This window comes from Corella eumyota, chromosome 2 (assembly GCF_963082875.1).
Source record: "Corella eumyota chromosome 2, kaCorEumy4.1, whole genome shotgun sequence".
Taxonomy (NCBI): Eukaryota; Metazoa; Chordata; class Ascidiacea; order Phlebobranchia; family Corellidae; genus Corella; species Corella eumyota.
The window spans coordinates 13,050,111-13,152,080 of record NC_137491.1 but is presented as its reverse complement, the minus strand read 5'-3'; the positions used below and the strand labels follow the sequence as shown (position 1 = coordinate 13,152,080).

Sequence of the window (101,970 nt, the reverse complement as noted above, 5' to 3'; positions counted from 1 at the left end):
ACGATCTTATAAAAGGGAACGTGTTATTTATAATATTTATAATAAGAATACACAATACAAGCATTTTTTTATACGCAACTTGAATTAATAAAATTGCAGCTTTACTTACAAACTTATTTTTTTAATGTAAAATAAATTATGTAAATCTATAAAATAAAATGTTTTTTTAATATTGCGAAGTGGTGTACCTAAAAAAAGCATTTTGTCAGTGTCAATATTTATTTTATGTGATTAAAATATCACTAAATTTTATTTCTTTCTTATTTAACCGTTGGACCTAAAAGAATGTATGCTGATGAGACATGTATGAATCATGTTACAAAAAAAACAGAGTCGCGTTTATTGTTCGATATAGTTTTTCAGAGTTTATTTGAGTAATCAAGATTACGTCACAGTATTGTTTATTTTCAAACAGCCAAGACGACGGCGATAGGGCAGTTTATTTTTTTAATTAAAGAAAATAATAAAATCACATGCTTATGTAATTAGAGACTTACAAGTAAATTGTGATTGTTGCTGTAAAAACTTATGAGAGAAGTAGTAATTTTGGCATATTAATTCGTCACTGGTAAATTAGACTAGTTAATAACTTTGTGTTTACAATGCGTAAATAGTTGGCAATTAAATTGTTATTTACTTGTTTTGTTTGTAGTTCTTTAAAGTGTTGTGTGCTAGTAGTTAATTTGAAAACTTTGTTCTCATTTACATGTTATTTAATGCAAAAACTAGGGTAAGTGGATTGAATATTTAGTTTCAAAATATTTTGTGCATAATTTAAATGTTGTTGGTATTTTTTATTTTAGTTTAAAATACACACATTCTAGATTTATAAGTAAAGGGAGTCAGTTATTAGAGTGTTTAAATATTACAACATTAAAATCGTACACAGTATTTTGTAACTTGTTGGTTTTATAAAAAGGCGGCTATGATAGCGTATAAGCCCAAAGAACGGTTAATATTTGGCATTCCTTTACACCAGATTGATTGTCTGAAAAACATTTGCTTACATAGCAAAAAATGGTGGTTAACGCTATGTTACCTATTTGTTTTAAGATTAGAAAAAAGTCCATCGCTGTTAAAATGTTTAGATTAATCCTAATATAGCCTTAGAAATCAGCAAACTGATTTCAAATGACAATTTTTTCAACCTAGCTTGATGTTTTACCAATTAGCCAGCTCAATAGTTTTTTTCGTCGGGCAGGGTAAACAATCGTTTGCAAATTGCATTGTTATTTACTAATTTTGGACAATAAACATTACTTAATGGCCTCTCAATACATAATACGCATTTAAAACAGTCGAAGCATAACCGGCTTAATTGCCAAGACGTGAAATACTTACCGGACTAACCATTAAGCAAGCTTTATTTTAATTACTTCTTAGAAGGGCCACAGGGTTAAAAGATTAAATTTAGCCCTGGCAAATTGTTACGCAAGTGTTTTGATAAGTATAATATTTAAAAGTGTATTTCTGAGTCACAAAAAAATGCCGGTAATTTTAGCGTAAAACTGGTTTGTTCACATTGTTTAACCGAATTTATGTATATACTGTTTATTTCAGTGACTCTTACTGTTTTTTTTTCGTAATATTTTTTTTTCACAACTGACTAAGAAAGCAAGTGGTGATTGGTGAAAAATTAAATTTTAAAACAACTTTTAGTATTTTAATGTAGATAGTTTGGACTTTAGTCATTTGTTTCTTAGGTTACAATGTTATATATTAAATCATTAAATTGATTTCGTCAATTTTTCCTGTCGCATTAATATATTATGTATTGTAAATTTCTTTCCTTTTTATAAATGCGCGAAAACCTAAATAAAAAAGGTTAAGACAATACTGTAATAGACACGGTGCTATTCTTATACGTTCTTGAAATTCAATATCGTTTTGGCCTCAGGCAAATTGCTTTTTCTTAGATTTCTTTAATGACGTTTCAGGCAATTTTCTTTGACTAAATAACTAACACAGGTTAATATCGTATTTTACGTGTCTAAAATCACATTTATTGAATATATAAGTTACTATGAAAATCTTATTAGGTTTTTGGTTATAATAATTAAATGGTTGGTGTTTGATCCCTAACTAATTTTTATTCTTTTAAATTTTAAACAACTTTTTGTTGTAATGTTTTGCAGAAAATTTTTGATTAATTTTTATTTAAATATTTTTAATTTTATTTACACCTCTACTCTTTTGGAATTATTTTTGTATTGAAATTGGAATTAGTAAAGAAAGTCACTCAGTAGATAATCAACAAATCAGCCTATGCATAATAATGTGATAAGGATTTTTAATAAAAAAACAACAAGTTAACTTAAACGAAAATATGGGTAACGCAGAAAGCACAAGAATGAGAGATTATAGAACTTACAATACTCCACTTAAACTTCCTATGCCAAGTTCGGGGGAAATTGAAGACAGATTTGAAAAAGTTTTGGTATATATTTTTTTAATATTTGTTACAAAAACATTTTTTTTTATTTAAGTACCACCTTAAATAGGTAATTATTTATGGTTTAAATATATATTTTTATTTTAATATGAAAGGCAAATTTTAAAGCTTACCCAAAACCAGAAGTTTATTATTTGTGTCACAAGCATCGACAATATATGCTACACTAAAATCAATTATAGCATAAAAACTAATTTTATTATTGTTGGAATTAATTTAAGGGAGCATTATAAATAAAATTATTTTTAATTAAAATTATCTAAGAATTGTTGTGAATTTAAAAATAATAATATATTGTTTTATTTCTAAAAGGAGTGTATGAACCTTCCTGCAGATAAGGTGAAGGTTTTAAATAAATACGATGACAAAAAGAAATGGGAATTAATTTGTGACCAGGTGAAAATTTGTTTACAAATAATGATTTATTTATGTTTAATTAAGATAAGACTCCTAAATCTGCTATTATTGTTTAAATTATTAATTTTAAAAATCTGTGCTTAGTTTTGGTAAAAAATTATAATAAATTATTCATTATGTTTGTAACAAACCCTTTTTAACAAGATTTTTATTGAGTTTGCACGCTAAACTATTTGAGAAGGGTAGCCTATTACAATATTGGTGTGGTTGTTTTATCATGGATTGTATATTATCACAAATAACAGGTTTTAACCAGGTGTAGTTTTTTATTAGGTGCCAATTTTAAAATTGTCAAAGTTAAATTTTAGTCAAATTGACACTGAATGGTTTATTTTTTTTTAATTTCTAAACAATTATGGCATTACAAGGGGTTTTATCGGTTTTGGAAAAGGTAGTTCGCTTGTCTTTTAAGTCATTTTCAAAGGTGCGTTGTTTAATCCAAAAATGTTAAGTTTTTAAAAAATAAAGTTATTTTTACCAGTAAAAAAAAAGTTTTTTAACAAAAAAAGGTAGTACAATATTTATGTAAAGCAAGCATATATTTTAAAATCTGTTTTCATGGCAATATTTGTTGTTAAAATCAATTAACTCAACTTATTTATACATGAGTTTTACCAGTAAGAATTGTCTATTTTTGTATTTTGTGTATTAGCTTTTGGTTGTAATTAACTTAGTTAGTCCTGCTGGATTTAATTAAGTTCTGTACAAGATATCATTGTTTATAGTTTACTTACTTAAAAACTTCTAAAACTTTAATAATTGCCAAAAAAAATAGCATTAGATAATAAAAGTAATAACTTTATTTTTTAGGACAAAGTAACTGCCAAGAATCCACCTTCTTACTATATTGAACGTCTTAATTCCTACCTGGACCCTACATTAAGAAGGAAAAGATTTCGAAAGCGAGCGGCAGAATCTACTAAAACTCTGAGGGACTTGGAAATATCATTAAGAACAAATCACATTGGGTGAATATTTTTTAACAATAATTAAACTTTAAAAATTTTTAACATTTTTATATAAAACAAAAGGGTAAGTATTAAAATGGTGTAGTGGTACTGACAGCATGGTGTAGTGGTAAGAACACTTGCTACACACCACATGAGGTTGTAGGTTTAATCCCCACTGATTTTATGCTGTAGTACCCTTGTGTAAGGTGCTATAAACGGTACGAACTCCTTCTGAGCCAGCAACGTAATCAGCAGTATAATTATCGGGCAATTATAATCTATAATATTCCAAACTGCCACAGGCAACTCGAGACTGGGTCGGAGTAACAAATGTTACTCTATGTTTAAGTTGCGCATTCGACTTTCCCACATCGAGGATAAAAATATATACAAAAAAAGAAAAAAATGTTGTATTTAAACAGCTATTGTAAATAAACATATATTAATTCTGTTTTATATATAGCATATCTAAAAATAAAACAAAACCTAATTTTAGTGTACATATATACTAAATATTCAGACATAAGTCCAGTAAACTATCAAGTGGAGTATGAAATATTTACCTATCTTAAACAATATGGTTTCCTATGACTGAATGTCATAAAACCTATTTTTTAGGTACTTATGTTTACTTTAAAACTGTTGAAGGGTTGTGGTTAGATAAAATCAATGTTTTAGTTTTAGTTTTTAAACACAACATTATGTAAGATAAGCACTAAACTGATGCATTATTTTTAATTAACTAAGTCACTTTTTTCATGGCAATTTAACTCCCTAGTAAACTTAAAAATGATCATCTGACTTAATTGACTTTTTTTTACTACAAATTTATGTATAAATATATGTATATAGTGGCATTGTAAAATTTGAAAAATTATGCCTAAATAATATTAAATACATATATGTATTAAATAAAAATCGTTGGAAACTAATGAATATTTGGTAAAAAAAATGGCCATTAGTAGAATATTTAATAAACTTTTTTTGTATTGCAGTTGGCTTCGCGAGTTTTTAAATGAGGAAAATAAAGGATTAGATGTTCTTGTTAATTATCTAGGATTTGCCCAATATGCAATTATGTAAGTTATATAAACCTTTACTTTAAATGCTTTATTGATATACTTTTATAAAAAAAGCTAAATCATTTTAAAAAGGCCACTTGCTAGTTATTTGTGTTTCACTGATAAATTTGTTGTATTTAAAACTTTTATAGTAACCTAGTTATTTTTAGGTTAAATTTTATTTTAAAATTTAAAGCTTTGTCATTGATTTTAATTTAGAATAGCAATGGTTATAGTCAATAATTTGTACCCAAATTTTATCTTTCTTTTATTTACAGGCTTTATCTAAATTTTTCTATTTTTAAAATATTATTAGCAGTGGCCCTTAACATTTTACTAAATTTTACAGATATGACCCTGAGACTCCAAACCTTTCTACGTCTCACAGTATGGGCAGTACGGGTGACCTTACTGTGGGCAGTACCATGAGTTTAAAGGTTACAAAATCTTCCACCAAAATAACAAGGTCAATGACTTTACCAAACCGAAGAACTTTAAAAAATTCAAGAGCTGTTATGGACAGGTCAGAAAAGTTATTTTGTTTGATTGATAAAAACATTTAGGCTATAAAACGATATTATTTTATTTTTCACAAAAAACTTAAATTGCCTTTTTTTAAATATTTATTTAATCTGAAAGATTTAAAGTTAAAAACAAGCAGTTGGAAATCTAAACCTTACAGTTGTTTAATTACATGTATTGGTTTAATTATTTTTAAATGCCTTTAATTATTTTCTAGGCATACTGTTGTGTGTTTAACACTTTAGGTATGTTTTAAAATCGGTTGTGTAAGCACAATAATGCAAATCTTTTATGATAAATCAATATTAACAATGTGATCAACTAAAAAAATATCTGCTCAGTAATTAAATTATAACTTTGTATTTATTTATTATAACTACAAATCTTTTCTGTATATTATTATGTAAATTTTACCATACTTTTGAAGCCCTTAAACACTTAAATTAATAATATCATGTTTTTATATCTTTTAAGCTATGTTACTGTTTAAATAAAATTTGATTAGCCTATAAAATACAGTTTAACATATTTTAAAACATAAAATAAAAGTATATATATTTTATTTATTTAGAGATGATGTACATGTGTGTATAACTTGTTTAAGAGCCATTATGAACTACCAGTATGGTTTTAATATGGTAATGGCACATCCGCAATGTATTAATGAAATTGCTCTCAGTCTTAACAACAGAAGTTTAAGGTAATAATTATAACCTATTTTTTAGATTAAAATTGTAATATTGTACAATATCTTTAAACGTGTAATGATAAATGACAAAAACATTCGTTTTGTTAAACTTTATTTCTAATTCTAAACTAGTGGTTTCTGCTTACAAAAAAACAGAATGTGGTGAACATTATTACTAAGAAATATTACAAAAAATATTAAGTGTTTTAATTCTACCTGTAATAAAAAAAATAAAGAACAAATTTATCTCATATTTAAAAAAAATTACAAAACAATATTTTTTTCATAGAACCAAATCATTAGTTGTTGAACTGCTAGCTGCAGCTTGTTTAGTGAGAGGGGGTCATGATATCATTTTACAAGCTTTTGATAATTTTAAAGCAATATGTAATGAACCAAAAAGATTCACCAAACTGATGTATTATTTTAGAACCGAATTGGATAACATTGATTTTATGGTTTGTTTAGTTAATTTTTTTAAATTTGTCTGAAAGCATCACCAACTGCGTGATGCCGTTGATTATTTATCTTAAGTTACTGTTTTTTAATATAATAATAATTGTTTATATCTTGTTATTATCAATTACATTTGTTGTTTTAGGTGTCATGTATGCAGTTTATTAACATCGTAGTTAACTCAGTGGAAGATATGAATTTCAGAGTTCACTTACAACATGAGTTCACTTTACTTGGCTTGGACTCATATTTAGAGGTAAAAATTATTTAAAAAAAAAAATTATAAAAAAATTATAAAAATTAATCATGTAAACATTTTTTAATTATTGATACTAATTATTTGTACATTTACCTGAAATTATTGAATGTGTTTTTTAAATAAGATTTTTATTTTATTTAAATGGAAAAATGTATTTGTAACAGCTTTATCAATTATATTTGTTAACAATAAGTTTGTCAGCTTTTTGACAGTTACTGATGTTATTTTGGAAACAACACACAATGACAATTAATAAAAGTTTGACAGCAGACCTAACAAATCCCGTTAATGCATTTTTGTCCTAAATCAAAAAAACAAGGAAAATGCATAGTTACTTATTAAGCAAAAAAGTGATTTTTTAGTATCATTGCTGTACACTATTTTTTATTTTTCAGGAAATTCGTGACACAGATAATGATCGATTAAAAATTCAAATTCAGGCTTATTTAGACAACATGTTTAATGTTGGATCTTTACTGGAAGACTCTGAAATGAAAATCGATGCCTTGGAGAGGGTCGAACATCTCGAGGACCAATTACTGGAAGTAAGTATTACAGTTAATTTTTTTGGATATTATTATTAGAAAAAATTATAAGTTAAAAACTCGTTTTATTACATGTACAAAAATATAATTTTAACATAATCTTTTTGCATCGTATTAAAATAATAACTTATTTGAATTACTTTTGTGCTAACAAAATAGCCAAGTGATGATGATATGTATTATGTAAGTATTATAACTTGTATCTATGTTTCGGGTTGTATTTTATTTTTATGTTGGTAGTATTATAAACCTGTTAGTTTGACAATTTTGACAATAGATGTTTTGTTGAGGCACGACTGTTAATTTATATACATTTAATGCTAATATGTATATGACTTGACTTTTTTGTTGAAATGCTAAACTTTACTAAATGCATTTTTTTTAGGATTTTATAATTATGTTTTTAGCTTAATGAGAAGTTCCAAGAACAGGAATATGAAAATATGACTAAAATTGTTCAACTTGAAAAGCAACTGTCCTCTAATTCTCATGAACTACATACATTAAAGGTACTAAGTTTATTTTGATTTTAGTATTAAACAATAGATTTATTAACTTGTTGTTTTATTAAGGCTTTAATCATTTCATAATAATTTGGCTTTTTGTATTTATCTTAGTTTGGTGTATTGCTGTATTGATTTTTCCTTTTAAAAATCATATTTGATTATCTTGAAATTAATAAGTCTGTTGTTAAAATTTGTTTTGTTTATTTAAAAAGAACGTTCATAAAACCATTATCAATTACATTTCATTCACTTCATGCTTTTGGATCATTTCCCATTTTCACTAAAATAGTCCAACACTACATCATATGAGTATATGAGTGATAACATCTTCAGTGATGATATTAGACACAAAAACGATGACATCATAGGGTATTACTTTCCAGTTAGTGAATGGCAGGAAAGCAATACTACTAGAAATCTTTTAGTAAACAATAGCAGAGTTCAGTATTTGCCACCTGATCAATGGATGAATGATGAATATCAAGTAAACCATAGCCAGTATTGGAATGAAAGGCATCAAGACATATATTTTGCTGAAAATGAAAGGCTTCTTTTAGCACAAAATGATAATTTTAATAAAGAAGACCATTCTATCGAAACACAGTTTTTGCAGAAATACGGAAATGAAAATCTATATAATTTCAATGTTGATACGAACAAATATGAATTTGAAATTAAAAACAAATTTGGCGAAAAAAGTCTAAAAGCGACAACCTCAACATCTAGTAGCACAATAAATAGTGCCAACGGGTTCACTTCTGATAACTCATTTCAATATCAAAGTATTGAAAATACTAATCCTACAACAGATTCATACAATTTAAAATCAGGTGAAATTAATCGATCAGATCCATATCAAAATTATTCCAATGATTCCATACAAAAGCCTTTGTGCATTGGTATTGATAATTCATTTGCAATAGACCCAGAATTTAGTTTTCTGCATGGGTTATCTTTACCCAATTTTAGTGAGGAAAGTATTTTATCTCCTTTACCCATTTTCACGGGGGCCCAGTCACCAGGGTCAAGCATTGCGAAAACGACAACAAGTTCGAGCGACAGTACTTCACAAAGTTTATCAAGTGAACCTTCGTTGAAAAATGCTCTATTTTGTAATAATGAGGTCTTTGAAGGAAAAAACTTTCTGTCTAAATATCAAGTTTTACCTAATATTGGCAGAGAGCAAGATAAAAATAGTGCTGTTAAAAAATTTAGCATGAATTTACACAATGAATTATTTGATCCAAAACTGTCATTCGAAAATCATAAACAGGATATAAATTGTAAAAAATCTTTGGACAAAAGTGCCATGGTAATGCTTCCACCAATTAGTGAAAATACAGAAGAAAAATCAATCAGTTTATCAAATACATCACTGAATGAATTAAAAGAGGTTGTTAAACTGACATGGCATGGTCAAACTGCATTAAGTCATGTACTTGCATCATTGTGTTGTGTGCTTGCCTGTTACTTTACTTTTGTACTAGGTTGCATTTGCCTTCAAATTAATAAAAATATTTTTAACGTAACTTTTTTTTAACATTAAGATGTATTGCATCCTTAAAGTTAGCAAACCTTGCTGTTTTATTTAAATTGTTTATAAAGTAAATGGATGCATGCAAAATGTTGTTTTTTGTTTAGAAAGTTTTGTAACTCTTTAGTTCTTTTATTTATAACTTTATCATGTAATATTTTTGACAAAGTACATATTTTGAATTGTTGTGCAATTTGTAATTCTACTTATAACAATACTTTTTTTTATTGATTAATTTTAAACATTTACTAAGAATTGAGTAGTATGTTGTTATTTGTAGGCATCTAAACAAAGAGGCAATAATGTCCAACTTCAACAACCGCAAGCACCAAGCAACTTTGGGCAAACAAACAACTTGTCTAAAGGTTTATCAAACCTTCCAAAATTACCTGATCCAGAAGATAATTCTCTTGGTTTCAAAATTAAAACAAAGGTTAAATTTTATTTTATTAAAATGTTTTAATTTTTAATTTTTTTTATAAATATAATGATTTTTGCGATTTTATTACCCAACTTTGTTTTTAATTTTGCAAAACTTTTTTAGGATCCAACATCTGCACTTAACAAGACCGGCTCATCTCCCAATATTCCACCTTCCTCTACACAAATCCCATCGCCACCCACCCTTATCCCGTCACCACCAATGTTGTCAGGAGGAATACCCCCCCCTCCCAAACTTGGTGAGATTCCACCTCCTCCTATGTTGGGTAAGTATTTTTCTTCTTTGTTATATAATACTAATATATACATTTGCTTTGTTTAAATTACATCATTATGGAATTTTGACCTTAAGGTAGCCTTAAAATTTTGTTTAGTATGTTATTTTGAATGATTTCCTACTTGAACACCAATTACACATAAAAACTAATTTAACCCCGTTATTACCTGGTTAATTGAAAACTGAAAGGGTTACTTAAGGTTCATATTAGTTACAAATTTTGGTTCAAACTGAAATTTGTAAATACTTTAGATTGGGTAAATATTACAACTATTATCAAATATTTATTTTATTATTATTTAGTTGGTGATACTGTAGATTATTTATATTTTTTAAATTTATATGGTGGTATATAAAACTAGTTGTATTTTTTAATACTGCTTACACAATAGTAGATGACAGGAAAAAACAATGTAAGCATTATTGTTTGTGAAAATTATTGTTGTCTGTTGATTGTATAACTAAGATAAATAATTTTATTTTTTTAAATAATTGTTTTTTGATACAAGAAACCAATTATTTTATGTTTAGATTTTGGTTGTTTTATTTTGTGTTTATTTTAAATAATTAGTTTTAAACTATTATTTAAATAATTTAAACCAAGAATAATTTAAGTATTGGGTTATTGTTAAAAAATAAATTTATTTGCATTAAATATTGAATAGGTACTTTAACTTTATAGTCTGAATTACTTACTATTTCTTAACAATATAACATAGTGTTTATATACCTTATATACATTTGTTAGTAAAAAATTAATTATTGATAATTAATTTTTTAATTGATCTTTTGAATCTTTATAGTTAATAAATTTTGATAAAATAAAAACCTGATTTTGTTTAACTTGTTACTTACCTTTGAAATAATTTTTTAAATTAAAGGTGTTTCTGGTGTACCCAAACTACCCGGCCAACCTAATTTACCGGGAGGTTTAAAAGCAAAACAACGTCATCAACCCAAATACAGGTTGCCTGTTCTTAACTGGAGTGCATTAAGACCCAACCAAGTAGCCGGAACAATATTTAATGAGTTAGATGATGATGCTGTTCTTAATGAGGTATTGAATATTTATTTTTATTAGTCATTTGTTTTTGAAGTTGGATTTTAATAGAGAAATTGCATCTAAATAATATTATATACTATTAAATCCTACTGCCATTGCATTTAAATAAAGTTTTAGTTTTTGTTTTAGTGTTTTGTGGTTGTTTAACCAATTATTAATTTAAAATACGCTTATAAAAATATGTTTTTATTCAGTTGGACATGGGTGAGTTTGAAGAAATGTTTAAAACGAAAGCTCAGGACTCCGAAGCTGATCGTCAAAGATTACAGAAACTCGTTGAGGCTAAAGCTAAAAGGGGAACTTCTCTCATCGATAATACTAGAGCTCAAAATATTTGTAAGTTTAATATTGTTTTAGAAGTCTTTTTTTAAAGTCATGCAAAAAAACACCCATATTATTTGTAAAGCTTGTTAGGTTTTAAATGGGTTTAAAAATAAATAATTTTTTATTATTAATAGTTTCCACAACATTTACTTTTTTCTGATATTTATAGTTTCTACAACATTTAAATCTATAGTTGAAACATTGTGTGCATTTTTTTTGTGATTAGACAATATTTTTTTAAAAATTGCTTATTTTTTATATGATGTAAAACAGCTCATATTGTTTACATAATTACATAAAAATGAAGTAAAAAATACAATTTTTAGCAATCACACTTCGCAAGATAGGAATGAGCACAGATGACATTTGTCATGCTGTTTACAGCTACGATCTTAAGAGTTTACCTCTTGAGTTTGTTGAAATGTTGCCCAAGTTTATTCCCAAGGATAATGAACTCAAAGCTTTTAAGGATTATGAGAAATCTGGACAATCATTTGACGATTTGGCTGCAGAGGACAAATTTATGTGGCTTGTAAGTGATAATTTAAGGTTTTAAGGAAGTAGAATTTTTAATATTTTAGTTACAATATTTGTAGTTTAAATTACGCTTTTAAGCAAATTTGTATTTGCAAATTTTAAAAATATTTAAAATACTAGCTAAAACATAACTAAGTTAGGTGTTACAAAAAATATCTATTTATTTTTGTTGTTTTAAATTTATTGTTTAATAAAAAAAAAATTGTAATATTTCTGCTTTTATAAGGTAAATTAGTCCTTTATATAATATTTCTGCTATCAAAAGTTTAAAAAAATTATGTCTTCTTAGTTTGGAAGAGTAGAACGATTACAACAGCGGCTAAACATCATGATATTTATTGGAAATTTCAATGAAAATGTCATGTCCCTAACACCTCAACTAGCTGCTGTTATTGCTGCCTCAATGTCAATAAAATCTTCGCAATCCCTTAAGAAAGTTCTTGAAGTTATCCTTGCTTTTGGAAATTATATGAACAGCTCAAAGAGGGGTGCAGTTTATGGCTTCAAACTACAGAGCTTAGATGCGGTAATTTTTTTATGGTTTAATTAAGAGATTATTTTTTTAAAACTGTTAACATGAATTTGTTAATAGTTTTTGATCAAATAAAATATTTAATTGTTTCAATTTACAAACTGGAGAACTGTGCAACTATAGTTCAATTTTAAAACCACTTTCACTTTAAATTAGTCTTGGTTGTTATAAACCGGGCTTAAATTAAACCATAGTTATTAAAAAACCTAATTGGGGCAAAAAAAGTAAAAAGTGTTTAAATAGACATTTAAAATTCATCATATCCTTAACTGCTAATTTTATTAATTTAATTTTTAACCTAAAATGATACAACTTTTTATTTTTAGTTAATTGACACAAAATCTACAGATAAGAGACAAACCTTATTACATTACATTGCTAATGTTATCGAAAATTATTATTCTGATATCAGACACTTTTACAAGGAACTAAGATATGTTGACAAAGCCAGTAAAGGTACTTTTTTATTTATTGCTTAAATGACAATAAGGTTATGCCGTTTTTGGAGTTTTCTAATTTTTGGTACATATTTTTTTAAATTAGATTAACTTTTTTTTATAATTTTTTTTTATAAAAAAAATATATATATATTAAACTCTGGCTTATTAGCCAAATAAATATTGAAATGTTGTTGTAATAGAAGTAAAATAAATAAATTTTTTATATATCTCATTTTAAAGTGTCTATGGACAACATATTAATGGATGTTGGAAGTATTAGGAAGGGAATGAGATTAACTAAAGCCGAGTTTGAAGAACATCAACATCCTATTTTAAAGGAGTTTTTACAAAATTCGGAAGAAAGAGTACATAAGGTAAAATGTTGTATACTTGTAAAATAAGATAAACTGGCTTTTTTATTCTATTAAGCATTTTTTTCATTCTATTAAAAGTGTTACTATTGGTACCTTAATTAAAGTATTTTGTCTTCACTCTTAATATATTTTTTCTATTTCTGCAGAGTAAACTGCACATTTAATTTTGTTGATATCTGTTTTTTTGTGTGTTTCTGATGTGTTACTTTTCATTTGTTTACATGCTTTTTCCTCACCTATAACAGAATTTACTAATTAATTATTTTTTTAAATCATTTAGAAAATAAAACTACATTGTTTAAAGGTTCTTCAAGATGCAGACACAGCACAAGAAGCTTACCAAAAAGTTGTTGAATATTTTGGTGAAACTACTAAATCAATGCCACCTGAGACCTTCTTTCCAATGGTTGACCGATTTATTAATGCTTACAAAAAAGCTGAACAAGATCTTGAAAACTGGAAAATTGCTGATGTTAGTGTTTCAAAAACATGTTGTTCTAAAACTACTAAAAATTTTTAATTTGTTTTGTAACAAAATATGATGTTTATTTTTTCACTTAGGAGAAGAGAGTGGAAAAAGAGAGAAGGGCGCAAGAGAAACTGGAAGAGAAGGAGCAAAGAAAAAGAGAAAGGGAAAACTTAAAGGGAGGAGAACAAAAACTAATTAACGAACTAAGATCAAAACAGAGAAAGAAAGATAGAAGAGCAGTTGAAAGTAAAGATGGTGCGATTGAGGACAATATTAATTGTAAGTTTTCAAAATTTTTGGTTGTTTTATTTGTTGTTATTAATTGCAAGGCTTAAATTATGTGGTTATTTGTCACGAATTTGTCCAAATATAATACTTATAAACATAATAATACTAATACATTACATAATATATATATGCATCGTAAAGTTAGTTCCAAGTTTAAAATTAATATATATATTATTTATGTGCTTTAAATATGAGTTGTTCGGTTATTTAAAATTTTTTTTTAGACATTAAATCTGAACCTTATCGAAGGGAAGACACAGTTCTTAGAAGTTTTCGGAAAAAAAACAGGGTTGAGGTTCCTAAAACTGCTCAAATGTCAACCATGCTATAATACCCATAGTAGTATCACCATGGTTATAGGTTATAGCAATGCACTACACGGCTACAATGTTTGCTAAACTGCAGAGATACCTAAAAACGTGGATATAATGACCATGCTTATGTTAATAGCTGACCAGTTGCATTGTGAAATAACAATGGATTTTCATGTTTTTTGTGAGCATTATTTGGCATTGTTTTGTAATCAACAAATATTATAAGATTCGCATTAAGTATTCCTAATTTTATTAATTTGGTGGCAACTAAATTTAAAACGAATAAATGTTTTTTTTCTCGTTTTGTGTAAGTAAAACAATTTAATTTAATTTTTTTCATGCAACAGCAAGATTTTTTCTGTGCTAGTGAGGTATTCACATTCAAACATTTTAGAATTCAATAATATTACGACTAATAAAAAACTTCTACCTATTTGTTTTTTTTCACTGCCTGATTATGAAACACAAATTCCCTTTACTACCCTTTAATGTGTAAGTAATTGTTTTTTCTGTATTTAAAATGTTAATTTAAGACCAATTAGTTCGTGACGGTGCATAAATATATATTTTAGTATTTAAATTTTTCCAGTATAATTTTTGTATTCTTTCATATACCTAAATGTAGTAAACGAACAATACTAATTCACTCTTAAACAGGATACCAATATTCTTAACTTAGAATTATGTCTTTTACACTTGCTTGATGTAATGAATATATTGCATTTTTATTTTGTTGTTTGTAATGGTACAAAGTGTTTTTGCACATAATAGTGTTATGTCAGCAATAATACATATTTCATAGTGTTTAAGTAATTTATGGTTTAAAGCATTAATAAGTTAAAATTTAACACTGTAGTGATCTCTTTATTAGTTAAAAAAGTTTTACAGCAAAATGTTATATTAAGTGTTACTTATTTTTAATATTTAATTTATAGTTAAAACACACTCTACATCTATGTATTTGCTTTTAACTGTTGCCATTCTATTTTTTTATTATGCATTTCTGTATTTTTGTTGACAAATTTCTGGTACATTTTTATAAAAATATTTCTTTATAAGAAGCTATTGTCTGTACATCTTTTAAATATTATATACTGTTGTGCCTTAAATCATGTTTTAATCATTGCGTTTCTCTTGTTAATAACTTATAGACACATTCGTTTAAAATCCGTCCTTTTCATGTTATTATGTCGTTATGCTGCAGTATTTCAACAGCTTCAAAAATAATTAAATTGTGAAACTACATGAAGTGTTTGGTGTATAAACATGTTTTAGCAAAAGTAACAAATATTAGGCGTAACAAAACAAACTTAGTTTAAGAACTTAACTTTACTGCATTGGGTCATAGGTTTGATTCCTAGTATTAAAAATTGATCTTTGCCTCACCACTTCGTGTATAAATTAATATAAAAATACGTCTCTTTTTAGTAGAACTTTACAAAACAATATTTCAGTTTAACATTAAGAAAACTGAAATTATCATGAAAATGTCGCATATATTGGACCGAAGTTATTTTGGTTGGCATTCCTGTTTAATAAAAAATTTTAAAAATACCCAAATTAAGATTTTATTTAACAAATCAAGTTTGTTCCTCAAACGAAGATATAATAAAAAAAACCATAGAATGGCGTTAACACCTGACAAAAAACGACCTTAAATGGTCGACAAACAAATCATGGCTATCAAAACGTCATACAACCAAGCCACAATGATTATAAGCTGTACTAAAATTTAAAACTAAAAATTAAAGCATGGTACTGGAAATCTAAAGTTGATCAACATAAAACGCGGGGGTGTCATCCCGATTCAGAAAATTGTCGCTGTTAAACGAGACCATCGATTTTGCGTCAACTTCCATTGTGGTTATGTCATCAACACCCGGAATTAGTATTTCGTCTTTGGTAGGAAGCAAATCTTCCGCATTGGGTATAATGTCATTAACCGAACTAGTTGCGTCATAATCCAATGCAGTGACATCATCGACAATGGGAGTTACGCTATCAATTGACTTGATTTGAGGAACAATAATATTAGATTCGCCAGGTAAAAAGAAAAGGTTAGAATTCGGTTTAAAGTTGTTGTTGTCCTGAATAACATTTTGGTCTAAACTGTCTTCTGTAACCGGTGTGGGCTCTTCAAGAAAAGAACTTAGTAATTCTTCCAAATTGTAACCTACGATTTCGGATAACTCAACATCATTATCTAGCGGTAAATCATTTTCGTCGGTAGAAGATGGATCTTCTTTTTCTACAATTTCGAATATTTCGAATTCAGGCACCTTATCCAGATCAATACCTTCACCAAATAAGTTTTCAAGGTGAAAGTGAGATTCCTCCTCCTCCATTATCATTTCAGGAATAATTATTTCTTCAAGAATTTTATCTAACATTTTATCAAATTCCAAATCTAAAGGCTCTGGAACATTTGATATAGTCGAAACTTTGATTGCATCTTCATAATCGTCGTCATTGTTTGTTTCTGACGTTGTTGAGACGTAATCACTTTCGTCGATAAGTTCCGACGTCGTCGGTTCATTATTATTTTCGTCGTCTAATGGCGACTCCATAGTTTCTAAAAATGTAATTTCAGGTATTATCATTTCTGGGATTATAGTAAACCCATCAGGTGACGGAACGTCGTCTGTGGCTTTACATGTAGTGGGCATCCAGGGAAACATGTCAGGAGTACAGGTTAACCCTTTTTTGCATTCGCCCGCTAATTCTCCGCATGTTTCACCAAGATCACGTGAATTAAAATTCTCCTGGGAAACGCAGGTTCCACTGGGTGTAGAACAACCAAACATAAACGACATCGGATCTTGATCGATTCTACACCGGAAGTCGCCTACACATTCTCCTTCGAAGTCCCCACAGGATTCCCCTTCTACTCTTGACTTAAATTCAGCTTCCAGTACACACTTGCCTTCAACACTATAGGGATCGAACATTTTACATATAAGAGCATTGCCACATCCGGTCTCCATAAAACCCCCGCATTTTTCTCCGGGGCCTAGTTTGCAAGAAGGGCATGTGTCCTCGTCTGAAAAAAGAAAATGTCATTATTTTAAATATTTATTTAGCATAGACACAACAATTAAGCTTATTTCATTGTACTCTTTAATGTTAAAAACAGATTATGTAGAAATTGTTAATTTCACTGAAGTTTAATCAACCATGAGCAAGATGTTTTACAAAAAAAATGTTGCCACAAGAACAAGATGTTTTACAGAAAAATGTTGTGTTTAGTTAACACTTAAAAACACTTTTTAAAAATAATTTTATTTAACAATACCTCCATCGTCGATTCCGTAAATGCACATTTCCACCTCCGGACATTCTTCTGTCCACTCTTCTGCCATCCTATCCCACATTAAGTCTGGCTTGTCTTCCCAGTCTCCCATAACCATGGGAAAAAGATCCTGCATGCCAAATCCAAAAGAACTTGGGGTCAGAGCAAATGCTTGGGTCAAACCAGGGGTCGTCACAAGAAAAATAGTTAAAACGTTAATAGATAGGACAATTACCTGTGACATCATGATCGAATTTCGATATAAAAATTCTAATTCTAAAATAAAATATTTTTAATTTAATTTTTTTGACACATTGTTGATTTTTTTGACAAAAACTTTTAATTAGCGCTTTTCCAGTTTTCCTTATGCTTACGGTTATATTAACCATAATATGTTGTCCAATAACTATGACACACCCTTGCTATATAGCAACTTTTTTATATCTAAAACAAAGCAAAAAACAAATACCAGTTATAAATATATTTTTTCAATTGGTTTAAGGGTCACATAACAATGTGTGCTCGATATTCATTTGAGTGTCATACAAACATAAAATGTTATATTGTTACACTGTGACGTCATAGAAATGGTGAATTATTTTTTACACGGAAATGACTAACTTTTAAGTGCCGCTGCTTGTTGGCAAATCCGTCTCAATTGTGGTACATTGTGCAATTGTTACCTTTTTGTGACGTCATTAATTCATTTTTTTCAGCGCTTGCGCATTCCAACACGAATTATAAGCTCAAAAGTTTCCCAAAATAATATGAAGGGTTCTATATAACAATAAGTAAGACCCTTTATATACAAGTGTAAAAAACGTAACCGGATTTGATTGCGTTGTATGACGTCACATTTAAAATTGTTGCTTTCTGTAACATGGCTATCGTCACGTCACATGATTTTTCGTAAAAGGTTCACTTGACGAAATTTTTGTTGTTGTTAGGATATTAAATATATTAGAGAAGAGAAAATCGCCTTAAATGTGCTTTTAACAAGTGCAAATTAACAATTTAAAAATATTTTTTTTATTTAATTATGCAAAGTGCAGACCGAACAAACAGTTGTATGTTTTTTGTTTTTTTTTGGTTTTTCACACATTGATAAAAGTAAATAATAACTATGATAATAATTAATATTACAACAATGCGACGGGAAAAAAATATATAGAACTAACTCATATCTTGTCGTTAAAACTCACTTGAAAATTGCATTTTTTTGGAAATTTTTTGATGCTGACATTAAATGCTGGCTTTATGCCGCAAACTCCCCATCGCCAGGCGAAGAATTCTGAATTCTGCAGACTAAATCTCGTGTCTTTATAGTAGTTTTAAATAAAATGATATACGCTAGCACTATACGCGGGGTTTACCTTGCTAATTTTCTGCGGTTTAGCAAAAATGTTCACAGACCGAAAGTGATTAGTCGAACAATTGTGCAGCCATAATCGTCAGTCTCGATGTAAATTTAGTTTTAGGCATACATCATAAAAACAGGTATTATAAAAATTAACACATAAATTAAAAATTAAAACCTTTTTTGTGTTTATTGTATTTTTAGTAAAATTATACTTTAAACATCGTTAAAATATGGGATGGTATTACGCTGACATAATACGCGGGCTTTTCGTCGCGACTCCCCGTTGTTATTTGCAGGCCGAATCTTCTGGTCGAATCGTCCTAAGGCCGAATCTTCTGGTAACTGTATAGTGAGTTATTTTTTGTTTCTATCATAAAGCTATTAAGGTTTTGATTGAAGTACCCGGGGTTGCTTTAAATCAAAGCTATGAAAGTAATTTGTGCTGGAATGCCAAAAACAGGCACAAAGGCCTTGGCAGTGGCCTTAACTAAGTTGGGGTATAAAGTTCATGATAATATGGAGCAATTTCTAGTAACTAGGGATGATTGGATAAAAATCTTAAGAAAGGGTGGTACAGTAGAAGATTTTAAACGAATGTATAAAGATGTGGATGCTGTTTCTGATATTCCTGCCTGCTGTTTCTGGGAAGAAATTTTAAAAGCTTTTCCTGATGCTAAGGTCTTTTACAGTAAATAAAGTGTTAATTAGAATACTTTTAGTTACGCGTATGGTAATTGGTTTATTGGTCTGTTGGTATTTAGTGTTAAGCTTTATTGTATTTGGTTAAGATGGTATGTGTAAAGTTGGGTTAAAACCAAATTGATTAAATTTCAATTTGTTTTATCTTAGATTATTTTGACTTTACATAAAAACGAAGAAACATGGTTTGATAGCATGCAAAAAAAAGTTGGTGAACTAAAAAGTTTGGCACTCTTGAGAATAATGTCTCCTTCTTTTGCCAAGTTCAATAACTACAATCTCGATGTTGGTCAGTAAAAATTCGTAATATGTTATACCAGGTCACAGACATGTTATTTTATACAAATACTTGATGTTTAAACTATTGGTATTGACAAGGTTCCTGATCAAATTTATGTGTATCAAATGAATCGAATTTTATTGAAAGGATTGAATGGATTAAATCAAACCCAAATTTCCACCCATTTAAAATACACTTAATACATTTGATTTATTTATTCCTATATAGCCTATACATTTTATAGGTATCAAAATATTTTTAAAATTTATTTATTTGTGAAAAGATTAATTCGAAATTAAATTTGCATATAATTATTAAAAACTAAATAAATAAGGAAAATATTTCGTCCATATTATTAAAATAATTTAACTAGCTTAATTTCATCCTTAATTTGATTTATTTATTTTAGCTTGCGCAGTGTTTGGAGTATCTCATGTTGATGCAAGATGTACATTTGTCAATATGCAAAAGTTAAATGAAACTATTTACAAACTTGCTTATAAAAGACACAATGCTTTTGTTAAGGCGGTAAAATGTTAATTATATTTAACACAATTGGTTTTTTATTTTATGTATTAAAAATATATGGTATATATTTTATTGAATAAATTAGTATAAATTGTTCTTAAAAACCCTGTTAGTTAAATTGCAAGTTTTTAATTTTATGTTCAAGTGGTTTGAAAATTAATTAATTAACAAATTTACGTGCTTTTATGTTATATGTGTAATTTCACAAATGCTTAGTGTTTTAAATGCCTCCTTTTAGAATGCTCCAAAAAATCAGTTATTAATCTACAATGTTGATGATGGCTGGGGTCCGCTTTGTAAATTCCTTGGTGTTCCAATTCCGAAGGGGCAATTCCAAAATGAGGAAAAATCTGCTGAGATTATAAAGGAACTGATTCGAAAAGAAAAATTCTATCTTCGAATGAAACATGAAATGTTATTCTCGCTTTGTCTTTTCATTGGTATAGGTTTTTATGGCACCTATAGATTGTATAATTGTTCGCCTTCGACTTGGCTTTGTAATGTTGCCAAATTTGTGGAAAGGGGATCAAAATTGTTGACAAATTTATCAAAGAAAAAATTTTTCTGAATAATGTTAAAAACTTTTTTTTTCGATTGATTTATGTGTAATCTGTAATAATAATTTATAAAGTTTAAAAAATCGCTATGCAAAATTTATTATAAGAACTTAACTTTTAAGTTTCCTATAACAAAAGCAAATTTAGTTTTATTTATTTTAGATTTGTTTTCCATTTGTAAATAACTTCATGTAATGAAATATTACCATGCTAGTGACTTTTTATATACTTATACTTTTTTATAGTTTGAAGTTTTGTTGATGTACATAAGGTAGTTCTTTTTAATTCTTGTTGCTTTAATTTTTTTAGTTAAATAGTTGTAACAACAACTAAGTTTTTATTTATTTTTTGTATATATCTTTATTCTCGATATGAGAAGGTCGAATGTGAGACCTAAACATAGAGAAACATCAGTTACTCCGACCTAGTCTCGAGTTGCCTGTGGTAGTTTGGGATATTATAGATTATAATTGCCTGATAATTATGCTCCTGATTAAGTGCTGACTCAGCAGGAGTTTATACAGTTTATAGCCCATTACTCGAGTGCGCTACAGCTTTAGAGCAGTGGGGATTAAACCCACAACCTCATGTGGTGTAGCAAATGTTCTTACTACTACACCACGCTGCTGGCGTATTTTTTTAACTTTCTATTTTAATTATAGAGGTATATATCTGCGGTTTTTAAGCTTAAGCATGTACTTACTAAACCGTGTTTTTAATTAATAACTAGATTTATTTAATAAATAAATAATGGTTCGAAATCATTTAATTATTTTAAAAACATAAATCAATATATTAAATATATGCATAAAACGTAACTTAAACAAACAAGAATGTAAAAATAAAATGACCTTTTTTAAATCGTTTTAATTTTTCCAAATGTATTATCAATGTTTAATTTTTAATGTACAAACAAGCAATTTAAAAAAAAACGAAACCAAATTTAAATTTGTTTTCGTGATATTGATATCATTATACATAATTCGCCAAAATGTAAGCTTAATGCCAATTTTTAATAAACATGCATTTAAATATAACAACCAAACGAAAAGGATTTTTTACAGGTAGTTGCCAAATACTAGGTACTTGCAATATCCTGGTATCGCATTAATTTACTGTACATGCAAAAATTTGTCTTGTCTTTAATGTTCTTAAACCTAAATCTTCGGTTGAAGAAATACAACCCACCTCGAACCAACGTCAAGTAAATAACGTAAAAGATAGCTTTTATATTGGCAAAACTCTAAAAAAAAGTCAGCGTCAGATGGTAAAGCATTATAAGTGTGTCTTCTCCACTTCACCCTACGAAATCGGAAAAACAAATATCGTCAAACTCGAAATGAAAACGGGCAATAGTAAACCTGTACAATAAGCCAAAAGGCGTGTCCCTTATCAACATAAATACAAGTTTGAACAAATTATTAAAGAGATGCGCAAAAAAGATTCAACCCCAAACCCACGGCCAAATTATTTCAAACCCCACGGCCAAATTATGGGTAATACAATAGTTACAAAAAACACAAGAAGCTAGGTTTTGTAGAGACCATCTTTGGCTGGGCCACACTATTACTAAATTAACAGTTATCTAATACCAAAGATTGATGGGAGCCTGGACAAAATGTCCCAGTCTGTTCATTTTTCTACCTCAATCCTGCTTACAATAATATTTTGAAACGTCATGTAATTAGATTGTGACGTCACAGTTTACTGGTGTGACGACATTATTCGTTTTTGTTGTTTTTTTGTTGTTTTACCCACAGGCACAGCCCCACTGTTTATATTTTTATTTAATTAAAGTATTGATTAACGTATTACAACGTATTTTTGCACGGTAAAGATTAACACATAACCGTCCACAGCTCGCATCACGAATATTGACCCAAAATACATTAGAAAACCAATAAATCACGTGGTACAGAACACGTGACTCTAAGTGTAAACACGTGACAAGAAATAGATAGCAACTTAAAAATGGCGAATTTGTTACAGTATTCAATGATTGATCAAATTTAAGACATACAAATTTTAAAAAAATCGGTAGATATATTTGCATAATATTAAAGTTTTGTTATTAATCAATTTTTTTTTATAATAACTATTTTTTAAATTTAACAGACTTTTTAAAAACAAAATATAAATAATAAGTTACAGTATTAGATTTTTTATTACTTTTAACATTATTTAATTTTTTTAATATGTTAAATAAAAATTAGTTTAAGTTTAAAATTTTGATTAAAATATAAATAATTGAATAAATGATAAAACAAAAGCAAATGTAATATTTATTGTTTCAACCAGTTATTTTTTATATATATCTTTATCCTCGATGTAGAAAGGTCGACTACACGACCCGAACATAGAGTAACATTAGTTACCCCGATGCAGTTTTAATTTGGATTTAGCAGTCTAGGATATTATATAATATAATTGCTCGATTATTACGCTGCTATTCAAGTGCTGGGTCAACAGGAGTTTATACCGTTTATAGCGCCACACTCAAGGACTCTACAACATGAGAGCAGTAGAGATCGGACCCACGACTTTGTAGTGTAGCAAGTGTTCTTGCTACTACACCAAGCTCAGGGTTTATTAACTTATATTGCCCCAAGTTTATGTTAATTGGATAATGTAGTTTTTGGAACATATCACGTTCATCTATATTAAGTAATATACGAATCATTCGCACGATAACAACAAATACAAAAACAGCAACGAAAAAAGACTTCCACAACTTGAGTTTTCATTTCTTTTCGTAAATTTCTAAGTTAAAAATAAGTATTCAAAGTAAATTTTTTATATTTGACAACCTAAAATAAACTTTAACAAAAGCATGCAGTAAATTTTTGATTACATTATAAATGCAGTAAATTTTTGAACAATATTTTAAAACTTTTATTGTCAAATATAAATCTGCTCAATTTATATGTCGTAGTCAGGAATGTCGTAGTCAGGAATTTTAGAAAGAACAACTTAGCAAGGATATAAAAAAACATAAATTTTACTTGAAAACGGCAAATATCCAAGCAAATATGACTCATTAATAAGTATAAGCTGAATAACAATATAAGTTTCCTTTCTTTCAAATCTTTCTTCGGTTTCGCGAGCGTTCAACGAAGAATGTTTTTTTTTAGTTGGTGCCTGGGTCCGGTTTTCTTTTAACAGATGTTTATGTTAGCTAAGGCTTCACTAAGTATTGCTTTCGTATATAAAAAACTTTGCAAATAGTTCAGAATTTTTTAATAAAATTCTATATATTAAATTTTTTTTAATAAAATTCTATATATTTTTTTTAATAAAATTCTGTATATCTTTATATATACAACAGTGTAACAAAAGTCACCTTTTAATTTTTTCTTTTCTTTTTTTGATCATATTAATTTTAATCCAGATCGCAATTTGCAAAATAACTAAAGTAAAGTATCGGAAAATACAAAAGCATAGAGTATGCGATTAGGCAATAATAAAAAAAGATGTTCGACTAAAAAAATAAATAGTTTATGATAAAAAAGGTTGTATAAAACAATTAATGCAGTATTGAACATAGTACAATTATTTAAAAAAAAATATTTTTAAAACGAAAACGCTTGTTAATTTTAAATGAATAGCAAATCGAAAGAAAAACATAAAAGTAGATTGAAACAACAAGGATTTAGTTAAACAATGAACACAAAACTAAACATAGTTAAGTTGTTGTAAAATAAATAAGAAAACCAAACTTAGATATTTTTGATTCTAAAAAAGTTTAAAAACATTTTTGTCTACTTTTTATAACTTACTATTTAAGACGTAAGCTGCATGACGGCCAACTGATATTAATATTGGTTTTGTCGATTTTTCCAAACCAAATCGAAAATGGAATAAACCCGATACAAAGTGCTCCAAACCAAATTACAAATATACAAATCTAAAAAATACCTATAGATTACTTTTTTTTTGATCTGTTGACTTTTTTAAAGCTGTTCAAAATTATATAATTTTGAATAATTTAACACCGGTGAAACTTAAACTCAAGATTTTTTAGAAAGTTGTCAAATACAACGAGCAATATAATATAACCCAAAACTTGCCTTACTATACTTTTGCGTGCTGTCTTTTGAGTTTTTTAAACTTGTACGGCCACTGAACTGATAAAAACCGCAAAGAAGCAAACGTTAAAATATGAATTGTTGTGAAGTAGGAAGTACACATATCCATTCCACAGTACATCTTAGATCAATTAAGTAAACAAAATTTTAGCTACCAAGTTACCATTACGGGTATAACGTTACTTTAATTAGTAATAGTACGTGGTATTTTTACAACAAATATTACGGTTTTTAACAATTTAAACAAACAAAACAACCCAACTCTTACTTTGCATAAAAATTCAGGCGGTTTTCAATTTACATAACCCCACGTTCATCTATACAGGTATAGTGGACTTATTAGAGCTAAGGTTAAGTCGCTTATGCATAAGCTTACAATAAATAGATAGAAAACCAACCTCAAATTTATAAAGGTTTATAAAGTTAAAATAAAATTTGGAACAATTTAAAAAATGTAGTAGTTTCAATTTACCATAACAATTTTTTAAAGCCTTTTCTAGGTTTTCTTTGTAACATGTAGCCTACTGCTTGTAAAAAATCTATGCAAAACAGCAAAATGCTAAGGTGTTTGTGCAAATCAGTTACTCACTTTAATTTTTTGAGCCTATGATGACAGCAATTGTAGTGACATTTTTAATAATTCCAATCACCGCCATTGTTATTATAACAACACAAAATACGATTTTTTCGACATAAAAATGTTAAAGTTACTTACTTATCAGTCATGTTCAACAAGATTTAATAATATGTCTAAAAACTAAAACTTGCAATTTTTATCTTTATTTCAAATATGCAAATAGAACAGTGTATCAAGTTTAAGCTGAAAATAAAGCAAGCATTAAACACTCCAAAAAAATTACTTTCATGAATTTTATAAATTACACTTTGGTCAATTTAAATATACTAAAATCAATACATGTGGTTATTTTAAGAATACCGAGAAACCCAAATGGAAACATTGCTTTATTATTTGATTAACGCCACATGTTTACATGTTTCCTATTTTAAATTTTTGATAAAACCTGCTAAATTTGCATATAAATAAAACAAATTATTTTATTTTGACTTTTCGCTATGTTTTTTATATTAAACTATTTTAGACTATAGTGTCTTTAAGGCTCATCGTAAGAACGGGTTAAAAATTATTTAAAAATAACTAAATAAAAGATATTAATAAAATAGTTTTTTAATAAACGTCGAATAACCGGGGACGCTGAATCTATTGGAAAGAAATTGTTGAAACGGATATAAATGGAAAGGAAATAAATGGAAAGGAAACAAATGGAAACGAAACAAATAGAAACGAAACACATGGAAAGGAAACAAATAGAAAAGAAACAAATGAAACGGAAACAAATGGAACGAAAACAGTTGGAACGGAAACAGTTGGTACGGATTTTATAAAAGCGGATTTTAACGGATTAATTTTTAAGGCGGACTTTTAAAAAGTGGAAACAAATGGAACGGATTTCAAAAAAAACGAAACACATGGAAAGGAAACAAATAGAAAAGAAACAAATGAAACGGAAACAAATGGAACGAAAACAGTTGGAACGGAAACAGTTGGTACGGATTTTATAAAAGCGGATTTTAACGGATTAATTTTTAAGGCGGACTTTTAAAAAGTGGAAACAAATGGAACGGATTTCAAAAAAGCGGATTTTGACGGATCAATTTTTAAGGCGGATTTTTAAAAAGTGGAAACAAATGGAAAGAATTTTATGAAAGCGGATTTTAAACGAATAATTAATTAAATCGGATTTTTTAAAAAATGAAAACAAATAAAATGAATTTAAGAAAGTTAATTAAATAAAGAATGAAAACGAATAAAGCGTATTTGAATTGAACATAAATAATCAAAAGAATTTCAGTTAAGTTGTTTGACAGAAAAGTAGGATAATAAAATAAGTTTATTATAAAATTAGGGTAAGTAGGGTATAATTTAAATTAATAAAAATTATAGCTTAAATTATAATTGTTTTGGTTAATTGGGATCCGTTCCATTAGCTTTTTACCATTTGCTTCCTTTTTTTCCGTTAAACTACTATTCGTCAAAAAAATCCGCTTAATTAAGATCCGTTCTATTTGTTTCCGGTTCGTTAGTTTTTTTCCATTTGTTTCCGTTAACTTTTTTCCGCCAAAAAGTTATCCGTTAAAAAATTCCGTTTAATTAAAATCTGTTCCAATTTTTTTCCGGTTCGTTAGTTTTTTTCAATTTGTTTTCGTTAATTTTTTTTCCGCCAAAAAGTTATCCGTCAAAGAAATCCGCTTCATTAAAATCCGTTCCATTTGTTTCCGTTTCAACTATTTCCGTTCCATTTGTTTCCTTTCCATTTAATTCGGTTCCATTTGTTTCCGTTCCATTTGTCTCCGTTCCATTTGTTTTGGTTCCATTTGTTTTCCTTTCATTTGTTTCCTTTTCATTTGTTTCCTTTCCATCTGTTTCTTTCCAACAGTTTCTAACGCCCCGAATAATCTTCTAAAAACTTTGTTTTATATTAGGTTGTAAAAAAAAATTAAAATTGAAAATTAAAAAAAAATGGCTTTTGCAAAATAGCTTTTTTGGAAAGTTCAGTCATTATATAAATTTTTATAATATTGATCAGTAGTAGCCTATTTTTTATAAATTATTTTGTTAAAACGAAAAAATAACACATATTTCCTATATATACGTTATTTTAAGTTTTAAATAAAATGCCTAATAATGTGTCTGTTAAATATTAAATAAAACAAACAAAATTTACTACGTCATTTTCCGAACCGTTAGGTCACTGACTTTTTTTAGTTTATTTACCGGACAAAAATTTATCGATTTTGATTTCCCAGTATTTTGAGTTAAAATTAATTCCAAGTGTGTTGTTTATTTTGTGTTACTACAAAACAGAATAATATCTTGCGGGAAAATATTGAGTTTATTTAAATTGGTTAAATCGCATGTTTGTGTTAATCAGTTAACCTGGTTATTATTTGATTTATATATATATATAGCACAGCCTAAATATTTTTTATTTGCGTATGAAAATTGAAGCAAAGAGCAGTTTAATTTTAATTTTAAATATTATTATTGAGTCGATATGGCTGAGGAGTAAGTATTTAAAGTTATATAATGTTTTTTAAGTAAAATTGTTTAAATTGCATATTTTTATTAGTTTAATCGTAACAATAGTTAAACAATTTTTAAAAAAGTTTACGTTTGTAGCAACTATTTTTATGGTTTCTATTATTTTTTTTTATTTGTTAGAGTAGAGCCGTTCAGTGATTTCGAAAAGGGACTTTTTGGGTTTGTTATATTAACAATGTCGGTAATTGGAATTATCGAAAATGTCACCACAATATCTGTCATAATACGGTCAAAAAAACTTAAGTAAGTGCATTAATTAAATAACTATTATTTTTTGATATTTGCGATAAAATGTTTTTGTCATTTTTTACCCTTATATATTTTAGGTCGGTTTTCTATTTATTTATTGTAAGCTTGTGCGTAAGCGACCTAACTTCAGCTATAGTAAGTCCGCTATACTTGTACAGATTAACATGGGGCTACATAGATTGGAAAGCACCTGAGTTTTTATGCAAGGTAAAGTATAATTTTTTGTCGTTTAAAAAGAATTTACAAACATTTTTAATAAAGTTTATTGTTAAACTGTTAGTTGTATTTTTTTAAATCTTATATCGTTTATTTGCAGTATTATATTAAATCTACTTAAGCGCGCAAATTGCGAAAACTAATGTCATTCTTTTGCAAATTATTATTTTTTTTAGTATTTAAGTTCTATTTTGTATTTAAACATTTAAATAAAAAAATATTTTTTTTTATTTTGGTTTTTCGCACATTGAAGTATACGATATACAATTAATATTACAACAATGCGACGAAAAAAAATGACAAAATTAAATTAATGATTTAAAACATGCCAAAAGTATTAATGTTTACATAAAGATTTTAGGTATGTTATGGCATGGTCACCAAACCCCCCATAAAAAATGTGCAGTATTTGCAAAAATTGTTTTCTATACATATTCAAACTCAATTAAAAGTCAAATATTATTGTGGGAAATTGATATAATTATTTTCAAGATGTTTTGGGGAATGGATATGTGTACAACCTTTGTCACTACAATTCATATTTTAACTTTTGCTTCTTTGCGCTTTACTTCTGTTCAGTGGCCGTACAAGTTTAAGAAAATTAAAAGAAAACACGCAAAAGTAAGTCAGATTGCATGCTGGTAATAATTGTGATATTTTTTAACGGTTTAAAAGCTGTTAAAAGCAAGTTGCACCAAAGCCCAGCGTTAACAAATAGCTGCATTCAAACTATTAAACTTACAAAATGAATTAACCTTTCAACGTGACTGAAAAACAAAGTTGTCAGTAATTTCATTATTAATCCTTAATCAGTTGTCAATGTAAGTTACTTTAAAAAAAATAGAATAACAATTATCCAGATAATATAAATGCAAGAATAACATATTTTGTAGATTTGTATATGTGCGATCTGGTTTGGAGCACTTTGTATCGGATTTATTCCATTTTCGATTTGGTTTGGAAAAATCGACAAAACCAATATTAATATCACCTGGCCGTCATGTACCCTACGTTTAAAAAAGTAAGTGTTTGTATTTAACTTTGAAAAAGTGTTTAAAAATGTCAGTATATGGTGGTATAATTTTTTTCTTTTTAGCAGTAAAACTATTTTGGTATGTTTGCTTTTATTTTTTTGCTAATATTATATTTATTAAATAATTTTGTTGTAGTCGGGATTCTTTTTTTCATTATTGCCTGATCGCATTTTCTAGTCTATTGTATTTTCCGATGTTTTTATTGATTGTTTTGCAACTTGCAATATGGATTAAAATTAATCTGCTTAGAAAAGAAAGAAGAAAACTAACAGGTGATATTTTTAACTTCCTCTACTTTAAATTATTATATTATTTCGGCAATTGGTTTGGGGGCCACTGTTTCTTTTATATTTTTAAAGAGAATTTTCCTAATTTACATGGTTTAAAGGACAAAGTCAAATGTTGTTGTTTTACATAAAAAGAAAGCCACCCTCCGGCATCAACTGAGGGAAACCATTCTTCGTTAAACGCTCGCGAAACCGAAGAAAGATTTAGAAGAAAAGAAACTTATATTGTTATTCAGCTTACACTTATTGTTGGGTCATATTTGGTTGGATATTTGCCGTTTTCAAGTAAAATTTATGTTTTTCTAGCTAAGCTGTGAATAAAATCAACAGGTTTCACAATAAGGTTGTAAAAAACAATTTTTAAAATAATACGTATTTGATTATTTCAGTTTACGATATCATTGCTATCACAAATGATCTTAAATATGAACAAGCGCAAAAACCGCGACAAGATTTTCACTGGTGGCCAACTTGTATCGTATACTTTACTTTAAGACTAAGTGAATGTCTTAATACGATATTCTATAACCTTGCGTCCGGGTAAGTAAATCTTGAGTCTTTTTAAAGGCTCTTAATTTAATAAAAGTTTGACTTCTTAATGTTGTATTTTGATTTAGAAAGATGCGCAACGAAACAAAGACGCAAGTTGTAGAGTTTTTCTCACATTGTTGTTCTTGTTGTTGTACTTGTTGTTACGGAGTAAATGATCCGTATGTTACCTATTACAGGTCGACGTGATATTTAAAAAATAATCTAATAATAAGAAATATATTTTTCGTTGTATGAATATGCAATATATAATAAATCAAGTTACCAAGTACTTTTATAAAACATTCTTGCGTTAAGAAGTGAATTTAAATACTTAGAAATATAAAACGAAAAAAATTTAAGCATGCCGTTATTTTATTCGATAATATAGTTGCTTTTTAATAAGTTTTAGATAAATTTTAACTCAGGCTTTTATACAACCAAAAAAATTGTTAACGTTATTCCATAACAATAAGTATATAAGTTTATCAAAAATAAATTGAGTTGCTTTCCTTAAACTATTTAGTTTTGTTAACGGAACAGCGTTGACGTTAATTTTTGTTCGCAAGAATTTAAAATAACACTATTAGAGTAATAACATAAAAAAACAGGTAGTGCAATCGAATATTTGTAATTTTTTCTATCTTTATAATAATTTTACAAGCTTAAAATTAACACGCAAAATTGTGAATTACGCCCTTTGTTTTTTGTGAAGTTTTTTATTTGAAGTTTAACTTAATATTGGAAAATTAAACTACATGATAATGCAATTATTACTATATTGTTATTTAAGAAGTATTATTGTTTTGTTTAAAAATGTGGTCGAACGCGTTTAAATATTTCAGCAGTAACATAACATTTAAAAGCCATACAGGATGTTATTAAATCATTAACTTGTATTTAAAAAAATATTTTTGCTTCATTTATTTTTAAAGCACTTTGGTTTTTAAGAAAATTCGTAAAAACATGAGGCGAACTTTTCGTTTTTGCAATAGGATTTTTGCGTTAGTTATTGTAAGCAGTTTAATTCTTGTTTATATTGCTTTAAACAATAATATCAGGTAAGGCTGTATTAGGATAAATATACAGTTTGGTATGAAGTAGAGCTATTACCAAAAAGTTCAAATAAATATTGTGGTTATAGTATAAAATAGATTGTTTTATTATTGATGTGAAAACATTGTTGGATTTAAAGTAGTTAACTGAATGAGATTATTTAATTTGAACTTATTATTTTCAATAGTTCAAACGGACCTGTTCAAAAAGTCAAAAAGCATAAAATTAACAAGAGTATGGTTCAGAGCATTTACAAAAGTAAACAGGTAAAAAATAATATTGGTAATTTTATAAAAAAAATTAAATTAAAATATTAACACATAATTTTTTTATTTATGTTTAATTTTTTAATTCGATTTATTTAATAGATACTTTATCTAATTAAAATAATAAAGTTTAGTTAAATTGGCTAATTACCGCTTTTTTAATTTTATTAAATTAAAATAACATTAATTGTAGTTAAACAATACTAGCAACTCGAAAACTGCCCAAGAAAAAATAATAAACTGGAAAAAAAACGAAGAACATGCACTAAGCAACAAAATATCAGCAGTAATCAACAACTTACAGGTACAATTCATTTTTAACGTGATTTTAATAAACTTTTGTGAAATCGATTTTGTAAAACAGAAACCTCACAATTGCCAAGATGCCAGAAAGCTTATTTGTCGAATTAAAGTTAGTTGTGAACCAAGTTGCATTCTACACCATATAATTGATTGCTTGTTTGTATCTTTGGCTACAAATCGAACCCTTGTAGTGGATAAAAGCAATCCAAAATTTTATGCGACTGACGTCGGCAATCTTGAATCCTTGCTGTTGCCTTTAAGCAAATGCGAAATTAGTAAAGCACATTTGACAGAATGGAAAGGTGATTTAATATTGTTTATAGTATTTTGCAACACATTTTTTTTTAAATTTATTATCAATAAATTAATTTTATTTGTTTGTTTATGCTACAAGGTTCAAATTCAACCTTATTTTTATATTTAATTCTGTCAGGTGAGGGCAATAAAGAGTTGACAACTGAAAAAGAAGTTGTTTTAACCATAAACTCTAATACAAAAGATGATCAATTCAAATTTCGCCAACATAAGACAAATTTTAAACCAGGCAGTGTTCACGATGACTTTGTGCCTCAAATATTTAAATTTCATAACAGCCCTTCTCTTTGGTGGATAGGTCAGTTGGTCAAACATGTTTTTCGACTGTGGCCAGAACTTTATATAACACTTCAAAGATGGAAAAGGGAAAATGCCTTTCTTAATCCAATTGTCGGGTAAGCTTTCATTACTTAAATCCTAATCATGATGTTCATTGATTATATAAGTTTTAGGTAGTATTTTTAAATAACAATTTCTATTTTTAATTAGACTTCGATTTGAATCAGCATACCCTAACGGCACTACGATTGCAACCCCATGGATAAAAGAATACATAAAATATGTGAAAGCCTGGTATGATCACTACGATAGAACGCATAAAACCACGGCTAAAAGAAGGGTGTATGTGGTTTCAGAAAAGGAAAACATCTTGAAACTGTTAAAGAAAAGGCAAGAGTTGCTTTTTTTTTAAAAAACATAATATTTTTACAAAGATATTTTAAGTTCAAATCTTGTCTGGCTTAGTTTTAGAGTAACATCAGTTACCCCGACCCAGTCCGGAGTTGCTTTTGATGGTTTGAGATAATATTGATTAGAATTGCCCGATAATTACAAGCTTTTAATAATTGGTTAGCTGAGCAGTAGTTTATATCGTTTATAGCGCCTCACTCAAGGGCGCTACAGCATAACAGCATTTGAGATGAAACCCAATTAGTAAAAATTGGTCAATGTTGCTTAGTTTTTTAGTCAATTTTTAGATATCCTCAATACATATTTACGAACTATCCAAATCCTGAAAAGGAGGATAAAAAGAAAAATAAATTGCGAAGTAAATTGATTAACATTGAGTTACTATCACAATGTGACTTTTTTATAGGAAGATATTCAACAGAAGTAAGAAAATTAAAGACTTTTACTTTTTTAAAACATTTTTAGATTCTTCGTAATTGTTTTATTGGCTCTTAATCTTTTTTTTTAAATTTTATTTAGACAAGTCGGTTAATTTATGAGCTAATGCAATCAAGACACGAAAATAATAATTTTTCTATGTCTATCGATGAACCTTACTTTTACAAAAATTCGGGGTTTAATTTCGTATACCAAGCTATAGAAGATCATGACAAAAGTGCTAAAGAAGGGTCAATAGAAAACGGAAATATTATTCGAGTTTTAGGTCCTGCCGTTGGGTATAAGTTTAACTATTATTACGGCATTAGAAATCATGACATAAAACGTTTTTATCCAGCGTTTAAGTTAAGGGCATCTGTTAAATACCTTAATTTTAAATCATTTAATAATTAATAGATTAATTAGCCGGTCAAAAAGTCGAATCGGTATACATCCTCATGTGGTCAATATTTAATTGTTTTTCTAAATCTGATCTTTACAATACTTTGCAACTTGTTTATATATTTTTAATGTTTTAATAAATAAAATTATTGAAGCATGAAAAATGGCATGTCAAAATGATTTAATGTTTTTATGTTTATTTTATATCTAAAAATATATTATACATTTAAAAAACATATTTGTATGCATATATATATATTTTTTAAAATAAGTAATAAGAATTAGATATTTTAAATAAATATTGGTCTAAAACTCTTTTAAAAAATATTTATAACAGCACCTCTAGCGAAAAAAATTATTTTTACATTGATTCACAATGGTTTGTTAATTAAATTACATGAACCGATGTAAATGTTTGTGTGGTGCCAAATACCTTGCTTGCAATGCCTTGCCTCGCCTGACTTATATTGATTAGTAAAATAGTAGTTAAAGTTAACGTTTTTAGCCAGATTCACGAGCAGTCTGAAATGTTAGAGAAATAATAGCGTTGTAAAGCTAAGATTAATTTTGTGAGTTGTAAATTCGCTTCGTCTATTTGTTATTTTTTTGGTTTAATTCATAATTTGTCACCCTATTAAGATATTCCGGCAAGCAGGCAAGGGTCAGACTGTCAGACGGTGATGGAAATATCTTTCGTCCATTTGTTTAAACGTGTAGAGTTTTTCTTTATCTGTGTGTAATTTGACTTTAAAATAAGAATTTTACTCAGTGGTCACATTTGTTTAAATGGCTGTCAGGCTGTCTGGATGTTACTAGACAGCTAGAACAGTAAAATGCCAATTGGTAAAAATTAAAGTATTTTACCAATTTCAAATAACATCAATACAGATCACAAGCTAACAAATAGTCCTAATAACTGATTTGTGAATGAACGCAATTATTGATAATAAAATTGATTATTTTTGGCTTTTTTTACCTCATTTTGTTAGGACACAAAGCTATAAGCCAGGTGCATTTATTATGTAATATATTTTAGACTTACCACTTTAAATGATTCAGTTATGCTGCTTTTTAACCAAAGAAACAAAAATCACTGAAAATTTTTTTTTTGTTTCGAGAATTTATGCTTGTGAAAATTACTGTAATAGCTTATCTGCTTATATCAATATGAAATTGTAAGTGATTATAGTTTTTTTTAATTTAAGGCACAAAATAACAAACATACCTGAGGTTTGTATTTAATTTAAAATGTTGAAAATCGCTTACTGTATAAATACTTGCATCATTAGTTAGATGAGACAAGTGTTATTTTAATTACGCTTGGCCTCACTTTTTAGTACTTTTGTGTGTTAGAGTAAGCCTGCTATAAATTTTTAGGTAGTTTCATTTAAATTAAATTCAATTATATACTTTTTTATGTGTTTTGGTATAGATTTAAAAAGAATTTCTAGTAAAAAGATATTGTGTTAAAGAAAAAAAGGATATTGTGTTTTGTTTCAACAACTTGGTTTGAATATTAAAAATAGATATTTATTTTTCATTAAAAAAGTTTAGTTGAACATTTCCAATTTTTAAGGAATATTAAAAATGTCCCAAACAGATGAAGAGGATGTTTCGGAATCTGAGGTATTTGATTTTTTATTAAAATCCTTAATTTTTTAGTTTAATTTTGTAGGTTTAAGTAAAAATTTAAGGTGGACATTTCATTTCTACAGGCTAATGAATAAAAACCAAAAAAAGTTTTTGAAACATATTTAAAAAAAATTGACTAGATTCAATGTATGGGCTTTAATATTTGCATTACAATATAACGCATAAGTAAAGTAAATAAATTTAACTCAAATTTTTATCATGTGATGAACATGCCTGTTTGCTTTATAAAATACTATCAACAGAATAAAATTCCCTTAACTGCAAATATTTCTATTAAAACTTTTTTGAAATTTGATTAGCTACTCAATGTTTCACCTAATTTTGTATTGCTAAAATTGTTAAATATTATCTAAAAGCTATCCAATATTTTACTAAAAATTTGCCTACAAGACAGTCTTTGCCAAAAGAACTCTACATTTGTTTTTGTATCTTGTTAATATTCTTTCTATAAATTGAGTCTGCGATTTTTTAACTATAGGACTCAAATTTTGATTGACATGAACAACTGCAAGATTCACGCCTGCTCTCTTTTATTTCTTTTCTATCTCTTTAGTTCTCTGTGGCTCAACACTTTCATAAGATTCTTAAGTTTATGTGGCTATGTAATAACTTGAGAACAATTGGCAAGCAAATGTTTATATTTATAAAGAAGGATAGATAAAAATGAAAACATACCAAAATTATCAAATTTCTTTAACAGTTACACAAGGAAAGTAATTAGTGTTGTATCTGGTTTAGTTAAGTTTAAAGTAAAAATATAGACAACAGCTCTTTTAGTCTATTAAGGAAAACTGAATAATATAGCGTTTTAATTTAATATGCAAGTAAGTGTTTATGTAATGTTTTCAATACAGAAAACTATCATTATTGCATTTATGAAGGTAATTTGGTAACAAACATGATACTTAAAAAAAAAAATTTTATTATGTAATAAAACTATTTATTAAATTATATATATAATTACATAGTAGATTTATGTAGTATTTTAGAAATTTTTCAATTAAAGAATAATATGAGTGAGAAAGGTGATACTAATGTGCCCATGACCGTTAATGACTTAATGTCATGGCACCCACCACAACCTTCCTTTAACATAGAAAATCTTGAAGAAATTGAACGGTTTTTATTTGGCGTGCCTCTAAACACTCAACATGAACAAATAAACAGGAATGTAAGTTAATAGCCAACAAGACGACCCGTGCGAAAGATTAAACAAATTGTTTATTTTTTTAAACTTTGTGGGGTCTGAATCTAAAAATTTGTAGTTTTAAGATAGAACATGAGTACTTTGTTGGTTTATGAGCTTTTAGTTTTTAGCAGGATTTAAAAAATTTCAATTTTACTACCTTTTCTATATCCTACCTTTTGTTCTTTAACTTTTCGTCTTGTACTCGGTATTTTTTAAATTGTGATTAAGTATTAAACATATTTAATATTATTAATATTGCTGCTACAGGACATATTTTAAATAACTTTATTGTATCACTCTTATCCCATAAAGTAAAAAAAATAAATTTTGTTTAAGATTGACACATTTTTTGACCGCACCACCTTTAAACTGGAGTGTATAGACAATGAACATTCTGCGCTTGCTACCAAATTAGCTTTACTAGCTGGGGGTAATGGTCAAAACTCGGCACAGAGTAGTAATTGTGATGAACAGATATCTGTGGATGCTGAAACCCAAGCTAGGCTTGAAGCCTTACTGGAAGCCGCTGGTAAGTGTATTTCCAATGTTATTTTTTAACTAAAAAAATAAAAAAGTTTAAGATTTACTTTCTTAACATTGTTGTTGGGAATATTTGGCAAAAATTATGTCATCTTGCTGGTTATATTTTAAAATAAAATGTAAAAAATGAAAAATTTTATAAAATTTTTATATACTGATCAGTTTTGTCAATTAAAGTTGTTGCATTACAATATTACAAAATTATTAAATGTATATAATTATATATATTAGAAATTTAAAAAATTTATACCAAAAAAGTGGAAAAAATAAATTGGTCTACATCGAAAGAAAAAAAAAACATTGAGATTTTGATATAAGTTTATTTTAGTATCTTTTATTTGTTAAAATTTTAGTGTTATTAAATAAACATAGAATTGGTTTATTTATTTGCATAAATATAGCTTTATTTATTTTAACCTTTCGTTTATTTTCTCTGTATTTAAATAGAAAATTTGTATCTGGTATGAAATTTAGAAGTTTAAAATTTTACTAAAGGCAAAATATTTTTTTTTAAAACTTAATTTGACCAACAGGAAATGTATTAGGGCAAAACAATAAAAAATATTTAATAAAATCTAGTTTGTGTTAATAAAAACAACTGACTGACTAGTCAATTTCATCAATATAAAACTGTATAAATCAAAAAATTTATTTTACAAACAGTAGTGTATTATTTGAAATAAAAGTGCAATTTAGTTTTATTGTTAAATATAACCTTGTGAGGCTACTGTTAAATATAAATTTATAAACAACATAACTAGCAGAAATATACAATTGTACTGTAAGATTTCGAGAATATACCTAAAACATAATAAAATTACATGTTTTAAATAATAATGAAGAAGTATCATCTTATATTAGACTCCTTTTTTGCAAAAAATACAACACGTAATAACCTTAAAGTTATATGAAAACATTGATTCTTAAGTTTATAAAAAAAATCGGAATTCAGTAAAGAAACTTGTTTAACTTTTGCAGTTTTAAACTACAATGTTTTTGTTTATTAAGACTTTAAAGCTAGTTGTTGTTAAAAAAGGTTACAATTACATTCATTTTTTTAATTAATAAATCTTAATATATTTGTAAATAAATGTTGTAACAGGCATTGGAAAATTGTCCACCACCGACGGCAAAGCTTTTGCTGATCCCGAAGTCCTCCGAAAATTAAGTTCTTCTGTTTCTTGTGCCTTGGATGAAGCTGCTGCAGCTCTTTCGAAGATGAAAGCAGAGAGCGAAACTGCAAATGACCAAGCTAATGAAAGGTATAAAATAATAACACCCGACTTAGCTTCGATTTTTATAGCTAATATTTTGCTTTCAAAAATGACTGGTTTTTGTTTAATGTAAAATGTTTAGCTATTTAAATAAAAACTATGTTTAGACTAAATAAATGCTTTAATTATAAGTTATTTTAATCAAAACTTATAAATTAAAACTAAAAAAAGAGAAAGTAGATGATACAAAAGTGTTAAATTAATTGGAAACTGTCGTTGACTAGTTTAAGAATAGATAACATTCTCTTATGTAATGTGTAATTTTATCAGTTTAAATATTTATATGCTACCACCTAGTTAGAGTAAAGTACACTTATTATTTGACCAAAATCCACTTTGGAAAATGTATTATTTTGCATGAGATACTGCTTTAGGGTAGCCATTATTTTTATACGATAGAGAGATTACTTTTAATTATAACCTTTTTCTACATTTTTTACTTTTTAAGTCTGGTATAAAATATATTTAAAGTTTGGACCTTAAATTCAACCTTAGCTATTTTCTAAAAAAATTGGCATTTGTTGTTTTTGTAGGACCTTAGTTGAAGCCTGTAATGAGGGAGATGTGAGCACAGTTAAGAGGTTGTTGTGTGAAGGAAGAAGTGCAAATGAAACCACAGAAGATGGAGAAAGTTTGTTGTCCCTTGCATGCTCTGCTGGTTATTATGAATTAGCTGAGGTATGTGACAAAATAAAAGTTTTCTAAAAATTATATATACACAATAATTTGAAGGTTTTTTTTAGGATAAACTTTGCTATTTACCCTTTCTCAAATTTTACATTTTTTGTTTACTCCTTTTTCTTCCTCACATTTACTCTTCTAGGTATTGTTGTCTGTGCCTCCTTACACTGATGAGGCAACTTACCTTACTTGTGAATCAAGCAAACAACTTCGGAATAAAATTAGTCCTTCTTTCTTGGCTACTCTTAACCAACAGCTTACCAAGGCATTTTCTTTTCTGTTTCTTTGTTTATCTTTTAATGTTCGATTTTTTTTACAATGCAATATTTTTTTCGTACAAATGCATTTCTTTTTAAAGAAATTTTCTATTCTCTAGGCTAGGATAACAATTAAAACTTTATTGAACTGTTTTATTTAATTGTGTTTAGGTCCTACTATCTATGCATGCTAACATTGAGGATTGTGGGGCCAAGGGTGAATGCACCCCCTTAATGGAAGCAGCTTCTGGAGGGTACACAGATATCGTTCGCTTGCTGCTAAGTCACAATGCTGACATCAACGCGACATCTAGCACAGGTTTGTTTTTTATAAATAAATTTATATTTTAAATTAAACCCTTTAAATGATGCATTTTTTGCACAAAAGTTATTTTAAAATTTGATTAAATATGTTGTTTAAAGTTGTTTCATAATACTGGTGCATTGATATTATGTTTTAAAGTTGCCAATAACATGATCTAAGATTATGCTGAAAATGCATTTTTGTACAAGAATGGTTTTTTAAACACAGGTAACACCGCACTCACATATGCATGCTGTGGTGGATTTGAGGATGTAGTTCAACTTCTCGTCGACTCACATGCCCATCTTGAGTGTCATAACGAGAATGGACATACTCCCCTAATGGAGGCCGCTTCGGGTGGTCATGTAGGGGTAGCAGCCATCTTATTGGATAAGGGAGCAGGAATAAACACCCACTCAAATGAATTTAAGGAGTCTGCGTTAACGCTTGCATGTTATAAAGGTGGAGTATTTTAAGTGCTTGTTAGCATTTTACTTTAAATTTTTTATTTAAATTAAATGAAGGTTAACCAAATCTGAATATTTTGTTTTGTTAAAAAATGTCACCATTGTTTAGCTAACAGTTAAATACTTATAAAGTATGAAATTAGGAATGTATAAATTTATTTAAATTTTTTGTATTTTAGGTCACTTAGAAATGGTTAAGTTTTTGCTTCAAGCTGGTGCTGATCAAGAACATAAAACTGATGAGATGCACACTGCTTTAATGGAGGCTTCAATGGTAAATATATACTTAATGCTGCTACAATAAAAGGTTTATCAATATTTAGAAATTGTATGTATTTCTGGTGTCTGTTAGGTTAGACTATTTATGGGTGTTAAGAAGTAGAAAATGCATACTGGAATGGTGAATAAAATTTCAAATACCAGTGTTTTTATTTTTAGATTTACAATATTTTAGTTTGTGTCCATTGTTCTTTATAATTTAATTCTTTTTTTAAGTTTTTAACTATTAGGTCAAACAGCCAAGACAAAAGTACGTTAAATGAGTACATTTTTGTAGGAATAGCAAATTTTATTTTCAAGTAAAACATGACTTTAAGATTAGGGACCTTAACTAAAAGTGTTTTGCATTATTGATAAAGTAAAGTCTGCTTTTTAATCAATATGGTCTTCACGCAGTTTAAAAAATTTATAACAATGCAAATTATATTTCTGTATGTTGTTGTTTAAATTTTTTTTTTTTTTTTGAATTTAAAAAAAGATTGCTAACTGTTTTAATACCAAATCCAAAATTTGTTTACTAAAAATTAATTTAAATTTATTTTAAAGAATTATATTAAAACAACTTTTTAGATTTTCTTATAATTAAATTCATCCATAATTCTAAAGTTATTTAAAAATTCTTGTTTTCTTTAATCATAGGACGGTCATGTTGAAGTGGCTCGCCTTTTACTCGACTCTGGAGCACAGGTCAACATGCCAGCTGACAGTTTTGAGTCACCTTTGACCTTGGCAGCATGTGGAGGTCATGTTGACCTTGCCGAACTTTTAATTCACCGGGGGGCAGCATTGGAAGAAGTCAATGATGAGGGTTACACCCCGTTAATGGAGGCAGCCCGAGAAGGTCATGAAGAAATGGTGGCTCTTTTACTAGCTGCAGGTTGGTTTGAAGTTTTGTTATAGAAACAGTTAAAATTATCATAGGTAAACTAATAATTTATACCTGTAGAATAGTATATAAAATTATTATTTAAAGTTAGTATTAATTAAAACTACTGAGAAATTTTAATTGTTTTTCAAACAGGTGCAAATGCGAATGCTAAGACAGAAGAAACACAAGAAACAGCTTTAACATTGGCTTGTTGTGGAGGTTTTTTGGAGTGTGCTGAAGCACTTATAAGAGCCGGGGCAGATATTGAAACTGGTTGCTCTACTCCCTTGATGGAGGCTGCACAGGAGGGTCAACTGGACCTAGTTAAATTCCTTATTAACCAAGGTATTTGTTTATTTAAAATAAAATCATTAATGCAACTTATTTATTTGTAATAAAAAATATGCTCTTATTTATTAACTTTTTTTAAAAAAAATTTAAATTACAAAATAAAAAATTTGTAAAGGTTTTATTATTAAATTAGGTTAAGTTGTGAATAAATTAAGAGAATTATTTGTTACTTTTTATTTTTGTTTTTTTGATTAATATGTATTTTTTATTCAAGTTATGCATTGCTTTTACAAAATTTTATATACAAGCAATTAAGTGAAATTTGATTTTCTTAGAATTGTTCTGTTTTAATGTTAGATTATAGTTGTTATACAATAAAGAAATGTCAATTAGTTACAAATATTATTAGACTATCAAAAAAATTTAAAAGTTTTTTTTTCAGGTTTCTATTTTAGTCATTCAAGTTAAGGGTATTATATATTTTTTTGAGTATGATGTTGTGATGTGTTTTAAGCAATTTGTTAATGTCGGGCTCAAGGATATAGTGTGCCATTGGTGTAACTTAAATCCTTAAACTTTCTGATCGTAGTCTGAAGCCATGTGGTTTAAATTATATGAAAATGTTCTAGGTGCAATTGTAACTGCTGCGACATCTAGTGGGGACACAGCTTTGTCCTATGCATGCGAGAACGGACACACTGATGTTGCTGATCTTCTTCTCTCAGCTGGTGCCGTACTTGAACACGAAACAGAGTTAGGGAGAACCCCTCTTATGAAAGCTGCCAGAGCTGGTCATCTTTGTACAGTTCAGTTTCTTATTTCTAGAGGTTTGTTAACAATTTCTTGGTAATGTAATTTTTTTTTATTATAATTTTTTAGTTTAAATTATGCTCTTTTTTCCAAAAGGGCTTAAAATTTAGCAAGCAGTCCCAAATTAAGTTTTACTTAACAACTTTTAATTCAATAAAATTAACGATTTTCAGGTGCGGATGTAAATCACACGACAAAGAACAATGAGCACAGTGTTTTATCACTCGCATGTGTGTGTGGACATCTTTCTGTAGTTGAGTTATTGTTGTGTCAAGGAGCTGATGCTACACATAAGGTTTGTCTTAGATTTAAAGTCAGATCAAAATACACCTAGGAAAAAAAATAAGGAAAAGAAACAAGAATCTGTCAAATTTCTGCTGCAATCAGGCTTAGTTTTAAAATGTCATTTGTGAAAACCTTATTTAAACTAAACCCATGTATAGCTCAAGTTAAATTTTTTTGCTAATAATATGAAATTAAAAATAATCTCATGTAAAAACCATTGTTGACGCTATAATCACTAGTTGCATTCATTTCACATAATACACAAAATTACTATTCTATATTAATTAGGATTTTTTAAAACTACAATTTGGGGTTTTATATATAAATCGGGAATTTTATTAGGCTTAAAATAATTTTAAATTTTATTGTATAACATTTATTGGTAAAAAAAAATTAAAGTTTTATAAACGTTTAATAAAAGAAATTTAAATTTAGTTTATAAAATGTTTAAACTTTTTAGTTAAAAGATGGTTCAACATTATTGTTGGAGGCATCAAAGGGAGGTCATACTTCAGTTGTTCAACTTCTTTTAGATTTTCCACACAACTTTATGACTTTACCCCCTGAAACAAACCAAGTAACTATAAAACATATTTTTTTTGCTTGGTAAATTGTTTAGACCAAGTTTTTACATTAACAAAAAAATTTTAAAATTAAGGTAACGTCACCCACCCCCGAGCAAATGACACCTCGGGTACCCACCCAATCATTACCCATGGTTGTACCGCCCCAACAACCTGATGAAGCTCCTGAATTACCTCTTGCTTCTAACTTTGAGCAGTATGGCGAAAATCTAGATTCAGAAAATTTAAACATCAAAATAACTGAATGTGCAGGTTTGTTTAAATTTTGTTAACTTTTTTTTTAATTGGTTTGATGCAAATGTCAAGTAATATAAAAGCTTAGGGGCTAATAAATGTTTGCCAAATTTAAAAGCTTTTTAAAATAAAAAAAATTTGCTTTGTTTGAGGTGTACAGATATATAAACATAGCGAAATAACAGTTGAGTACGACTTTATTACAATCAAATAGTCCATTAAAATGCAATTCTTATGTTGTAACATTATTAATGATTTGCAAACTAAATACAAGATTTTTGTTAAAATGAAACCTTGATCTAAGGGCCATTTTGTTATACAAGGTGCAAAAATTAAATAAAAAACTGAACTAAAATTTACAGATGAGCTACAAAACATGTACTTGCAACAACTTCGGTCAAATCAAAATCCTCAACAGCAACAACAACATCAACAAGTTGATGATGTCGCACGACCAACTGACTCTTCATTCAACATGTCAGCACTTGTTACCCACCTGATACAACAAGGTGGTCTGCTTACAACCACGTACGACTATCTTCCTCCTGATGCCAAGAAAGCAGTTGATAAGGATGTAGCAGTTACTGTTGATTCTTTCCTGAGGTCTATGGCTTCAGATGGTGCAGGTTTGAATTTCTTTTTAATTTAAAATATTTGATTTTTTCTTTTTAATTTTGATTTTTTTAATTAAAATGTTTGATAATTTTTTGAATTATTACATAAAAATATATAAACGTTTGATTGCATAAATAACGCTTGTATGTTTTTATAAATAAAAGTAAACAGTGGTTTTAATTTTGCAGCTGGTAAACCACGCACTGCGGAATCTATAGTAGAAGAAGCACAAGAAAAATTAACAGAATTGGAACAAAGAATTAAAGAAGCCATCGAGAAAAATGCCCAACTTAAAAGCATTGAAATAATGCAGGTAAATTAATCATGATATTGTAACAACTTTTTTTTTTGTTTTTAAGCACAAAAATATAAGGTTTAGGTTATTTTGTTCAAATATTTTATTCTAGATATTGTTTGTGAATTGTCAAAAATAATTTTTTTTGTTATTTAGGAAGACTGTTCTTTTGTGTAACTGCAACCAAATTATAAAAACTTTAAATTTTATATGTTTTAAAAAATAAGTGTAATGTTTTAGTTGTTACTTGTTATTTTATTCTGTTATGACAGTTTTAAATTACTAATTTTAGAAGAAAACACAAAAAAATTGCAAAAATTGTTTCTAGAACAACCAAATGACGAAGGAAAAGGTAGAGGAGTTGTACAAAACCAGGGAGGAGCACATACACAAGAAGCAGAAGATCTTGGAAGAACTACAGAAGGTGAGGAAACTTAACGAAGTAAGATCTTGCTTCGAAATCAAAGTTCATTTTTTAAGAAATATTATTAATTTTTTTTTAATTTTATAGAATTTTTCCTACTTTTGACATATATTTAAAATAAATTTCGTTGTAGTAAAAAATATAAAGTAATAAAAACTTTATAAAAATAATTTTCACTAATGTCTCAGTATTTCTAAGTTGTTGAATAAGTAATATTTTATTTAAATCGTTTATTTAATATTTATTTTAACTTTTTGTATTTCAAGTTAAATTTAAATTATTAACTCTCTAAGGTGGAGCGTGAACTCCAACTTAAAACCCAACAACAACTTAAAAAACATTACGAGGAGATGAAACAGAATGAAGAGAGCACTTCACAAAGAGGTTACTGATACCCAAAACTTACATTAAAATATATCTACTTAAGCTTGTTTAATAAAATATATTTTTAATTTTTTTTATGGTGTGTTATGTTGAATTTACTTCTATTGTTGTTTTTTTTGTCATACTATTTTTAGAATGTTAAGGGTTTTTGGTTTGTTATAAAATGATTGTATAATATATTTATATTATAACTTTGTAGGTGTTTTTATACAATTAAAAAACTAACTTACTTTTATTTCTATCTTTCTAAAATAATATTTATTTAAAGGAAAACCAGATGGTCAAGAAATAGAAAAATCAAACAAAGTTTCTGGTTCTTTATCGCAAGTAAGTTGTTTTTTTTTAGAAAGAATGTACACATATTCACCAGTTGCTCCCTAAAAAATTAATCGTTTATTAGTAAGACTAGGTTTGTGGTTGTTTTAACCTTTTAGTAAGGGTTTTAAGTAAATATGCTCTTAAATTCTATATTTATAGTATCTGGGAAAAATCATTTCTGATGAAGAACTGTCGGAAGGTAAATTTTAATTGTTTTTTTTTTAAAGTTATGAAAGAATATAAATCATAAAATGTTGAAAATACTAAACTTATATGTAAAACAATTTCAAACATTTTTAAATATTTATTTTCAGGGATCCTAAATAAGACATTTGATATTCAAGATGAGGTAAGAAATAAACGCTGCTATTTAGTCTTGTATATTAATTTTTCATTTAGTTTTGTATAACATTTTTATGTACAAATCTCTAATACGTTTTTTAAAATAAAAAAACTAACAAATAAATATAAAAAAGAATTAAACACATTTTTAGACACCGGAATGGCAAAAAACAAAAAATGTTGATGGAGGAAAACATATTTCTCAACATAAACTTAATAATGGTACGTAAACAGTCAGTTTATAATATATAGGTTAGTTAATTTATATTATGCAACACTCATAATTTTATGGTATATCTATTAGGGAGATAATTTTTTTGTTGCCCAAAATTAAATTTTAAAAAAGCAAGATTTAAATATTTTGGTTTTTAAATTTTTTTAACAAAGTGTTATGTATATATACTTAATTTTATTGTTTATTTTTATATAATATAAATTATTGGAATAGGCTCATCTGGACTTCTGCCACAAGCCCCGAACAAAGATGTTGAAGATCCTTTCTGCCACTGCAGTCATCACCCCTACTCTCAACTTTCTCACCCCCAACCTGAAGGTAAAAAATTATATTATAATAAAATTTTTAAAATGCAATTAAACATGGGTTTAAAAACTAATTGTTTTATTTAGACATCAATAAAAGATAATTAAATATGTTTTCAAATTTGTTTCAACTTTTTTAGAACATATTTTGGATCCTTCACAAACCGGACTAGGCCCTGGGTTTAATTCTCAACAACAATTGACTCCCTACCCCCACCTTGAGATTGACGGACACACAGAAAGTAACCATGACACACCTCTCACACTGGCATGTGCCGGTGGTCATGAGGACCTTGTGCAGTTGTTAATATCTAAAGGAGCAAATATTGAACATCGCGACAAAAAAGGTGACTGTTGAGATTTTTACCTTAAAGCTTTGTTGTTATACCTAATATAATTTACATATTTTGGTTAAATTTTGTTTATGTTTATAATAACTTTTACACATAAATATGTTTTTAATAGTGCCCTTATTTACAAAATTAATTTCAAATGTCATCATTATATGTTATCTATTTGTTTATTTAAATTTGATTTATTTTTAGGTTTTACTCCTCTGATATTGGCAGCAACAGCAGGGCATGTTGGCGTTGTTTCGATTTTACTTGAAGCTAATTCGGACATTGAGGCTCAATCTGAGAGGACAAAGGACACCCCATTGTCTCTGGCATGCTCTGGTGGTCGTTTTGTAAGTTAATATTTGTACAAAAAAGTGTAAAAAAATTAACACAACCTTTTTATTATAAATAAAGTTTATTAATATTTTTTACTACTTATATAAATATAACTATATTAGATATTTTTTACATTTTCGCTTTAAATTAAGAAATTAAATAATTAATTTAATTTAAAATCTTAATAACTTTTTATTTTATTTTCACAAACACAGGAAGTTGTTGATTTGTTGTTGGATAGAGGAGCAAACAAAGAACATCGAAATGTTTCTGACTACACCCCATTGTCCCTGGCGGCCTCTGGTGGTTATGTTAATATCATAAAACTTCTGTTGACGCAAGGAGCTGAAATTAATTCCAGGTAAAAACTTGCCCATGTTTTTTTAATTGCTCCTATGATATATACAGCGAAAAAAATCAAATATTTAAAAATTTTTTTTTTTTTATTCTAATATAAACAAAATATATGTAACATATTTTTTATGTTCTCTGTTTTACAGAACTGGTAGTAAGTTAGGGATTTCCCCTTTAATGCTAGCAGCAATGAACGGACATACTACTGCTGTTCAACTTTTATTGGACATGGGAGCAGACATCAATGCCCAGGTAATTAGATTGTGAACTTTAAAAAAAAAAATTTTAACAAAACTATTTTTGGGATTTTAGTAAGTAGTAAGACTTGGTTGATAACAGACAGTTTTTTGTAACAAATAATTTTTACATAAACTTAAACAAATAAAATAAAGAAAATTGTAACAATTAAAAAAATGCTAATATTAAAAAAATATTGCTTTCGAATTTTTTGTTCTATGAATTTAAAAACAAATTAGTTTACACTAGTTAAAAAATTATTTTCTATAGATTGAAACAAATCGAAACACCGCACTAACGCTGGCATGCTTTCAAGGTCGACATGAAGTTGTTAGTTTATTAGTTGATAGAAAAGCAAATGTTGAACACCGAGCTAAGACAGGTTTGACACCACTTATGGAGGCTGCAAGTGGTGGATATGCTGAGGTAAATAAATATTCTTTTTAATAGAAATTTTACTTACTAATTATCTTTGTTCTAGTTTCTTTATAAAAACAATATTTTTTGCAAAAAATGTTTTTTTTTAAGCTATAGTTTTCTAAAACATTTAATATAGAAATTAGCTAAGAGAAAAATTTTTTTTTAACTGAAACAAAATGTAAAAAAATTTGAAACATTTGGTTCGATCTTAAATAAATTTTTTTTATTAACAGAGTAGTTAAATATTTTTAATCAAATTTTTTTCTCTATTCTTTAGGTTGGGAGAGTTTTGTTGGATAAAGGAGCGGACCCCAATGCGGCTCCTGTTCCATCTTCTAGGGATACTGCTCTTACTATTGCTGCTGATAAGGGACATTATAGGTTTTGTGACTTAGTTTTATCTAGGTAAGTTATTTTAAAATATTTTGTAAATTTTGGTAATGATGAAATAAGATTTAATTAGATTTTTTTGGTTGCAATGACATTACTATTTTAAAAGAAGTATTTATTTGATTTTATTATTTATTTCATTGTTATAGTTTTTCGTTTAATAAAAGCTGATTTACAAACTAAACTGCATGTAAAAAATTAATAATATTATTAAACTATTTTTTTAGGGGGGCGCAGGTAGAAGTGCGTAACAAAAAGGGAAATACCCCATTGTGGTTGGCATGCAATGGGGGTCACCTCGATGTTGTAATGTTGTTGGTGGGTAAAGGAGCGGATGTAAATGCAGCTGACAACAGAAATGTTATTCCTCTTATGGCTGCTTTCAGAAAAGGAAATGTACAGGTATCATAAAGATTTTGATTTGCATCTTGATATCCTTAAACTAAACATTTAAATTAAAAAAAAAATTTTGAAATAAAAAAGTGACAAAAATGTTTAAATTATGAAAATTTATTAAAAAACTTAGTTGTTTTACTTTGTTACCAAAATAAATTATATTATTTTGGTTTATAAGGTTGTCAAATGGTTAGCTACTGAAGTCTCTCAGTTCCCATCTGATGCTGAATGTATGAGGTATATTGCCACTATATCAGACAGAGAATTGCTGAAAAGGTCGCATCAGTGCATGGAGTGTATTGTTCAAGCCAAGGACAGGCAAGCACAGGAGGCAAACAAATTTGCATCTGAACTATTGGAAGAGTTGGATATGGAAAAGGTTTGTTTTCTTTTAATATTTTAATGAATGTTTTTTTTAATTTATGCAAACAGTTTTTTTTGCAATATTACTAATTTTAAAGTGTCCTTCTAAGCAGAAATATTATGGTTGTCCTTTAAGATTTATAGAAAATAAAATTTAAACCTAAACAATACACAAATTTTAAGACAAGCTTTACTATTTTTTTAGAATCAAGAAGAGAATAGAAAGGAGAGAGCAGCACGAAAAAGGGAGAAACGGCGACTAAAGAGAAAACAGAAGTCAACAAAAAAAGTTGATGATGACAAAGAGGAAGGAGATGAGATTATTGAGAATGGTAAATTAGAAAAAAATTCTTTAATACAATTATTAATTAAAGGAATCACAAATAAAAATAAAATGTAATTAGTTTAAAGTAAATCACAGTATTGTATAAAAAAATTTGTAAGATACAGAAACTTTCTCACTAAATTTTTTAAAAAATTTATGAAAAATATAAATGATCGTTTGGAAGCTATAATATATGTTTTAATATTTTGCAATATTTAATTTTTTTTAGATTCGAAATCTGAAAAGGAAAATGTTCAAGAGATAATCAAACAAACTGAAAAGTTAAAAATTAACCCTAAAGCTTTAACTCCCGACAATATTTTGCCGCCATCTACAACTGTTTTAAATGACTCAAGAACAAATAATGCAACCCCATCTAGTGTTGTCGTTTCAGCTAACTCATCAAGTAAGTTTAATTTGTTAAATGTTTAAAAATCTGTCAAAAAAATTGTTTAGTAAATTTGTTTATGCAATAGTACAAAATGTTTATTAATGCGCTAATGATAAATTTAAAACATTTTTTAAAATTTTGTATTAAAAAAAAGGTCGAGTTCAACCAACTTCTAAGTCGAGCAGCAAAACAGTGAACCAACTTAACTCTGTTACCATGGCAACCAATCACGTTCAGACTGATGCAAAAATATCACCCGATGCAAAGCGTAAAGGTCACCATAACAATGAAAGGTAAAAAACTGTTACAAAAATAAATTTTTTGCCCAAAATATTTTTTGTTGGTCTATTTTACTGGGTAAATTTGTTTAAGTAAGTAATTAGCCTATTGCAATGTAATTTTATCTTAAATTTATAATGCTGACATTAATCAAAGGATTTAAAAACTTTTTTTTGTTCTAAGTGCTTCTTCTGGTGGAGAAACAAGTCCGAGGATAAACTCCGCGAGAAAAGCACGAAAATCAACTGCGATAAAATCTGCTGTTAATCAGTAAATTTAACTTTAATTTGTAAAATGTTTAATATTGAAATATAAAACAACTAAAAAGAAAATTCTTTTAGTTAGGTATTGTGAAGCAATGTATAGTTATGTAATCATTTGCCTTGTTTGCATCATATTAGTGAACCATCGGCTCCACCTAAAACCATTCAACAATCTCGTAACCCACCCGTGAATAGCCACACCTATCGAAACTCATCAACATCTAGTGTTACCCCTAGTCCCATGAAAGTGACACCGAGTCCGAATAAAGTAGGTCCAAGCCCCAGTAAAAGAGGGCATCGTCGAGAAGAAACGCTTGGTTGGAAAGAGGTCACCAGGAAGTACCCAAGCAACACTAATATGTAAGTATAATGTTGTGCTTTATATTTATTTTAAAAAACACCCTATAAAATTAAGGTCACAAAAAAGGGATTTTTTCACTCTAAACATATATTTCGTATTAAAGAAATAAAGATCTATATTTTAAGGGTAGCTTTGACTTAAATTTAGAATAAATAAATTTATTTAAACTTAAGTTTGGATGTATTGTTACAAATGTTTTTTCACTAAAAATTGAATTTATCATACAGACCTAAGCGTATCATGGTATCATCAAACCTTATCTCTCGTGTGATTGGTCGAGGTGGTTGTAACATTAATGCAATACGAGAGGTTACAGGAGCTCACATAGACATTGATAAACAGAGAAAGGGAGGGCATGAAAGAACCGTTACTATCAAGTTAGTTAAATATTCTGTTTAAATCTAAAGCTGAAGGAAACTGTAAAATGTATTCGTTAAAAATAAAAAATTTATACTTAGTTGAGTAATACAGATAAAAATATTTTTGAATCTTAATTTTTTAAATCATAAATTTGCTTACTACATATATATATATCAGTTTTTTAGTTTAAATTTAAAAATTAAAAAACTTTTATCTCGGAGTCAAAAGAATTTTTTTACTTACTTTTCTCCCTTTTATTTACTGTAACTTAGTAAATATTAATTATGTATGTTAATAAGTCATATTTTTTATCGATCTAAAAATGTATTTTATTTGCTTTCAAAAAAAAAATTTTTGTTTCAAAACTGAACCGTGTTTGAGCTTTAAAACCCTTTCTCTTATATTATCTTTAAAATATTGATTTTCTTCATGAGTAAAACAAGAAATTTGTATTTGAATGCTTATTGTATTATGGTTTATGCCTATTTTTTTTAAAAATCTTGTGTTGTGCTAATAATGTATGAATTTATAAATAAATTTGTTTTGTTTGACCACAGGGGAGCAGCAGAGGCAATCAGACACGCCCATCAACTTATTACAGCATTGATCAAAGAAGATCGAACTGATCAAGAAATATCGCAAATCATTGCGAAAGCCAAGGCCCAAGCATCTCAAAATTTAACCTCAAAGCAGCCTATGACAAACAAACCAACTGTAACAGTGGTCGCAGCACCAATGCCATCAAAACCAGCATGGACAGTTCCACCATCTATTGTGGCACATGCCATTAGCCAGGTTTGCAAATGAACCTTTTTTTCAAAGTGGAAAAATAAATAAGACTTCCATTTTAAAATCGGAATTTATAAATCTTTGTTGTTTGTATAAATTCTAAACGTCTAAAAATTATCTTTAACTAAAAAGGCTTTTTTTTAGCCTCGCACCCAACAACCCAGCACTTCCTCAGTTAAGGTTGGGGTGTGGTCACCTCCAGTTTCCACTTCTACAGTAACCCCGCATACTTCTGACCCCGAGCCTATTGTGACATCACAACAGAAACAATGGGGATCATCTCAAAGTTCTTTGGTGTCAAGTAAGTAAAAAAACTAAATTTCATTAATAAAAAAATTAAAATTGTTTTTTTGAGCAATATAATATTACTTTACTTTTTGTTTTTTTTAATAGTTACTTAATCTAATAATTTATTAATCTTTTTTATTTTTTTTTTCAAGATTAATACTTATTTCATGTAGTATTATTTAAAAATCACATTTTTATTCGTTTTTTTTTATACTCATAAATAATTAAATATTTTTTGTTAGACCCCTCACCACCTAACATAACCTCCAGTACATCAAGCAACTCAACTCCAGCTAACCCAGTAGTCAACCCAACTGTTACGGTTGACACAGTTAAAAAAGCTTTATTTGTTGCACCACAGTTAACCACTAATGCATCTGTGTCTTTCACGCCTAAAACTACCGGTACATTTTTGTTTAGAATATTCAATCTAGTTAAATGCCTAATACCTATGATTGAAATTTGTTTTTTTATAGAGTTTATAAGCCCTTTTCAAAACTATTCTTTGAATTTCAATTTTATTTTATTTGGCAGGTTAAAATTAATGAGTTGTTGTTGTTTGCCACAAATATTTTGTATATGGTTCACCATTTGTTAAAAAAATACATTTAAATTTTTGTAGACAAGCCCATCAGTAAGCCAATTCAACCGGTGGCACCAATGATGTCGACCAAGGTGGCCACAGCACCTGCCACGCGCCTGTCACAAGTCTCGTTTGGTCCTGTTGGTTCAGGTTTACCCTCACACCATCATCATAATTTTCCAAACAACCAGGTTTTTATTTGTTACTAAAATATTTCACATTTTTTATATCGATAAATAATGTTTACCATTGTGATAACTTTTCTCCTTTTTAATCGAACAAAAAATTACTTTTAGATATAAAATGTTACTTTTAGATATTACCTTTTGTATAAGTAAATCCAAAATGATTAGAATTGCCAAATATGTTGAATTTTTTATGTTATCTGCTATAAAGGATTAATGATGTTGATTTTATGTTTATTTCTTTTTACTTTTAAAGATGAAAATTAATTCTTAGGTTGTAACCCAGCAATCAATGACTACTGGTTCATCAAGCATGACCGCTGCCTCAATGCCACACAGTTCCAACCATGACTCTAGGTCACATGTAGCCATGAGCCCTGTTCAACCAATAACCCCGGTCAACCAAAGATCCCTGACTTCTAGTCGGGTAACTTCAGGCCACGGAGGTCAAATAAGTTCATCTCATTTTGTTGCTGCTAGTTCTGCACGTGAGTTTACCTTATCTAAAAAAAGTTTAATATATGATGATCTCTTTTTTGTAACTAATTTATTCTTTTTTTAGCCCCGATGGCATTTGGTTCAATCATTTCTGACCCTGTACCCCCAATTTATTCCGTACCACCTTCTTACTCGCCTTTTAACAGTTCCTTTACTCCCGCTGCTGGGTCAAGTGCATTGTGGAATAACGAACCTAATAATGGTACCTTAAAAAGTTTTGGCAAAGATTTGTTACTAAGTGTAATACTAAGTGTAAAATTTAATAAAAAATACAAACGTTTACTTAATAATTTTTATAAATTTTAGTCACTTTTTTAGCTCCCTCTCCATACCAATCAACCATGAACGGAATTATTCAAGCAGAACCAGTTGACCAATCAAAAGCACCTGGTTACCGAGGTAACATGAAGTCACCCAGTGTGATGGAAAATGGTATAATTGGAGGTTCAACTTCACAACCTGGTAAAAAAAAAAATTTATTTCACCTCGTTTAAATTTTAGCTTATTTTACTTTCAGTTTTAGGTAATTTTTGGCTATGTGTTTATCGAATGGAAATTATTATTTTAATTTTTTTTCATCTAGCAAAGTATTAAATTTTTCAAGGATTAAAAAGGGTTGGTTTACAACAAATAGTTTATATTATCAAGATATTTTAAAGTGAAATGTTTTCAACATTCTTATAAACAGTGTTTTTAAATGACTTTAACTTTAAAATTTATATTTAATCTGTAGCACCAAGTTCAAATAATCTTGAGAACACCTCGCCTGTAAACTCACAGCAGGGTTCACCAAATAACGAAAATACAAACGAAATTATCACCAAACCGCGACCAATTGGAACTGTAAGTGGCTTATTATCAAATCTTTTATTTTAATGATTGACCACATGTTTTATGTTAGTGATACCAGAATTTAAATTAATTTTGTTTGTTGTTATCAATAATTGTTTCAGTTTACTTGTGACTGTCATTTTTTATACCTAAACCGACTACACCTTTAAATTAAGATAATCTTGTTGACATTTTGTGGGTTTAACATAACTTGATGTTTTGTTTAAAAACAAATAATTGGCCTTAATGTTAATACTCTTCACGTTTTTGTAGAAAATATTAATGATGTTTAGGTTTGAATATTGTTTTTACATTTTTATCAGGTCAGATTAATTACTTTCAGGTCACATTTTGCCCATGGCTTTTTGCAAAAGATTACTACTTACAATCAACAAATTTTAAAAATGCTAAATCTTAAATGACTCTATTTTAAATATTTTTTTTTTTTGTAGGAGCGGGCACATAACCGTCGAGCAATTAACACTCCTCTTTCTCTGTCTACTAATTTAAATCCTGCCCTTAACCAATCTTCTGACATCTGGTCTTATGACAAGTTATCGCTCGGAAATATTGGGATGGATGCTTTGGATGGGAATGCAAAATGTAAGTAGTTAAAATATTTTAAAAACTTAATTTTATTTTTATTAAGGTGGGGTAGTGAACTGCTTTAATGTAACAAAATTACCGTTATTCTTTTTCATTTTGGTTTAAAGTGTTTGATTGTCGGGTAATAATTTAAATATTTAACTTACTTTTTATTTTTTTTTGTTTAGATGGAAATTGGTCTCAGGTAATTCCATCTGAAGGTACAACTACTACTAACACCTCCAATAAACCACAGGTATGAACTTTTTTATAAGAAAAGTTGATTTTAAAATACTGAGCATTTTTCTAAATTTGAACCTAAATATTTTTGTATTGTTGATTTTATATTAAATTGTAAGTCATTTTTAAGTGTTATATTATTTTTATTACATATATCAAATGTAGTACTTTTTATTCATTATTATTTTTTAAGTTTAAAATTTTTAATAAAAGTAATTTTTTTAGGTGACTGCATCTGAAATTGACACCCCTTTAAAGTTACCCCAAACTAATGAAAACTCAGCCCCAGTACGGCCGTTTTTACCACCCCAGCCTTACACCAACAGGGCCCAACCCCCGATAGGGTCCCACCTTGGGGGTAGTAGCAGTGTGGGGATTGTAGGACCTCAACCATTACAACCCATTGGATCCCATTTAGGAGGTGCGGGACATCATCGTGGGAATGCCTACACACAGGTAAAAGTTTGGTTGATTTAATTTCAGTAATTGTAAATATTGAAATTAATTTTGGACTTCTGTCCCCAATCAGTATTTTTTTACTAATAAATAACATAAATTTTTTTGTAGATGCAACAACGTACCTTTCCTAACAACGCCGTTCACCAACAACTACAACAACAACAGCCACGCTATCAAGTAAACCCATTCCACCTTCAACAACAACAACATCAACAAAACGATGGGATGAGCCGATATGTGCAAAACATAAGTACTGACCACAACAACTGGCAACTACAACAACAACAACATTCTATGTACACTCGACATCCTCATGTTAATCTTTATCAACAAAAGGTTAGTTTTGAATGAATGTTCATTTAAACTTTTATATTTATAATTTAAATCATTTTATTTCTTGTCCTGCTTCATGGAAAAAAATGATACGCAACGTTTTCGACATTTATCAAACTTTTGTATTAACCCGAGAAATATTGCATATAAATTTTTTTCTAGGTTTTATGAAATTGAAATAAAAGTTTTAAAAAAAGGTTAAATTTTATGTTTTAATTTAACAGGACCCAGCGCAACAGCAACAACAACAACAACAACAACAACAACAACAACAACAACAACAACAACAAACAAACAACGGCATTGGTGGAATGTACAACTCTTTACCTACAAACATGGGGGACGCACCTCAAGGGGTGTACCCTGACTATACATCGGTCCAGCACCAGCAGCATGAGTACGCCCAATATTTTGACTCCGGCATGGTTCGTGTTAACAACTATCCGAACAACTCGACTTGGGAACAACAACAGAACATGTGCCGCCCTAATGTTGGTTACTCTAACATGAATGGAGGTACGTAGCGTCTGTGATGTCATCATTGGTGTTACCGACGTAATAATAAGCTAAAAGGCGTAACAATATTTCAATTTAGTCCCACTAAGATAAAAGTTTTTTTTATTTTAACATAAAATGTATTTTTTATTTTGATTTTTAGCACCCGATGCACCTCTGATGAACGGACAACCTTCTGCTGAAAACGAAAACCGTCAGGTAGCAAAACATTTTTAAAAAGCTCACTGAATTATATATCGCAGTTTTAATAATAACTTTTTACTGTTTTTAAATGGATTTTATAACGATTTTCTAATCGGTTTTACCTAAATTTTTGTCGACATTTTAGCTAGCAAAACACGTTGGTTGTTCGAGTTATATTGATAATTTAAATAGACTTTTGTTTTTATATTTTAACAGGCTTGGAGGGAAAATTGGCCATAACTTCAAACTGCTCCTTATTTTAAAACTCAAATTAATATTTTTCATTCCCAACTAGCCCCCTTACACCATGTTTTCCCTTATTTATTCGCCCCCTTGGCATTCTGCCGTGTACATACTACTTCGTGACGTCATCGCTAAAATGTTTCGTGTGACGTCATCGGTGCTTTGCTGCTTTTTGCTTTCACTAACGAACAACTTCGTCGTTTTTGACGTCTTTAATACGTCACGATAACTTATCAATTTTTTTTTTTTTTTTCTCTTTTTTGTTTGATTCTTTCTTGTGGCTTTAGGGGTGTGATGTAGGCTTTAAATATTGTGTTCTTGTTGTTGTGTTGTGTTTAGGGGGCTTGGGTTAGCTCAAACTGCCTTTTTTTGGTTGGATCGTGATTTGTTTTTCGCCATTTTCGAAAATAAAACTGCATTAGACTCACCGCAAGATGTCGTGTTTAAGCACAGTTGTTCTTAATCAAATTTCTCTCCAATTTGAACCTTTTTTTATTTAGTTAGAACATTTCCTTAATAAGCTTTGTGTAATTTAAAGACTGTAAGTATGATACTGTAGTAATATGGTTAGGTAACAAGTGACCATACTTGTTTATTAATGGTGCTGCTATAATACCTTAAAAATATAATAATATAAATCTTTAATATTATATTTTTTCCACATAATTAAAAAAGCTTTATAGCAAAATGGAAAAAAATTTTTTTTTCTTTTTGACAAAATAAATTTATTTTCAAGCGTCTTGGTATAAAGATTTATCAAAAACAAAATAGTATTAAAAAAAAAAAATTATAACATATTTTTTAATTATTTTAACGGTTTAGTTGATAATTTTTTTTTTTTTAATTTCGAAATTTTATATTTTTTTATACTTACATTTATTTTTTATTATTATTTTAAAAAAAATTATTCAAAATTTCAATAAACAAAAAATTTTAGTAACTTAAAAAAAAGTTAAATAAAAAAAATTAACCAAAAATTTTTTTTTTTAAGATTTTTTTTGGACGGTTAACGGTAACAAAACAACATTTCCAAAAGGCGTAGTTTTTTTTTAAATTAAATTATTTTTTTTTATTATGAAAGTTAAACAAAAAATTTTTTTAATTAATATTTTTATCAATATTCTTAAAAATTTACTCCTGTAAAAGGGTTATATTGTTGTTTAAGCATCTGGATTCTTCGATGTTTAGTTTATAAGCAACTCAATTCCTTATTTGAATTGTGGCATTTAACATTTTTTTTCTGTAACAAGTGGATGCATGTATGCTATGCTATCAATGAATGTAAGTAAAGTAATTTAATTATGTTCTATTTTGAGTACTTGGTATAATTTCCACTACGGACAAATTAAATACCGCCTTAACCCAATCGCATTTTTTAAGGCAGGACAGCTTAATTAGAAATTGATTTAAAGGGAATGTGTGACCCTTGTGTTTATTTAGTATGTAACTGTAATACACTGCTTTTGAACTGCAATCAATTCGTCTATGTAATTATAAATACAACCCTATTATACCCCCCTATATATAGACCGATAAGTTTATAAAAATAAATGTGGGTAAAATTAGGTCACAAATGTCGATGGTACGGTAAAGTGTTATACTGACTAAATTACTGATTACAACAACAAACGCCCTTAGTAATTTAACGATTTATGATTGTCTGGGCGGGTATGTCTGTTAATAACATTAGGGAGAAGAGCTAAACATAAAACCGATCGCTGTTCAATTCGTAAAAATCTAAATAAAGAATTTTTCATCTATTTTAGATTGTTTTGGTTTTATTTTTAGTTAAACTTAAACTGAATTTAAAGGTGTCACCTGCACTTAAGACAGAAAGCTATGAATAATCGTCAAATGACCCTATCTCTTACAGCCAAAAACCTTAGTTTTTATTATTTATTGATAAAGCAATATTGGTTAAAAAATTTCTTTTTAAAAAACTAAAATTATTCTACATATAGTGAAAACATAGAACGATTACTTCTAAAAAGTAAAAAGGTTTAATTAGCCTTGCGTAAGTGCTGTTATCAGCTGACTAAGTGTATGTGATTTTTAATTTTCCCACTTTCCGTGTTTTTTTTTTAATTAAAATTATATTTTTTTAACAAATCTTTGTAATTTTTTTTGAAAAAAAAAACGCATTTTAACGTATGGTGGCATACTAGTAATCCAAAAACAAGGTAGCGGTGCGAGTTTATTTTCAACTTACACTTACACGTATACCTTTAAAAAAATTACATAATACTTATGTTTCAATTTAAAAATAAAACTGCAAATCGCAAGGACTGGGAAAATAAAGTTAAAGTCTATGTAGATATAAAAACGAGCTTATCTTTTTTGTAATCTTGGTGTTACATCACAAGGTTTACCGTTGTCGGCCTATTGCTGTTTACTTATAAACAACTAATTTGGTTTCGCAAGCTTATTATTTTTCAAAAGTGGAAATTTTGTCACTATTTATAAACCCGGCATATTAGGTGGGAATTTTTGCTTGCTTACTTTTAGATTTTTGAATTATTGACTAAAACTGTTTACGAAACACGCATAAAGCGATTTATGAATAAGCGGCGCGTGGCATTCAAAAATTCGAATTCCTACACGATGTAAACCTATTTAAAAAGTTTTAACTTGAATTCACTGCTAAAATGATTCATACAGTTAAGTAAAAATAAGATGGTTAATTTTTTTACAACTTTTTTTAACAGGTTTTATTTAACTAACGGTTTTACTTCGCAAAATTTGATTTTATAAGGTATTTCCCAGTAACTATCCAATTTATTATTACTTGTTCTTATTTTTTTTGGATATATTTTTATCCTCGAAGTGGGAAGGTCGAATGCACGACCTAAACATAGAGTAACAACTGTTACCCCGACCCAGTCTTGAGTTGCCTTTGGCAGTTTGGGATAATATTGAATAGCATTGCCCGGTAATTATGCTGCCAATTAAGTGGTGGCTCAGCAGGAGTTTATACCATTTATATCGCCTTACTCAAGGGCGCTACAGCATGAGAGCAGTGGGCATTAAACCCACGACCTTACGTGGTGTAGCAAGTGTTCTTACCACTACATCACGTTGTCGGTTTTTATTCAAATAGAAAATAAATAACATTCATTGAATAAACAACGTGACAAAACAAAATATAATTGTGCGTTCTAACATAAATAAGTTTACCACCGAGCAAGCACATAAATAGGTCTACGACCTTGCATGTTGTAGCAAAGCAATTCACTTGCCTCAGAAAGCAATTTACTTGCAAGAACTGAAAACTAATTAAATTTGATGTTATATAATTATAACATCTTAACTTTTATAAATGCCCGTACGAATTTCACTTTAAACTGGTATTGCGAAATGATTCTGTCGCAATCGTATCTTAAGGCCATAAATATACCGGCAACTTGACAGATAAAATTACGCAACCAAAGGTTACTTTAATATAAATTGAACAATGTTAAAAATATAAACCACGATGTTTTTGGATTAGGATTTTAAATAATAAATAATCTTTTTTTTTAATTTAAGATATTTTGTCAATTTTTAAAACATAAAAATATTAAATTATAAATAGATAGCGTGTCCTAATAACCTATTAATAGACAAGCAGTTAATTAAGTGATTTTGTTGCCTAAACATTTAAAGAATTTAAAAGTAAGTTATTTCGGTAATGGTATTTATTTTCAAAATAAATGTTACTTTTAAAAGTTAATACGTTGACCAGTTTAATATAAATTTTTATTCTCGGAATATTATTTAAAATAAAATAAAATTTAAATAATTTGGGATCCCAAAAAGGTTTATATCCATTTAATAACAAAATTGGCTAAGTTTAAAAAAACTTTGCTAAATCAAATACCGTTTGAATGGGATAATTTATTTTAAAAATAAATTACTTTAAAATTGCACAGGATTTTCGGTCTTTATTTTTTACGAAATAAAAAAAAGGTTTGCACATATTCGGCTATTGCAAGAAAATAAAGAACAATGTAGCATAGTGGTAGATAAGAATTTTAAAGACGCACAACATAAATGAGATGACAACACTACGCAAAATAATTCAATCTTTACAGGAAATACAAAAGGCACCAAATTAGACACAAAATTAAACTAAAATATATTCGGATGTGTAATAAATAATTTATTTTATATCAAAAAGCACGTAATAAGGTAAAAAAATTAAAAATATATAAAAACAGCCACGTTTTAGGTAATAGTACTCGTATCGAAAAAATATAAAAAGTAAGTGATTTTAAAATCTGAGACTCCCGTTCTTACAACGTGATTTTAAAAGTTATTTTTGGATTTTGAAATGACTCAATAAAAAAAATTAAAGCCTTAAAATGACTTTAAGCAAAATTAAAAAAAATTGTGTAATATTTTGTTTTTTTTAAAATGTTGTCATAAAAATTTGAAAATAGTTTAAATTTGTTGTCTTGGTACTATAAAGTTATGATATAAGGTAAGTGCAACATATAAAAAATATAGCAATAACTCAAAAGATAAATTAATAAATAAATAAAAATAATAAAAAATAAATATTTTTTTTAATACTATACAACCGAAGAGGAATTAATTTCAACTTGAACTACAGTGGATAGTTCTATAACAGGCAAATTGGATTTGCTTTGGGCTAACTGTAAACTATTTTTTCTTGAAATATTGGAAACGATATTTTCACTACGACTGTCCAATCTTTTATTTAAAGTGGGTTTGTTATATTTACTATTAGTTTGTGTGTCCTTTTTAGTAGATTGTGGCTTTTTTTCACTAGTATTAATCTGTTTGTCTGTTTTCAAGTCGATTTCGATTTCTGATTCATTTTCCGGTTTGCGCCTAAGGAAACAAAAATAATTTTAACATTGTGACACACTTATATTTATGAGTAATTAAAATGTCAGGATACCATGAAATCCTTGTAAAAATTACTGTGACTTTTCGATTCTTTATTTAGTGGGGCTTGTACGACCTTTTCTACATATTTTTTTAACTTATATGAATCGATTAAAAAGTTAAAATTTTTGTTTTTGAAATTTTACATAATCGTAAAACTTGTTGGATAAAACTATTTAAAACTCGACGTAATTTGACTTAAAATGCCGTCAGCATAGAAAATTCTATGATTCTTAAGGAATGGCTTTTAAGATTGACTAATCAAAATTTTAAAACATGCAAAAAAAAAACAAAAATAAAATTAACATAATTTCAAAATAATAAGTAGTTTAAATTATATGAAATTAATAACAAAAATTGCGGTTAACAGAGAAATTTTTGTTTGTTTGAAAAAATAGTTAGAATTGTCAGAATTTCTGAAAAATCGAAATAATTTTTTCAAAGAAAGCATTTCTCTTTTGACCCCAAATAGTCGAAACATAACTTTTACTATTGATCATAATATTTCCATTTTGGTAATATTTTATATAATCAATATATAAACAACACGGTAGTGTAATGCTTATACTTATGTTTCAACTTGTGATAAATGCAAAACAAAAACAAACCTTCTGTAATGTCTAGCAACAAAACAGCAGCATAGCATGCATGACAGAATAGCAAGAGCGGCATAAGGAGCCACTTTTCCAATGATCAAGCTATTTCCATTCGTGATTTGAATATTTTTTTCGGGTTCTTGGTTACTTACAACAATAACTTCGGTGAAATCTCCAGGTTGGTCGTCATGGGAGGCGGAAATAATAGGTATTCTGTTGTCACAACGGGAGCCGGAAAAATTCGAGTTGCAACTAAGATAAATAAAAAATATGTGGATGTTTTAAACTTTATGTATTAAAAAAATGTCATTATAAAATTTGATGTTATAATATTTAAATAGTAAACATTAAACAAATATTTCAGTAAATTCAAATGTCAAACCTGCACGTTTTTTGTCCATTTCTTTCGAGACAAATGCCTCCTTCCCGAGAGCACAGGCTTTGATCTTTACAAATCATTTCACCACTGTCTAAATATGCTGCATCTATAAGTTTATTCGCGTTAGACTATTATATAATACAATTTTAAAACGACAGTTAAAGTGTAGCGGCAGCATTTAATATATGTAAGTATTGTGTGCATTTCGTTTTCTTGTATAATAGTAGTTGAAACTTTTAATGTCGTTTATGTCACGTTTACACTTAACATTAAATTTCTCTCAATGGTGTTACATAAACTAACGAACCGTAACAAAAACTGTTCGACCGTAAACAAAGATTTATTCTGTGCACTGAGTTTATATCAACAGTAAATTAAACAGTATCTTAACAGTAACTTAGTTAATTAAAAGTGTTTTGACTTACGAACTAGTTTACAGTTTTTTCGGTTTGCAACAAAAGATGAAAACTTGAAGGATATAATAGTAACGTTGTCTTGTAATTCGCAGGCCAAATTTTGGGCCTTGCATCTTGTTAAAGGTCGTTTCTGGCGGTTAGTGCAAACCAGCTCCCGGTTAAAATCAGTACAGGGTAGGCTACATTCACATATTCCTTTAGCTATGTAGAAAAAGTTCTTGGTCAGTTTATATGTGTGATTTATTTAAGATAAAATGTAGTAAAGCAAACGAAAATGAGTTGCAAAACTATTTTTACAACATTAGTTCGCAAAAAACTATATGTTGCGTTATGTTTTAAACTAAAAAGGGTATAGGCGTTTTAAGTAAAGGGTTAGATTTTAGGCCTATACAAGGTAAAGTCCTATTTTTACACCTTTACAATAAGAGTTTGTTTATTTTTGGATTAATTAGTACTAGATTTATAAGGCTTGAGTAACAATTCACAAGATTGACGTAATCAGGTGTAAAGAAGATGACTCATCGTCATTGACTCACCTTCGTTGCATGTCGAGCCAAAAAAGCAATCGTCGTTGGATGCACAGGCAGTTGCTGACGTCATAGAATTTGTCATAAATAAGAGGATTGCAACTGTAAAATATAGTAACAGGTGAGAAATTGTAATACAACAGTAAAAACCTATTTAAATTGTAACATTCTATAATAAATATTTTTTTTATTGGCCATTATTTTATGTTTAAATCACTACAGTATTGTTAGTTTAAAAAAACTTGGTGTATTGTCGTGACCACGTTTTTAAAAAAACTTGGTGTATTGTCGTGACCACACTTTTGATAAAACTTTAAAGCTAGACTATTTCAATTATGTACAGTGCACAGATAAGACTTATTAAAATATCACCCGCGGGCAATAATTCTTACCGGTGAAAGTTAAATTCAATTTATTCATTTTCTTCGTAATTCGATTTAAAGTTTTTATTTATTATAAAAATTTACTTATTTCTGAAATGAAGAACATAAGATATGTAATGGCTACGGCCTACGGCAGTTATAGAATGTCACACGTGAATTTTTGAATCTACGTGTTCTCTTAATATATTGCAATGTTTTAGCTACTTCTAATTTTACTAATCCTTTTTTATTTTATTTTTAAATATTGCCTTTTAAAGTTTTATTTTATTGTACCTTATTTCAGTTAAATGTATTAATTAAAGTTAAATCTATTCAGTAACTAAATTTCACATAAATGTTAATCTCTCATAAATATGGTTTAGTTAACTGTCGCTGACGTGCTATTGCTTGCCTCTGTGTAGTTGTACACGTGAGACTATATCACAATTCTATGACACAGCACATTTATAAAGAGTTAATCCCCTTTTTCTTTTTTTTCGAAAGTTCGCGGCTTAATTCAAATTTCGATCTCCTAAATTGTAATCGTTTTTTAAATTCTTTCTATTTTAGTTCAGTTTCTGATTTATGAGTAATTACATCCAGGGCGTCACTATCTGCAACGTATGACTTGACTTAACACTTTCAATTCGATGAATTAAAAATTTGGCGAAATATTTTGCAATTAAAATCAATTTTGTTTAGTCATTTTACTTCCGCTTTTGATCGCGCACAACGTGTTTTCCCGCTATTAAGTATCGGAAATATGCTGCACGCAGTATAACAAAGTGCGTTAAACATTTGTATTACGTTATATTTAAAAGTTACTTAAGCACCTTTAAAAATTAGTTTACACATGTTTCTGTTGCGCCATCTTCCTTTTTAATTGTAATAAAGATTATGTTTTTGTAATTTTAAACTTGTTTTTTTTTTAGCTTTAAATTAGACAATAAGCTAAGCGCTTTTTTAGGAAAACTTTTGAAATTATTGCTTACTTGCTTTACCCACTTCCTACCTTAAGCTTCACCAAAAATGCACTTAATTATCAAACACTTTATTTAATTTGTATTCTCTTAACACAATACGTTTCTTACAATAATACTTTTTAGGAACTTTCTTGGTTTGATAAATAAATTATATTGTGTTTACTGCTTGTCGTTATGAGGACTGGCACTGTAACCCCACTTTTATAATGTTTTGGGAAAATTTCGGTATCCGTTGCTGTATATATTTAAACTCATATTCTTTTTTGGGGTAAGTGGCGTCATCAATTTCTTAATATAAATTGCGTTCTAAATTTCGAGTAGTGACGCATAAATGCGTTAAATCTGTACAATGAAACCGCTTACTCAATCTAAAGTTTTAGATTAAAATAAGTATTATGCAAATTGATCAAACACGTTAAAAATTTAAACAAAAAATAAAATTTAAAAGAAAAAAAATTTTTTTGAGTCACTTCCTTTGAGAAAGTATTTTGATTTGCACGAAAGTATATTAGTTCGGATTAGGTTTCGTTATTTCTGCGGTCACCTAATTGTTTAACGCACCGGGCTATAAACAAGTGCGTTCGTGACTTGAAATGCTCCTGTTTACTTGAAGGACATAAACATATTTACCAGTCTCCGTGATACAAGTAAGTTTTAAGTGATTAACTTAGGGAGAAAGGTGCTGGGTTATGTTTTATTCACTTTCCGCGCCCAAATTGTCGCGTAAGTGAGACGCTAAAAATATTTTTAAATAATTCGGTGATTTATTTCTCATCGATCGTTGATTAAACTGGCACTGACATAAATTTTTTTTTTGTTCATCACAGTAAACCCATCATTCCAAATAAACAATTTTCTCCCAATCTAAATCGCGACTTTTGACGGATTTTTGACGTCGTTTTTGTTCATGTTTTAAAACAAATGCGTCGTGCTGATTTAATCACTTGTCTTGTGTACAGACTTTACGTTAAGCTTACGTTTTAATTAAGTAGAGTACGTCTTTTGCTGTAAGCTCTCACGACATGCGCATTTTTTTCAAGTTTATTTTCTATCGACTTAAATCCGTTATTTTGTAATGTTATAGTGCAAGTAAATCTTAAACCTGTCCGTGTGCATTACACTATGTAAAGTGTATTATTTTATAATAATTGATGATTATATTTCGTTAGGAAATGCTTGTTGTATAAATAATAAGGTCTGTGTAAAAGTTTTAAACGGAAATGTGATTTAATAAATTTATAAAAAAAAAGATTATGTAATAATTGGCCAAACTTTAAAACAATTATTTTTTGAAACTTTGCCTCCTAATTTTTAACACGCCCTAATACTGAAGCGGATGTTACAGCAGCGGGTTACTAATTTAGTTACAATCTATAATTATAAAATTTTCGAGCTACTATACTACGCATTTAAACATGTAAGACCTAACTTGGACATTTCAAATTAGCGTAAACCGTATATAGACTGGTTACGGGTGGTATAAAGTCATTAGGTTTGTTAATGTTAAACGTTTACGTATTTCTAATCGTACTTTTATTATTAATTATGAACAGTTAATTATGTTTTGCGAGTGCAAAGTGACTGTTTTCGTCAATTTTTGCGCATTTTCTGTTGCCCAGTCGTGATGACGTCATGATGCGTCATCAACGTGTCGATAAGACAAACGTTTAAGTATTTCGTAAATCGAAACAACGAGAAAATGTAGTTTCGCCGAAGACATTTTGAAAAATTTCCCAAATTAACAATTGGAAAGTATGAGATAATATTTTATAACAAGGTAAGGAAAACTGCTCGTTTTGCCAAAAATAAAAAGTTAAATAATTTCATTCAAAGATATCGGGATTTTTTCAATTTTTTGCGGCTTTTGCCACTTCAGATTCCAAGAAAATCCTCGCGTTCCGCTGTTTATTTGTTAGGGTTAATATGACGTTCTAAAAAAAACCGCCATAGTTCGACGAATTAAAACTTCACACATAGGACAAAGTACAGGGTTTAAATTTCGATAAATATTTGATATCGCATTATTCTATTTTGGATGAAAATTGACATTTTTGTTATTATTTTGATCCAAAAATTCTAAGTTTTCGCATTTTAAATATACACTTTATAAATGCTTTTGTGCCAACTAAGGTGACTAAAATTAAAAAAGTTGACCACGACGTGTTTTCCATTAAAATGACGCATTAATATGAATAATTTTTCGCCTTTGCTGTTAAATGTTTACGAATAATTGTTGTTTTGTTTTAATTTTAACCTATTTTTTATATGTTGAAAATTTTTAAAACAAATAATTATAATTTGTTATTCAACAAAAAAAGAGATTTCTACTGTTTGAGGTTTCAATAAACAGGATGTATGATTTATTCAAATGATAAAAATCTAAAAATATGTTGCCCAATATATTGATAAATAATAAGTCAAAAGTGCTAGAAAATTTTTGTTGCTTTAAAATAGTTAAAATGATTCATTTGCTTTTATATAACTATCTAAATATTCTGTTTTTTTGACGAGTCACGAATCTCGAAATGCAAAGTCATTGTCATGTGCTACCATGTCAAATTCTTATTCCCCAAATTTATAGAAGCACTCAAAAAGACATTTTTAATTACGTTTTTAAAATGTTCGTTAAAAAAACGTTTAATACGAAATAGCCCAAGGACACATTGAGATAAGAAGATTAAACATTAGGTAAATTCGTTTTGGTGTAATGAAAAATGTGGAATTTTTTTCTTAAATGTCGTTTGGAAATTTAGAAATTATTTCATTTTCTGATATAATTTAACACGCAAATTATCGACCCTCTTTTTAACCAAATACGGCAAAATGACATATTTAGTAATTACCAAAATTTTAATTATAGAATATTATGATCTAACTGTAAGCGGAAATAGTTGACAAATAGGGTAATATTGGTTGAATATTTAATGAATTTAAGAAACAAAATTACCACTAATAATCGTAATTGTAAAATAAATGTGTTTGTTTAAAAATTTAATATCCTAAAACTGAAATTTTGCCTTTCTAAATTGTTTGAAATGAGACAACGGGCTTTAGGAAAATGTTTTTGTTATATTAGGGATCACTGCTGACATCTGGTGGTTAAAATATTAATGGCTTAAAAATATTTATTACTATAAGTCTTACCTTGGGGTACACGTGAACAGAAAGAATAAAAAAAGTGAAAACGGTGGTAAATGTAGGAAAACAAGTAAAAATGAATAACCAGAAAAACAACAAAAATAACTTAATAACCGGGCCTTTTAATAATCTTATTATTCTTGGTTTATAGAATATTTCGGTAAACAAGTGAAACTATTTAAGTTAAGCCCATGAGAGTGTAATAAAAGTTTTATTATGGTTCGAAATCTTAGATTTCGAAACATATTGTTATTGTCATTATATTTATTATTGTTTTTATTCTTATTTGACGAATTTTGAAAGACGATAACTTTTGTTCTTTAAAAGTAAAAGTTCTAAATTTTTAGTATGTTTGTTATTATCCCAACGAATCGCAAACCTCCTATTTACGACATTTAAATGTCACTAATTACTAATTAATATATTTTATTATTAAAATTTAAAGATTAAATTTTCTGAAATTTTAATATATTGTTGGTATTATTATTTTGTATGTTGCTGTTTAAAATGAAGATTTAACTCTAGCTAAATATCGTTTAATCATTATTTTATTTTTTTTTTATAAAATAACGAATCAGTGTGAGTTTAACGCTTGAATAATTTAATAGCGTTCTGGTCGCCGTCAAAAATCGTCCTTTTCGCTGTCAATTAAAGTAAAAAATATTGGTTGAAAATTTAAGTAAAATGTTAAAGTATAAGTCAAAAATGTGTAAAATTTTTTTTTTTAATTGTTTTGTTATTATTATATTTTAATACTTGTTTAATTACTAAAAAATTAAAATCGGTATTTTGCTTTTAAATTTAGTTTACTTTTCTATTACAATATCAATGAATGCGTGTTCGTTTGTTAAAATTAAGTTTAAAAATAAAAAAGTTCATATTTAAATTTATAATTTAATTAATAAAACTACTAAATAAATTATATTTATAAAAAAGAATCAAACGATTTCGAACCATATTTTATTTATCAAATAAATCTAGTTTTATATCGTTTTTTTTATTTAGGTTTTTCACGCATAAATAAAAGTAAATATAAATGGCATACAATAAATATTACATTTATGCGACGGGAAAAAATGACAAAATTAATTTAACGAATTAAAACATGCCATGAATATTAATGTTTACATAAATATTTCAAGTATGTTATAGCATGGTCAACAAACCCAGTACAAATTCAATTATTAATAATTACGATAAAAATAGTGTACATTTAAAATTACACACCAAATAAAAAAGAATATATATAATAGTAACAACAACAAAAAATGCAAAAGAAAAAGAATGAATAATTTGTTTTGTAGGTATACGTTTATATGGTTTTTCCTCGTATGATATATTGTAGTTGTAGCCAGTTAAACGGATAGTTGTTGGTAAATTTCTAATTTGCTTTACTTATAGTAAAATAAAAAAAATAAATGTTGTTTTAGACATAGTATATCGTGATTGTAAGTTATTATTCAGTACAGGGGTTTCAAACACAGGGACCTTAAAGGACGACACTCAGGAGTTCGTAAATTGTTTTTAGCTATTTTTATTATTCGGGTCACGTATGTTGTCCGGTTCTAGACAAACTATAATCCCATTACGGCTCTCCTAAATTCTTTCCTTACGTAATACGGTTCGTCAGGATTCCGTGGTGAACCGAACGTTGTTTTCTCTAACGTACTTTAGCGGTTACTTAGATAGGGTTGGGGTAAGGGTATAGCATATATATTTTAAGACTTAGATGATGTCTGCAGAGGTAAAACAACCGTCGGTGTTCAGTAAAGTCGCAAACTTAAAACAATAGGCCTTGTCTGACGAGTACTAATCAGCAACAAGCGTCTGCCTAATTTAAGTCTCAATCGAACTTATAACAATTTTATTAAACTATATTACACTAGAAAGTAGTAATTTATAGCGGATACTTATTATTTATTGCATTTTGTGTTAAATAGTTACACTTTTACAAATAGAAAAAACACATAAAAATTCGACACAAAACATAATTACACTACAGCCCTCCTAAATCTCTCCTATGGTGAACGGCACGTTGTTTTGTCTAGAGCCGGACAATATACGTGATCTTATTTTTCTTTATTTTTTCGCTTTCCCTATTCCTTCTTTTAGTATTTACAACAGTTCTTCGATTTCCTTGTTCCAGAGTCAATTCTTGTTTTTCTTATTTCTCTTTTTAGTCTTACTTGTTTTTATCTTATCTGTTTATATATCACGCTAACAGACCCTGGTTTTTATAATTGAGGTAATATGTTTTTTTTTATTTTTAGGTAGCGGCTTTATAATTGTATTTTTATCTATTTATATCACACTAAGGTGCTTGATAATAGTTCATTTAAGTTATGTATGACTGAACATTTGGTTCAGACGCCACTAGTGTGCTTTTGGTGCGTAAATACGAAACATTGTGGTCTGTTAACTGATAAAACAGTTGAACCACTTTAAAACTTTTTCTGTAAGTAAACATTTTTGAATTTGTGATTTTTTGGAGTGAATTGTAATATTAAATTTTTGCGCTGTTGTATTGTTTAATCGTTTTTATTATTTTTATTATTTTTTTTTTATTTTTATTTTAATCATATCTTTATTTAATAACAACACTACACGAAAAAAATGCGCGTAAAAATGTTAAAATATTAGTAAAATGAATTTTGGTGAAATCTGTAGATTTTTACGTAAGGAATTTTTGTAAAAAAAGATATTCATTTTTTATTTATATATATACTTTGGGTCGGGGCAGGGGTAACTGTTGTTACTGTATGTTTAGGTCGACCTTTCCTCATCGAGGATAAAGATGTATGCAAAAAAAACAATGATTGCGTTTGAAGATACAATTACATAAAATTTTTAAATTGATTTTTTAATTAAACTGCAAAACCTAAAAACAAATTTCGATTTAAATTGCATTGCCGTGGGAAACTTCTAAAAAATCACATTGAAATATTTACTTGAGTTGCCTATTTGGGTGCCATTTCGATTTTTTGTTAAAATGAGTTTATTTTAAAGCAAATTTTAAGTGTGCGTTGACCTTTCGTGAAACACAAGTGCGTGAAATTGATATATCACGGGATTGCAAAGTTTTTTAAACTTTGGTGCACATTTTAGCATCTTTGCAGAAAAAATTTTTCCCTAAGACCTTTTTAGTATATTAAAAATTATTAAGGAAACTTTTTTGCAATCAGTTAATAGGCATTTGCTTACGAAACTTAACGTTCTTGAGTTGTAGTCTAGCCTTAGCGGGCAAAATATTATTTTTCCCATTTTTTAAATTTGAATGTAAATATTAAGATAATTTTTAATAAAAGTTATTTAATCTGCGTCATAAGTTAAAGTTTCCTTTTTTGGCTTTGTAGTAATTTGTTTGCCTTTTATAATTTTGTTGGAAATAGGTGGCTAATAGGACTTAAATTTCAGAATTGCATACAAACTGAAAAACTTCAAAACACATTGTATTAAACTTGTATTGTTTTTTGATTTTTTTTCCGTGGGAACCTTTTTTTAATTGGATTGAAATGTTTACTTGAGTGCTAACCTTACAAATCCCTTTTGCAAAAAAAGATATTTATGACATAAATGCAAAAAAAAAACGTAAATTTTTTCTAGTATAAGGTGTATTTTTTCTCTAACAAATCAGTTTAAAACAAAAATTATTTAGTCTTAGTTGATTTGCTAGAGTTGTTACGAGCGTGAAGCTGTTGGTGCTATTCAGTTTTTAAGTAGATACAAAAAGAATCTTAGTTTACTTTTTTTAATTATACTTTTATTTGACCAAATACCAAATATTTTAGTTTAAGTATAAAATATGTTATTAATGTACTTTATCGTGATAATAATTCCCTTTTTCTTTAATCACACGCATTCTGTCCGTCAAGTTGTTTTAACCTGTGGAAACGACGATAATGGCGGAGATATAAAAAGAGGGTTACCGGGAGGACCAGGGAAAAGAGGGCCAGAGGGTCCTCCGGGTGCTAGAGGTGTGAGAGGTGTGAGAGGTGTGAGAGGTAAACCAGGAAGAAGTGATACCTGGGAAGAAGCGTTTTTTCGACTCCAGGAAAGAGTTCAACAACTGGAAAATCGTTTTAATGGTAAACAAATGAATTATATTTTACCACTTATTAAAATAATGTTGATTTGACATTTAGCTACTGACTGTTTAATGTCGTACAACAACGGATTTACTGCCAGTGGTGTGCAACATATTTACACGAATGAAGTTTTGACTTCTGTATATTGTGATCATGAAACAGATGGCCCGGGTTGGATGGTATGAATTGTTGTTTTAGTTTATAATTTCTAAATTTAACTAAGCACTTTTTTAGGTTATTCAAACTCGCTTCGATGGATCACAAGATTTCTATCAAAATTATGATAATTATGTGAAAGGTTTTGGCAACATAACTGAAGAACATTGGATAGGTTAGATTAAAAATGACAATTTTTAAACGTGAAAAAAAATAATTTTATTGGTGTATTACTTTAAAAAGTAAAAAACTTTTTAATTAAAAAAGGTTTTTATTTTAAGGTTTAGAAAATCTGCATTTGATGACGAACGCTCGTTCTTTTAAGTTAAGGGTGGATATAGAAGATTGGCAAAATAATCGACGATATGCTACGTACAGGTAATTTTAAATATAAAATATAATTACTTAGTGTTACAAAAAAAGTTCGATTGTCTCGTAGGCCTAACGTTTAGGTGGCGATATATTAGGGATTCTAATTGTATTTAACCCTTACCTTAAACTGTTTATTAGGACGAGACGATCTTCCTAATTTAGTAAAAGCCTAGGTAACCCGCTTTAACGGCTCACCGTAAAAAACAATTTAGCTAACTCTGTTATCTATATTAATACACAAAGTGGGTGCGGTACGTTACTTTAGTCCCCCATTAAAAACTACACATACATTAATTACAATAAAAACATAAAAACCATCAAATAGTATATAAAAGCAATACAACTGTACCTTATTACAACCAAGTCAGAACTACCTATCCAGCCACTACATATAACATTCAAAGGTACAATCGGGTTCGGGGCAACAAATCACGATAGGGTTATTTGTTTACACTTAGGTATATACATAGGGCACATAACGGACTATAAGGTGTTAGGAGTTACCGACGCATGACAAATCATTTATCTTACAATAGCGACGAAAAATGTTATCTCTGTGCGTTGTTTTAAAAACAAACTTGTCGTTATTTTTTGTAGCCTAAAACTATTTAACTAAAATGTGACCGCCTAAAACTTATTTTGAAAAATAATTTATAGAGACATATATTTTAAAGGACTCTTGTTACGTTATTCAATTAATAAAGTAATCAAAAATATAATTTTTAAATTTAAAAAATATCTTTAGTACATTTTCCATCGGAAATTCACAATCGTTTTATAATTTAACTGTAGAAGGCTACATTGGAAATGCTGGTAATTTTTTATGGGTTTTAAACCGTTTTGTTTACTTATTATTAAACGACTTATTTATTGTTTTAGTGGTACTTATAATATTTTTTAAATTTACTAAGATTTTAAAATACTAACATGCAATTAACTTATAAATATTTTGTTATAAATTCACTTTTAAAGTTTTGGTAAACAAACTTTTAGGTTTTAAAGAATTACGATTACAAATTAATAATTTTCTTATAATACCAGGTATTGGAAATTATTTCTATTCAAGAAAAAAATGTTTTATGTTTAGGAGACTCATTGGGTTATCATAACGGGCAACCCTTTACTACATTCGATAGCAATCATGACAGTTCTTCGTCAAATTGTGCTGTTACTTATCATGGAGCATGGTGGTATAAAGATTGTTACCATTCTAACCTAAACGGGGAATACCTTCATGTACAAACTTTTACTCCACAAGCAATGAATTGGAACAGTTGGTTAGGAAGCACTAACTCGCTAAAGAAAGTTAAAATGATGATCAGACCTAATTAAACTTGCAACATTTTGACAAATCAAAATTAAAGTTAATTTTGTTGTACATATTTATCTTAATTTGAATGCATTTAATCTACTGTCTTACTATTTAAAAAAATAATCAAAATTTTTTAAACATTTTGGCTTCATATTTATCTGATTTATTTTTAACAAAATAACGTTTCCTTTCTTATAATATTTTTTTGACTATTTTTTATGTAATTTTATATTTTTCCAGTTTACTGATAAAGCTTGTGTTAGTTTAAAACTAATTAAGTTAATAAAATATGTAATTTCTAAGAAAAGTTGCAACATCTTACTTGTATTAAAATCTACACTAATGGTTCTTCATAATGTACATGAGTTCGCAAGAAAGCGCCCAGCGTTTACGGATAGCTTAAACACGTCACAATATCACATCCTACCCAATGAAAAGTATAAAACCTATCACCTTAAGTTGATATCGAAAAATATATATTGTAATGATTTATTGATGTAACTATTAATGATTCTATTTGAAAAATGTTTGCTGTTAATAAATTAATAAACTGCTGAATATCTTTATACTGTAATTTAATATTAAAAACTGGTTTAACAAAATTAAAATTATTTTTTTTGTGGACTACACACTTATTTGTTACAACGCCATCTAAACTTTAAGCCAAATAACAGGTCCACCGCTTTTTATACCTTAAACTTTTGATTGAAAAACATAAAATCTTGGGTAGCATTAAAGATGCAATATTGATATGGTACAAGTCGCTGATTACTTTAATAACGCGTGGATTTAAACTCCCCGGTTGTCAAGTAAACGAGAGTTTTTGTGTGCAAGCTGTCATTATTTAATCTACACATGGGTTTTTCAGTATTTAAGTCGCTAACCACTAAATTTACTTTTAAAAGTTTAAGTCCGCGATTGCAAATTATTTATAATAAACATGGGTCAATATAGCCCTGTCGCTTAATATTAAAATTAAACATGTGTTTAAAAACCCAGGTCGCCAATTAATTTAACTAAACATGTGTTTAGAAACCCCTTTAGCCCCGGGTCATTACTGGTTGCTTGCCATTTTAACTAAGCATCGGTTTAAAACAAATCAAACGCCATCCACACATGGTTTTGAACATCTTGGTCCCCACTGGCTGCCCCTTAATACTTCGTTCGCTAACCATTTAGTTAACATTATATTTTGGCTGAACACACCTGTCGTGACCGGTTTTCTCCGGTCGCTCTTGGTCGTCACCCGCCGGTATTAGTCGGACTCTTTTTTCTCATGATTTGTTACTATGTTTTAATTATTTTTCAATTGGTCTGTTGTCGAATTCGGGCGACATTTAAGACTTACTGCTTAGATTGTTGCAATGTACAGGTGTTTTAACGAACAGACGAACAACTTTATTTCGCCTAACTATTTGTGGTCCTGTTTTTTTATTTATTTATCTTTAATGTGGGACTGTCGTTGTCGGAAGGTCGAATACTTGACTTAAACTTACACCCATACTGTAGTTTTTTGTTTCTCCTACCTGCCTACCCAGTAAGAGCAATATGATTATTAATAAATAGAAATGCCAAAAATAATTCAACAATGGGTCAGGCTAACATGTCTAATGTTATGATTAGTTAAAAAATTGACCAGTGTTTTGGCAGTTAGGTTTCGTTTCAGTTTAAGGATAAATATAGGTCCTTTTGAGAATAAAAATTCTTGGTTTGATTTTCAACACTTTTTTGAGGGCTTGTAGGAGTGACAAAATGTCATATTTCAATAAATGCACTAAACCCAGTTAATAAAAAGAATAAGGATTATTAATTAAGTTTTTATTGATGGTTTTATGATTAGGGTAGTTTTATGGATTTTGTTTGTTACCCATATTTGGTAACTAGCATAATTAATATGATTATTAAGAATGTTGCAATTTAAAAAAATTAAAATTGAAGTACTGTCGTAAAATTTTGTGTATGTATAATATGTAATTTCAATTTTTTATTATTTGAAAGTTAAAAAATGTTTCTCCTTATACAACTACTACGTAGGCACGGGCCAATGTAGTATCTTCCTGTATTGTTTTTATTATTTACATTTTAGTATTTAACATCTAACTGATATACTGGTTCTAAATAATAAAGTGGTATGTAATTTTTTTTATAGATTTTTATTCAAATATAAAATAATGATTAACTGGAAAAACAGATTTGGTTCAAAGCCATTAAGTTGTGAAACATCATTGACAATTTTCCGAGGCTGTAAGGGGTTTCTTCACCCAGATGTTGCTAGAAAAATTGCTAGGAATAGTATCAGAAGACCTAAAAGCAATTTACCAAACACTGGGTATTTTATAAGTCTAAGAAATTTTGGCTCGAAAAAGATGTCAGGAAAACAAAAATCTCTGAGAGGATTTTTATCTGCATTCGCAGCACCTGTATGCCTTCTCGCTGGAATTGTTTATTTAACTTTAATAAGGGGAATAAAAAAAGACGATGACAATTCTGAGCACATGTTAAGTACGCAGTTCAGTGATGCTTTGGTACCCAGTTCTACCAAACTTACACATAGTGAAGAAAGAGACTTAATTGAGTTGGAAGCTTTAAGAAAAAGAATCCACAAATAAACATTTATTATTTAAAAGCAATACCGATTTTTTTGTATTAATTTAAGTATATATATATAAATAATTATTTTTTTATTTACCTAAACCAGGTTGGTAGCCTAACACAACATCAAGAAAATATATATTTTTTAATATATAATAATTCTGTATTTTTAAAATTTAGGTTAAAAATGATTTCGATTCAATTTAATAAAATGTTTAACTCATGTTTAAAAAGAATTCTATCAACACAATATAAAACTTCAACTGAACTCTTTCAATGTGTAAGAAATCAACCAAGAAACTATTACATTTCTTCATTAAATCAAAGTAAAGACCCTTTTCCCTTTTCCAAGTCTTCATCACATCCTTCAAAAATGAAAATTCAACAAAATATTGTCGATAATGTTGAAAATGATGCAGAGGATCCTAAAAAGATTCGCAACCACCGCATCGGCATATTACTTTTCTCGTTGACAGGTGTGTTTGCGTTCTACTTGTTTTTTCTAAGTGATTATGATTTGGATGCAGAAGAACTGTTTATAAAAACAATACCTGGGTATGAAGAGCAAATGATGGCAATCCCCAAATATAAAAAGTCGATGACACGATTAAGAGAAGAAAGAGACAAAAAAAATTTGGAGAAATACTCGGATGATTTGTAGGCTTAAAAGTTTAAACATAACTTTAAAACATATAAAACATTTTTTTTGTTTTGCTCTCTAAGTTTAAAAAAAATATCTTTTCTTAAAATGTATCAAGAAAGAACAATCTTTTATATTAATGGGCTATGAGAAAAAGCTACAAAAATTTTTCTGGGTATTAAAATTATTTTAAGTATATACTAAAATTTAAACATTTTTATTTATTTTTCGAACCTAAAAAATTATTTTTTAGATAATATGATATGATAAGAATTGCATAAAAATTAACTAGTATTCAGCTGTTTAAAATGTTTCAAGTAGCACTTCGAAATATAAGGCCCCTGGTCCTAGCGTTTACATCTAAAACTAATGCCACATCTCTAAAAACAACACAGAGAATGCTACATTACACTACCTGTGTACACAATGTTGGTCCAAAGATAGGAGATCCCATTCCTCCAAGCGAAAGAAACTTATCACCAGATTCTACTGTTAGTAAATGGTTCAACTTTCAAGTTATATCCATAATAGTTGCTGGGATGGGAATAGCATATTTTTATATAAATTACTTGGCCAAATATGATCTTGAAGTTGAAGAATTAAACATGGCAAATATTCCTGATTATGAGAAAATCATGAATCGAGAGGTAAAAGGTTACAAAGAAACGATTGAAAAACTTCGACAAAAACGTGCCAACGGAAGCTGGGTGTTCATGGACTTTCTAAAATAAAAATAAAACATTTATATATATTTTTTGATTTTTACAACGTTTACAGTTATTAAACATCAAAAACATTACTTATAATATTAATATAATGCTACAATGAATTGGTCGGTTTGATATTTATTTGTCTGTTTATGTTGTACTTTATGCTTTATAACAGTTTTCTTAGTGAACAGAAATAACAAAATGTGTTTTTCTTTATTTATTTAATTAAGGCATTAGGTTAATCTTTGGTGCTTTAAAATGGAAAAGGGTCATTGGATACCATACAAAGTATTATGGAACACAACTCAAGAATTTGCAACTCGAAAGACTGACCACTCAGCTCAACAACTCAAATTATTACTGAGGAAATATAAACCTCAATTTTTATCCTTGCTTCGAAATCCGGTAATATTTTTTTGTTTAAAGTTTAGTTAAAAAGGGTGATAGTGGGTAATGTTGACATGGTTTCTTTTGACTTTATTTTGCCTTTTTAAAATCTTTATAATGGTTATTGTATATATAACTGATTTAATTATAAATGTTGGTTTGTAAAAGTGCGAACAATTTTTGCATTCAATCTGGTAACCTAAAAAAATGTTTACTTAAAGTTTTAAAAAATTTTCATAACATCAGCATGCAAACAATTTAATACCATTTAAGTCAAAATTGTAAAAATGCGCTAGTAGGAAGTTGATTCCCATGTTTTTAAGCCAAGCATTTTTTTTATAGGTATGAAGTATAATTTTATTTTTTGTAGTTAAGACACTGGCAGCGTGGTGTAGTGGTAAGAACACTTGCTACACCACACATGGGGTCATGGGTTTAATCCACACTGCTCTTATGCTGTGGCGCCCTTGAGTAAACAGTATGAACTTCTGTTAAGCCAGCACTTAATCAGCAGCATAATTATCGGGCAATTATAATCTATAATATCCCAAACTGCTACAGGCAACTCGACCATTTTTTAACCATTTTTTTCAAAAACTATCAAGTTAAAAAAATAAACATTTTAGAGTAAGAATGCTGACCATCGCTCAAAGGTAAAAAATGCTCAAACAACTGGATTACTTGTTCATGGAGAAACAAATCCAAGGACATTCAATGAGAATTTTATTGAAGAAAGTTTGATCATAAGTGATCTGTTTGACCTTAACGAGCTGTCTGCTGTTGATCTTTTATTAGCAGGTACCAGCTTGAGCTGTTAGTATGGTTATGTAAGATTAGGTAAAAAAATGACCCAAAAATTAAAAATTTTATGCATTTCTTGATTTATTTTCCTCTTTGAATTTACAAATATTACAAAAATTTTAATGCCTTTAAGCCAAATTTGCAAAATTATTTTTTGCAGGCCAGCAGCAAATGCCCAACTACCCAAATTACACCCGAGGTTTGGTTGCAGTGTTGTTGTACTGGGATGGAAGAAGAAATTTTGTGAGTACGCTCCGAAACCTGATTCAATGTCGAAGAGGAAGGACATTTACTTCTGGAGTTGATCTTCAGTATGTTTATTAAATTTTATTTATCATTTTATTTCTGCTTTAATTAATTGTGTTTTAATTATTTATTAAAATAAATGTATTTTTTATATAAAACAGAAATGAAGCAGTTAACATGGTTACCTCATTTACCGATGAATTGCTTAATAATGGCATGATTCAGCAAATACTTAAATTTCTTAAAGAGTTTAATGTGGACGGTGAGATGGTTAAACTTGGACAACAGAGAGGATTGGGAGATGCTAAACATAGAAAACAGGTTTGCTTAGTTTATTTGGTTAAAAACTAGGAAAAAAAGCTTTAATTTGTATATTTGAATATAACTAAGTTTAAAAAAAACATTAGTTTGAAAAACAAGTTTTATTATTTTAATTATTTGTATTGCGTTTAACAAAAACAAGTTGAAATGTGCAAAAAAAAAGGTTGAACAGATTTCTATAATTAATCTAAACGCATGGTCTTGTTACCTTGACCATTTTTTTTTATAATAAACTTTTCTCAATTTTTATGTTAGGTCAGAGATATTATGATAGAAGTTCAACAATGCCTTGCCGAATGTCTGTTTTACTTTGCAGCCCAGTCAGGATTAAAATACATTCACATTTGTGCAATTGTGAAACATTTAGAAGTTAATGTTGAATTAACTGGCGATGGTAAATTGCCACCTACTGCATTAGCCTTATTGTTTGCTGTGTTGTATGCTTTCACACTGCCCAGTGATGCAGCTGTTGAAAATGATGCTGCAGGTACAAAAATGTTAATTTTTGTTGGTATAAGCTATACTTTGTAGTAATTATTATGTTAGTGATTTTACTAGGAAGCAAGTGTAATTTAAAGCCTGTAAGAAGGTTTTTTATGTCATAGAAATAGAATTAACTGGTTTTTGAAAACAACTAAAACTTACTATTTATATTGAGTTAATGGATTATGTGTGTATGGTTTGTTTTAAAGTATTTTCTGCTTAAAAGATTGACTTATCTCTGGTATTATTCAGTTAAGGATGAAGTATACAAATAAAAAAACTTTCGAAAATTATGTATTACCTAATAAAAACCATTGTCATTTTGTTTCGCAATACAGAATTATTATGTCAATGTAAGACAATTAAAAATTATTGTTAAATTAAATAATTTGTTTGTATAGCAATACAAGAACTGTTAGATCATCCTTTATTATCAGAAGAAAATTTTCTTTCTTCTGTGCACAAGTTACTGGTGCAAAACAGGTTTGCGCTAAATACTTTTATTTTTATTTAACTATTAATAAAAATATATACACAAAAAAATTCAGAAAAATGAAAAATAAAATGATTTTATAAAAAACTATTTAGCTCCCAGCAGAGTAGATGGAAAGTAGGTGGACTCCGGACAACTCTTCAGTTTGCTTGGTCATTGTCACTTCGATCCCTGACTCAAATTCCTTCTTCTCTTTTTACGGGAACCAACATCCAAGCTCCCAATCCCGATGTCCTGGAACAAGATGAATTAACTTTGGAAATGGCTTTGGCAGATCGTGTCTTCTTGTTTATTGAGGTTTGTCCATTTAAAAAAAAATTCATCTGTGTTATAAATTCGTAATTAGACACTTAGTTGAACTTTTGCTTTACTGGAAATTTCAATTGAAAAGCTTGTTGTTATAAGGTTGCAAAAATATTTATCTGTTTTGCCTTGGCACCACAAATGACAATTTTTTTATTTTAAAGGCCTTTGACTTGTATTTACATAATTAATCCATTTTATAAATAAAGATTTAAATTTTTTGTGTTTTCCTGTTTAACACTGTGGTTTTGAAAACTAAGTTATATTTTTGGTAACACATTAATATTGTTAAAAACCAGATTTTCTTCTAAAAAACAAACTTTATAACTGCAACTGTCAATGTTTTCATTGTCTACATATTTAAAATAAAAAAGCAATGGTTGTTGTAGTAATCAAACAAATTTATTATTGCAGAAAAGTATTATTTCAAGTACTAATTTTCACTTAGAGGAGTTTTATATGAGAAGAATTCATGGCTTGGTCACCGACTTTATTGTCAGTATGCCATTAAAGGTATGTAACTGTTTTAGAAACATTAAATATTAAGTGACCGTATTTAAACCAAATTTTAATATTTTGTATCAGACATGTCAGAAAACACTATTTTGAATTAAATGAATCTTTAAAATTGTTTATTTTATGTTCCGGTTAAAGATTTAATATTAAATTCATGTATATTCCTTTAACTTTAACTTAGGGTTCGAATTTTGATTTAAAATTCAAATTGTTTTATTATTAATGTTGCCTGAATTGTCCTAACTTTGTGAAAATTATTTTTATTTTAGGTAAAGGAGATGCGTAACCATGGTGATGAGGTTGCTCGCATACTTATGCTCCATCTAGTGGAGGGAGAACAACCTCCAATGGAATTACGAAAAGACTTTCAACAGGTACTATTTTGGTTACAAACTATTTGACAGTAAGTAGAACAGACCATGTTTATGTAAAATAAAAAAATATCATTATTTTTTTTTATTTTTAAAGTTAATGGAGTTAATAACAGTTGTGTACAACAAAGATCCTTTGCAACTTAACCTTACCACTGATTTTTGGTACACCAATGAGCAAACTATAGTCTCAGATGCAGGCTCATATGTAGGACACAGGCTGAACCAGAGACTACCTCACAAACAGGTGACAATATAGTTTTTGTTTCAATTATGGAACAAAAAAGTAACAAATGTTTTGTTAAAAACTATATTTATATAAAGTGATTATTGTCATATAAAAATGGAAAATAAAGGCAAATATGAATAAAAGTTTTTTCCTGTTTGTCCTTAAAAAAATTTTCCTAAACTAACTAAAACTTGCCGATGGGGGTTTCAAAGTATCTGACCACCAAGCGATTGTTTTAAACATTTAGCTCCCAGTGTGATTTTATATGACTGGATTTTATTTTTATTATTAGTTTACGTCTGAAGGCCTTACTGCTCTAATGATGATACAAAAAAAGGATAATATTTTTTTGTAACTAATATATTTCTTTTTTTTTATTTCTTATATAATGTACCTTAGATTATTTTTTATGCAGATGGCATTGTTTAAGTTCATTAGGCAATCAGGTGACCTTCTTCCCCCATTACTATATATTCCTTATCTAAAAATGTTGGCTGCTTTGTCCACTGGTTGCAAGAGTGCAAGAGTAGCTTTTGAGATGCTGAAAGCCAATGGTATAAATAATGGTTTGTTTATCATTTTTTTTGTTTTTAAAAAGTTTATTTAGTTGTTACTAGCTTAAAAAAGCAAACAAATTAAGGGCTTTAGTAGTCGAATACTAACTATTTTTGAAATTGTAGTGTTTTGATAAGTGTTAATAGCAGTTCTGATAAATATTTATTATTGTAAAAAAAAATATAAATACAATAAAAAGTAGGTTAGTAAAAAAAAAAAATTGTCAGTTTATTTTTAGTCTAAAATACAAAAACTGATAAAAAAAACGTTTTATAAAAAACTGATAAAGGTTAACCCTTTTTTTTTAAATTAACATATTTTTTATATATGTTTAACAAGGTCAAAATGGCGAAGGTGGTATGATCTCGTGGGATCATTTTTTCTCATCATGCCGAAGATATTATGACAATTTAAGGCACGATAGACCTTACATTGATTCCAATTCTTCATACCATGCTTCATATAATCCATACGCCTCTCAAGTAAAAAAAATTTTTTTTTTTGGTTCATTTTAAAAAAAATTAATAAAACCGTTTTGCTTGAAGTACTAAGTAAGCCTGTTTACATGGACGCTTAAACTAAGCTACAAATCGTGTTTGAATTCGGTTTTCTTATTTCTTTATGCAAGAAAAAAGCTAATTGTGTTAGAAATCACTTTTTTAAATACACTTGGGATAGTTGATTTTTAGGCTAGTCATAGTTTATTTTATAAAAGCTAACAACTGCAAGTCGATTTACTTTGCATTTGCAAACATGTTGACAAAACATATTTTTATTTTGTTTTACCACCCAAAATCAAACAGACAATGCAGAAAGTTGGCCAATGTAGATAACATGCTTTTATTATGTATTTTTACACTTTATTAAATTTTGATCGGGTGTTGCTGGTATTGGTATTACGTAAAAAAAAAATTTGTAAACTAAACTCATATTTGGATTTAAAAATAGTGCACTTTTGCTATTTGGAACCAATTTTAAAATTATTTTAAACATGCTTAAGTAAAAAGGTTTAGTACCAAAGTAAAATTTTACTACTAACAACCACTTGCATATTTAAAATATTATACAATATTGTTATATACATTCCTTAAAATTTAAAAGAAAATATACTTTTTAATTTTTATTATTTAAATAATATTTTAGCCTTACCAAAACCCCACAAGTCCTTCAGCTTGTTCAATAACACCTCATGAAGTTGAAGGTTTAAGAGCTGTGATGCAACTTATTATCACAATTACTAAATATGTAAGTCAACTTCTAATATTTTTCTTCTTTATTTATTTTTTTAGCCAGTGTTAAAAAAAACTTTATTGTTCTTTACTATGTTAACTCATTATTTTAACTATATAATTAAGAATTTTTTTTTTAAGTGTATCCACCTAATACTGCATTAAGGTAGTTTTTTTTTAATATTTTGATTAAAAATTAATTTTTATTTTGTGAGAAAGTTTTAATTTAATAGTTATGTCTAGAATTATAAAAAAACATTTTTTTTTGGTAAATAATATGTAATTGTCAACAACCATTAAAAATCTTGTGTATTAACTAGGATGAAATAGCATGTATTACAATATATGAGAATGGATCATGGTTAGCATGTGAGGTTTTGTTTGGATTTCTTCAATGTCCAGTGCCGCCCAGGTTGAAGGGTGATATACTGATAGCCCTGACCCAGCTTGCAAGATTACCTGATATTGCTTTGGGACTTATGCAAGCTACTGAAAGTGCACAGTTATTATCTACTCCTTCATCCATTGGTATGTGATTTTCAAATTTAAATATCATTGTACCAGTAAATATCTGCAAAATATTTTTTTTTTTTAAATGATTTTTTAGTTAGTTTACATTGATTTTTTAAATTATTCTAGCTTAAAAAAAATAAAACATGTTTTTTTTTTAATTATTCTAACTAAAATTTTGTAGCCCGATAAAAGTTTGACTTAAAATTATTTTTTTAATTTGAAATATTAGTTGGTATTTTTATTTATTACTAAACTTTGCAAACTTTATTGTGAAATATTTAATAAATTTAAAAATTTATTTTTATTTTTTAATGATCTAGGTGGCAGTGTGGGAGGATTATTAAGTGAATTAGAAGAGGTGGAGGCAAGAGAAGAAGAATTTAGCATGACGCGGGGTTTTCTTAAGTTCATTACTTCTCTTGCAGAGTGTGGAAACAAGTTAACCAGGTAAAACTATTTCTTTTTACATTTTAAAAGTTTTGTAATAATTTATTTGCTTTAACTTTTTTCTCCGACTATGTTTTAAATTGAAGTATATTTATATATTTGCTTTAAAAATCTGGTATTGTAGATTTATATTAAAAAATTTTTTTTTTTTTGTGAATTAGTTCACCTTGTTAACCTAATTATGTTTTTTAAATGTGTTGAATTTATAAATCACTATTTAAAAGTATAAATGTTACAACACAATATTTTTTTTCTGATTTTCTGGTTTTATTTAAATATGATATAATGAATATGTGGTGATGCTGCTAATTTTTAGTTATGTGGATGGCACGAGAACATTTGGTTTCGAGCCGTTTCTTACCTTTGTAGTTGAGTCAATTTTTCTCAAGTTTCTTCAAAGAGCATATACAAGACCAGAGGAAAAATGGGAGGTTAATGTTTATAATTAATAAACTTTCTGTTTTGGAACTGTAAAAATAATTTTATTTTGCAATAATTAACTTGTTTGTCTATTTCTGAAAATAATTTTATTTAGAAGACAAAACTAAAATAATTTATTATGCATAAATTAAACAAAAGAATTAAAGTGGAGTTTAAAGTAGCTTGAAAAAAATAAGAAAAAGATTTCACATGGTTTTAAAATTTATTCAAGGTTTCAACCGAGTCACTTACATTGTTCAACAAGGTGTTGTCTTTTTACCAACCATCACCTGAGCACTTTTACTCAGAAAAAACTGCTGTTTTTGGTCACGATTCAATGACTCAGCAGTCAAGTTTATTTCGTGACACATCATTTTCTTCGTTTCCATTAAACAAAAAGACACCCAGGCTTGCTGGTTTTTCTTTGTTGTTGTATATATACAACGAAGGAAACTTTTTTAAACGTGTAAGTTATGTAATTTTTCAGGTGAAATTTATTAAAATGTCGGAATATACATTAAAAATGGCATAACTATGTGTAATGTTTTAGTTACATATTTTTAATCGATATCATTAGGTAAATAATATATAAAATATTTAAATAGATTATTTAGAATAGGTTTTTATTATAATTTATTATTGTTTAGTTAAAACTGTTTAACTTTGTTTAAAGTTGATGCAAATATTGGAAGAATGTTTAAAATACTTGGACAGTTATGTTGTTAAATGTAAGCTAAACGATCCACTTGTTGAAACTGCTTGCCTCTCACTTCAGCTTATATTTAATGCACTGGAACAACAAGTAGGATTTAATTTACAGGATATTAGCTTAAGTTAAAATTTTTTTTTTAAATATGTCACTTTTAAGGTATGATTTTATATTAGTATGTAGTATTATAGTATAACTAGTGCCTATATCTACTTTTTAGTAGGATTACCAATATTTTTAACAATAATAATTTTTTTTAAGGACTTGTTTTTAGCAGCTATGAGAGAAAGTGGTCAGGCTATACTTATTACAACTTTGGACAAGTTATTACTGGGCGTTAATCCTAAAAGTGGAAAGCCAGACTATGTTGCTAACATTGCTAGGTAGCAATTTCTAAAATTTTGTCTGTTTGATAGTTTTTATTTTTTTTACAAATTGTCAAAATTTACTAACCAAATTTTTAGATTTGTGATTCACAATGATAGCCAGCCTCAATTTTCTTATTTATCTTCTCAAATAATTTCCTTTCTTTGCTTTCAATCCCCAACCACCCACAATGCTGTAACCATGGCAATCACAACCAACCAATCAGTAAAAAGAAAAGTGTTGCATGGATTTGTGGATATTTTGGATACTTGTTGTAGTGAGATGGAGGAAGGTGTAGAAGAAGGTGATCTTCAATATTTAAAAATTTAACCCATTTTGCTTTAATTTTGTTTCTCTTTTCATATATATATATAAGTATGTATACTTGTTTTTTAAATTAAACTAATTAATTGGTGGTTAAAATTTTAAAAACAAGGTATATATAGTTTTTATTTTGTTTAATTACACTTCCAAACAATAAATAAAATAAATATTTTGTATTTCTTTGTAATTTATCTTGTTTTGTTTTTAAAATAAAAATACAAATTTGTGCACATTATTAAATTTATTTTTAGATTCCAATGAACATTATATCTCACAAACAAGATTGGTTGTGTTAAGATTATTGGTGCGATGTATCAACTACCAAAGCCCCAATTTGTCTCATTATTTGTTGGGATTTGATATTTCAAAGCCTCTTAACAAGGCCAACTTACAGGTTTTTAAATTTTTTTATTTTGTTTTCTTTGAAGTGTATTTTATATATTTTATATTTCTTCTTTTTAAATACCTTTACTGTTTTAGTTTTCAGTTTTTCTGGCAATTTTCAAGGTTATTCATCTTTTTTCCAAAAAAATAACTTGTTGTTTATTTTTGGCTTGGTGAGACCAGATATAGCACTTTACTTATGAATACTGACATAAAAACAGTAGAAATCGAACATAAAAATTTATTAGTAAAGTTGATGGTTAAAATCATTAAACCCCAGTGCTTGGTGCTGAAGTTAGTGTCTAACTTTTATGGGTCATGCCAATGTAAACTTTGTATTAGAATTTTGTAAAATTAAAGTTACAAGGTCATGATATGTTAAAATAAAGCAGCACATTAAAAAAGTTGCTGGGATAATAAAACTATCTTCTGTTTGATGTGTGATATGTTTTTTTTTAAACCATTTGTAAATAAAACAAATAAATTTTTGTTTGAATTGTTATATAATTTAAAAAAAAAATTTTAATAATTTTTTTAAATTGTTTTAGGATCCTGGTACATTAGGTGCATCACGAAGTTGCCTTCATTCAGTTCTCACAATTTTATCTCTTGGAACTCAAGTTTACAATGACACTGACTTGACTAAAATAACCGATATGCAACCTTATGCGGTAACTGATACGCCGAAGCTTGCTGAGCTCTGTTATCAGTTGGTTTACAAACTAGTGACAAGTATGGACACCACTGAACCTGTTTTGAGGTAACTTTTAAAACTAGAATTGGTTATAAATTTTATATTTTACATAAAAATTTTAAAAAACTTTTTTTCTTGTCATGATTTTTAAACACCTTATATTTGTATATTATAAATAGGTTTTTTATATACTTACTGTGTGGGATACACTGTTACTGTTTTTTTTTAAATTGTATGATTGCTTTAGATTTGTAAAAAAAGGCTTAACATGTTATTTTTTACAGTTTTAAAAAATATTTAAAATTTGTTTTTTTTTAATAAACAAAAAATAAAACTAAAATAATATTATTTAGATATTTGAGATCTTCTTATGATTTTGTGTGTCGACATCTACAATATTTACCTTTTCAATGTTCAGGTAATTTTGTTTTAAATTTTTTTTTATTAATTAATGTATCGTAAAATCATTCATTTATTTAAAAAATTCCCACTACTATATAGAGCTAGAATCTTAATTTTTCCATTACCTAATCAAATTTCACAACTTATCTAATTAAATTTCACAACTAATTTACTTTTAATACAACTAATATTTAAGTCTATAAAAATTACTTCCATTGTTTACTTGTTTTAAATTTAATGTTCTGTTTGTACAGATTTAAATGAGAACAGTGTGTTGTTGCAACAATCATGGTTAATGAAGATAGCGGCTGTTGATCTTTATTTGCTTACATCTAAACAACAACGAACAAATGCTCAACGCACTTTGCAGGTTAATAGTAGTCTTAAGTATGTTTACATTAAAAAAGTTAAGCAAAATAGAATTATATGCTATTGTGTAAAAATTCTACAAAAGCATTTTAAAAAGGGAATTTTAAATCCTTTTCTAACAAAAATGTTAAATTTTTTTGATCTATAAAAAATCATGAGCTGTATTATATTTTATTATACAAACATTATATATTATCAAATGTTTTTAATACAGTAAACGTTGAAATGTTGTTTTTTATTTATGTATGATAAACAAAATTGCAGAATACTAAATTATATTTGCTATAGATGCTTTTTTTTTATTTACAATTGTAGAGAATGAAAAGTACATAACATAAATTATCAAATAAAATAATTTTGCAATTGTTTTTATTTTAAGGATTTTTTTGAATTAATTTTAAACTAAAATAAAATATGTAAAATAACTTTCAATTTTTTTCATCATTATATAACTGTTTAATTTTAGATTTTGTTTCGATCTGCAAATAAAGTGAATACATCCTTGAATTCATCTAATCTGATTGGACAATCTCTAAACCAATCAAATCTTATAACACGGACATTGGCAGGTGACATGATGCTAAACAACACAACGCTACATTCAGCAACAGTTGATTTGTCACGTTCTGTATTACCAAGTGATGAAAATAAAAATAATGTTATTAAAATTATTGAAATTTTCAATAAGCTGGAATTTTCCCAGGTAATTTAAGTATAATGATTTTAGGTATTTTTATATTTATAGTTGTTATTTTTTTACAGTAGGAGTCACAGTAGGCTATAAAATTTGTTAATATTTTTGATTTGCAAACTTCATATTGTCATTTTACAATCATTTAAATTAACTTCTTTTTGTTTACAGGAATTTCCTCCTCCTTTACTACTTGAAGAGTTTGTTGTTAATGTTGTTGAGGAAGGAATCAAATCTTGTGAGACAACAAATTCTTATGGGGTTGTATACTGTGATATAAAGGTATGTTGTGTGTTTACAATGTAATTAAAGTGTGGGATGAGACAAAATTAAATGTAATGCGATGTTTTTCAAACTATAAAATAGTTGAGTAATATGTTTGCAAGACTAAGTGACTGAGTACCGAAAAAATACTCAGTGAGTCTGAATCCTAAAATTCTTATTACCTATGTACTTAGACTCGACTAAGTTTATCTTTAAATAAAAATAATTTTTTTTGTAAACCAATGAGTTACATTCAATCTTTTATATGTAAAACATTGTTGTGGTATTGTTTCAACTTAAAAAATTGCAAAGAAATATACGTTCTGCTTATAATTTTATCCTTTAACATTTTTATTTTATAATACTATCTATAATAAACATGCATAGTTAAACTTTTACTTATTTTAAAAATTTGTACTAATTTGTATCATTTTAAAATAAAAGGCATTGCATGGGTTATTAGAAGCTAATGTAAACAACTTAAATGTAACTGAAGATCAAACCAGAAGATTTGCTAACCAAGATATGCAGGTAAATGGGTTATTATTTTTTATTTATTTTTTTTTAATTGTTTTTTGCTTCTAATTTTTAGTATTTAAGAACAGGGCATTATACAATAACCTAATCAAATGGCCACTAACCACATTAAAAATAAAAATTTAACTAAAATTTAAAAATTAAATTTGTTAAGATCATTTTTTGCATTAAATTTTTTTCTTTTAGAAAATTTTGCAAACAGCAGTGATGCGGAACCAGACTCGCGAGACTATGCATGCACGACTTTCTTTCTTGTCGTCGTGGCAACATGTTCTTGAAATTGCATTGACAGCTTGTCCTAGTGACCTTTTTCCTAAAGAAGAAAGGCAACAGGTTAAACAATAGAAAATAATTGTTTAATATATTTGTCTCAGTTTAAGTTATTCAGCACAAAAAAAATGTTGTTAGTTTTTTCTTTTTAACATTTTTATTTTTTTTATAAATTTTATGCTTTTTAATTTATTTTAAAACATTTTTTTGATTTTTTTTGGGCTCAGGTCTTGCTTACCATTTTGCAAAAAATAATATTGTTAATAAAACAAGATGACGTTGTGCAACAACTAACTTCCCCGCTTGCATCTGTTGCACTTACTCTAGTTATGCAAATTAGATCTTGCTATATTGGTCGCAAATCCAACAACCCAGAAAGGTAGAACATTTTTTGTTGATTTTTTTGCTGTCTTCTTAGATTAAATAAAAATTGTTTTTGGTAACAAATGTTTTAATGTTAAGATCTTTAAACTTTAAATAACATGATGCATATATATTTGATCTTTTTTTGTTAATTTTCTTATTTCTCTTCAGAAACATTTTTTTTTATAAATAATCTTACATACAATGCATCACTTTTATTGATAGTTTATTGTAATTTGATTTTCAGAAATTTTGATATTTTCAACGATTCCAATTTATCGCAATTGTTAAACAGTGAGGGAAATATGGAAATTAATGTAGCAAATATTTTGCCTTTGCAGGTAACCCATTTATTTGATTTGAAAATATATTTTTTTGTTTTTAGCCCATTTCCAATATTTTTTTACTAAAATTAATTTTTTATTATTTATTTTTTTAGTTTTGACAGTTTCATTTATATCTTATAAATGTTAATGTTTATTTATGAAAAATGGTCTTTGTTTTATTTTGATTAAATATTGTTACAGCTTGTTGTTGGTGGGTTAATAGAGTGGTTGTTGCAATCTGGTTTAAGCATTAAAGTAAGGTCACATTTGTATGCCTCACTATCTTACTATCTACAACTATGTGAACCAGAAAAAAGCCCAAACAAAACTGGTAACTATTATTCTTAACTTGTTTAGCATGTTTTATAAACACTATTTTATGCTTCATACCGTATAGATTGTTTATAAAAAGGTGCTATTTTTTAAGATTATTTTTAAAACTATTTTACTTATGAGTAGGTTCTATTTTAAAGTTTATTTAATTTTTGGTTTCTTTTTTTGTATTCTTAAAAATGGTCTTAAAATTATTCATCTTAAACAGTTTCCAACCTTATTTTGTAGAAATAAATTTCAGTTCGTGCAAAAAAATATATCTCTGCACCAAAGTTTAAACACTTAGCATTAGCATTTTTTTGTTAAATTTCAATTCAAAACATACAAGTTAAACCACACTATAAACTGTGGTCAATTGTATATATTGGGCCAAGTTAAGTATTTAAAATAAGCTTTTACACATTAAGCACATACAAAATAACCTACAAATAGTCAAGAATTTATAAAACGTTAAACAATTACTTAAAACAGTTTTATTTTAAACTTTTTGTATAACTCAAGGTCAGCGACGAAGCAACGTAGGATTACAAACTATCAAAGAAGATGTTCATACACGTTTGATGAGGGAAAATGTTGAATTATTTAAAGGTTTTGGAACTGCATTTATGGATGTTTTGTGTGATGATGCTTGCTCAGGTTCGTTTAAAAAATAGTTGATAACCTGCCCCAAACATTATAATAATTGTCCAGACCCACTTAGCCCTGTTATTTGTACATGCACTATAGTCTTTGTTAAATAAATTAGTTGCGTGTATGTTTTACTATTTTTTAATGTTTTAATATTTGATTTGAGTTTCTGTTTATTGTTAAGTAAAGAGTCTAATTCAACTTTATATTATATTAAAACGGCCTTTATTTAACAAATTGAGTCTTATTTTTTTAATGCAATTCTGTTTTAAATTTTTGTTAGGTCAAAGTGTATGTAGGGTTCTTGCTTTATCTTGTTTGGATGCCATTATTCAAATAGATCATCAACAAACTTGGTTTAATTATATGGGAAAGAAAGGATATATTGCCAACATTGCACACAGGTATCCAAAACTCTTTTTATGTTTATTTAACATTGAAGTTTTTACAGGCTCTTAATATAAGTGCTTCAAGGTTCATATGGAAGAAGCCGGATTTAAACTCTAGATCTCATGTATTGAACTAAATTGTTGTATTTGATACACTAGGCCATTTGATGTGTAAGGCAGTTTACCTGACCTGGTAGTTTTTTATTGTATTTTAATGCAAAGAAATCAAAAAATATGATAAGCCATTTTGTTTTTTTTGTACTGTTGTTAAAAAAACGATTTCTGAATTTTTGGACAAGATTATCAAGGGCATTTTTTTTTCACAAAATTTTATTTTTTTTTGTAGCTTTTCGCTTGAAGATGAATCTCTTCAGCAATTTCTAAATCCATTAAGTGAACCACTTCGCTGCGTCTACATTTATGAACAAAAGATGGCACTTTTAAGCACTATTGTCATGTCCAGGGGGGGAGCTAGACTTGTAATTGACAGTGGTGTTTTGACTCAATTGGCTGAAAGCAATTTTCTGGAACTAAGACCTGGAAATGATCATTTAGGCAAGAATCTAAAATTTAAAAAAAATAAAAACATTTTTATTGCAGCATCAAATTCAGAATAACTATTAAAGTTTATTTAAGTTTAATTTAAATAATTTTTGTTTTACAGTGTGTTGTTCTTTTCTTTGTATTATTAAAACCATATTAGGTTAATACTAAGAAAATTGTAGATAAAAAGTTTTTTTTTAAATTGTGGTATATACTTTTTTGATATTAGAGTAATATGTAGACATTCTAACAATTTTGTTTAGATTTGAACACGGCATCAGTAAAAGTTTTGTCAAGATATCGACAACTTTTATTTCCAGCTTTACAACTTTGTTCTTCTTTGTTGGCTTCTTTAGGTAAAAACACTTGTTTTTTGTTTTATAAGGAAAACCGGCAGCGTGGTCTAGTGGTAAGAACACTTGCTACACCACACATGTTCAATCCCCACTTCTCTCATGCTGTAGTGCCTTTGAGTAAGGCGCTATAAACGGTATGAACTACTGCTGAGCCAGCACTTAATCAGCTGTATAATTAACGGGCAATTATTATCTATAATATCCTAAACTGCCACAGGCAACTCGAGGCTAGGTCGGAGTAACTGATGTTACTCTATGTTGAAAAGTTGAGCATTCGAATTTCCCACATCGTGGATAAAGAAATATACGAAAAAAGGGATGCAAAATAGTCATCGTTAATTTAATTTTTTACTCTCTTTGTCTTTTTATTATTCTTTGTTGTAAAAAGACTTTAAAGCCAACTTGTAGTTTGCTATCCAGCATCACAAATGCATAAAAAACGAAATAACATCTATATATTTTTTGTTATAAAAGGTGGGAGATCTAATCATGAGGCTAGTGCTCTAGTTCTTCAGTTCATGTTGTCACATTCTGCTCCCATTATAACATCTGTACTTAATGTTCAATCACTTGTTATGGATATAGAGGTATTTCGCTTGGTTTCTTAAAACAATTAAAAATTTTGTTTAGATATTGAATTCAACCTAATAATTACTTTACTAACTATATATCCCACAAGGAATCTTCTTTTAAAAGTATTTGTATACAAAAAAATGTGAATACCGAAAAAATACTAATAAAAAAAGAACTAACTGTTAAGATGTAGTATTTTTAATACCTTTTTTGGTCATAGGACTTGACTGAATTAAAACTAGTAACGGGAATATTATGCCAGACTGCTTCACATGATTTCAGTGATCCTAATTTGTTTGGATCAATTGCGCAAGATGTTCTTATGGAACTTCAAGCTCATATGCTAAGAATACAGGTTAGAATATTTTTTCTCGAAACTGTTTTTTTTGTTAAATGGCTTGTGATTTGTAGAATTTGTGTAACAATGCACTAGGGGACGTTGTAGGGTTTTTTAAAAAATTTTAATATATAAAGTCTTGAGTATGAAATTTACTTTTTTAATGTAATAGCACACATTAGTTTATTTATCAGCCAAGAAGTTTAAAAAAATTTTGGTAACTTAAAACAAGATTGAGGTAACATATGTTACTCTAGGCAGTGAAAGAGGCTTTTACAATCAGAAATAAAAAAAAAATAAAAAGAATATGTAATGTTTTATACCGAATTTTACAATTTTTTTTTCTATCTAGCGCCAACTCTTATCACTTCTTCCTCACTTTTTTGTTTCTGACCAATTTTTGAGAGAAATTAAAACTAAGGTTGAGCAAGATGCTGAGAAAACTGGAAGTTCTTCTGATATTCAACAAGTAACCTTTCAAACTTTTTTTTACAAAGAGCCAATTTTTTTTTGTGTGTTGTTAACAAAATTACTGTATATGAATTTTATTGCCAACAAAATGTAATTTTTTTTCTACTACTCACTTAACTTATATTGTAACAAAACACAAATATCGTCTTGTTTGTACATTCTAAATTTAAACATAAATATGAAATTTTTTTACTCATTTTTTGCTAAAACTATTTTTTCTATTTAAAACTATGACATCGAAGTATTTAGTACACTGTTATGCATGGTTGTTTGTTATTGCTTTATGAATCATAAGTTTACTTTTTCACATACAGATTGTGTTACTCTATCAAGAAATTGGAGTTAATATTTTAAGTTATTGTCGATCCATCTGTGTGAAGGGTGATGCTGACTCAGCTGTTTTATTGTTCTCTCCCAATTTGTCGGAGTCATCCAATAATGATACCTTATATGGCATTGGTAGGCAGAACAACTTATAAATTTAGTGTTAATATAACTGTTTAAAAATTAGTTTTTATTTTTCTTTTAAATAATTTAAAATTAGATTAAACAAAACTTAAATCTTTTTATTTTTAAATTGAAATAAAAATGTCATATTAAAATCATGTTTGAAAAGTTCTACAAAAAATTTTGCAGAGGATTTTCGGCGACAGCCTAACCTGGGGTTTCTGGTTCGAATCCTGCGGACCACTCTCTCAAGATTTCAGTCTCAAACTGAGGAAAAAATTCTAATAGATTGGAGATTAGAAAACATTTCCAACCTTACAACACAAGTTCTTAAAGAAGTAAGTAGTTTTATACTCGAATATCTACATTTTTATTCTTCTACTTTTTTACTTCTTTGTTTATAATGTTTTGTAAGAATTTTGTTGTATAATGTAAAGCAATGAAAAGTTGTGCTTTTACAAATTTTATTTATGTAGATCATCTCTAATTATGGAAACATTGACACTGCCACCCTTTCCTTACCGCAGGAGCAAAAACTTGCCAGTGTCCTGCTTAAAAAGGCCATTAAAACAAAGGTATAATTATTAAAGGACAATTTTTTTTGAACGTTTTAAAATGTTAAAATGTCTTTGTAGACCAACAAAAAAAATTGTTTGGTTATTTGTAGACTCGTCTTCTTGATTGCTTGTTCCACACGCTTGAAACTAGTACATTGTTGCTTTGGCAACACATAGACTACTACGTCATGAAAGTAGTCCCTCTAGTGGAGGAAAATGAAAATATTTTGTTTCCAAACTCGATCAACAGGGGCTCGTTTGCGAGACCTGTACGAAAATTGCAGGGTACATTTTTTTATTAAAGAAGTGGGCTAACGGTATTCTTTAACCTTAATATTTTTAAACAAAAACATTGAAAATGTTATACTAAAAAAAAAAACACTATAAATTGAAGCTCTTTGTAATATAAAAAACTCCAGTAACTTTGTCATAAATAATTTTTATAAGTTGTTTTTCTTCTCAGTAATTTTGGCGTAATAATGCAAGGTTTATAGTACTATTCTGTAGATTAAGTTGGCTTGTAACGGGTAAAACCTATTTAAAAACTGTTAAATTATATTTTAGATATTTCCAACGTTTTAAATGTTACAACCGGCGAAAGTTTTGCTGGTAATTTTGTAAGAGAAAGTCCGCTGGGTATCAGAAAGCAAGATATAAACCGGGTATTGACAGATATATTTGCAAATGCGCAAACATTGCAAAATTTTTTTGTTTTTTTAAGCATTAATATTATGTTTTTTAGCATTAATTTCTAATTTTAGATTTAAAAATACCGTTTAACGTTTAAAAAAATAGTATTTATTATCTAAATAATACAAATTTAATTATAAGCATACAAACGTTAAAAAATAGGTTGGCACTTGGTACCAAGCCACCAATCGTTAACCAATTATTATATGATTTATAAAAAATTAGTTAAAAGAAGATCTACCATCAAGTTTACCGAACGAAATTTTAAAGAAATTGAGTTTGGCCGAAGTTCAATATAGAAGGGACAACATTGCTTTTATCCAACCTCTTGTTCGACGCTTGCAGCACATCATCAAACTACACACTTCGTAATTTGCTACATTATTATTTGCAACGTTATTAATTTAGATGGTTTACATAATATAAAATAAATATTATGCCTTTAAAAATAACCTTAAAAAAAATAACAGCATTTAATTTTGTCCGTTTATAGCAATGGTATTGAAGTTATTTAGCCTTAAAAACTATTGCTTATTTTTTGCTTTAAATTTAGTAATTGTTGAATTAAGTTTAATTTTGTCTAATTAAATGTAAGTTTTTGAAATTCGATTTTGTTTCCACTGCCTTTCCAAATACTATTCCCAATAAAATGGTTCATTCGAATGTTTTTTTTTATTAGCTCGGATTTAATTCTTAAGTAAATAAATTTTAATGAAACACTTTTCGACTAAAAATAATTTTCATTGAAAAAAGCTCTGTTGGGGTACAATTTGACTGGTAGCGTGGTGTAGTTGTAAGAACACTTGCTACACCACACATGAAGTTGTGGGTTTAATCTCTACTGATATCATGCCGCCCTTGAGGAAGGTGCTATAAACGGTATGAACTCCTGCTGAGCCAGCACTTAATCAGCAGCATAATTACCGGGAAATTAAAGTCTGAGTAATATCCCAAACTGCTACAGGCAACTCGAGACTGGGTCGGAGTAACTTATGTTACTCTATGTTTAAGTCGCGCATTCGAGTTCCCACATCAAGGATGAAGATATATACAAAAAAATAAAAGATAAAAAAAAATTCAAAAAAACAAGGTTGTCAAAAAACCCGATTCTTTAAATTCTTCAGCAATAAATTATTTTTTTTAAGAAATTTATTACAAATGTAAAATTGCTTAAATAAATAATGTTCATATTTCAATGATAGGGCACTTTTAAAAAAGTACACATATTTTTATTAAATACATCCGTTCAAAAATTGTATAAACGTTAAAATCTGATAAATTCGAGAAGTGGAACTTAAAAAGCAATTCAACAGCGTGCTTGTTTTGTAGCATTTTCCCGTGAGAACTTTACAATATTTAAGTCTTATTTACCACACATTGGATGGTAAGATAAAAATCATGGTGGTAAACATGCTGAGATCCAAAGCAGATTTAAATATGTGGTATAAATTTAATTGTTTTTAAACAACTTTATTTAAATAATTGCTTGAACAAACCAAGTTAAAAGTTTTAAAAAAATTTTCTTTTTTTTAACCTCAGGCACAATCTTTCTTATAAAATGCATGAAAAATCATTATTTTCATTAGTTATAGTTTTACTAAGACTCGTAATAGTTTTTAAAATGTTGTGTATAATTAAATAATTAAAACTCCGATTTATAGTTTTAATAAAAGTTTTGTATTAAATTAATAAAATTTAGTATTTTTGAGATAAGCGAAACTAGCTTTTAGTTTTAATTTAAAAATATGTCTGTTCTATATTTTTGTTTAATACTTTTTGCATTATTATATGGGAACACGCACTGTGTACGACAAGTTGTTTTAACTTGTGCAAATGACGATAATGGTGAAGAAATAGAAAGAGGATTTCCGGGAGCACCAGGAAAAAGAGGACCAATTGGTCCCTCAGGCACCCGGGGTCTTTCAGGATCAAAAGGAGAACCAGGAAGCAGTGACTTATGGGAAGAAGCATTTTTACGACTCGACAAAAGAGTTCAGCAACTGGAAAATATTTTTAATGGTAAACAAACTAATTGTATTTTTCTCTTAAATGAAAAATGTGTTATTATTTTTAGCTACTGACTGTTTGATGTCGTACAACAACGGAATTACTGCCAGTGGTGTGCAAACTTTTAACATCAATCAAGTTTTGCTTTCTGTATATTGTGATCATGAAACAGATGGCCCGGGTTGGATGGTATGAATTGTTGTTTTAGTTTATAATTTCTAAATATAACTAAGCACTTTTTTAGGTTATTCAAACTCGCTTCGATGGATCACAAGATTTCTATCAAAATTATGATAGTTATGTGAAAGGTTTCGGCAACACAGCTGGAGAACATTGGATAGGTTAGATTTAGAATAACAATTTTTATAATGTAAAACAACTTATTTTCTTTATGGCTTTGGTTGAAAAGTAAATGGTTTATTAAAATAAAATTAATACATAGGTTTGGGAAATTTGCATTCGATGACGAACGCTCGTTCATTTGAATTAAGGGTAGATTTAGAAGACTGGGAAAACAATCGTCGGTACGCTATATTCAGGTAAGTTAAAATACGAATTGCAAATTTTTGGCAAGAGCACGCTGCTATTGCTATATGCAAAAATACTTCTTATCTTTCGTATTATGCCTTTCGTTTAAAGTTTTGCTTAAACTTAATTATAAATTTTAATTACAAAAAATGTTTAGTGCATTTTCGATCGGAAATCCACAATCATTTTATGAATTGAATGTAGAAGGCTACAAAGGCGATGCAGGTTATATTTTATTTTTGATTGTGAAACATTTTTTGTATTTTCTGTTAGTCCATGATTATTTTTCTTTAATTAGACAGACAAACTTAAAAAAATGTCGACATAAATTTTTATCTTTTAAACTACATCGCAAAAACTTCTTTTTACAGCGTCTTTAGGTACTAAGTCAAGGAAAAAAGTAATGTACTTTATTTAATAGTGTTAAAAAATATTTACGCATTATAAAAAACTTTATTATAATATGTATGTTAACAGGAAATTCAATGGCTTATCAGAACGGGCGTCCTTTTACAACTTTTGACAGCGACCACGACAGTAATGCGGGTGGAAACTGTGCTGTCTTAGAGCATGGTGGGTGGTGGTATGGACACTGTTATGCTTCCAACTTGAATGGGGAATATCTTCATGCACAGACTTCTACTGATCGAGCAATGAGTTGGCATGGTTGGTTAGGAACCACATACTCGTCAAAGAAAGTAAAAATGATGATCAGGCCCAATTAAACTGTAAAACTTATTTTTTACTGTACATAAATGAGGGGAAATTCATGTGTTTTTAAAGTAGTTGCCCACAAAAATTAGTTAAAAAAATTATTAAAATATTTTTAAATCACAGAATGATTCTTGTATAACCTACATTATGCCCATTTTAACACTCATTTAATATAGATATTTTATTGTATCTTCTTTTGGATAAATTCGCTAGCTTACATAAATTTTTATATATAAAAGTTTAATGCTAATTTATAATGAAATTGTTATAAATTTGATGACTAAGGTTAACATAATATGTTTTTCCTATATATGTACATAGACTGCTTTTTATTATAACTTGTTTATCGTATTTGCAGTTTATATTTGATAACTCTTTTCACGTGGAAACTTTGTATTGTTGAATAAACAAATAAAAAAATATAGCAATTTTACGGAAAATTAAAACCTCAAAAAATTAATAGAAAGAATACAAAAAAAATTAAGTTTTACTAATTTTGTTTTTTCAGCATCTGTATTGTATTTAAACGTCAATCCGCAGGCACATGTGTGCACCCCTTGAAAAGTAAACGTGTATCTTGCTGCACCCAAAATGTGCGCAAATATTATTTGTACATGCACGGCTACTCGACTTTGAAGGCACGACTTTCACATTGTTGTATGCATTTTCACAGTTTACACATTCGAAAAACTGGTCCTTATTTACAAATATTGCCAACATCAAAAAAAAAAATTTAAGATTGTATCTAAAATATTCCATAGTGGTTCTCTTTATTAGTACAAAACTTGAGCGTTAATGTTTTTCTTTTGTACCCTAGGCCAGTGGTCGGCAACCACCGGGCCGCGGCCCGGTGCTGGTCCATAAGCAATACGTTACCGGGCCGTATTTTTTTCAAGGTTAAGTGCTTAGAAATTTGTAAGCTTATTTTGTCAAAGAAACATTTAAAAATGTTTAATATCGATTGGCTTTGGCTTAAATTTAGTGTAAGAAACCAACTTTTTTGGGCAATTTGCACATTTGTGTTACTTTTTAATGCAATTTTTGCACGTGAATATTTGCTTTTTGTATGCGACATATATTTCAAAAATTCCACTTTATGTTTTTTTTTGCCACATAAAAATTATTGATATTTTATCTAAAAAAACGTCTACAATATCGTCTGTTACTACGCAAAAATAATTTTTTTACGTCTTCTCACCCTACTGCTTTGGGGAAAAATCTACAGGCCGAGGTGTCCGCGGGGTGAAATATCTGACATTATTTAATATATGGCAATAATCCAAAGTTGCTAGAGCAGCAACAATTTTTAGTTTTAATCGAGTTTTTGTTTTGCAAGTGTTACAAATCTATAAATTAAATATATCATGTGTAAATGTAAAAGCTTTATTTAAGTTTATATATTAAAGGTTACATGCAGTGAATAGTTATAAGAAGATTGACAAAGGACGTAAGGGTGGTTAGTTCGATTAGGAACTTTAAAATACCTACCAATAAAACATGTGAAGGTAACTTAACAATTCTCTGAAAGAGTTATCATAACAGCATGAAAAAGATAAAAATTACGGCTATGGTGGATTAAGGCAAATGGTTTGTTAACCGTACAAATAATTTGTTAACTGTACAAATAAAACAGCGTTGGATACCCGCTTTAATCTTTTTCGTTATGACGTCATATTGTCTGCCTACTGTAACGTTAATTTCCCTTTTGTCTTTTGTGTAAAAGCCGTATTCATATTTATAGTATTTTATTGCATGAAAGTTTCGTACAACCTTCACACACTCGTATCACGAATCCTACATATAATACATTGCAACACGGTGAAACTAATAAATCACGTGATACAGCCTACACGATAAAGATAACGGTGTAAACACGTGACCTGAGGTGTAACACACGTGACAAAGAATAGATAAGA

General features: G+C 28.2%; 10 protein-coding genes across 16 annotated transcripts; 8 read left to right on the top strand and 2 right to left on the bottom strand.

Moving 5' to 3' along the window:
* The first annotated feature begins 2,140 nt into the window (after positions 1-2,140).
* On the top strand, positions 2,141-15,675 carry LOC145741520 (formin-like protein 2). Its single transcript, XM_082559116.1, has 21 exons — positions 2,141-2,437; positions 2,765-2,848; positions 3,680-3,837; positions 4,815-4,898; positions 5,230-5,403; positions 5,974-6,102; positions 6,380-6,548; positions 6,692-6,802; positions 7,201-7,350; positions 7,758-7,859; positions 9,671-9,823; positions 9,935-10,097; positions 10,990-11,165; positions 11,366-11,507; positions 11,822-12,027; positions 12,322-12,558; positions 12,891-13,020; positions 13,245-13,378; positions 13,683-13,850; positions 13,940-14,126; positions 14,360-15,675. The coding sequence occupies exons 1-21, from the start codon at positions 2,327-2,329 to the stop codon at positions 14,464-14,466; spliced, it is 3,075 nt and encodes a 1,024-aa protein (XP_082415242.1). The 5' UTR covers positions 2,141-2,326; the 3' UTR covers positions 14,467-15,675.
* Positions 15,676-16,001: 326 nt separating this feature from the next.
* On the bottom strand, positions 16,002-18,010 carry LOC145743045 (uncharacterized). Its single transcript, XM_082560917.1, has 2 exons — positions 17,742-18,010; positions 16,002-17,489 (listed from the first exon to the last, which is right to left on the bottom strand). Exons 1-2 carry the CDS (start codon positions 17,983-17,985, stop codon positions 16,216-16,218), a joined length of 1,518 nt encoding a protein of 505 aa, XP_082417043.1. The 5' UTR covers positions 17,986-18,010; the 3' UTR covers positions 16,002-16,215.
* Positions 18,011-19,477: 1,467 nt separating this feature from the next.
* Positions 19,478-22,007, top strand: LOC145741986 (uncharacterized). The gene is made up of 4 exons (XM_082559701.1): positions 19,478-19,776; positions 19,948-20,086; positions 20,487-20,605; positions 20,844-22,007. Exons 1-4 carry the CDS (start codon positions 19,525-19,527, stop codon positions 21,171-21,173), a joined length of 840 nt encoding a protein of 279 aa, XP_082415827.1. The 5' UTR covers positions 19,478-19,524; the 3' UTR covers positions 21,174-22,007.
* Positions 22,008-28,321: 6,314 nt separating this feature from the next.
* LOC145742444 (somatostatin receptor type 2-like) lies at positions 28,322-30,698 on the top strand. The gene is made up of 8 exons (XM_082560222.1): positions 28,322-28,332; positions 28,489-28,611; positions 28,722-28,824; positions 29,326-29,454; positions 29,727-29,854; positions 30,003-30,139; positions 30,290-30,439; positions 30,544-30,698. The coding sequence occupies exons 1-8, from the start codon at positions 28,322-28,324 to the stop codon at positions 30,696-30,698; spliced, it is 936 nt and encodes a 311-aa protein (XP_082416348.1).
* A 917-nt stretch (positions 30,699-31,615) lies between these two features.
* On the top strand, positions 31,616-34,233 carry LOC145743432 (alpha-(1,6)-fucosyltransferase-like). 2 transcript variants are annotated; one of them, XM_082561390.1, is made up of 8 exons: positions 31,616-31,743; positions 31,926-32,004; positions 32,198-32,308; positions 32,369-32,609; positions 32,741-33,017; positions 33,112-33,291; positions 33,600-33,735; positions 33,832-34,233. In XM_082561390.1, the coding sequence occupies exons 1-8, from the start codon at positions 31,649-31,651 to the stop codon at positions 34,141-34,143; spliced, it is 1,431 nt and encodes a 476-aa protein (XP_082417516.1). In that variant the 5' UTR covers positions 31,616-31,648; the 3' UTR covers positions 34,144-34,233. The 2 variants fall into 2 exon arrangements, with proteins under 2 accessions (XP_082417516.1, XP_082417515.1); XM_082561389.1 differs by having other exon boundaries at positions 32,198-32,609.
* Positions 34,234-35,571: 1,338 nt separating this feature from the next.
* On the top strand, positions 35,572-57,729 carry LOC145743576 (ankyrin repeat domain-containing protein 17-like). 3 transcript variants are annotated; one of them, XM_082561573.1, is made up of 52 exons: positions 35,572-35,757; positions 37,310-37,502; positions 38,616-38,775; positions 39,321-39,465; positions 39,611-39,740; positions 39,904-40,044; positions 40,258-40,491; positions 40,676-40,770; positions 41,415-41,652; positions 41,797-41,988; positions 42,564-42,761; positions 42,918-43,039; positions 43,490-43,606; positions 43,688-43,865; positions 44,210-44,473; positions 44,651-44,775; positions 45,086-45,199; positions 45,475-45,565; positions 45,834-45,892; positions 46,043-46,082; positions 46,198-46,232; positions 46,378-46,447; positions 46,674-46,778; positions 46,906-47,112; positions 47,311-47,453; positions 47,655-47,800; positions 47,940-48,045; positions 48,301-48,456; positions 48,728-48,855; positions 49,068-49,242; positions 49,415-49,615; positions 49,805-49,931; positions 50,154-50,330; positions 50,470-50,608; positions 50,778-50,864; positions 50,996-51,217; positions 51,446-51,595; positions 52,136-52,373; positions 52,512-52,668; positions 52,898-53,059; positions 53,278-53,429; positions 53,698-53,911; positions 53,986-54,123; positions 54,228-54,383; positions 54,655-54,764; positions 55,205-55,355; positions 55,526-55,593; positions 55,803-56,033; positions 56,145-56,372; positions 56,594-56,885; positions 57,028-57,083; positions 57,285-57,729. In XM_082561573.1, the coding sequence occupies exons 1-52, from the start codon at positions 35,719-35,721 to the stop codon at positions 57,306-57,308; spliced, it is 7,626 nt and encodes a 2,541-aa protein (XP_082417699.1). In that variant the 5' UTR covers positions 35,572-35,718; the 3' UTR covers positions 57,309-57,729. The 3 variants fall into 3 exon arrangements, with proteins under 3 accessions (XP_082417699.1, XP_082417700.1, XP_082417701.1); XM_082561574.1 differs by lacking the exon at positions 39,611-39,740 and having other exon boundaries at positions 39,897-40,044; positions 57,285-57,728; XM_082561575.1 differs by lacking the exon at positions 39,611-39,740 and having other exon boundaries at positions 39,897-40,044; positions 45,086-45,181; positions 57,285-57,727.
* A 3,502-nt stretch (positions 57,730-61,231) lies between these two features.
* LOC145743289 (uncharacterized) lies at positions 61,232-64,594 on the bottom strand. Of its 3 annotated transcripts, none has more exons than XM_082561212.1 (6): positions 64,512-64,594; positions 64,129-64,221; positions 63,602-63,793; positions 63,180-63,282; positions 62,810-63,049; positions 61,232-62,144 (listed from the first exon to the last, which is right to left on the bottom strand). In XM_082561212.1, the coding sequence occupies exons 1-6, from the start codon at positions 64,537-64,539 to the stop codon at positions 61,862-61,864; spliced, it is 939 nt and encodes a 312-aa protein (XP_082417338.1). In that variant the 5' UTR covers positions 64,540-64,594; the 3' UTR covers positions 61,232-61,861. The 3 variants fall into 3 exon arrangements, with proteins under 3 accessions (XP_082417338.1, XP_082417340.1, XP_082417341.1); XM_082561214.1 differs by having other exon boundaries at positions 63,180-63,267; XM_082561215.1 differs by having other exon boundaries at positions 62,001-62,144; positions 62,950-63,049.
* Positions 64,595-72,564: 7,970 nt separating this feature from the next.
* LOC145742079 (fibrinogen C domain-containing protein 1-B-like) lies at positions 72,565-74,834 on the top strand. The gene is made up of 6 exons (XM_082559829.1): positions 72,565-72,687; positions 72,745-72,866; positions 72,922-73,018; positions 73,125-73,221; positions 73,961-74,028; positions 74,303-74,834. The coding sequence occupies exons 2-6, from the start codon at positions 72,759-72,761 to the stop codon at positions 74,545-74,547; spliced, it is 615 nt and encodes a 204-aa protein (XP_082415955.1). The 5' UTR covers positions 72,565-72,687; positions 72,745-72,758; the 3' UTR covers positions 74,548-74,834.
* Positions 74,835-78,698: 3,864 nt separating this feature from the next.
* On the top strand, positions 78,699-97,479 carry LOC145741863 (nuclear pore complex protein Nup205-like). 2 transcript variants are annotated; one of them, XM_082559532.1, is made up of 44 exons: positions 78,699-78,874; positions 79,483-79,654; positions 79,818-79,968; positions 80,065-80,224; positions 80,480-80,711; positions 81,109-81,190; positions 81,296-81,497; positions 81,918-82,016; positions 82,289-82,393; positions 82,488-82,637; positions 83,035-83,173; positions 83,514-83,656; positions 84,318-84,419; positions 84,724-84,931; positions 85,237-85,363; positions 85,680-85,794; positions 86,016-86,249; positions 86,457-86,585; positions 86,754-86,875; positions 86,957-87,162; positions 87,434-87,576; positions 88,115-88,326; positions 88,614-88,678; positions 88,917-89,032; positions 89,498-89,734; positions 89,894-90,004; positions 90,431-90,517; positions 90,710-90,856; positions 91,021-91,172; positions 91,404-91,497; positions 91,684-91,813; positions 92,317-92,451; positions 92,726-92,846; positions 93,178-93,386; positions 93,638-93,730; positions 94,205-94,317; positions 94,524-94,658; positions 94,993-95,109; positions 95,426-95,570; positions 95,748-95,896; positions 96,035-96,133; positions 96,226-96,400; positions 96,680-96,777; positions 97,031-97,479. In XM_082559532.1, exons 1-44 carry the CDS (start codon positions 78,728-78,730, stop codon positions 97,175-97,177), a joined length of 6,255 nt encoding a protein of 2,084 aa, XP_082415658.1. In that variant the 5' UTR covers positions 78,699-78,727; the 3' UTR covers positions 97,178-97,479. The 2 variants fall into 2 exon arrangements, with proteins under 2 accessions (XP_082415658.1, XP_082415657.1); XM_082559531.1 differs by having other exon boundaries at positions 83,035-83,185.
* Positions 97,480-98,509: 1,030 nt separating this feature from the next.
* Positions 98,510-100,333, top strand: LOC145742187 (angiopoietin-related protein 2-like). Its single transcript, XM_082559968.1, has 6 exons — positions 98,510-98,824; positions 98,880-99,001; positions 99,057-99,153; positions 99,255-99,351; positions 99,498-99,565; positions 99,818-100,333. The coding sequence occupies exons 1-6, from the start codon at positions 98,551-98,553 to the stop codon at positions 100,063-100,065; spliced, it is 906 nt and encodes a 301-aa protein (XP_082416094.1). The 5' UTR covers positions 98,510-98,550; the 3' UTR covers positions 100,066-100,333.
* Positions 100,334-101,970: the final 1,637 nt, after the last annotated feature.

Coding starts and splice junctions, on each gene's coding strand:
- LOC145743432 (XM_082561389.1), top strand. CDS start 31,649: ATGAGGCGAACTTTTCGTTTTTGCAATAGGATTTTTGCGTTAGTTATT. Junction 33,018..33,111: donor TTTCTTAATCCAATTGTCGG/GTAAGCTTTCAT, acceptor ATTTTTAATTAG/ACTTCGATTTGAATCAGCAT. Junction 33,292..33,599: donor TTGAAACTGTTAAAGAAAAG/GCAAGAGTTGCT, acceptor GTCAATTTTTAG/ATATCCTCAATACATATTTA.
- LOC145741863 (XM_082559531.1), top strand. CDS start 78,728: ATGGAAAAGGGTCATTGGATACCATACAAAGTATTATGGAACACAACT. Junction 96,134..96,225: donor AAAAGGCCATTAAAACAAAG/GTATAATTATTA, acceptor GGTTATTTGTAG/ACTCGTCTTCTTGATTGCTT. Junction 96,401..96,679: donor ACCTGTACGAAAATTGCAGG/GTACATTTTTTT, acceptor ATTATATTTTAG/ATATTTCCAACGTTTTAAAT.
- LOC145741986 (XM_082559701.1), top strand. CDS start 19,525: ATGAAAGTAATTTGTGCTGGAATGCCAAAAACAGGCACAAAGGCCTTG. Junction 19,777..19,947: donor AAGCTTTTCCTGATGCTAAG/GTCTTTTACAGT, acceptor GTTTTATCTTAG/ATTATTTTGACTTTACATAA. Junction 20,606..20,843: donor ACAATGCTTTTGTTAAGGCG/GTAAAATGTTAA, acceptor GCCTCCTTTTAG/AATGCTCCAAAAAATCAGTT.
- LOC145743289 (XM_082561212.1), bottom strand. CDS start 64,539: ATGAATAAATTGAATTTAACTTTCACCG. Junction 63,794..64,128: donor TGGCTCGACATGCAACGAAG/GTGAGTCAATGA, acceptor TTTTCTACATAG/CTAAAGGAATATGTGAATGT. Junction 63,050..63,179: donor AATGGACAAAAAACGTGCAG/GTTTGACATTTG, acceptor TATTTATCTTAG/TTGCAACTCGAATTTTTCCG.
- LOC145742079 (XM_082559829.1), top strand. CDS start 72,759: ATGTCGTACAACAACGGATTTACTGCCAGTGGTGTGCAACATATTTAC. Junction 72,867..72,921: donor CAGATGGCCCGGGTTGGATG/GTATGAATTGTT, acceptor GCACTTTTTTAG/GTTATTCAAACTCGCTTCGA. Junction 74,029..74,302: donor AGGCTACATTGGAAATGCTG/GTAATTTTTTAT, acceptor TTTTATGTTTAG/GAGACTCATTGGGTTATCAT.
- LOC145743045 (XM_082560917.1), bottom strand. CDS start 17,985: ATGATGTCACAGGTAATTGTCCTATCTATTAACGTTTTAACTATTTTT. Junction 17,490..17,741: donor TTACGGAATCGACGATGGAG/GTATTGTTAAAT, acceptor TTCTTTTTTCAG/ACGAGGACACATGCCCTTCT.
- LOC145741520 (XM_082559116.1), top strand. CDS start 2,327: ATGGGTAACGCAGAAAGCACAAGAATGAGAGATTATAGAACTTACAAT. Junction 3,838..4,814: donor TTAAGAACAAATCACATTGG/GTGAATATTTTT, acceptor TTTGTATTGCAG/TTGGCTTCGCGAGTTTTTAA. Junction 6,803..7,200: donor GCTTGGACTCATATTTAGAG/GTAAAAATTATT, acceptor TTTATTTTTCAG/GAAATTCGTGACACAGATAA.
- LOC145743576 (XM_082561573.1), top strand. CDS start 35,719: ATGTCCCAAACAGATGAAGAGGATGTTTCGGAATCTGAG. Junction 44,474..44,650: donor TATGGCTTCAGATGGTGCAG/GTTTGAATTTCT, acceptor TTAATTTTGCAG/CTGGTAAACCACGCACTGCG. Junction 52,669..52,897: donor TCAAAGTTCTTTGGTGTCAA/GTAAGTAAAAAA, acceptor ATTTTTTGTTAG/ACCCCTCACCACCTAACATA.
- LOC145742444 (XM_082560222.1), top strand. Junction 28,612..28,721: donor ATACGGTCAAAAAAACTTAA/GTAAGTGCATTA, acceptor ATTTATTGTAAG/CTTGTGCGTAAGCGACCTAA. Junction 30,140..30,289: donor AGAAAGAAGAAAACTAACAG/GTGATATTTTTA, acceptor TTACATAAAAAG/AAAGCCACCCTCCGGCATCA.
- LOC145742187 (XM_082559968.1), top strand. CDS start 98,551: ATGTCTGTTCTATATTTTTGTTTAATACTTTTTGCATTATTATATGGG. Junction 98,825..98,879: donor ACTGGAAAATATTTTTAATG/GTAAACAAACTA, acceptor TATTATTTTTAG/CTACTGACTGTTTGATGTCG. Junction 99,566..99,817: donor AGGCTACAAAGGCGATGCAG/GTTATATTTTAT, acceptor GTATGTTAACAG/GAAATTCAATGGCTTATCAG.